This window comes from Cetorhinus maximus, chromosome 3 (genome assembly GCF_964194155.1).
Source record: "Cetorhinus maximus chromosome 3, sCetMax3.hap1.1, whole genome shotgun sequence".
Lineage (NCBI taxonomy): Eukaryota > Metazoa > Chordata > Chondrichthyes > Lamniformes > Cetorhinidae > Cetorhinus > Cetorhinus maximus.
Genome location: NC_135881.1, coordinates 55,144,348 through 55,268,115, shown reverse-complemented (window position 1 = coordinate 55,268,115; position 123,768 = coordinate 55,144,348). Strand labels below are relative to the sequence as shown.

General features: G+C 42.6%; 2 protein-coding genes across 7 annotated transcripts; one reads left to right on the top strand and one right to left on the bottom strand.

Annotated features, from left to right (window-relative positions):
- Positions 1-4,111: 4,111 nt before the first annotated feature.
- nsun6 (NOP2/Sun RNA methyltransferase 6) lies at positions 4,112-44,499 on the bottom strand. Of its 2 annotated transcripts, XM_078538385.1 has the most exons (12): positions 44,116-44,499; positions 41,421-41,533; positions 38,437-38,592; positions 35,233-35,321; positions 34,793-34,902; positions 30,556-30,709; positions 29,272-29,353; positions 26,834-26,953; positions 20,406-20,550; positions 19,747-19,895; positions 18,665-18,790; positions 4,112-4,992 (listed from the first exon to the last, which is right to left on the bottom strand). In XM_078538385.1, exons 2-12 carry the CDS (start codon positions 41,496-41,498, stop codon positions 4,774-4,776), a joined length of 1,428 nt encoding a protein of 475 aa, XP_078394511.1. In that variant the 5' UTR covers positions 41,499-41,533; positions 44,116-44,499; the 3' UTR covers positions 4,112-4,773. The 2 variants fall into 2 exon arrangements, with proteins under 2 accessions (XP_078394511.1, XP_078394512.1); XM_078538386.1 differs by lacking the exon at positions 18,665-18,790 and having other exon boundaries at positions 44,396-44,457.
- A 278-nt stretch (positions 44,500-44,777) lies between these two features.
- LOC144678646 (ADP-ribosylation factor-like protein 5B) lies at positions 44,778-66,657 on the top strand. 5 transcript variants are annotated; one of them, XM_078538392.1, is made up of 7 exons: positions 45,044-45,226; positions 48,928-48,988; positions 53,904-54,051; positions 56,319-56,402; positions 56,777-56,928; positions 61,287-61,326; positions 66,413-66,657. In XM_078538392.1, the coding sequence occupies exons 1-7, from the start codon at positions 45,175-45,177 to the stop codon at positions 66,551-66,553; spliced, it is 678 nt and encodes a 225-aa protein (XP_078394518.1). In that variant the 5' UTR covers positions 45,044-45,174; the 3' UTR covers positions 66,554-66,657. The 5 variants fall into 5 exon arrangements, with proteins under 5 accessions (XP_078394514.1, XP_078394515.1, XP_078394518.1 ...); XM_078538388.1 differs by lacking the exon at positions 66,413-66,657 and having other exon boundaries at positions 44,778-45,226; positions 61,287-61,647; XM_078538389.1 differs by lacking the exons at positions 45,044-45,226; positions 66,413-66,657 and adding an exon at positions 44,796-44,851 and having other exon boundaries at positions 61,287-61,647.
- The last annotated feature ends 57,111 nt before the right edge of the window (positions 66,658-123,768 follow it).

Genomic DNA, 123,768 nt, shown 5'->3' with positions numbered 1-123,768 from the left:
GGTCTGATTATGCAGAAATCGGCACCTAGTTTAACAGACACCAGACTAAAGAGAAATCTACGTAGAGTTTTGATTTGCCCCATATGGAATGACAGTCTTCTGTGATACAGAATGACACCATCATATAGGATTGCAGACCTAAGGGAAAAGGTTCAGACATGAGATAAGTTAACAGGAGAGATTTATTGAACACAGAAGTAATGATGAGCTGAAAATTAATAGAGCAAACTGGGAAGGCTGGCTATACTTGCCTTGTCCAGATGGCTTGCATCCTAGGTTGATAAAGGGAGTAGGAATGGAGAACACTGAGGGGTTCGTCAAAATCTTCCAATCTTCCCTGATACAGGCGAGACGCCAGAGGACTGCAGAGTGACAAACTGAATACTTTTTTTCAAGAAAAGGTGTAGGTACATTCCTTGTAACTACAGATTGATCAGTTTAACATCAGTGGTGGGTAAGGTTTGAGAAACAATGATCAGGGAGAAAATCAACAGGCACTTGGAGAGATTTGAATTAGTTAAGAAGAGTTAGCATGGATTTGTAAAAGACAAATCATGCTTGACAATCCAAGTGAATTTTTTTGAAGTAACAAACGATTGATCAAGGGGATGCAGTGGATGTTGTCTATATGGATTTTAAGAAAACCTTTAACAAAATACCACATAAAAGACTCGTTAACAAAATTGAGGCTCATGGAATAGGAGGGTCAGCATTGGATAAAAATGGACTAAAGACAGAAAGTGAGTTATGGCAAATGGGCTGTTTTTCCCAGAGTGGAGGATGCTATACCACGGCGTTCCCCAAGGTTTTCAGTGCTAGGACCACTATTCTTTTAACATGTATAGGAAGAGAGAATAAAATTTTGAAATTTTCCAATAACAAACTTTGGGGTGTGGTTGACAGTAAGGATGATACTAGTTGACTGCAACAGGACATAAATAAGCCAGCAGAATGGGCAGACAAATGGCAGAGGAGTGTGAGGAGATGCATTTTTGCAGAAACGATACAGAGAGGCAATATAGACTAAATAGCACAGTTCTAGAGTGAACAAGGACAGAGAAACTTGGGGGTTCATGTGTCTAGATCTTTGAAGGTGTCAGGACATATAGAGTGGTGAGCAAAGAATATGGGAACTTGGACTTCAAAAACAGAGGTATTGGGTACAAAAGCAGGGAAGTTATGCTGAACCTTTATAAAATTCTGATTAGACCTTAGAGTATTGCACCCAGTTCTGGTCATCACAATTTAGAAAGGATGTGAAGATTCTTGAGAGATGCAGGGGAAATTTACCAGAATGGTTTCAGGGCTGAGGTTAGTTTGGAAAAGCTGAGGTTCTGCTTGGAGGAAAGGAGACTGAGGGAAGGAAGATTTGGTAGATGTTCACAAGATTACGAGAGGTTTGGACAAAGTAGACAAAGAAAAGCTGTTCCCATTTGTACAAGAACTAGGGAACACCATTTTAAGGTTTTGGGCAAGATATGCAGGGAGGATGTGAGGAAGAACCTTTTTAAATCACCGCGAGTAGTAATAACCTGAACCACACTGCCTGCGAGGGTGGTGGGAAAAGTGACAACAAATGATTTCAAAAAGAAACTGATGGGTACTTGAGGGAAATAAACTTAGAGCTACAGCGATAGAGCTGGGTAACTGGACGAATTGGATTGCTTTGAGAGCTGGCATGGACTCGGGCCAAATGGTCTCCTCCTGTGCCATAATGACTATGTATGCGATTACAGACAAGTAAATATATCTATTATATCCATAAGTAAGATATGAATCCAAGCTATCTCTAAGCTTTGAGTAACAAAGAACACAAATTTCATCATTTGCATTTTCCACGAAAGCACACCTTGTTTTGACCACTGGATTTGATGTAACCCTAGCACTATCCCTTTGTCTAAACCTGACTGGACAATGCTATCCAGGTTGCATTATGGCACATAACTTTTTTTTTTGGTACAATTCTGCTGGGTTTTTTGGTGCAATTCTGCTAATTGCAGTGTCATGCTCCAGTTCTTCTAAGCTCATCTAGTCATACTTTTCCACCCCACATCAATTTTAACCCTAACCCTGCCAAATTACTCTAGTTCCCGCATCTCTTCAAGGCATTTTACAAGTGATCATATACATCTCATGCTGCTCTTTACCTATGTTGTCAATTATATTTTACATTTTATTTCTTTCAGAACCTCATCTGTAATTTTTATCTGTCATCATTCTGCCCTCTCATATTTAGTCCAGTTCATTCTGTCATTTCTCAGTAGCCCCTATTTCCCACTGCTCCTCCTAGTTTGGTATCATATACAAATTTAGCCGATTTGCATTAGCCCAAGTCCAAATTGTTGCTGTAAATTAGAAATAATCATGACCTTAAAACTGAGCACCAGAGTACCCTATTCACCTCACCCTCACCTTGGCCTAACTCCTCTAACAAGTATTAGGTACTTTCTATCTTACCCTGAATTCCCACAGGGACCTCTGCCAAATGCTTTCTGGAAGTTTAGGTGCACCAGCCAGCTGTCTCTTCCTCAAGGACGTCAAAGGAGATTGATCATCGGTTTTTCCCTAACTTGACTAAGCTTTAGGGAACAAATATCCACTTGAAGCCCAGGCTTTTGAGAAGCTGAACCTATGAAACAAAGATTTCAGACATACAGCAAAAATAAAATGTCTTTGATAATATTAATCATGCTGTTGTGGAATATCTATTCTCAAATTATTAAAAATCATATTTTGGACATTAATATTTGCAGTTAGGGAAGGAAAAAAGCAGACTTTTCTTCCAAAAAGCATTGTGATTTCATTGAAATATTTTGCTACCAAACTTGAACCAATCGGATTTTCCTATTTTAAATGTTGACATAAAAAGTATTACTCAAACCAGGGCAGGAGGAAATATGGAGTGGAATCTTGTGGAGGTGACGGAATCTCAGCTGCCAGCTGGAGAGAGCCCCATGACACCTCTTTTTGTGGAAGGCCTACCGTATCTTGTGCCACTTGACAGGGCTAGTAGTGGGCCTATGATCAAGGACCCAAGGTGCAAGTTCCGCCCACTGAGCTGCCAGCCCATCCGAGGTCAGAAGCTCGTCTGTACTCAATAGTGCCACCAGGTAGGTGGTGGCTGCTGCCAATACCTACCCGAAACCTCAGATCAGGGAGAGACTGGCACAGGTGAGTGATGGGGGGGAAGGGGGTCGCGGGGAGTGGGGTTGGCAGCAAGGTGGCTCCCAATGTCGAGTCCCTCTATCAGGCACTGAATGCCTTTGAACAGGGCACCCTGAGAGCCCACAGTTAAACATTCCAGGATTTGCTTGTTGTGCTCCTCAAATGGTGAAACCCCCGCACGCTGCTGGATACCGACAGCAACAGGGTGAGGATATTATGTGGACGTTAATTGCTCACTTAAGGGCCTCAGTTGGCAGGTAGGCTGTTCATGGGCTTAAATCAGGGTGGAAGTAAGAAAGTGGTGATGTCCCCATCAGCCACCCTCTCACCTGATTAAATGCCCCCACCACAGGGGAGGGCACAAGATTCCACCCATGGGAAATGAATGCAGTTGGTGAAATCTTACACAAGGCATATTACTAGCAGATCTCCACGGCAATTTGAAGAATCTGTTTTGTCATTCCTGTGATGAATAAATGGTCCTACCCATGACAGACTCTATTGTATCACTTATAGGGATATGACAAACAAGTAAGAGATCACAACGTGAGGAAGCAAGAGTCCTAGGAGATAGGCTCAGGGTTAAGGAAGATAATAAATCAGTAGTTGCAAAGTGGCCACAATGCTGATCCGGCAGCTGTAAAACCAGTTGGCCCAAGCACTAGGTTCAAGGCCAGACCACACTATCTAGGCAGACTACTATCCAAAATTGGGCAACTTCAACCAGCTCAGGTGAATAGATAGTCCTCTATTCTCAATCGAATGTTAAAAACCAAAATGACACGCAGACTTAAGGAACATGTACTGCAGTGCTAATTAGTGGCAGGAGGCTTGGAACTACAGTATGATGGAAAATATTAACGTACAAGTTTTATCTTTGTAAAATGGTGATAGAAAAATTGTGACTCAAAAATAGTGCCATTGTAAATAAAGTGTAGGCAGTGCACAAAATTAATAAATACTTTAATATATTATGGGTAGTTTAGTCTGTTTCCTTTAATAGAGAAATTGCATATAAAACATTAATACAGACTACAAAATATAAAATTGAGTAATGTTTCACATTTCTATTTTATAAATTACAGAAAATATTAAGTTATGCTTAAATGTTTAAAATGAAACTCAAAAATTTCGACATTAAGTACATACTCAACAATAGCTTCATGTAAAACGAATGCTGCATTTCTGTTTCCATATACAAAACATTAGAAAAATTTACTGAGGAAGTGGTTTAAATAAACTAGATGTTGCAATCTGGGTTCCATGAAATGCAAAAGCTCCTTATGACCTTTTTCAGCACATGGTTTATAATATCATTGAACAGCTGGCAAAATCTATTGCTACCATAGCAACAATGCCTTTGGCTTGCTGTCATAGTAACAACAAACTGATGGTGCTCACAACTGAGCTTCAGGTGTTAACCAGTTTACAAAGAGCATACAAATTATTAAGCTATTAATGAATGGGTACACACTTGAAATATCAATAACCTGTCTTTATCCCTTACCAATGTTAACTGATCTGCTCTTTATTTCCAGTATTGTCTGTTTTTATTACAGATTTCTAGTATTTGGAGTTTTTAAAATCTTTTATGCCACTTGATAACTGTTAGGCATCCTGCATCTTCACAAATTTAGCAATAAAGAAGCCTATTGTGTCCTTATTGGCAGATTTGATTAAATGTGCTATCTGACTGCTATTCAGATCTGAAGAAACAACATTGGTGCCCCCTTCAGTCACACTGGATGGATCAAACCTCTGCAGCAATTTCCGCTGATCATATGATAGTCCAGCACCCATCATTCCTTCTCCACCCAGGTTAGGTTCCTACGGGAAAAGACAAATGTTAAAAAAAAGATTTAATCCTTTAAAAATCCTGAGTGCTTTTGAAGGAGGACGACGACAGTTGTTGAATCTGTGAAGGAATTAAGCACTTTGAGGAAATTACATTTAATTCAAGCTTCAGGTATATTCAATGATGTTTCAATATCAAGTGGAATATTGCAAATTAGGTTATAAACGTAAATGCTATAGATATTACGAATCACCATTTAAACAGCAAGAAGCGATATCAGCAAATTCATTATCAAAGTTCAACTGAAATCTTTGAACCACAATGTCAAGTTCTGTCTGGGTTCTTGACACACAGGCTAACACAAGCCCTAGAAAGGAGAATTAATTAGCCCCATTTCCCCATAAAACGATGTTTCTTGAGGTAAGTCAACACACAGCAATATTAACAGCCATGGTACGGAAAGCTAAGGTCACAACTGGATGATGGAGCAATGATATTTGTGGGGGTTTGGGTAGTGGCCAAGAATAAATCTAAAATGAATAAAATTGACAGGTACTACAATTCAGTAGTTTATAAAGGCCCATTCAGAGCAACAAAGTTCTGATTTCAATAGACTGGCTAGGGGAAGGATATTTCAAAATTGGCAGGCAGGAGAAAAAGTCACTAGACAATACCAAGCCAATCTCTCTCTCCAGCTACTGGTGACAGAGCGCAGAGTTTTCTGCCTGTCAGGTGGGCGAGCGGTGCAGGAGCGTGCACGGACCCGATTGGCGCCTTCGATCAGGTCCGCAACGCCATTTTATGTGGGTGGGCCAATTAAGGCCCGCCCAGCGTGACACGCACCCGGAAGCGCTGTGCGGTTCCTGTGCGGCCGGGGGGGGGGGGGAGGGAGGAGAATGGCAGTTGCCTGAGTCCGGAGTGCACTCTTTTGCGCATGTGCACAAAAAAGCACAGAAATCTCCCTGAGGCACCTCTGTGCCTCAGGGAGGTTAGTTTTAAGTCCAAAAAGTTTAATAAAGTGGCGAGAAAATTTTTATGTCATGTCCCCTCATGTGAAACTGTCACATGAGCTGGGATATGTGCATTAATTTCAATAAAAATTTTTGTCAAAATTTAAAATCATTCATGAAACCTCATCCCGCCCGTGGATGAGGTTCCATGAAAAATGCAAAGGCTGCCTGGGCTCTTCGCCTGCCCGCCAACCTTAAGGTTGGACGGGCAGCTCTGTTAATTATTTTAATTGCATTAAATGGCCTTAATAGGTCTTTGACAGTTCAGCGGGCGCGCAGCCGACTCGGGTGAGCACCCGCCGAACTGAAAGTCTGAATGACGCGCCGTGACGCATGCCTGAGGTCACCACGTGTCATTTTACAACTCGGCAAGCAGGCCCAGCCTCCGCTCGCCAAGCCAAAGATTCAGCCCAGAGCAACTGTGACAAAATATTGGGAGTAGTCTGTCCACCCAAGCTTGGAATGCCACAATACTAAGAAAAGCAGATAGAATCACTACTCATTTGTTCCAGGAATGGGAATCTACAGAAGCAATACTTGTTCTATTTTTTTCCCCAAATGTCTCAAGCTCTATCAGACCTCACTTTCTTCCATCAAAACCATCCTGTACACTAGGATCAATCTGAGGAGCAAAGACTTATTTAATGCCTTTGTGTACCTCTCTCTCTCTCTTACACTGTCCACCCTAGCTATAGCAACAACTTGCATTTATATAGCATGTTTAACATAGTAAAACAGCCCAAAATATTTCAGAGAAACATCATCAAGCTAAACTTTTGATACCAAGCCATGTAAGGAGACATTAGAGAAGGGGTCCCAGGGGTAGGTTTTAAGGAGTGTCTTAAAGGAGTAAAGAGAGATAGCGAGATGGAGACATTTAGGGACGGAATTCTCTAGGGAAGCTTCTCTAGGGAAGGGTCCTAGGATGCTCAAGGCACAATAGCCAATGATGGAATGATTAAAATCAGGGCTGCTCTAGAGACCAGAATTAGGGGAGTGCAGACATCGTGAAGGGTTGTAAGCAGCCTGGAAGAGAGTAGAGATAGGGAGGGGTCAGGCCAATGGAGGATTTGAAAACAAGGGTGAGAATTATAAAATTGAGATGTTGCTTAACCGAGAGTCAATGCAGGCCAACGAGCATGTGGGTGACAGGTGAACAGAATTTGTTGCAAGTAAACATGGGCAGCAGAAATTTGGTTGATATCAAGTTTACAGCGAGTAGAGTATGCAAGACAAGCCAGGAATGCGTTAGAACAATAAAGGGTTGTGGGAAAGGCACGGATGAGGGTTTCAGTAACAGATAAACTGAATAACAAATGCAAGGAACTCATGGGCTATCTTGTCACGAAGGTAGCAACCATATGTTCAGTTGCCAATGCTGGCTTCTCCTCCCTCCCCATGTCCGCCAAGCCAAACTCCCCAACAGCTCCCTCAAACTAGCACTGTCCCTATAAATCTTTAGTTTCTCTCTCACCATAACTCCACCTCCCCACAATTTCTTCTGAGTTCATTTTGTCCATGTGATCCACCCCATGGTTGTTTTATCTCACTCCATTGAACTGCTGGCCACTCAACTTCCCACTGTCAGGAACCATGTCGCATTATCCCTCCTCTTCTCTGCCACCTTTGACATTGCTAACAACATCAACCTTCTCCAATGCCTCTCCTCAATTGTCTAGCTCACTTGCACTGTCTCACTCATATCTCACTCTGTTTGTTGTCAGATTGTCGCTCGTAATGACTTCTCTTCCAGCCCTCATACCATTACCTTGGGAGCCACAAAGATCAATCCTTGAACCCCTCCACTTGTTTGCCTGACATCCAGCGTTGGATAACTCCAGTTAAAAAATAGAAGATCCACAGCTGAATAGAGTACAAAGAAGAAGTGAGAAAGAAAGCAAGAGGAGCTAAGTGAATGTATGAAAATAGATTAGCAGGTAGCGTGAAGGTAACTCATAAGTCTTTAAAAACATATAACAGGTGGTCAAAGGAAGGATAGGGATGATTAGGGACCAAATAGAGATCTTGTGAAGGTAGAAAGCATGCTGAAGTAATAAATAAGTACTTTGTATCTTTCTTCATGAAAGACGAAGATGCTGCCAATGTCACAGTAGGAGGAGGTAGTAGAGAAATTGGACAGGATAAAAATAAGGAGGAGGCACTTAAAAGACTCACAGTGCTCAAAGTCACTGAATTCAGATGGGATACTTCCAAGTTTGCTGAGAGAGGCAAAGCTGGAAATAGATGACACTTTGGCAACAATCTTCCATTTCTCCTTTGATAGTGCCAGAAGCTTGGAAGATAGCAAATCTTATAACCCTGTTCAAAAATGTGGAGAGGGATAAAGCCAGCAAAGACAGGTCAGTTAGCTTAATGTCATGGTAGGACACAAGTAAAGACAACAATCTAAAAAAAACTAATTGTCACTTGGACAAATATGTGTTAGCACAGCCAACACAAATTTGTTAAAGGCAAAAGTAAAATACTGTAGATGTTGAAAATCTGAAATAAAAACAGAAGATGCTGGAAGTACTCAGGTCAGGCAGCATCTGTGGAGAGAATAAAATAGAGTTAATGTTTCATGACTTTTCAGCAGTGTTTGGACAAAGGCTGCCTTGATATCAAAGGCAGTTATTCTCACCTCACCTTCATTGGGATTAATGGCTCTGGAACTATGAAAGGCACTACATAAATGCAAGTCATTTTCTCTTTAAATCTCCCTTTAATATTCTCATCCTCACATTCAAATCCCACCATGTCTCATTCCTCCCCATCTCTGTAACCTCTTACAACTGCTGAGAACCCCTACATACCTATAAACTCTAGCTGCTTGCGAGTACCCTTCCTTCATCCAACCACTGGCATCGTGTCTTGATCCTTAAGTTCTGGAATTCCCACCTTAATTTATCCACCTTTTCTAATTCTCTCTCCTTTAAGAAGCTCCTTCAAGCCTACTACTTTCAGCAAGCTTTTAGTTATCTTTAGAATCAGAACGATACAGTACAGAAGGAAGCCATGCGAATGACCTTCGTTCAAAGACACTTGGAGCCTGATCGAGGGTCAAGGCCTCAGAAAGGGGGCTGAAAGCCAACCTGCCTCCACACACGGACGCCTCCCACCTCTCACCCCTGTTATTAGCCATTATGCCCATAATGACACGTTGTTCAAAGGCTGCTGCTTTGATGCCCATCTTGATCTTGGTTTATGATCCATCCATTTATTAAATTGACCGTAGCAACCTTTACACCTCATTTACACAAATATTGGGGTAAACACCCCACTCATTTCTCTTAAATACCAGAGGGGCTCATATTTTTTATCAAATGTATATAAATTAAGACCTATTCTCCTGACTGCTAGTCTGCTCATACCTTTGCAACGCCATTCATCTACCTGTTTCAATTCCTTGCATTACGATTGCGGTGGGAGGAGTCTGCAGTTTATCCAGCCCCACTACTCTGCAGGTCGCACCATAGTGTAAATGTTTAATTCACTCAGCAAAATGGCCAATTATTTACCTTCACTGCTGTTAGACCAGAATAAAAGAGACTTTAACCAGGTTTCTTTCAATAAACTCAGAATGATTGATTTATTATAAAATAAAACTTTTTTTAAAACAAGTGCAAGAACTGGTTAACACACAACGTGTAATCTGGAAGTGTAATATCTATCCCTTTTAAAATACCCCAGCACACGCACGCAAAAACAAACAAACGACAAACAAATAGGGACTCTGCTGAGATTAATGGGTAAAGAGAAACATTACGGGCAGAATTTTTCCCTCGGGCGGGCACATGTCCATCCCGAATGGGAGAAAAAAAGTGCTCGATGGCGTCCCAACGTCATCGCGCACTCTCGCGATATTTCGCTTGGCGGCGCACACGGGTGGGATGAGGTTTCGACCAGTGATTTTAAAAAAATAAAACTTTTAAAACTCATTTTACATGACAGAGTCACATGAGGGGACATGTTTTCCTTACTTTTGAGCTGTTTATTTTTAATGTTAAAAATCTTCAGCTCCGAGGCAGCTCCGTGCCTTCAAGGAGCTTTCTGTGAGCGTGCCCGCTTGCATGCACTGACTTCCGCACTCGCCCTCTTCCTCCCCCAACCTAGGCAGCACTGAGCATTGCAGCATGCAATTCACGCTGGCCATTTGCCCAGCCAGCATGAAATTGCGGCCGGGGCCCGATTGCAGGCGGTGGGCGGATTCGCAGCTGCTCCCGGGCCCGCCCAATAAGGTAAAAATCCTGCCCTATGAAAAAGATAAAGTTCACAGGGTTTTGACGCTGTCAATCTGGTGCTCCCACATCTGAAGACGGAACGCCAGTCCCAGGAGGTGTCTGGAGGTTCTCACCAACGGAGCTTCAGCGTGGAGAATAGAGCTGGATCAATCCTTGAGACCTCCCTCTCGTCTCAGTCTCTCAGGTTCCCAAATACAGACATGTTCCACTGAGATGAGGGTTCCTAGCAGGAAGCTGGTAACCACACTGTTTCATGCAAGGCAAGGAGAGCGTAAGATGGGCAGCTTTCACCCTTCTTAGTTGATTCCCAACCGAGTTCAAAAAATCAAGTTCAAAACATAAAGCTCATCTTTGTCAAGTGATTTCCAGTAAATCGCCAGGCCGTTTGCCTTTTAAAGCTTTTTTTCCAGCCATTAAAGTAATTACAGTTCAAATAAGCAAATAGCTATCCTCCTCAAGTGCCATGCTGGTCAGCTGATTTCTGGAAAAGCATGGCTCACAGTCCAAGGTCAGAATCATCTCAGATTTGCACTAAGTGCAGTAGTAGATGGGTAAAATTACTTCTAACCCGCCGGCCGTGATGGCGGGTTTTCACGCCGTATCATCCCAAACCCACCGCATTACTTATGCACCCCTGGGAAAACTTAGGCCACTTCTACCCCTTTCCCAAGCAAGCCCTAGCCCTACAGCCATTGAAAAGCCACCCACATATGGCTGATCTGGTAGGTATAAACCTACCCGTGATTCCCCCTAAAAGTGATATGGTGCTGTCTGTGAAGCCTGGCGCTGAAGACTGCGAGTTCTGACAGAAGCAAGGTAAGCAAACAAACCTTGACGTCCTGAGTGAAGTGCAGCTGCCAGGTGCACATCGCTTAGATGCTGTTGTGAAACACATCGATGGGAAAGGCAGACGATCCAGCAGAGGTGATGTGTCCGGCGGGCTGGCCTTATAATGACTTTCTGATGAGGTTCCTAACGTCCGATGGTGGGAAACGCGGCCCGCCATCGGTGGGCTGAGCAGACGATTGCAAACTGGTTTCACGCAGTCATGAAATCGATCACACCATATTGTCTGTTCACGCCACCGAACATGCCCACCGCTGACGGGCACAGAAAATCCTGGCCCAAGGTGAACTTATGACCTTTTTTAAAACAAATCTAAGTTAGTTCCCAAGTGTTCTAATAATGCAATGTCCTTTCAAATTTTAAAAGAAAATATAGTTCTTGAAGATATGGCTTCCCAACATGCCTCTGCCCTGAAGAAATGAAACACCATTTCCAAATGTGTTTCATTACAAAGTGTACAGGAAAAGATATGTACAATATATAGAAAATAAAATTCAAACAAACAATCACTTGGTCATTCAGTCCTTACACCGAATCTGTACAGTTTTCTGATTTTCTTGATTTCCAGATAATTCTTCAAAAATTACATTCTTGATAATACATCAATTATATTATCCTTCCCAGCAATAGGAACAATCTTTAAGTTATAAGGCTGGATTAGGAAGCCCCATCGGAACAGTCTGCCATTCTGAGTCTTAGATTTTTCTACAAAGGCCAAGGGATTACGATTAGTATATATTAGCATTTCTTTACGGCCATGACGGATATATACCACAAAATGTTTAAGAGCCAGTAACAGTCCCAGGGTTTCCTTTTCTACTGTAGAGTGTCTCTTTTGATGCCGATTTAATTTTTCAGAGAAGTACCGAATTGGCTTCCCTAGTCCTGAATTGTCTTTTTGTAATAAGACCGCACCTACCCTCAAGTCACCACCTTGAAGGCTTTAGCAAAATTAGGGGTGTCTAACACCAGGTCATTGGTTAGGATCACCTTTGGCTTCTCAAAACTTGTCTGGCATTCTCTTGACCATACCACCTTTGCCTTCTTTTGAAATAAATCTGTTGGTGGAGCAGCTATTGTGCTGAAGTTTGGCATGACCTTCCGACAGAAGCCGCAAATCCCTAAAAATCTCATGATTTCCTGTTTAGTTTCAGGGAATTCCATCAAAGCCTGTACTTTTGCTGTTCTTGGCAACATTTGCCTCTGCCCTATGATATGCCCTAGATAAGTTACTCGCGCTTTTGCGAACTACTCTTGGCAAGGTTTATTACTAGATCTGCCAACAGTAATTGTTCAATTAGAGCTTCCAATTGTTTTAAATGATCTTTCCAAGTGTTGCTGTAAATCAATAAATCATCCGTGTAAACTACACAGCTAGGAACACTAGTTACAACATGATTCATTAGCCTTTGGAAAGTAGCTGGACCATTTTATAAGCCGAATGGCTTCACTCAGCATTGGTATAGACCATTTGGTATGATAAAAGCCCATATCTTCTTAACTCACCATGTTAAAGGTACTTGCCAGTATCCTTTCAATAAATCTTAGTAAGGAACATGGCACTGCCAACCCTGTCAATACAATCTCCTAAACGAGGGATTGGGTAGGAATTTGTTTTTGTTACTGCATTAACCCTTCTTTAATTTATGCAGAATCTGGTTGACCCATCAGATTTAGGCACCAACACTGCTGGACAGCTCCAACTGCTTTGACGAGGTTCAATTCGGTGATTTTCTACCTTTACTTGAGCTTGTTTCTCTGGACTTAAACAAGAAGGATGTTATTTTATAGGAGGCGATTCCTCTATGTCCACAGGCTCTGGTTTATCCCAACAGGTTCCTTTAAATTCTGCAAGTAATCTCATTACACCTTTGTGTTGTCCCGCCTCTAAGTATAAAAATATGGTGTCTAACTGTCCTAATGTTTCAGTGTTAACTAACCGGGAAGTAGGAGGTTCAATTTGTGAACTGTCTAAGTCTCCTTCCACCTCACTCTCACTATCTCTTTCATCCTCCACTGTGCTTACAACCTGACATACCTGCTCCTTCTTATCCGCCTCCCTATGATGGTATTCATAGGGGAGATGGTGGCATAGTGATAATGTCACTAGACTGGTAATCCAGAGACCCAGGCTAATGTTCTGGGGTCTTGGGTTCAAATCCCACCAAGGCAGCAGTGTTCATATTCGGTTTCACCGCTAAAGTTAATGCTACAACTTGATCAGTTGTATTTTCAGTCGGGGCTCTTTTTCCTGAATCACCCTTATGTACCCCAAAAAGTCCCACGGATTTCCTGCACAACTTCCAGCAATCTGCATGAACATGTCCCACCTTGTTACACTTAGGCCTTTAAATATCAATTCCATCTTCAGTGCCTTCCTTTCCGATCTGAGGAGGAATTCCCGGGGCATTTCCAGCTGTCCCTTCCCTTCCCTGGCTATCTGCCTTCCTTTCACCACCCTTCCTTCTTTCCTTCTTGTTTTTGTGGGATGATGGAAAAAAGGGGTTGGATTTACGGACCAGCTCATAATCGTCAGCCATCTCCGGTGCCTGTCCAGCTGTCACAACCAACCCTCTGGTCTTTAACATGGATTCTAACTACGAGAGAAAATGGATTTTTAAATTCTTCCAGAATTATTTTCCCAAGAGCTTCTTACGGTGTATCTACCTTTAATGCCTGTATCCAACAGTCAAAATTACTTCACTTTACCCTCTCAAATTTGATATAGGTCTGCTTGGACTGTTTTCTTTTTTCAAAATTTCTGCCTGCACACCTCGGGGACCAGCTCTTACGCACTAAGAATAGCCTTTTTTACTGCTTCATAATCCGCAGATACCTCTTCTGAAAGTGATGCATAAACCTCATGAGTTCTACCCACCAGCCTAATCTGTAGGAGCAATGTCCAGTTTTCATTTAGCCACTTCATTTGCTTAGCTACCTTCTCAAACGAAATAAAGAATGCCTCTACATTCCTTTCCTCGAATTTTGGAAGGGCTTGTACAAATTTAAACATCTCCCCACTGGGCTTTGGGGTGGTTTGTTTGTCATCAGAACTCTCCCCAACATCAGAAGCCTCTTTATTTAATTCCAACCTTTTAAGCTGGTATTCCCTTTCTTGTTCCTTCTCTCATTCCTCCCTTTCTCACTTCTCTCTTAGAAGGTCAAGTTCAAGCTTTTTCATTTCCATTTCCCCTGCTCTTTCTTTTTCCGTTCTTTTGAATTCAAGTTTTCTCAGTTCCTTTTCTTTTTCAAGTTTAAGTTTCTCCAATTCTTTTTTGTGTTCAAACTGCTTCATTTGCAACTGAATCCTAGCTAACTGGACTGACTCACCGCCTGAAGAACATGGTCTCTCTGGCATCCCTTCCAATTTCAAATGCTGCGCTATTAGCTCAACTATGTTTTCCTCGCCCTTATGGTTAATTCTAACTCTAACTTATCTGCCAATTCTATTAGCTTAGTCCTGATTACTTTATGTAAACCAGCCAGGTTGAATCTTCCACCTCTAGAAAAGTCTTAGCAACTTCCAAAACCATTTTGGTTTACTAATGTATAAGAAACCTGGTATCTGTCCTTTTATCCTTACTAATTATTCTTATTCCATGTCCAATCATCCATTGTCTGCGTTTCAAATATCCCGCAAGAGCCCCAATCTATGCTATGACCAGGATGGGAGGAGTGCGCAGTTTAGCTAGTTCCACTACTCCACAGGTTGCACCATGAGTGTAAATGTTTGATTCACTCACCAAAATGGCCAATTAATTACCTTCCCTAATGTTGGAACCAGAATAGAAAAGAAACTTTAACCAGGCTTCTTTCAATAAACTCAGAATGATTGATTTATTATAAAACAAATTTTAAAAAAAAAAAGCAAATTACAAGAACTGGTTAACACACAATTTGTAATCTGGAAGTATAACTATCTATCCCTTTTAAAATACCCCAGCATGTGTGCACACGTGCACACACACACACAAAGGGCAAACAGATAATAAAAACAGAAAATGCTGGAAAAACACAGCAGGTTTAACAGCATCTGTGGAGAGAGAAACAGAGTTAACGTTTCGAGTCCATATGACTTCTTCAGAGCTAAAGAGAAGTAAAAATGTGATGAAAATGTATACCGTAGGGGGGTGGAGCAGGTGAAGCTAAATAAAAGGTCAGTGATAGATGGGGACTAAAGAGAGATTGAAAAGATGTCATGGACAAAAAGACAAATGGAGTGCTAATGGTAGTGGTATGGGCTAAAGAAGGTGCTGATAGTGGCATTAAGGTAAGAAAGCTGAATGTGTTAATAGCAGAACAAGGGTCAGCACTCTGTGAAAGAACAACATGGGACAAGAAATAGATGGCCCTTTTGGGGGTGGGGTGGGGGAATAGGGTGGCGGTTGGGGAAAAAGGATAAAGAAGGTGGGGATGGAAAATAAAAATAAATGTTAAAAAAGGGATGAAGGCAGAGGAGAAAGTTCATGGTCTGAAGTTGTTAAACTCAATGTTAAATTGGGAAGTCTGTAAAGTCCCTAAACAGAAGATGAGGTGCTGGTTCCTCCAGTTTGCGTTGGGCTTCACTGGAACATTGCAGCAGGCCAAGGACGGACATGTGGGCATGAGAGCAGGGTGGAGTGTTGAAATGGCAAGCGACAGGAAGGTCTGGGTCATGCTTGTGGACAGACCGAAGGTGTTCCGCAAAGCGGTCAACCAGTCTGCGTTTAGTCTCCCCAATATAAAGGTTGGCAGATAAAGAGAAACTTTGTGAAAAGGATAATGTTCACAGGGTTTTGCTGCTGTCAATCTGCTACTCCTTCATTTGAAGGTGGAAAGCAAGTCCCAGTATATGTCTGGAGGTTCTCACCAATGAAGCTTCAGCGTGGAGGAGAAGAGAGCAGGATCAGTCCTTGAGACCTGCCTCTCATCTCAGTTCCTCTGTAATGAGGATTCCTAGCTGGATACTGATAACCACACTGTGTTTTTATGCAAGGCAAGGAGTGTGTGAGCTGGGTAGCTTTCCCCCTTCTTGGTTTATTCCCAACTGGGTTCAAAAAAACAAGTTCAAAACATAAAGCTCATCTTTGTCAGGTGATTTTCAGTAAATCACCAGCCCTTTCCCCTTTAAAACAGTTCATTTTTTCTAACCATTAAAATAGTTACAATTCAAATAAGCAAATAGCTCTCCTCCTCAAGCACTATGCTGGTCATGTGATTTCCTGGAAAAGGCATGCTTGCTCACAGTCCAAGGTCCAACTTATGACCTTTTTTTTAAAAAGGAATCCAAGTCAATTCCCAAGTGTCCAAATAATGCAATGTCCTTCCAAATTTTACAAGAAAATATTTTTCTTAAAGATATGGTTTCCCAACACACCACCGCTGCCCACTTCCCATGCTTTCATCAACTAGCACTTGCTCCCAAGACAGGCTTATTACTGTCCATTAACAGTGATCCTATCCCTTCCCTTTGCTGCATACCTGAGGCAGTAAACCATCTACCCCAACAAAAATTATTTTTTGTACTACCCTTTTCTCGTAGCAAAAAGAAAAGCCTTAAAGATGGGGAGGGGCTGGCACTTGAGGCCAGAGCAGAGATCAGTCACTGACTGGAACAAAAGTATAACTTCCTATTCTTAATAATTAATGAGTCTGAGAAGTTAATGAACACAACATGAAAGCAAAATACTGCCGATACTGGAAATCTGAAACAAAAACTGAAAATGCTGGAAAAACACAGCAGGTCTAACAGCATCTGTGGAGAGAAAAACAGATTTAACGTTTCGAGTCTCTATGACTCTTCTTCAGAGCTAAAGAGGAGTAAAAACGTGATTAAATTTATACTGTTTAAGAGGGTGGAGCAAGTGAAGCTGGATAGAAGGCCAGTGATAGGTGGGGGCAAAGAAGAGATTGACAAAAGGTGTCATGAACAAAAGGACAAAGATGTTAATGTTAGCGGTAAGAGCTAAAGGAGGTGCTGATAGTGGCATTAAGGTGAGAAAGCAGAATGTGATAATAGCAGGACAAGGGTAAGCACTCTGGAAGGAACAGCATGAACAAGTGACAGATGGCCTTTGTGGGGATGGGGTGGGGGGAAAAAAAGATCAAAAACAGGATAAAAAGTGGGGATAAAACAATAAATGAATGAATAAAAATGAAGATAAAAATAAAAATAAGTGAAATGAATGTGGAAAAAGGGGGTCAAAAAAGATTCGAGGACAGAGGAGAGAGTTCATGACCTGAAGTTGTTGAACTCAATGTTAAGCCCGGAAGGCTGTAAAGTGCCTAATCAGAAGATGAGGTGCTGTTCCTCCAGTTTGCGTTGGGCTTCACTGGAACATTGCAGCAGGCCAAGAACGGACATGTAGGCATGAGAGCAGGATGGTATGTTGAAATGGCAAGCGACAGGAAGGTCTGGGTCATGTTTGCGGACAGATCGAAGGTGTTCCGCAAAGCAGTCACCCAGTCTGTGTTTGGTCTCTCCAATGTAAAGGAGACCGCATTGGGAGCAGCGAATACAGTAGACCAAATTGAAGGAGGTGCAAGTGAAGCACTGCTCCACCTGAAAGGAATGTTTGGGCAGGAAAGTCAACTAGTACTTAAATTTTTAACAACTTCTCATCTTAGTAATTAATTTGATATATTAAACATATATTTTGTAATGTTTCAAGCTTTAAAATCAAATTTAAAATGCACAAATCACACAAATACTTTTATTGGAGGAAACAGTCTATATCAACGCTGGTGTAGAAATCAAATAGCTGTGTTGCTTGAACCAAACATATTTACTAAATTCTTAAATTTAATAAGAATTATATATGATCCAAGTTGAGTTTAAGCATTGCACAAGAAACATGGGGCAGCATTTTCAGGTCGGCATGTAGGTGCGTGCCCGACCTGCTCGAGCTATAAATAGCGCATGATGCCATCGGGCGAGCGTCCCGATGTCGTTCCTGGCTCGTGCGATAATTTTGGTCAGCGGGTGCGTGCAAAAGTCAGAAGCACACCCGCCGACAATTAAGAGGGCAATTAAGCCCATTAAAGTTGCAATTGTCCCCGATTTGCCGTGGTCCATCCAACCTCATGGTTGGCGGATGGGTAAATCAGCCAGGCAGCCTTTGCATTTTTCATGAAACATCATCCAAGGGCGGGATGAGGTTTCCATTATTAAATAAAAACAAATAAAAATCTATAGACAGAATTTTTATAATGTATATGTTCAGGTGACTGTTTGTGATGCTTGGATATTTTTGTTGATTTTAAAATCTTTATTTAATGCTTTTGAAGTATCCAGCTCCGAGGCAGCTCTCTGCCTTCAGGGAGCTTTCATCCCGTGCTCACCCACACTGACGTCAGCGCCCACCCTTCTTCCACCCCCCCCACCCCGGCTGCGCTGAGCATTTTAGCGCACATTTCGCGCTGGCTGACTCTTAATTGGCCAGCCAGCGTGAAATCATGGTTGGGGGCCGATCGCGGGCGGTGGTCCGTTCCCTGGCTTCTCCTGGGCCCACCGATTACACCCGCACACCGACCTAAAAATCCTGCCCATGACAACATAATTGTGTGAAACTATTATTCTGTAAGCTGCATTAACCGCAGGTTAGCCAAATACTGTGAATAATAGTTACCTGTGACTGTAGGTGTAAACAAGGAAATGAATCGAGTGCCCAGGCAACCTGTTCTTCATTTTCTGCCAATGTTATTGTACAGGTGCTATACACCAAAATACCTCCAGGTTTTAGTAAATTGACTGCCTAAGAAAATACCTCACAGTGAGAAATCATAGACAAATATAAAATAAAACCAATACAGTGCGGATATTGGAAATACAAAATAAAAACAGAAAACGCTGGAAACACTTAGATTGTCAGGCAGTATCTGTGAAAAGAGAAACACTCTTCCAATGTTAACAACCTTCCATCTGAACTGGAAAATGAACAGTTTTTAAGCAAATAGAGAGCCAGGGGAAAAAAAAACGAGAGTAGGGGAAGAGCAAAAGGATAAAGGGCAGGAGTGATTGAATGGCAAAATGGTGATGGTGGAAGACAAATGGGGTAGTAATATGATGAGCATAGAAACAAAAGATGGGTCCAGTGAGGTGTAAATGGTACAGCAAAATATTAGAGGAGAGAAGGATGGAAAAGCTGACAAAACAGAGTTGCAGTGGCCAGGTAATGTGGTGAAAACAGGACAGGCAGACACCAAGGTGAAGGCCACTTTACCAACCATGTGATTGGGGATCCACACCCCAAGAGCCAGTCCATACCTCCCCCATTCCCAATGGCTCTGGTGCAGCCACCCCCCACTATGAACCACTAACCGAAGGTGGATTTCGTCACTGAGTTATTAGGGAGCACACAGGTTCAAAGCAGCTTCACTGAATTTTTCTCTATAATTAGGGTTACAGATCACAAATCAGGTTACAAGAGAAGCTAGAGTGAAATTTAGTTCCCTAGTGTCCCTCTTGGATTACCTGTACTTATAAAATAAATATACATCAACTTCTGACAACACTTGCATTTACTAATTAGTACAAGAGGAGCTTACAAAGCAAAATAAAGTCCAAGTTTGCAGAGCAATACTAAAAATTTAAATTTTTTTGCAAGAAAATACATAAAATTGGTCTTCACTGATTTTCTTTTAGTGATTATGTTAGATTTATATATTAGACAGAGAGAACTTACCAGAGTCTATAAAAGTGAAACCTTACCACTCTGAACAGCTTCCGTTGTAACGGCGGATAAGAAGTGATTTCCTTTAAGCTCCAATCACAGGCCATATTTGGTCTCTGACCTAACCCGCTGCAAGGTGCGTCCAGAAGTACACGATCAAAAGATTCCGGTAGGAATGGAGGCCCTGCTGTGGAAATCAGAAATTGTTAGCTAAATCGTTTGAACCAAACATAATTACTAAATTCTTAAATTTAAGAAGAATCATATGATCCCAAGCCGAATTTAAGCATTGCATACGAAACATGACAAATCAAAAATGATTTTCTCTTGGTAATGGTTTTCAAAGTAACTTTCTTGAGTTAAGTAATGCCCTTTGTCATATGCTGTGAAGAAATCAAAATTGAAAAAAGATCTAGGACTTGTTTTTTTTTTTCACCATCAGAACTGCTCCATTCCTTTTTGTTCCTATAATGCATTTTAGGCAGGACAATATGCTAATGGACTTGTTTTAAAGTTTTAAAAAGGTGCAAAACTAAATGCTGGTAAGCACTTAGACATTTCCTGAATATTAAATACAGCTTTGTCACATCCTTAGCCTGCAAAAGGTACTTTGGAAAAAAAGCTTTTTTTATATACAAACACAATCTCAATTTCTAAGCGCTGTCTAATGATATTCAATTCTTGCTTTCATTCATACCTTGCCCATTCCAAATGCCTTGCTTTGCCAGGGCTTTAGTTCCATCATAACAAAACACTTTTATACACTTCAGCTGCAAGTTCTCAGCATTCTGCTTTATCTTCTTCACCTTATTTGCAATCTTATCCATTGCTATCACTTCCCCCTGTTGAAAAAGTAAATGTTCCAAATTTTAATGAGGTAATAATAAGTGCTTTTGTGATTATATTTACTGTTATCAAAAATGTAAACAGAAACGCAAGTGAGGCAAAATCTGTGACGTAAGGAAAACAGTAAATGTTGAAAGTAGAACCCTTCGTCAGAACGGAGTTTCAGATTTCCAAAATCTTAGCCATTTTCTTTGTGTTTACTGGTATCAAACTGGTGTTGGAATTTTATTGCTAGACTTGAAATGTTCAGTTAGAAAAAATATTCTGCATTGGTATGAGTCATCAGATCAAATGTCCCATCTTTTAATTTACCAAGTTAAAACTTACAACTTCAAACTTTTCCATAATTGTTAAAAAATGATAACATTTTAAATTGCAGGAAACAATGCTGGTGTACAAGTATTTTTGGGAGGCAAAGTGACAACAATTCAAGTTCAACTTGTGTAGTTATATTTTTCTTAATACTGACAAGTAAACAATAAACACAATGGTTCTTCCAAGGTTGTTCTTATTTATTTTTATATAAAAGGAACTAATGCATTGAAACACCATTAGAGGGAACCAAAGTCATACACTAATAAAGCAGTACGTACAAACAATACATAAGAATATGCTAAATACCTCAACAAAAATAGAATGCATAGGCCTTACCGCTATTGTACAACACTTACAAACTCAGTTATAACTTGCCCTCGCAATACAGAATACTCCTCAAAATTAGGACTGGCACAGAAGATATAGCGTATGTGTGTCATGAACACTTTAATCACAGAAAATGGTTCATCTTCAAAGACCAAGGATACACTGTGTCTTAAAAGACACCATCCCTTTAAAAGGATAATGCAGGACTCCGATTGCTATTCCTGGGAAAAGCATCCTTTTCCAACAAAGGGTAATTAAGCAGTTGAAAAATGGCTGGAAACTTCTTCACCCAGGTAAACTGTGTACAAAGGGGGTCACATGGGTTTTATGGCTCTGGAAAGAAAACATATGGCTGCATCTTAGCCATGTCGGGCAAGCTGGGTGGGAGTGGGCACTGGGCCAAATCACTGCCCGCGATCGGCTGCGCTCCATTTTACATGGGCGGGCCAATTAAGGCCCACCCAGCGTAATGCGCAGCCGGTAGCACTCAGCGCTACCTGTGCGGGCGAGGGGAGGGGGGAAAGTCGGGGTCTGCTCTCTTTCGCGCAGAGCCCAGCGATCTCCCTGAGGCACGGAGCTGCCTCAGGGAGGTTAAGTTGATTAAAAAAAAGTTATAAACAAAGTAAAAAATTATTTAAACATGTCCCCTCATGTGAACATGTTTGTCAAGTTCACCAAATTTATTTATAAATTTTATAAACCTTCAGGAAACCTCATTCCGCCCACGGATGAGGTTTCCTGGAAAATGCGAAGGCCACTTATGCTCTTTGGCTGCCCGCTAACCTTAAGGTTGGAAGGGCAGTGGTGTTAATGATGCTAATTACTTTCTTAATGGCCTTAATAGACCTTTGACAGTTCAGCAGGCATGAAGCCACCTCAGGCACGCGCCCGAATGCAATATCAGAATGACGCACGATGACGTCGGGAAGGACACCTGACATCATCTCTCGTCGTTTTGCGCGTCAGCATGTCGAGCCTGCCCCGCATGCCAACGGCAATATTCTAGCCATAGTCTTCCAGGCATGAGTTAAAAGTGGGTTTTGGTTTTGCTTGAGAACAGAAGGACCAACTGCTTGAGAAGGAAAGCAGCAGCCTTTTTGCAGTCTAGAACCAATCTTCAGCCAAAAGTGGATACAAGCTGCTCCTAATTTGCCACGTGCTAGGTTAGAATACCTGCGAGCAGTCATCGAGCCTGCCTGAAAAGCAGTGCCAGAGTCATTGATTGTTTCGCGGATCAGTGCTGAGAGACCAACCACATAGCCCGGACACCATTTCAAGGACTCCATCATCTATCCTTTATCTTTGAACCATTGACTTTTAACCTTTGACAGAATTCCTCCACTTCTATTTTTATTTCATTGTTTTTCTGTCTGCGTACGTGTGTGAGATATATAAAAGTCTCTTTTATCCTGGGTACCAGTAGTGAAGGTACACAATTGACCATTTTGATAAATTAAACTTTTAAACTAATGATACAACTCGTGGAGTAGTGGAGTCAGATCAACTGCGCACGCCACCCATCCCGATCATAATATTTGGTAGTACAGAGTATTGCTTATAAAGAGAGACATGCTGTCAAAGCTTGTTGTCTTGCAGTCATCAGGACAGTCGCAAGAATGCCAAATTTCAAAGGGAACAACAACTTACACTGCATGAGAAAAAGAGATGCTGATTGGTTGCAAGGCAGCTCTGCTTGGTTGAGACCATAGAACAGTTACAGCACAGAGAGAGGCCACTCAGCCATCGTGTCTGTACCGGCCGAAAAAGAAAAAAAAAATGAAACTAGCTGCCCATTTTATCCCACCTTCCTGCACCTGGTCCATAGCCTTGCAGGTTACAGCACTTTAGATGCAGATTCAGGTGCCTTTTAAATGAGTTGCGGCCTTCTGCCTCCACCACCAAACCAGGCAGTGAATTCCAAACACCCACCACCCCTGTGATACTCAGTAAAGGGTTAACATAACAACATGTCAGAAAACAGCTAATGCAGAGAGATGGGCATGACCAGGAACTGCTGATCACATTCCTGAATGATAATAAGCTTACAGGAAACTGTTTAACCACAAGATATGGCATTAAAAGGGCATTAAAAGCAAGGCTACAAGTGGTCTGGTTCACACTCAGATATTGGCCAGGGAGAAGAGTAAAATGGAAGCTGTGATATTAATAGATGTTATACACCTACAGGTGTAATACATCCTATTTTGGCAGTACATTCCTACTTAGCTTTTCTTCAGATAATTTTAAAGAAGGTAACTTTCAAAATCTTTGAAGTAAAATTTACATTTAATGTTTTTTAAGAAATGAAGGGTAGTCTATGTGCTCAAAGGAGGTCTTGTGGCACAGTGAGTAGTGTCCCTGGCTCTGAGCAGGACGCTCCGGGTTCAAGTCCCACTCCATGATTTGGCGACCATGGAAGGTACGTTCATAATGTGGCCAAACAGGCTGATTATCAACTTGTAAATCTTCCCAATACAATTATGATTTCACATCTGTTATACATTTTGTAATGGTGTTCTATGTACTTCCAAAATTGTATAAGGTTGATAAAGAGGGGATAAATAAAAAGCACAAGAAAAGTGATATAAACTGATTTCACGTCCGGATTAGTTCAATTTAAAAACAGTTGAATTATCGATGTGCTTTATTGACAATTAGAAAAGAAAATTTTCAATTCCTTCTAGTTCCGAGACAGAGCTCCTATTTGCTAAAAGCTGAGTAAAAAAAGAAAGGTCTCCAGATAGGTAGATGATGCTCTTTCAAAAAAAAAATCAAATTAGAATTTTGAAGTTGAATTCTAAAAACATTTGAGAGAAACAGATACAAATAGAGAGAAATATCTAGCTTAATTGAATGATCTGAATAAAAGACTTCCTTTGACAATGGTCTAGAAATACCAGTGCAAACAAAATACATTAACTTTATTTAGATTGTCACCACCGCACATCAAGAGCATCTTCTTTTAGGAATAAAAAGAAAATTTATTTTGTATGTGCAGACAAAAGAGCGGGTATCCTCAAAATACTCATGACCTTCTTTGCAGTTTAGCCATCACTGTGGTTAGAAATTCAGAACTTGACTGAAAAATGCTGGGTTAAAATATTACTGGCTCTTTTTTTTCAGGGTTCTGTGAAACATGACCCATAAAATTTCCTTTTATCCAGTGCTACCAAGTGAAATATAAAGGTCAGTCTAGCATTACACCAATGGCAAGGGCTAAATACCAACTTTTTTTTTTAAAAAGAGAGGACAGTTAAAACAGTGCACAAACTAATATTTCTAATTTGATACATTACACTTGTATATGCAGCAAGGCCTGGACAACATTCAGACTTGGGCTGATGTGTGGCGTGAATGTTACTTGCTACTTAAGTGCCATGGCCATCTCCAACAAGAGAGAATCCAACCATCTCCCTTTGACATTCATTGGCATCGCCATCGCTGAATCCCCAACTATCAACATCCTGGGTATTACCATTGACCAGAAACTGAACAGGACCTGCCATATAAATGCTGTGGCAACAAGAGCACGTCAGAGGCTGGGAATTCTGCAGTGAGTAACTCACCTCCTGACTCCCCAAAGCCTGTCCACCACCTACAAGGGCCATTAGGGATGGGCAATAAATGCTGGTCTAGCCAGTGATACCCAAATCTAACTAAAAATAAAAAAAATTAAAAATTAACACCTTACTTCAAGAGAATTGGTGAAGACATATCTGTATTTCAGCCAGTTTGGTCACTTTTGTGGCTAACTAAGATTCTGAAAAATCATTTTCAGTACCCAAAGCACTGGAAATGTTAGGTCACTACTTGCCTGTTACATATCCTCCCATAGGAACACTGGATTTATTACTTTGTTTTTTTTTTAATTCATTCATAGGGTCTGGGCTTCGCTGGCTGGGCTAGCATTTATTGCCCATCCCTAATTGCTCGAGAAGATGGGGGTGAGCTGCCTTCTTGAATCGCTGCAGTCCATGTGGTGTCAGTACACCCAAGGTGCTGTTAGGGATGGAGTTCCAGGATTTGGACCCAGCGACAGTGAAGGAACGGCGATATATCTCCAAATCAGGATGGCACGTGGCTTGGAGGGGAATTGCCAGGTGGCGGTGTTCCCATGCATCTACTGCCCTCGTCCTTCTAGATGGTAGCGGGCATGGGTTTGGAAGGTGCTGTCTAAGGAGTCGTGGTGAGTTCCTGTAGTACGTCTTGTAGACGGTATACACTGCCGCCACTGTACTTTGGTGGTGGAGGAAGTGGATATTTCAGATGGTGGATGTGGTGCCAATCAAGCAGGCTTTATCCTGGATGGTGTCGAGCTTCGAGTGTTGTTGGAGCTGCACATTTTTTACCAGTACAATATTAGGACCAATTTGTTATTTTTCAATTTTACTACAACCCAAAAACAGAGACACAAATTATGAACTGTCATACAGACTGCACACTGAATGGACATCCAAGGGTAGTTTTACATTTGTAACAAAGAATTATAGATGAAAGTCAACTAAATTCTTAACATGTCCAAATTTGCTCCAAAATATATGAATACGATCGGAGTCTCCTTCAATACTATTCAGCTGAACTGTAGTATCACAATACAGACAGAACTGAACAAAACTGAATCAAAATTTAAAAATGTTTGTTCATTAAAAAATCATTATGATGCATCAAGGCTCCCTCCTTCCACAAACTCATCATGGAGGATGAGGTTCTGGCTCTGACTGTAAAGCTTGCTCACCTTGGCAACTCCTTTCCAATCACCAAGGCTGGTCTCCAAATCACACCTTGTCCATCCTCTTCCCCTCAACCTCCAGCTACTTCAACACCTTACCTCCTATCACCCTTCTCATCTGCTTCAAGATCCACCTATACAGATCCTTTACAAATTGGACAAATTCTTTTCACCTGTCCAAGTTCTGTCTCTAAGCGACTTCTCAACCATAATAATCTGATTTCCTTGTGCTATTCTCCTCTCTCAACCTCATATTGCATATCAACTCCACCACTCACATACCTACTCCCTTAATTGCCATCACACGTGGCCTCAACAACTCCATAATTAACAGTGACAGGGCCCTCTTCCACACATTGCAACTCTGTTCTCTTACACAAAACCCTCACCCATCTAAATCCCTTCAGTCACTTTATGCTGTGGCAAGAACACTGTTCCCCTAATACTACAATCTCTAGCCTCTTCCGCATCTACACTGCCACCTCTGATTTGCAGTCTACTATCATTTATCATTTAATTAAAATGAAAATGCACCTCTTGATCTGCAACTGCAACTGCAATGCCTCAACTTTTGTCTTAGATCCTGGATGATCTCCAACGCCTACTGCTATTGCTGACTGAACAGTCATTTGATTGGCTTCATATGCATGCACCAAAGAACAAGTGTACACACTAAACTTAGCTGCCGACTGCCAGATCTGATTTCATTACTTTAAGCTGTGCTGCTGCTCACTGGCCACCATCACAACTGTATAAACGTTCAACTTTGAAATACGTTTTTCACACATTGCAGTTCTGTTGGCAAACACAATCATTCTTCCATTTTTCATTATAGCATGTGTCCATTATTTAGATCAAAACAGTCCATTTTCTTCCACAAAGCAGATTATTTAGTACTTTAGTCCTACCTTATCATTCATTAATGCTGCAATATGAGTAGTCTTTCCACCAGGAGCAGCACAAATATCCAAGATTCTCTCTCCAGGTTTAGGGTCCAACACATGACTCACTACTACAGATGGCAAGTTCTGAAAAATAAGAAAAGTATATTATCATGCTGCATAGAGCTCCACAATTTTATATCTTTGCAGTATTTTAAGTAAAAGTTTCCTTGCCTATTAAGGCAAGTACCTCCAAAATTAAACCCTTAAACAGCACAGCATACTATCTTATTACCATTGTATGCTTTCAAGGAGTTAGATATAGCTCTTGGGGTGAAAGGGATCAAAGGATATGGGGAGAAAGCGGGAGCAGGCTATTGAGTTGGATGATCAGCCATGACCATAATGAATGGCGGAGCAGGCTCGGAGGGCTGAATGGCCTACTCCTGTTCCTAGTTTCTATTTGTCTATGTTTCTTTTACAAAGTGGATAGGAAGGGGGTGACACCAAATCTCTGCTACCATCCATTAAGATATTCCGCTGGAGGTTAAACGAACACTAGAAGTGTCTACCTTAAGCAAATTACAAAAATACTGCTGTCACTTCAGCTGTCTGTTTTCCCATCTTTTCCTCCAGTGACCTGCCCATTGCTAAAGAGCTGATATTTAGAAGGAGCTACCGAAGTTTCTAGGTAAACAACTTGAACTGGATCTAAAGGGAACTCTCAAAAGGTTTTTAAATTGTTAATTTTGACATGAGCCCATTACAGCATTGATTGTAATTCTTCTGTCAAATGTGTCAATAAGGAAATGTCCAAAGCAACAACGGTTAAGTATCTCTTGCCTTCTTTACGGTTAATATAAAATGTATACAACTGTTGAAAACACCAAGTTAAATATAAAAGTAAAATACTGCAGATGCTGGAAACCCGAAATAACAACAGAAAATGCTGGAAACATTCAGCAGGTCTGGTAGCACATGTGGAGAGAGAAACAGAGTCAACATTTCATATTGACAACCTTTTATCAGAGCTTCAAAAGTTAGAAGTGCATTAAGTTTTAAGCAAGCCATTGTCTTCCAGGGTTGCCCATTTGGAAGAAGTTCTGTTCTTCTGACAGACAGTTTTGTCACTTTTACCTTGTTCATCTTTATTTTACTTTCTCTTCTCCTCATGTTTGTTCAGGCATCTACCAAAACTCACTTTCACAGCCACATATCTTTTTTCAGCAACTGCCTCCAACTCTGACTTATTCCATGTGGATTTCAACTGAAATTCTGCCGTGTTTGAGGTCCATCCATGTTTCCACTTTATCACAGACCTTCCCTTTTGTTCTCCGCCCACAACCCCCAACCCCCAACTTCTGCTGCCTCTATACCAACTTAAAACCTCATATCTCTAGCTTTTCCCAATTCTGATCATTGACCTGAAACATTGGGCTGGGTTATACATTCCCCTGCTGTTGGTTTGAAGGCTGGGAAGGGCATGAAAATCCAGCAGGTGGCCTGCACCCCCAACCGCTGCCTGCACCCAACCCGCCACCACCACCCCACTACTGCCCGGCCCTGCCACCAGCACAATTTTACCCGCAGCAGGGATAACTGGGCACCCACCTGCCAGTGGGCCAATTTAGGCTCTGAATTAGGCAATTATTGCCCACTTCAGGGCCTCATCCTGCCACCACCAGGATTTAACCAGCAGCAGGAGCGACCCATGCCAAGTGCTCAGAGTGACAGTTTTCCCTGTGCAGATTGTACTGGTGTATGGGGGGGGAATGGAAAAAGCAGTCCATCTTTAACAGACCCATCGGATGTCTTCCCCACCCCGCTACCCCCACCAGGTTCCCCTCTCTGCTTGACCTCTCAAACCCCAGACGCCCACTCCCCACTTGCCAGGGCCTACCAACATTGTCCCAGCAAGGCCCCCAAACACTTATGAAGTTCCAATCCAGTGCTGAATGCTTCCTCAAGCCAAGTGCAGTAGCAGCAGTGACCACTGCTCCCAATAGCACTGCCATAACTGGACAGCTCCTCTGATCAGCTGGCAGCGGAGGTGGAACTTGCTGTCTGAGGGGCTCCAATCCATGCTGCAAGGCAGCTGCTCTTTCCTTGGGCGGGCTCCTACCTGGAATTTTAGCTGGGGGTGGGGAGAGAGAGCAGGGACAACAGTGCCCCATAAAATCCTGCCCATTAATTCTGTTTCTCTTTCCACAGATGCTGCCAGACCTGCTGATATTTTCAGCATTTTCTAACTTTATTGCTGCAAGTCAAATCTTTTGTGACAACACAAAATAGGTACAGAGCTGCCAAAAAATCCAGCAGAAGCAGATTTTAATATTGGGATGGAATAAAAAGTGAATGATTTATAATCACACTCAACAAGAGTAAAACAAGGGCAGGCAATGACTACATGAGAGTCCTGAACCAATGTTGCATCTGTGATTTCAAGACATAGAGTTCAGACTTGCCTGTAAAAACACAAAACTAGATAAGAAGTTGTCAAATGATGGGCTGATGTAAACTGGCTCCGTCATTCTGATTCCCACACCCCTGAGAATGAATTCAGAGCAAGCACAATGTCAAGAATATTGCACGCACATATACTTGTTGTAATTCTACTCCTTAAGGATTTTAATAGCATTACTTTAGGTGCCAAACTATTAATGATGTTATATCATTATTAGGAATGAAAATACAAGCTTCATGTTACATAGGTCTTAATTTTGTTTTCAATGTGCTCTATGTTCTGTGACAAACTTTGCTTTATTTCAGAAATCATTTCATTTGTAAAAAGCTGTATTTTGATATTTTGAAATGAAACCTGTTAATAATGTATGAAATGTGATGGAATACACGTTAGCTAATGGAATACTGGCTTTATCTCAAGAGGGCAGGAATACAAAGGAGTGGATGTTATGTTACAGTCATACAAAACTATGATTAGACCCCATTTAGAGTGCTTCATTCAGTTCTGGGCACTGCAGCTCTGGAAGGACACTATCTTTGGAGTGCAGTGTAGATTCACCAGAGTGACACCGGCGCTAAAAGGTTCAAATTATGAAGACAGGTTGCAGAGACTAGGCTTGTATTCCCTACGAGTTTAGGACAGGAAGAAGTGATCTAAATGAAGTGTTTAGATTGCTTAATGGAGTTGATAGGTTAGATAGAGAGAAATTAATTCTTCCAGTGGGAGAGTCCAGAACGAAGAAGCATAACCTTAAAAAGGTAGACATCAACCATTTAGGACTGTTGTCAGGAAGCACTTCTTCAAAGGGTAGTGGAATCTGGAGTTCTCTTCCCCCAAAAAGTTGTTGAGGCTAGGTCAATTGAAAATATTTTTGTTAAGGGTTACGGAACTAAGGTAAATAGATGGAGTTGAGGTACATTTCAGAAATTATCAAACTGAATGGTGGAATGGGGGCTGAATGGACTAATCTAATTCCTATGATCCTATTTCCATGTGTCACGTGCAAAACACTAATTTTTTTAAAAAGCATATAGTTAACAAGAAGCTAAAGCTCTTCAAAACAATTCACATAACATATGCATCCCAAATGTCAGATCTATTTGTTGAGCGATTACAAAATTTATTTGAGGAGAGCCTGGACATAGAACATTTAAGGAGTGTAGCACATTATAATTTAACAAGCATCATGACAAGGTTAATATCAGTGTTGGTTCTGACACAAACGTTTATTTTGGAATTAATATCAATGACATGTAAAACCACACAATATTACCAAAATATTTACCTTAAAATGTAGTTTGAGCAAAATATTTCATTGCGGCTTAATTCAGCAATTCCATTCCCTACAAATGCTTTTGGTCCCATGAATTCTACTGCACCCCTTTTACATTTGCCACAAATATCTGAATATACAGAAACTGCATCACCAGCTTTCATAACTGAAACAAAGAAAGAGAATTTTCACTTTGTATTGTCTACATACTTTCTGGAGAAATAAATGAAAAATACAATGTAAAACCTAGGATTAAGGCCAGAATATTAGATTTTAGTGGATGATACAAAAACACGATCAAAGAATATTTTTCAATTAATTATCAAGTAATGGTTAGATCACACACTGGGCAGATAGACCTGCTCGCAGCTGTGGGGGGGAGGGATGGGCCAGCAGTAGGTTGAAACCTGTTTGATTCATTAGTGGGTTTACCATGGTTGTTTAACTCAACCATGGCGTTAGCAGCCCACTTTTCGTTTTCCCGAACAATACCAGAGTGCAGGTGGAATGATGACCTGCACTTGTTGAATAGAAGCCTCTGTATTTAAAGGGGCCCTGGCAGGGATCAGAATGGCTGCATCCAACAATCCCTCTGAAGCCAGAAGAAAGAAGGAGGGCGACAAGAAGATATGAGAAGGTTGACCCCGCCTGCACACCCCACCCCCAACCCCACCACTCTTCCCTGGAGGTCACGCTTCAAGAGGTGAGAGGCAGAAGGGAAGCACTGTTTTCAGCAAACAATGGGTCCATCGCCCCATGCAAGGTGACATGACTGGAGGTCACGGAGGTACTGAGCAGCAGGAGTGTGGTCCCTCACTGGATGCAGTGCTGCAAAAGGTTTAGCGACCTAATAAGGGAACGAAAAGGGAGTGGCGTAACACTCCCTCCTACACAGCCCTCCTTTTTTTTTATTCATTCATGGGATGTGGGAGCCAGCATTTATTGTCCAGAAGGCATTTAAAAGTCAACCATATTTCTGGGGTTCTGGAGTCACATGTAGGCCAGACCAGGTAAGGACACCAGATTTCCTTCCCTAAGGACATTAGTGAACTAGATGGGATTTTACGACAATGGTTTCATGGGCATCATTAGACTTTTTATTGACTTCGAGTTCCACCATCTGCCATGGGATTCAAACTCAGGTCCCCAGAGTATTACCCTGGGTCTCTGGATTACCAGTCCAGTAACAATACTACTAGACCACCACCTCCCCATATAATCAAAGTTTCCCATTATAACCACTCCATAATTCTTGCATCTCTCTGCAATTTTAATTCAAATTCCACCATCTACCATGACGGGATTCGAACCGGTGTCCCCAGGGCATTACTCTAAATCTCTAGATTACTAATCCAGAGCAATACTACACCACAACACACTTTCAGCTCCACTCATTCTTCTCTCTCCAGGCACCTCTTCACATCTCCATCTGAATAGCCAAAACTCTCACTCATACTCACCCTCATCTTATTGACATCTCACACCATCCCTCACAGTTGTCCTCCACAAATGTTCTCATTCATCCTTTCCACACAATCAGTTTTCTCTCATTGCAGAAGAGAACGTACAATTCCAAGGAGGGGCAGAGAACCAGGAATGAACCTGCAGTCGTTGCCACACTGACCGTTGCAGAGACTAGGCTGTAGGCATTGGCAGTGTGTTACAGTCCATGGGGATAGGCAATGGAGAGATGGGTTCTGCCAGATATCTAGTGATGCATTAAATTATCACAGTGCCAACTGGCACACGACGCTCAATCATGAATTGATATCACCACTATCTAGAATGTTATGATATACACTATGCGGACTTTGAAGTCTTTCCTATATCAGAGGAGCAGCAGCAGGAGGATGCTGAGGAGTTCTCAGGAGAGACCACACACTCCAAGAATGCACAATCACATGACTCATACCCATCCTCCACCAGTACAGATACACACACCTCTGTGGATACTGCATTAGAGATAAATAGGTTGTCACATGGTGAGGCACACATCATATGTGAGCAGGAGCTGGTGCTGGAGACAAAGCACTGGAGAGTTTCTGTTGGACGACACAAGACAGTCCAAGCTCAGCTCACATGTAGATGCTGAGACATCCACAAAAAAACTTTTGGAGCAGCAACAGGAGTGTGTGCACTTTTGTCAGCATTTCCAGATGCAGTATGCATCCTTGCAGAAAGGTTGAAGTCCATCACAAGCATGAATGCCATGGGACAGAATTTTCTGCTCGGTGTGCACGCTCGAGCGTGAAAATAGTGCGTGATGACGTCAGATGAGCATCCCAACTTCATCGCGCACTCGCGCAATATTTCGTCGGTGGGCACGTGCAAGAGCTGGCAGCAAGCCCGCCGACAATTAAGAGGCCTATTAAGGCCATTAAAGTATTAATTGCGGGAGGTTAGTGGGTGTGCGAATTGGCCAGGGGGCCTTTGCATTTTTGAGGAAATCTCATCCACGGGCGGGATGAGGTTTCTGATATTACTTTTAAAAAAATAAAAATGTTTTGACATAACTTTTGTGTTTATGTTCATGTGAATGAGTCCTACGTGGGGACATTTTTTTAGATTTTCAAAATCTTTATTTCTGATTTTACAATTCTCAGCTCCCTGAGGCAGTTCTCTGCCTTCAGGGAGCTTTCAGTGCGCGCTCCCCAGCGCCTGCGCAGACTTCAGCACTCGCCCTCTTCCTGCCCTCATCCTGACAGCACTGAGCCTTTCAGTGTGCATTTCACACTGGCTGGCCGTTAATTAAACAACCAGCATGAAATCATGGTTGGGGGCAGCAAACCGTTCCCGGCCTTTCCCGGGCCCGCCTACTGCACCTGCCCGATGACCCCTAAATTCTGCCCATGATGTTTCAGGCATACCTTCAGATGTCCACCTGCATGGAGAATCCAAGGCAGCAGGCCATTGAGTGCATGTTGGCCTAGACCAATGGCCTGCCCACTTTGTCTGCTGCTTTACACAGGATGGAGCACAGGATTGGTAGGTCAACATCTCACTGAAATGCAACAGTGCTATCCTGTTCTTGGCTAGCAGGGAGGTGGGCCATGTGAGGGAAGATAAAGAAAGGGCAAGTGGTAGTGCGGACTTTTCAAGGCCCTCCTATTTCTTGATCCTTGTCCCCCATCTGAACCACCACCTACCCCCCAACCATAGCCCCACATGCTGCCTCCTACACCTATCACAAGTGCAAGTGGAGAAGTCTTTGGTGTGGCCCTCACATGCTTTAAAACCTGCAGATGTTGCCACAGGCATCTCATGTGTCACAGCATGGGAATGAGCTGCCTGTCTTCAGCTCTGCTGATGTCATGGGGTGGCATCATGTAGGAGTAATAGGAAGCGGATGAGAAAGATGTAACAGTTGCACAAGGGATTGACTTAGGCATGTATAAAGATCTTTATGGCATTATATTCATACCTATTTCAACAAAACAAACAATTTGAACTTCTCATTCTCCTGCCCTTGACTTTGTTGCATCCCTAATTCTGGCTGGACAGTAACATTCAGGTGAATGGTATAACCAGACTGGAAGATGAGGAAAGGCTGTGAATGTAACTGTAGGAACTTTGGCTGTAGGATTGAAATGTGTTGTGCTGGGGGCTAGATTTGCAATGCCATTTGGCCTCACTCACTCACTTCCAAAGTCATCTAAAATTTGATATATCCAATTATCCATTTTATGAGCATATTAAAGCTGCTACATAGTACGTGCAAAATGCTAGAAATTAATGGATCTAAATTGAATTTTATCAATTTCAAGCAAATAGTAGAAGAACAATTTGTTCTAACTTATAACTGTTATCCAAAACTTTGGGGGCAAAATGGGTGACAAAAGCTTGCAAAGTGACATTTTAGGTTCATCATCAAGTAGCTATAACCAGTGATCTCTGATAGCTAAGTGAGTAAATACATAATGTGGTATGGCACTAAAGCATAAAGATGGTAGATAAAACTTATGCAGAGTTAACTAATCTCAATCAGAATTGCATTGAGATCAGTAATATTAGTTTCAGCACTCCCAGGCTGCAGAAACTGGCCAGTATTCCTGTCCCATTTTCCATTGAATGGCTTCTGCAGCAAATGTGGTCACAGAGACTAGTAAAGCCCAGGGCCAGCTGTAACACTCCCAAAAATTAAACAAGCCAGTGGTAGTCACTTCAGGTGAGGTACCAAGCCATGCACTTCAGAATAAAAATAATTGCCTTCAGGGAGGAGCAGCAAGATGAAATAAACAATACAACTCACATTTTGGAGCTGACAGTATGCCAGGAATAAAAACATGTGCTCCACGAAGAACAGCATTCCCACATTGTGCTCCCACAATCACTTCAATGGAATGTCTCTGTAGATTTAACCTGGAAATAGGAAATAACAGGTTTCAAGCAAAGTTCCTGAACTACATAACACTGAATTAAATTCCTTTCCTTCCACTGTTATACACTTTACAATTTATTTAAAAAGGTATATTGTTTAAAATAATCATTTTTTTTTAAAAAATGGATCATAGATAACAAACAGCAATGCAAACAAAAGGTGGGCGAGGAAGCGAGAAAGGCACGGGGTGGGGTGGGAGGGAGCAAGAGGGGCATGGGGTGGAGTGGGAGGGAACGAGAGAGGGAGAGGGGAATAGAGAAGGAACAATGCCAAACGGACTTAAATTCCTTTCTATAATCATATATCCATACCTAGGACCAAGAACTGGAATTACAAGAGCATCTGGAAGCTCCGGATGTTCTAACACTGGAATATCGCTCATAGGCCATCCTTTAAACTGCTGTAAATTAAGTAATACAAAAGGTGGCATTTTGGTAAAAGTCAAGCATCATAGTCACCAAAACATGCTTAATGTTAGAAATACATACAATTTAGGAAAAAAGATGTCGAACTTTGGATATTTCCTGAAAGCTTCAATGAATTAGACTCAAATAAGCCTCACCCACTAATTTAGTTACCTCTTCACAAGCAATTTCAGCATGCTTCTAAAACTGCATTCGTTGTTTTTGGCTTCTTCTGCTCTATTGCTTAGTACTGAATAGTATCTCATATATTGCTCCATATTCCCTACTTCTGAAGTACAGTGTAGTGCAATACATCAGATTTACGATAACAGCTGCTTGTTTTTAACATTCTCTCCAATGCTTCCAAGCTTCAGCTTGTATCTTCCTGAAAAAGTAGTAGTTCAATTTAAAAAACATTAACACTTCTGAAAAAAAAAATGAAGATTCATTACTTTTCTGCTTGATCTGAAATACTGTAGAACCATGCACATTTATAATACTGCCATTTGGCTCATAAAATCCCTGCATTTTCCTCAACTATTCCCTCGGGCAAAGTATTTCAAGCCGCCAAACATTTTGCTTCAAGAAATTTCACCTAACCTCTCTCCACACTCTTAGTCATGATTTTAAATTGATGCCTCCTCATCACTGGTCTCTCAAAGAAATCATCTTCCTGATTTACCATTAAAAAATTCTTCAGAATTTAAAAGAAACACTGCTGAAATCCTCTCATTCATCTCTGTTCCAATGCTCCTGTATCTCAAGTCTCTCTGCATAACATAATCTTGATGAAATTTAAAGACAGCAAAAATAATGCTAATTTTACAATGGGGCACCCAAAACTGCACATAGTTCTCCAACCATGGCCTGACCATTGTCTGGTCCCAATAAATATCTCTTTGCTCTTGTACTGGTTTCCCCTATTACAAAATCTAAAATAGTACTGGCTTTTCCAAGTTTACATACCTCTATACATGCTTTCAAGGAATTATAAAATTATACCACTGGGTTTTCTGTTCCTTTCAGCATTCTATTTAATTTATAATTGCATTCCTTGCTTTTCCACTCCAAATACTTGCTAGCCTTGTAAATTAGGTGGTATTGATGTCTCCAGAACTCAGACTCATGTAACAAGCTGGCTTGAGAGTCACGAACAGCCAGTGGCTATACAGACATTGCTACTGAAAATACAGGCTTCCTGGCCATCAGTAGGCTGATCACCTCAGCCCAGTTGTTAATAGGTACCTAAAACAACACTGAAAATTACAACTTTAAAAATATGCACAGCCTTGAATTCCCCCTATTTTGCTGCCCCTACAATTCTACAATATAAATGAGGCATATTTCACAACAGTGGAATTCTCAAACAGAAATTGTTTTTTGTTGCTTTAATACAACATTGAATTATGCTCTGAAAACATAAAATAGGATGTTTTTAAATGAAAAAAATTAGCATTTGTAATTTGGGCAAATTAATTATGAGAAAGCTGGAGTCTGTTTGTCTCTAAGTATAGTGCAGTCATACTGCAACGAGCCAACTGTTTAAGCCAAGGAAAGCAAATAATCCAAACTGGTCCAGACTGCACTTATTAACTTCACTTCTGGATTACTCTTTTTCCAGTCTCAATAAATTGCAGGGATATTGGAGAGAAAGAAAACAGGGGAGTGGGATTACGTGAGCAGCTTTTTCAAACGACTGGCATAGGCACGATGTACTGAATGACCTCCTTCTGGAATGTATGATTCCATGATCTTCAATGTCCCCCACAAAGCCTGAATTTCCCAAATCACCCCCGCAGCTCATAATCTTGAGCATTTATAGCTCAATGATTTATGTGCAAATGCATGAAAATGAAATGAACAGGTTACTTAAATGCAAAAATATCCAGTTGCCATAGTTTTCAGCCTCTACTATTCCAATGCGGAAGCAGCAGTTAAGCAAGCATTATACTGAGGTCTCAATTCATTTCATGGTAGAATACATTCAAATAAAGCTTCACATTACAGACAGACAATTAATATTTAGCTTTTCAAAATCTCTCTGTAAAACAGAATGGTTAGTGTTCTGAGGGTACAATATGCTTCCAGGCAATTTTTAAGCTTTTCAATCTACTGATATTCATGACTGACCCAGATGTATGCTGAAAATGAAGAGTTACATTTTTCAGTTAAGCAGTTTTGTCATTTATTTCAGAGGTTTGCAACTGATGCATTTTTTGCTTTGTTTTTTGCTGGCAAGTCAAATAAGTCAAAACAATGCAAAGGTTTGCAAAAAATGCTTCTTTCTGACTTGTGTAGACTTTAAAATGTGCATGTAATCATAAAAAAAATTATTGGTTTTCACTTGCAGTTTTTCAACATTACCCACTGTTTGACAGATACAGTTCATCAATAAAAACGACTTCCAGTGCAGCAAATATATTAATAATTAGTCATTCCCAATTTCCTAAAAGATAGCAAGTAATTTCCTCAGTCTGCAACTGTTTCTCACAATTAGCAAAATACATTGCAACAGTGTGTGTCAACTCTCCCTCTGATGCTTACAACTGCTTAGAATGTGTGCGGATGGGCAAAAAAAACTTGTTTGGGAAATTGGAAAGAATATACATCAAACCATCCTGTGATATAAAATGCCAGTGGTGCGCCATCAGGTCACTATAGTATACAGTTCTGCTCAAGCTAGTAAACTTTACTATGAGATTTAATTTCAACATGATGACTTAAAAAAAAAGTTTTAAAATTTATTTCATTCTAGTTCTTTTTAAAATAGTTTTGGAGTTTAATTATTTCTCACCCAAGGTTGTCATATTATTTGTCACAGTAACATATATGGTAAAGGTACTCAATGAAAATAAATTACTTTGTCACTGCCAAACTTCATAATTCAACAACTTAAAAAGAATAACTCACTGGTAACGTTTTAATAAATTAATCACGGTCTTGTTCCGAATCACATATTGTGATTAAATTCAACTTGCCAATTAATGCATTACATTCAGACAAAACATTATACACATATAAATTAAGAGGCCAGCAAGACCTAGTTAGCCTGGTGAAGTCACATTACAATTTGACATCTTTAAAATATGAACAAACTGAACCAGAGCAAACCTTCTGGATCTCTTCAGTCACCAGTTTTTTAATATGGTCAGTGGAGGCTGCACAAGTATTGACCCTGATGCTTGTGAAAGCTGGAGGATGCGATAAACGGCTTAAAAGGGCTTCAAATTTCAACTCCGACTGTTCAGATCCCAAAGCTGCCAAAAGCTAAAAACAATGTTTATTCTTAAAAAAATAATTTATAATAGCACAGTTAAACAGTGCAGTAAAGTCTGGTTTTTTGGTTGCATCAAATAAGCAATTATAGAACTTAATATGCTTGGAATTATAGGCCCGAAGTCTGTCGAAAACTCAGCAAACTATCAGTGTGCGCCATTATTACCCCTCTGATTCTGATTGAACTTCAGGATTCAACCAGAGTACAGATAAATGCAGAAATCCTGTCATTGCAGTCTGTCATTCACTGCTCTGCCACATTGTGGGCCTCCCAAGAGCTAGCAATCAGTCAATTTGATGACTGCTTCACCTTTTCACTCTGATATCGCTGTCAAAAACCCCACGAAATGTTAAACCTCGTTCACTGATCTGTCATCGGTGGTCCTTCGGAATCGAGGATGACGTCCGTCAGGTTTGGTGAGATTTCAGATGACTGAGGAGCCCAATTCTGGATCCACATGTTCTTCTGCAGTGGAGGCACATTGTTGCATAGGGGAGTGGAAATCGCAACCCCGGGTTGACTTCCTTCTCCTTCCTCTGGCGCCGGCATTCCGCCTCGCTGTCGAGTCACTGAGCCTCAAAGTGGTTTGCGTCTGGATGGACCAGATGGTGCTATGCCGTGTGAACAGCAGCATCCACCTCCCAGTCAGTGGTATTAATGTCTCCATGTTTTAGGGCAAACTTGAGCTTATACCTTTTTCTTCGGTTGCCCTTGGAGCGTAGGCCAACGGAGAGATGTGAGAGGAGAACCTGCCGAGGGAGGCGGTTTTTGGGCATCTAGACGCAACGGCCCATCCATTGGACTGATGTGTAACTGGGTTTTTAAATGATGATCTAAGTAATATTTACAACCAAATCAGCTGGTTCTGAAAAAATGTGGAATGTTGTTAAATTCCACCATTATAATCACTTACCAATTCATTCAACTAGATGTTTTAAATAATTTTTCTGTAGTTTGTTCATATTTCAGCTTCTACCTTAACCCCTTGTATATGTCCAATTTTTCTTTTACCCTAAAATTTTTCAAAAATGATTTAATCATTTTAATTCCTGGTTTGCCATCTGCAAAAATTCTTTAATGGGATCGGCTGCTTAGATATCATCAAACTATCATTGCAGCTTGACGCTGGGAAACCCCATTAAACAATGCTATAATCCACTGCAATTTGAGAGAGGTAAAGCTCTTACTGCAGAGATCACTAGATCTCTCAGTGTAGCTTTCTGGGGCAGTGGGGGGCGGGAGGGGGGGAGGTGGGAATCAACAGCAATCACAGTCACTTTGTTGCTGACTGCAAATTACGGGCCATAAATATAAATCTCCACATCATTCAATTCATAACATTTTAAAGAAAGGTCATATACAATGAATAGAAAATAAGTACACTTCAGCAACAAAAAATCAACAATGTCTTACAACACAAAACCAAATTAAAAAGTAACAACAACAAAAATATCTGGAAAAACTCAGCAGGTCTGACAGCATCTGCGGAGAGGAACACAGTTAACATTTCGAGTCCGTATGACTCTTCAACAGAACTAAGGAAATATAGAAATGAGGTGAAATATAAGCTGGTTGAGGGGGGTGGGACAGGTAGAGCTGGCTAGAGGGCCAGTGATAGGTGGAGGCAAAGAAGAGATTGCCAAAGATGTCATAGACAAAAGATGTCATTAAAAGTGTGAAATCTAAAAGTCTATGACATCTTTGGCAATCTCTTCTTTGCCCCCACCTATCACTAGCCCTCTATCCAGCTCTACCTGTCCCACCCCCCTCAACCAGTTTATATTTCACCTAATTTCTATGTTTCCTTAGTTCTGATGAAGAGTCATACAGACTTGAAATGTTAACTGTATTCTGCTCCGCAGATGCTGTCAGACCTGCTGAGTTTTTCCAGCTATTTTTGTTTTTGTTTCAGATTTCCAGCATTCGCAGTATTTTGCTTTTATTAAAAAGTAACAATTTGTGCATGATAAGTTCTTGCAAACAGCCAAATGACCAGATAATCTGTTGGTTGAGGAACAAACATTGACCAAGGCACTAGGAGAACTCTGTTCTCTTTTCTAATAGTATCTTGGGATCTTTTATGTTCACTTGAACAGACAACATATGGCCTTGGTTTAATGCCTCATCTGAAAGATAGCGGGGTGAAATCAGGCTTTGTAGCAAACATTTTTTGAGTGCACTACAAAAAATGGTATCTGTAATACACACACACACTCCTGATGTGAAGTGCACTGGATGCCAATTTGTAAAGGGCTTGGCACGTGGGAATTTAATTTCACCTGCAGCATGTACAGCAGGCAGATTGTGACATCATGGCACCACGCTTCAGCCTACACCTGCTCTTAACCTCACATAGTGAAACATACTTTTAATGACAGTGTGGAGGAATCGGAGAGAAATTTTTTCTCTCAAGAGGGTTGTGAATCTTTGGGACTCTGCTCCCCAGAGAGCAGTGGAAGCAAGGTCAATGAATGTTTTTAAGGTAGATAAGATTCTTGACTAACAAGGGCATCAAAGGTTAGTGGGGGTAGGTGTAATGTGGAGTTGAGATCACAATCAGATCAGCCATGATAGTATTGAATGGCAGAGCATGCTCAAGGGGCCGAATGGCCCACTGCCCCCAATTTGTATGTTCGCATAACATTTGCTTAAAGAAATCTAGGGATAAAAATTATTTCATAAAAATGATTTTGAACACTTGGGTTCCAATTTATTGATTGCTTTCTACATTACTAAGAACTTCGACAATTGCTACTATCTAAACATTTGCATAGTAACCCATGTCATTGAGTCCAAGCATTATTACTTAAATCATTACCTCTTTGTTTTTAAAGACACTTTGGAGGTATGCCTCCACCTCTGGCTTCAGAGAAATTTTGGGGAATACAGAGGCCATTTTTCTTTATTCAGTAATCTCACAACCCAAGTTCACTGAAATAAAATGACAAACACAACAGATCATTACTGCACAAAAATCTGCAGCATATTCAAGAATACAGGGTTCATTTCATTGCAGGGTGTTAGTACCCATGTGCTAGATGGGTTGTGCTATCTAATTTGTTGACAATAAAAAGACACTGGCGTAAATCAGAGGTGCCAATCTTAACGTGCATCTGGCTTTTATATGAATGATTGTTTAGGCACCTGAATTCCAGAGGTGAGGCGAGAATGACTGCCCTTGACATCAAGGAGCCCTAGCTAAACTGGAGTCAATGGGAATCAGGGGGAAAACTCTTCATTGGTTGGAGTCATACCTAGCACAAAGGAAGATGGTTGTGGTTGTTGTCCTGGAGCTGAGACATCACTGCAGGAGTTCCTCAGGGTAGTGTCCTAGGCCCAACTATTTTCATCTGCTTTATCAATTACCTTCCCTCCATCATAGGGTCAGAAGTGGGGATGTTCACTGATGATTACACAGGCCTCAGCTACTGAAGCTGACCGAGTGCTGTGCTAAAGTGCTACTAGAGTAGTCCGTGCCCTCATGCAGCAAGACTTGGACAACTTCCAGGCTTTGTTCATGCTACATAAGTCCCAGGCAATGACCTTGACCAATGAAAAAAGATTCTCTCTTGGCATTCAACAGCATTACCATCATTGAATCCTCCACTCAACATCCTGCGGGTTACCACTGACCAGAAACTTAACTAGGCCAGCCATTTAGATACTGTGGCAACAAGAGTAGGTCAGAGACAGAGAAATCTGCAGCGAATAACTCACCCAAAGCCTGTCCATCATCTACAAGACACAAGTCAAGAGTGTTATGGAATGCCCTCCACTTGCCTGGATGAGTGCAGCTCCAACAGAACTCAAGAAACTTGACACCGTCCAGGACAACGCAGCCTGCTAGATTGGCACCCCATCCACAAACATTCAATCCCTCCACCACTGATAAACAGTGTCAGCAGTGTGTACCATCTACAAGCAGAAGCTTACCAAGGCTCCTTGGACAGCACCTCCCAAACCCACGACCACTACCATCTAGAAGGACAAGGGCAGCAGACACATGGAAACACCACCACCTGCAAGCTCCCCTCCAAGCCACACACCATCCTGACTTGGGACTTTAGGTTGATGGTTCCTTCGCTGTCACTGGGTCAAAATCCTGGAACTCCCTCTCTAACAGCACTGTGGGTGTACCTACACCACAAAGACTGCTACGGTTCAAGGCGGTAGCTCACTGCCATCTTCTCAAGGGCAAATAGGGACAGGCAATCAATGCTGGCCTAGCCAACGATACTCAAATCCCATGAATGAATAAAAAAATAGAATTTTGGTTCTGAAAAGTTGAGAAGTTAAAGAGGAAGTTTTTTTCCAGAAAGTTCAAACAACAGCACAGGTGAAAAATATTGAAAAATAAAAATTGAAGACTAGATGAGAGCACAAAATGAAAAGTATAATCAGAAACTTAATATTCAGAGTTTGCAGAAGTGTAAAAATATATTAGTATATAATTGAAGTGTGCACAAGGGTTTAGCTAGGAGAAAATAAAAACCAACAGGCAAAAAACCAAGATTACAACAACTTATCACTGACGTATTTCAATGTAACCAGAAGCATCATAGAGGAAGTCTGCACTGCTCTGTATAGCCATTTATTGTTTTACACAAATACAATAGTAAAGCACAAATAGAGTGTTAAAAATATATTTTATCTCATTTTCCTCTCAATCTTTCTTTCCCTCTTTATTTCACTTGCTGTAGCTTGATTTGGCATTGAATTAAATATTCCAACTGGCGCTTTCTGGTTCAGATTCTACAGTGCTTATAACAGTTCTTCCATCTTGCCTTGTTCATACAGGTGCCAGATGCTTATAGAGGGTGCTGTGCTATCTCCATAGTTGACTGCGAGGAACATCTAAAAATAGCTGGAGAATTACCATCAATGTCGACTCTTGCCATTCCCACACAAATGATTTCCCTCAAGGGACTGTTCTTGGCCTCCTTCCACTTTCCTCCTTAAAACCTACCTCTCTGACCATATTATCCAAAACTCACTCCCCGACTAAATGCACTCCTGGGGCAGGATCTTCAGTTGTATCAGGACCCTGACACCAAGTTGAAATGTAAAGATCCCAGCCACACACCACGTTGGGAGTAGTCACCCTACATCAATTTTGCTTGGATTGGCAAATTAGTGGTCAGAGGCCACACTTGCCATCCAATTGAGGATGGCAGGCTCTGGATACAGCAAGGCCAGTTGGATACCCTCTAGTGCAAGGGATCTGCAGCCTCCTTTTGCAGATGAATAAGTGACAGAGCACCCTCTCAGCACTTTTTGAAACAAATAAATGGCCACCTGTCAGACAGCCCTTATGGCAAAGAAACCCTTCCACAGGGTGGTCTGTGTCTGCAGTTGTGGCAAGGTGGGCAGGAAGGAGCCTCAAAATGATCCTGGAGCACTGCTCCCTCATTCCGTCATCCGGAGATCACCTCCAGGCAGCTGCTGTACCCCTGACACCATGGAGGGGGGGGGGGGGGGGACAAGAGACAGTGGCAAATTGGCCTTTTGCTTACCTTAACAAACTACGCTCCATTTGTGAGCATGTGGCTGTTCCACACCGAATCCAGTCTCCCTGAAAACGGTTCATGGAGGATGGTACCAGAAAACCAGCAACGCGAAATTACATTACATGCCCACCCTACTCCTGGACTTATTCCTAGTACCGCCCCCGGCGCGTTCCCTCTGATACACACACACACTCTTGTTTTCTGTTCACCCTCCACCCCCGTGCAAAGCTGCTACCTCACCACCCACGAAGTACTACTACACCCTCTCTCCAATGCTCATACATACGAATTAGGAACAGGAGTAGGCCATTCTGCCCCTCATTGATGCGGCCTCACGACTTGAAGTCAGAGTCTACACTATTTCCTGTGAGACAAGACCCCTCCCCCTCTAAACAGCGACGGTAAATATTTGACCCATCCCACTACCCGCACCAACCCCGCCCACCACCTCCCCTATTGGTGAACGGCCAGTCCTTACCCATCGAATCCACTCAGTCACATCGCGCCCCCTCCCCCTTCAGCTTTTGATAGACGCGACCGACGGATTCCCCTTGAAAGTTCCGTGTGTCATACACTTTCGTCTCGAGGTGCCAGACCAATGAGGGGCGGGGCCTGCGTCTTTAGGTCAGAGCAGGACGGACCAATGAACGATCGACGTTTATTTGCGCGTGGTCGTGGTGGTGCTGGGGTTTGTGCTCGTGCTCGTGCTTGTGCACGCAGTGGATGCGCGCCCGAGTTAACGGTCGGTGGGTTTTCCTCCGGTCGGGTAGCGCTGCAGAGGCCGGGGTTGGCCGCTGCTATGCCGGGCGCGGTGCGCTACCGGCGGCGGAAGGCGGAGGAGCCGCGCTAGTTGCTGGCAAGCCGAGCCAGGGTGTGGTTTGCTGGGCATCTGCAACTTGCAGCAGAGCCGGGGCGCCGGAGAGGAATTAAAAGGAATTAAAACAAAGAGTGGCCGCCGGTTGCGGTGCAGGGTGGAGCTGGCGAAAGGCCAGGGCCGGGTCAGCGGCTGAGCTCCCCCACCCCGCGCCCCGCCGCCAGGGCAAGGAAAGGTCGGACTGCAGACCAATGGTCATGGGGCTCCTCTTCACCAAACTCTGGAGCTTCTTTGGTGACCAAGGTAAAGGTGGGCCGTTATCCCGCTGGCGCTTCTCCCTCTCCTGTTGCTCCGAGATCCCGTTTGTTTTATAAAGTTTAAAAACCCCGCTGCTGGAAGTCTGATTTTTAAGCTTGTCTGTGTGGAGGAGCCTCCCCACTTCCCTTTCGCCAAGGACTGGTTGGCACCGCAGCCACACTTAGCTTAGCTTAAAGAGCTGCATCTTTTAAAATGTCTTGGCTGCATCAATCGCTCCCCATCCGTTCAGCTGCCCCATACCCAGGACCAGAACATCCCGCTACCTGTCACATCTTCTCCCATTCCTAATGCCCCCACAAACTTACCAGTTAGATTTTCATCCCTTTTGCAACACTGAAAACAAAGCTGCAAACCACATTTCTTGCTACTGTCATCAGTTTACCCTGTTTGGCCACCTTGGTTGACCACACTGTTGTCCTCCCATGCTTCTTTTTTGATTGTCTTGCTCTGTAGGGCTGCCTTGATTTGGTTTCACTCATCCCTAACAAATTGGAGCTAAAGGATCCCCAGATCTGGCTTCTCTTCCAACCCTTGCAGCTATACACACACTGTCTGCCAATGAATTATTAATGTTTTCCCATCCTCATCTACTTGCTGCCTTTTGGCAACATATTCTCATAAAGAGAATTTCTTTTTTACTCAGAAGGTTGTGAATCTTTGGTATTTTGTACCCCAGAGGGCTGTGGAAATATGGTAATTGAGTATGTTTAAAGTAGAGATTGACAGATTTCTAAATACCAATGACATAAAGGGAAATGAGGATAGTGTGGGGAAAAAGGCATTGAAGTGGATGATCAGCCGTGATCCTATTGTATGGCAGAGCAGGCATGGTGGGCTGAATGGCCTGCTGATGCTCCTATGTTCCCTTGTTCCACAGACATGGACTCAGCTTGAATGTGTACCTTTATGATGCAATTTCAACCTCTCCATCATGTTTAACATTTCAAGGAAAGTAATTGGAATAATTGAGTTTGGAAGTGATGTGAGAGGTTCAGTAGCTGATGGGCTGAGGTAGGGATGAAGCATGGGGTGATGTTTGTGAGTAGGAAGAGGTGGCTGGAAATTTGAGGGTTCTGTAGATAAAAGGATGGAAATGAGGATTCGTGAGCATCTGGCTAGATTGCTAAATATCACGTGAAAAGAGTCAGGACAAGAATAACTGCAGCAGCTGATGAGCTTACTAGTGCCCCCATTAACTGGCCAACAAATTGTCCAGTAGGTTAGTAGGGACCATAAACTGTAATTCAGATCACAGGATACCTAAAATCAAGGAAAGCTATTTGGCTCACAATTCATCCATCCAAACTAACCCTATGCTCTCTTTTTCTCCTCCACATTACCCAACCCTGTCATTTTAATTTCTTAAGGCATTGCAAGATTTTCAGCTTCACCTCTCTATGCCTGTAAGTCCGTTCCCAGTTTTGATCACTCTAGAAGAACAACTTTGACAATGCAACTTACTTTTTACTTGTTTACAACTTGATCTGCTCCCACAGTTTAATTTAAAGTAATATTTCATATTAATATTTTGTATTCTCTAATATAGCTCTATGTGGTTACCTCTCAAACACTTGCATTGCATAATTAAAATACCAAATTTCTACAATTTTTCCTCATAGCTTGGACCTCTGAAACTAAAGAACAGCTTTAAGGTTGTTCTCCACGCTGGCTTGAGTGTTTGAATGTTTCCTTATTTCTCAGTGGCCAGAACTTGACACAGTACTTAAACGCAGTCTGTGTCAGAATATTGCATTTTGGTCATGAGTTCTTCTGGAATTGCATTCTCGGTTTTGGCTGTATAATTTGGATATTTCATTGACTTTTTTGACTGCTATTAAGCATTATTGAGTGTTAATTCTAATGAGATATTGTGTCTTGCATTCTCAGTGTCAGTTTTAATACCTTTTTTAAATTATTATGCATAATTTATAGTCGTTTGGTAGTACAGAACTTGAGTATTGCTGAAAAAGACGTCAAAGCTTTTCATCTTGCACTCATCAGGACACTTCAAGAATACCAATATAAAGGGAAAACAACAATTTATAGTGTGTGAAGAGACCGCTAATTGGTTAGCAAGTGGACTCTGATTGGTAGAGGTGTTACCATGGAGAATGCACCAGTGTTGGTGACTGACGGTTAACTGGCAAGCATTGTTTGAAATTTAAACCAGGCAGCTTGACCCTGATTGGTCAAGGCATTGCCCTGAGGAATGAGTCATCGAATGGCTGTCACTGAAAGATTCGACATGTCTCTTTTTCAGCAAAATGCATAATTTGAATGGTCCAAAGACTAGTTAATCTTGATGACAATGTTTTGTTCTGTATTGGGTTGCTACTTCACCCATTTTAGATGATCTTCATTGTTAATATTAATTTGGAATTCCCTCTGCGAAGCGCTTCTAAGAATGGGTTTGAGATTATCTCAATCTTTCTCGTGCTGTCTTACAAGCTGCAGCACAGTCGATGGGGCGAGCGGCTCTTTCCTTCTCCCTGTAGTAACTGTCGTAACATTGCTGAATATCTGCCACACGTATACATCATAGAATGCCAATGAACACATCCAGTTTATCGATCTGTGATGTGTTTTGGGACTAGAAATTGTAATAACCTGTGTACAAGCTGATTGTTTTTAGTGAATTTTTTGCTTGTTTTTTTGGGAATGATTTTTTTTGTCATTGAATGCTCCTGACCACATGTTGAATAGACTAGATGTAAACTAAAGCTCCCTATAAAGTGATACGCAAGCAAAGCAAGGGTACGTGAAGTGAGGTGCCGTGCTGATTGCACACAACATTGACTGAGAGCCATGCTCCCTGTGTCCAATAAAAGTGCTGCTACGGTTAAATTGGTGTGTCCTGCAAATTCTTCTTCATGGGGTCATGGTTAGTGCACATGCCCAATTTCAATCTTGCGGCCCACTGAGATGGAGGGCCACTCCTGCAGCTCACTCGCTAGCCTAGGTTGCCCATCATTGGAAAGAGACAAAGAAACTGTGAAAATACCGAGAATCAATTCTATTGATCATTTCTACTGCATCTTGGAGTAAAACGTTTTCTAGTTGAATGGAGCTCTGCTAGGCAACACTGCTGTTTATTATCCGTAAGTGGATAATGGCATGCCAGATAGAACTATAATATGGATGCAAGTGTTAAAGATTGATGCCATTTTGTGGTTTACTTCTATTGAACAATATGTAGCTGAAGCTGAAGAGATCTGAGATATTAACAGTTCTCAATACATTGAATAACAGTAGAGCTGAAATCAGTAAAACAGATGCTTAAACTGTACAGTGCTCTGACCAAACCACACCTTAAGTGCTTTGCCCATTTCTGATTACTGATACATAAGGGGAGCATTGCGGGTTTAGAGGTGATGTGGAAAAGAGCCATAAGTTTATTGTTTTAAAGAGGACTATCACAAAATTATTGGATTAATGGTACCGATAAATTCTTCTCACACACAATGAGTAACCCTTGGAAGGGATCCCTAGGCAGGGCAGTGGAGGCAAAACTAAAACTCGGAATCATTTGGAAACACCAGTGAAGGGAGTGGAAAACTGGAGGTTAAGTTAATCCTCTCGGCTTTATATTTATAAATTGCCTTTTAATCCATAATTTGCACCAGTATGCTTTTATTACAATGTTTTACTGATGCATTTTGCACTCATCAAAAATCTGTATTTTACAGAACATAAAGTTATAGTAGTTGGCTTGGACAATGCTGGAAAGACCACAATCCTTTATCAATTGTAAGTAGTGGTTGTCTTTGTATGTATTAACAAAAGCTGTCTATTTGTGATCCATTGCACAAATTTTGCAAGTGATGTAGTGCTTGGATGAAATACTTTCCATTTCAGGCACCCAGTGGTAGCATAAGCCTTCCCAGGACAGGAGTATCATGGTTAAATGCAGATTCAAGTTCCAACTAATAGCAGAGAATTCCCTACTGTACTAATTTTTCACACCTGGGTTCTGCGAACTCTTACGTTTATCAGTTTAGTACTAAATTTGGTAGTAGTTTTGTGCTCTGGGCTCATGGGTGTAGAAACTATCCAAACTAATTTCAAATGGATAAATCTTGTCATGTTTGTATATTCTAACACTGAGCTAATCTTCATCAGCTTGGCTTACAGTTACATCAATAAACACATATTTCACATGTATAATCTAAAAGCATCAAAATATCAGAAAGGATATCATGACCTCTGTCTCACGTACAACCTAGGTTAGAAAACTCTAGATTGGCCATCTAATCTCACTTCCCCATCTACAAATGCTGTGCTGATTAACTGCTGTAGCATGAGTAATACTTTAAGCTTAACATTTTGTGAACAATCTTGGCCATCATGCTTTGTTGCTTAGCTTTTAACTGTATAGTTACCTATAAACAATATTTGTGTAGTTATTAATCAAACCTGATTATCAAAAACACATGGATCCTGCATAGGTTACTGAACCTTCTGCCACCAGAAATGGTTTCTTCTTATTTACCCTCATGATTTTGAACACCTTTATTAAATTGACCCTTAACCTTCTCTTCACCATGAAGAATCACCCAACTTCTCTCATCACCCCACTTAAATGAAGTTCCCCATGTCTGGTAACAATATAAATTTCAATAGCCACATTTATAGTGTAAAAAGTTGACCAGGTATGTGTACACGTGCAAGATTTTCAATAGATTATAGATTTATAACCATTCTAGTGGGTAAATGCAGTCTTCAGTGTATTACTATGCAATGCAGACCTGAAGGCCACGGGTTCAATTCCTGGTCTGTGCCATTGGCTGATCTAAATCAGGTTTGCAGCTAGTGCTGTTCCTCTTTCCTCAACATCATTGGAGAGACAAGGAAGAAAGAAATGGTGGTTACACCTGCTGGAAAACGTGCATTGTTCTGCTTGGGCCGAGCCAACTACAGTGCCAAACAGCCTGCTAACATTCACTGTGCAGGCCTAAATATGAAGAGTACATGTTTGGAAAAGATACCACAGAACCCCCAGCACCCATGGCACCAGATCTTATTAAGAACCAGCACCTTCAGGCAAGAAATGGGAAAACAAAACTATAAAAGAGTTGACTTGACTTTTCAGAATGAGTTTTAAGACTTAAGTGAAAAATAAGTTGAAGTTTTGAAATTCCATATAAGAGCACAAGATATAGTACAGCCCATCAAGCCTGCTTCATCGTTCAATACAATCATGGGTTTCAAGTCCACTCGTGCTCGCTCTCCACATCCGTTGATTCCTTGAGACACCAAAAATCTGTCTATTCAAGCCTTAAATGTATTCAGCGATGGAGCATCCATAACCTTCTAGGGTGGAGAATTCCAAAGATTCACAGCCTTTTGAAATAATTTAGCCTCATCTCAATCCTAAATGACCTGCCCCCCCATCCTGAGACTGTGCCCCTGTGTTTAGATTCCCCTACCGTCAGAAACAATCTTTTAGCATCTAACCTGTTAAGCCCGTTCAGAATCTTGTATGTTTCAATGAGATCATCTCATTCTTATAAACTCCAGAGAATAGAGGCCCAATTAGCCCCTCATCTTAGGACAACCTCTCATCCCAGGGACCGTTCTAGTGAACCTTTGCTGTGCTGTCTCCAATGCAAGCATATCCTTAAATATGGAGACCGAAACTGTGCACACTGTTCCAGGTGTGTTCTCACCAAAGCCCTGTAAAGTTGTAGCAAGACTTCTTTATTCCAATACTCCAAACCCTTTGCAATGAAGGCCAACATGCCATTTGCCTTCCTAATTGCTTGCTATACATGCATGCTAACGTTTTGCTTTCCTTGTATGAGCATACCCAGGGCTCTCTGAACATCAATATTTACAAGGTTCACACCTTTCAAAAAAAATTCTGCTTTTCTATTCTTATGACCAAAGTGGATAACCTTGCGCTTCCCCACGTCATACTCCATCTGCCATGTTGTTACCCACTTGCTTAACCTGTCTATATCTCACTGCAGCCTATCTGTGCCCTCCTCAGAAATTACACTTCCAATTAACATTGTATCAACAAAATTCGATTCATTAGTGTCTCTTCATCTAAGTCATTAATATAGACAGTAAATAGTTGAGGCCACAGCACTGATCCTTGCGGCACTTTGCTAGTCACAGCCTGCCAACTTGAAAATGTTCCGTTTATGCCAACTGTCTACTTACCCCAACTCCATGAGCTCTTATCTTGCCTATTAACTGTTTGTGTGACACCTTGTTGAATGCTTTTTGGAAATCCGGGTACGCCATACATTGTTAAAACTTTAATAAGTGATTCTAGCATTTTCGTGACAACTGATGTAAGGCTAGCCAGTCTGTAGATACCTGTTTTCCCTCTCCCTCCTTTCTTGAACAGCGGAGTTACATTTGCTCACTTCCAATCCACTGAGAGCATTCTAGAATCTAGGGAATTTTTGAAAATCATAGCCAGCGTACCCACTATCTCTTTTACAACCATAGGGTGTAGGCCAGCAGGTCCCAGGGATTTGTTGGATTTTAGTCCCTTAAGTTTCTCCAATACTTTTTCTCTGCTGATATCAATTACCTCACTCTTTTTAGCTCCTTGGTTACCCTCTATTTCTAGTATGAAACTTGGGTCTTCTATTGTGAAGGCAGACTTCATTTCCTCATTCCCTATGATACTGTCTCCTGCCTCTGCTTCTAAGGGGCCAACATTCACTTTAACTACGCTTTACATACTTGTAAAGACTCTTACAATCTGTTTTTATATCCCTGGCTAGTTTACTCATTCTATTTTTTTCCTTTTTTATCAACTTGGAAAACGACAATGCAGATCAAAAATGCAAATTTCCAGTAAGTTTGAATGCACACTTAGCTTGTGCTATGCTTAGTCCTTCTCCATGTGCATTCGCCTCCTCTAACATGACAGCTACACTCCTCTGGCCACTGATCGTAGGCCAACTTGCCTTGAATTACTTCTGTTGGAACCACTGGGGTGGCTGCAGGCTGGATCCGAAGCTCTCATCAGCCAGGTGCGGTCCGTGGGCCATAGTTTGCCCATCCTTGCGCAATGTCATTGTGATATCCATCATCGTAAGGAAGGCAGGTTAGGGTGATTATCAATCCAGATCATACTGTGGTAAATACCTCCCCTTCATTCAATCTTCATTTGATAATATATCTGGGATAATGGATTCTATGGGCAGCATTGTTGGTTCAAACATGCGTGTACTTTGTAAATCAAAAGTGTGACAGAAAATATTAATTTGCATTGAAGGCTCTATCAGAAGTAAGATTTTAAATATTACAAATAGAAAAGTTTATTTTCAATACTGAATACGACCTGAATAATTTATAAAATCCTACTTCTAGTTTTTGTATTCTGAAGTCAATTTCTTCACAAGTCCATCAAAATTTGAGTTGAATTTATTATTTATGCACTTTCAAGGGAAGATTTTTATTTGATATTTGAAAGAAAGCTTATTAAAGTAGAATCTAAGTAACTTCCAAACTTTTGGAAGTTTTTACTGTATTCTATCTTTAGGATATTAATTTATGACTACACGTTTCAATAAACTAATCAAACTTTATAAATTAGGGCATTATTTTTTGTGATATTTCATTATAAATTAATTAACAAAATATTGAAATTTTTATTTGATTCTCTCACAAAATAAAGTGGGATGTACCTTGAAAACATTGATATTATGCTTGTGTTTCCAAACATGAAGAATGCTTGTTTCTGCTTTAACTGTAGTCATGGCAAGGAATCAAATGTACTCCTTTTCAGTTCAGCTTGTAACCACGGTGATTTATATCCCTGCCAGAGATGGAGTGTGCTGTTGCTGCATGGCATTTAATCTTCTCAGTCTGACTGAGAGCTAACGACTTGACTTGTAACCATCAGGTGTTACCTAATGAAGCCCAGCTTTAGACCTGAAATCTCAACTTCTTTAGTTAAGGGGTAGGCACAATTTTCCTAACATGCACTTGCTTGTCAACTGGGAATGGCATCGTGTATTAGTTGATATCCCATGATGATGCTCACAAACATTTGGGGGAAAACTCTTCCACTTCTGGCACAAATGTTCATGAGTTCAAAGTCAAGCTTGTTCATGGGACCAAGCTTTTAAATGTTACTGAAACTTATTTCATTTTTTAATTGCAACTTTAAATAGGTAGAATTATTTAGACTTAGATTTTCAGTCTTTGGTGCTTGGTGTACTTGGTGTTTATTTGCAGATCTGGTTTGGTCATGTGATTAATTGGGAAGAGGCAGACTTGTAATGATTCTATTCTTTCTGTTGCTATGATTATATTATTATATTGGCGTAGTCCACAGAAAAAAATGCCTATTGTCTCAGACCAAAATTTCAGGGACCCACCCAAGAAATCTTGTGGCTTTTGCTTTAATGCTGGATATTCTGCTGATGTTGCTATTTAATTGGCATGAGTTGACGAGCCTCATTTCATTTAGGAAGGGTCCTAGCTTCTGTTTTGCACCTTCTCTTAAACTCGACAAAGCCTGAGAATTTCCCAGGGGAAAAATGCAGGGGTCGTTTCTGTGCTGTTGTGTAGTTAGCTTTTGTTCAATTCTTAAGTTGTTTGTGATTATGCAGTTATTAAAATACTCAGCGTAACAGTGATTAAATTATCTTCACATGACACTTTTAAGTATATTATAAATGCTACCATTTTTCAGCTTGATGAATGAAGTTGTTCACACATCACCTACAATTGGAAGCAATGTAGAGGAGATAATGGTCAAAAGTACACATTTCTTAATGTGGGATATTGGTGGACAGGATTCGCTGCGTTCATCGTGGAATACTTATTACACCAACACTGAGGTATGTGTAACTGTCTTGGTAGAGGTATTGATTTGTACAAAATGACTGTGATTGATTTTAGACATTGCTAGGCTTTGTCAGATTTTATTAATCTTAATTAAACTTTGTGCTATATTGCAAAGGGATCCCAGGGTTAGGAAGTTGCCAGTCACTAACTGTGCCATCTTCTTCATTGTGGTTCTAGCTGCTCTATTGGTAGGTTTTTGGTTGCATCCATCCGGCATCTCCCTTTGCAATGGAAACCAGAAATATATTAGACTAGTCATTTGATAGTACAGAGCTTAAGTTTTCTTGTAAAAAGAGGCATGCTGTCAAAGCTTTTCATCTTGCACTCATCAAAAAAGATGCAAAAAGTGCCATATTTCAAAGGGAGGAACAAATTATACTGTATGATAAATGGGTGCTGATTGGTTGGCAAATCAACTGAGTGGAGGAGGCATTGCAATGGATAATGCGCCAGGGAACTCTTGTTCCCCCATGCTTTTATTTAATTCAAAAAAGATGCAATGGCTAGACATGTCTTCTGCAGGCAAAAAGAACAGGTTCCTGCAAGTGAGCTACATTGCAAGTCCGCCTGATAAATTAGTTGTTAGTATAATTCTTAGCACACTCGGGATTGTTCAGAAAGTGCTGTCCAATCCTGGAATCACATCTAACTTTGGACACTCGTGTTCTGAGTTTTGCAAGCACAGATGGTTGAATACCATCAGTACTCTGTTGCAAACAGCCAAAGGGACATGCTGTTTGATAACATCTGCCAGTCTTTGGGACGTACAGCCTACATACCTGCCATCACACTGGCACTGAAATTCACATACCACATTACTCATTTGTGTGGTAGGTAGAATGTCTTTTTGGCTACCAATCCAAATTGTCAGTACAATAGCTGAAATACCTTTTATGGACATATCAAATGTTTTTTGCTAGTATTTGTATAGATTGTATAGATAATGTATGCTGTATGAATTTTGATTATTTCATAGTATTTTTCTTGAATAAATTAATTATTGTACTCGATGCTGGTCTGATTTCTGATAGGATTGTGAATGTGTTGCATTTAAAAACAACTGTAATTAATGGATTTTATTAAATATAAATATAAACTTGAAAGTTGTTAGTTCTGAGATAATTGAAGATTTTTCTTTGCATCCGTGTCCAAGTTTAAAAAAAATTCATTTATTGGATGTGGGCATTGCTGGCTCGGACAGCATTTATTGCCCATCCCTAATTGCCCTTGAGAAGGTGGCAGTGAGCTGCTGCCTTGAACTGCTGCAGTCCAAATGGTGTAGGTACACTCACAGTGCTGTTAGGGGTTTCCAGGATTTTGACCCAGTGACAGTTAAGGAACGACAACTTGGAAGGGAACTTCCAGGTGGTGGTGTTCCCATCTGTCTGCTGCCCTTGTCCTGCTGGATGGTAGTGGTTGTGGGTTTGGAAGATGATGTCTAAAGAGGCTTGGTGAGTTCCTACAGTGCATTTTGTAGATGGTACACACTGCTGCCACTGTGCATCTGTGGTGGAGGGAGTGAATGTTTGAAGATGAGGTGCTAATCAAGCGGCTGCTTTGTCCTGGATGGTGTTAAGCTTCTTGAGTTATACCCATCCAGGCAAGTTGGGAGTATTCCATCACACTCCTGACTTGTGCCTTTTAGATGATGGACAGGCTTTGGGAAGTCGGGAGGTGAGTTACTCGTTGCAGTATTCTTGACCTCTGACCTGCTCTTGTAGCCACAGTACTGAGATGGCTAGCCCAATTCAGTTTCTGGCCAATGGTAACCCCCAGGATGTTGATAGTGGGAGATTCAGCGATGGTAATGCCACTGAATGTCAAGGAGCGATGGTTAGATTCTCCCTTGTTGGAGATGGTCATTGCCCGGCTCTTGTGTGGTGCGAATGTTATTTGCCACTTGCCAACCCAAGCCTGGATATTTTCCTTGCTGTATTTGGACATGGACTACTTGTGCCCAAGATGCAAGGTAAAGTCTTGAAGTAATTCTTCAAGATTTTGAGCCTTCAGTGGATTTCTCCCTTTTAGAAATTAACACTTTTCACTTTGTGATGCCTGGCTTCCTGACGGAAATACCTTTGTGTCATTACTAAGGCTCAGTACTGACTTGTCTAACCATTGCATCACCGTGCTTCTGCTTAGTGGTGTATGTTGGAGTTTATTCATTGTATTGAGAATGATTTGTTTCACACACAAACTCGAATTGAATGTACTATTTTTAAAAAGAAAATGTTCTTAAGTTTCCTTCTACAATTTTCAGTTTATAATTCTGGTTGTGGATAGCACTGACAGAGAGAGATTGTCAATCACCAAGGAGGAACTGTATAGGATGCTGGCTCATGAGGTAAGTCTATTAATAGATTAATGATTAAAATATTTTCACAAAGGCTCCATGACTTTTAAAAAAATCATACCTATTAATTTGTAGAGGTTGGCAGAGGCTTTATTGAAGATTGCGAAATATGAACTCTGTCTGAGTAAAGGATTATGTTTGTAGATCAATGAAGATTTTTCAATGGCATTGAGACGCAGATCAGCCATGACCTAATTGAATGGCAGAGCAATCTTCAGAGGCCTATGCATGTTCTAATGATGTCTGAACCTTTAGTTTTTACTAAAACAAATGGTGTTCATCTTGTCAACCTTGGGAAGAATTGAAGAGCACAAAGAAGCTACCAGGCTTTCGAATTGGAAGCTATCAAATGTTCTTTCTTTCAGGATCTAAGGAATGCCGCTGTACTTATATTTGCTAACAAGCAGGATAAGAAGTGTTGCATGTCCGCAGTCGAAATTTCAAAATTTCTTACACTAAGTGCTATCAAGGACCATCCGTGGCATATTCAAGCCTGCTGCGCCCTTACAGGAGAGGGGTGAGTGTAATGTTCAGTTTTACAATCAATTTCTTATAAAATGCTATAGCTAATGTAAAATACCAGATTTTGTTCACCATTCATATATGAAATCCTTCACTCCTTAGTTCCCAATTCATTCCACCAAAAAAAAAATCATTTTCAACAAAAATAGATTTGCCCCTTTTACAGCTCCTAAAACAATTCTCCCCTTGCCCATTCTTCACAATTAGCATGAAGCAACCTGCAGGATCTCCACGCTCACTCCCCAAAAGGCAAAATTTGTATCAAGTTTGTCCGTAATCCCTGGAAGTCACTGTGGCTGCCTTTAATAAAGGAACTCTCAGGGGTTGTTGTGTGGCCATCACCATTCTATTCTTCCATCAAACAAATGCACAGATTATTCTGCCTATTGCCCATCTAACTATTTGTTTAGCAGAACAACTCCATGGGACCCAGCACATAGCCAGGCCTCCTCGTCCTCTTTCTCATGTGCAGGTGTCTGTTCATCTGCTTTCCAGTATCTGGTCCACAGTTCCTGCTGGTATTGCCCAGAAATTAATCCTAGTAGTCCACATAAAGTCAAGTTAACCTAGAATATAAAGATTTTAGTCATGTCTCAAGGTATCTAAAATTCATAAATGCTCATGCAAATAGAATTTTTATAGTGCACTCCTTTCTAATCTGTGCTTTTTCTGTGACCCACACATTTCTCTCTCTGCATTCCCTTAGATCCCATACATAGTTTACCCATGCAGTAATATGAATGGCAAAGGAAAAGAAGTCATTACAGAACGGGTGCAAATGAAATTTTAAAAAACAAGGGTAAGAAATAGAGAAAGAAAGGAAAATGAAGTAGAGAGAGGAATAGAAAAGAAGGTAGATGTGGAAGATGAGGAAAAGCAATAAGAATACAATAATTAGGAGCAGGAGTAGGCCATTCAGCCCTTTGAGTTTGTTCCATTCGATAAGGTGATGGCTGACCTGATTGTGGCCTGAACTCCACTTTGCTGTCCGCTCCCATGTCCCTTGATTTCCTCGTCGATGAAAAAATCTATTTAATTCAGCCTTGATTATATTGAAAGACCCAGCCTCCACTGCTCTCGGGGGAAGAGAATTCTACAAACCAACAACCCTCTGAGAGGAGAAATTTCTCCTCACCTCTGTTTTAAAAGGGAGGCCCCTAAACTCTGTCCTCTAGTTCTAGACACCCCCACAGGGGGAAACTCTTTTCAGCATCCGCCTTGTCAAGTCCCCTCAGAATCTTCTATGTTTCAATAAGATCACCTCTCGTTCTTCTAATTTCTAAATGCCGATGGGTATAAGCACAACCTGTTCAATCTTTCCTCATAAACTAACCCCAGGAATTAGCCAAGTGAACCTTCTCTGAACTCCTAATGCAAGTATATCCCTTCTTAAGTAAGGAGACCAAAGCTGTATACAGTATTCCAAATGCGGTCTCACTAAGGCCCTGTACAGCTGCTACAACGTCTCTACTTTTATACTCCAGTCCTCTTGCAATAAACAACAACATTCAACTTGCCTTCCTAAACACTTGTTGTACCTGCATACTAACATTTTGTAATTCGTGTACCAGGACACCTGGATCCCTCAATACTGTAGAGTCCTGCAGTCTCTCTTTATTTAAATAATACACTGTTTTTCTTGTCAGACTTTAGTTCTTACAGTTTTCCCACCTACCTCCCTTTTACCTCTTGGTTTTCAACTATTCTTGGGATGGTATTTGTACCTTCTACCATGAAGACACACACAATACCTGTTCAATGCTCTGCCATCTGCTTGTTTCCCATTATTAGTTCCCTTGTCTTACCCTCTAGGGGACAATGTTCATTTTAGTTACTATTTTCCTTTTTAAATATTTGTAGAAACTCTTACTATCTGTTTTTATGTTTCTAGTTAGCTTTCTGTCATACTCTAATTTCTCCCTCATTTTTTAGTCATTCTTTGCTGGCTTCTAAAATCTGTCCAATCATCTGACGTACCACTAATCTTCACAGTATTGTATGCTTTTTCTTTCAGTTAACATTATCCTTAGTTTCCTTTGTTAGCCACGGATGGTGCAGCCTTCTCATAGCCTTACACTGTTAATGTAATGGAATATATCTTTGCTGAGAGTTATGAAATATCTCCTGAAATGTGTGCTACTCTTCCTCTACTGTCCTACTTTTAATCTATTTTCCCAGCTCACTTTAGCCAACTCTTCCTTCATTTCCTTTAATTGCCTTTATTTAAATTTAAGACACTAGTCTTAAACCCACACTTCTCCACCTAAAACTGAATGTGAAATTCTATCATGTTATGATCACTGTTGTCTAGACGCTTTTTTACTATGAGATGGTTAATTAATCCTGCTTCATTGCACGTTACCAGGCCTAAAATAGCCTGCCTTCTGGTTAGCACTAGAATGTACTATTCTAAGAAATTGTCCTGAATACCACTCTATGAAGTCAGCTTCACCGCTACCCTTGCCATTCTGATTTGTCCAATCTATATATAGATTAAAAACACCCGTGATTATTGCAGTACCTTTCTTATAAGCCCCATTATTTCTTCCTGTATTCTCTGTACTACAGTGCACCTACCATTAGGGGCTTATAAAGTACTCCCACAAGTAATTTCTAGCCTTTGTTATTTCTTATCTCCACCTAAAATGATTGTATATCTTGATCTTCACAACTAAGGTCATCTCTTATTACTGTATAATGTACTGTACTAAAGGTGTAAAGGTGGTGGAGCTACCCCACCACCTTTTCCTAGCATCCTGCCCTTCTAAATTGTCAAATACCCTTGAATGTTTAGAATATTTTGGCAACACCGCCTTCTGGACTCGTGTTCTTGGCTGCAAAGAGCTGTGTCTATCCTCCTGACTATTCTGACCTGTACTACCACTACATTCCTATTTACTCCCCCAACTTGAATGACTCCCTGTACCATGTTGCCATGGTCAGTTTGCTCAAATATCATGCAGCCCCCTCTCTTGTCCATACAAGCTGAAAGAACCTCGAACCTGATGTACAATTGGAAGGGCTGATACTCCACTACTTCTGCCATTTGGGTGCCCATACCTGCCTCACTCACAGTCACATCCTCCTGCCCCTGACCACGGACCAAATCAGAAGATCCTAGCCGAAGAGATGTGACTGCCTTCTGGAACAAAATGCCTAGGTAACTTTCCCCCTTCCTGATGCATCACAGTGTTTGAAGCTTGGTATCCAGCTCATCAATTCTGAGCTGAAGGTACTCAGGCCACAGAAACTTACTGCAGATGTGGATCACACTTTGGTTCACCAGCTCCCACATGCTACAGCTGCAACACATCACCTGCCCCACCATCTTTATTGTGTTTAATTCAACTAATGAAGTTTAGAAATAACATTCAATGATCGTCTTAGTTATATCAAATGCTTTAACTAGTTAGTCTGCAAATTTAATACAATACTTGTATCTCCCCTTTATCCATTTAAAATACTGACCCCCCCCCCTGCCCAACCCCCGAGTGTAGAAAGGAAAAAGAAACTTAAAACCCACCAACTACTTACCTATCTGCTCACCTAATTAATGCTTCTGGGCTTCAGCTCTCATGTCCTGCTGCTGGTCTCTAGTTCCCTTTCTTGGCTCATTCCTTTTATGTAAAATGTTAGAACCGCACCTCCTCGTTCACTGCACCAAATTGCCTCAGTCACTAAATTGCTTAGCTCACACTCCCTGTCTAGCTGCCTCCGTGACGAGCCGCTCTTGGTGCTTGCAATGTGCAAATTTTGACTGCAATTTTAATGCCACTATAAAGAATAGGATGCAATTCTGCGCTCTCAATGTTAAGGTTCCAAAGTAAATTGAATGGGCACATCTTGTTGGATTTAGAGCTTTGGCAGAAATTAGCATTGCATTAGTAGCTTCACTTGTAAGGATGCCTGGTGTTAGAAACTGAAATGGCAATGCTCACGTTGTGAGACCAGAGGTAAGAAAAGTTCCTGGAACACTAAGAGGAGTTTAACCTTCCAATAGCAAGTGCTTGATCCTGGATGCCTAAATTGCAAAAATGCCTCCTGTACAGATCCCCTTTGATTAGTCTTTTTCTAGTAAATGCAGCCGAGGCTAATTTGAAACACTTTGTAACAGTTGACTCTTTTTCTCTTTTCTTCCAACAAGTGGCAGAGTACTTTGAAGTATGATCTATCTATATTTTTAAAAACTTATTAATTTCTCTTTTGCTAATTGGGGAAAACATGCTTTGTAGAAGTTGCACACATGTATAGTCCCATCTGTATTTTCCAAAATTTTGGTTTTATTATTTTAGCTTTTCTTTTAATGCATAGGGCAGAGATTATTGCTAAAAAAATATATTTTTCCTCCTCTAGGTTGTGTCAAGGTCTTGAATGGATGACAACTAGAGTTGGAGTAAGATAAAAATATCACTCCATAAATAAGTTACCTTGTACCTGTGGCAAACTTATGAAGCTGCAAACTACCAGCTGTAATTTAATGAAGTGAATGAAATGCTCCACTTGTGTTTTCTATAACATCAGTCAACTCAATATTGTGCACTGTCAAATTCTGTGCAACAAAGATGCAGTGTTTGGTAGCATTGCACAGACTTTTCATGTTCCTATCTTTACAGTACAGTGGTGGTAACTTTTTAAAAAAAAACACCTATTTACTTTTATTGTATTTATGAAAACTGTAGATAGTGGATTAAATGGATAATGTGCTTTTAGGTCACAGTTCTTTTCATCTGCATTTTTTTTAAGTCACTGATATCTTATGCACTGTTTTGGTATTGGACTGACTTTGTACCACAAAATCATGAAACTAAAGTATCTTTGCAACTCAGGCAAACTGGCAAATTACAGACTAAACTGCGTACTTTTTAACAACTGTAACTTAATATTACTATCACTGAATAATTACAACATATGCGAGGGTACAGTGTGTTTGTAGTTTTTGCTACTGGCTGCCACATTTGGAATGATTTAATATTTCTCTTAGGGAAGTCTAAAATTTTTTTCTGTTGAATTAATTAAAACATTACAACATCGCCAGTGTGATGAATTGACTAGAATTTTATAGGAATTACTTACTTTAGAATTGAATTGACTAACACAAAATCTGGATTCCTGGTGAACTAATCACTGACACAATACCTTTAATTGAGTGCATCAATTACAAAGCTAACAATATTGATAACTATGTTGATAAATCTGGAATGTACTTGAGAACTAACGCTATCCAATATAAGTAAGTAAACGCTGCTACAGGGAAAAAAAATATAATGGGTCCAATTCTCCTGTAAAAAGGAGCAATGATATCTGCATCTAATAAACTCTTAAACAAATTATATACTATTAAGCCATCATAGTTGAATCTTAACCAGAAATAATAGCAATACCACCTTTTAGTCCATTAACCAGTTGCCAGAATTCCTGAATATTGGCTGACTGTTTCTTGTTCCTATTATAAAGGTTCTAGTGTGGCTCATTGGGCAAACCCTGCAACATCAACACAAGTTTATGATGCCTGGGAAGTCGGACTCATCTGATATTATTTTTATTTGAAGAATATTAAAGAGACTTTTTTGCTACAAAATGTGAGTTTGGCTCCTGATTAATTCACTATGCAGCTGAGTCTGCATTTACCTGTGGCATTGGATTGCTTTGTCTTCAAGGCGTTTCATTTAGATCTTATACACCTGGAATTATGTCCTAAGCACTTAATTTTTGAAAAATTTTGATCAAGAAATAACTTATCATGTGCAAGGGTGATGCAGTGTTAGTAACGTACACTTGTGAAGTTTTTGACAGACACCTCAGAATTTAGGTTGAAAGCTTAAACTTTTGTATATTTTTGGCCAATAGCTCTGTTCAGTTATTTTTTGAAGTTATTTTTAAACCATGTATGTTTATAACTTTGGGGGAGTTTTTTTTGCCTTATTAAAAGATATTCCTGAAAGAAACTTTGGATGTTTCTCTGCTTGAATGTGTCCTATCTATATTCTATTCAATTATGGCATAATAACGTCTTGATTGTTTTTTTTAAAACTTTTGTGAGGCATTGGCTGCGCAATATTTGGTCCAACAAAAAACTAATTCTGAAGCATTCTTCATTCTAAAGTATGACTTGTGTTAAAATGTTATTTAAAATTCATGGCAAGAGGTTCTGCCATGGCGTTGACCACAACACACTGCACTCTAATATAGTGGATCTCCCATGACGTTGTTCGTCTATTGGCTTTATCTTCATTTTTTCCTCTTTCTGCATTTTCACTGGTGTTTGACTGTCTCACTTTTGAAGGATAGTTTGTTTAGCTCTTTTTCTGTAATCCTTTATTTCCCCCCCTCTCTAATATGTGCGTGTTAGTCACCATTGTTTATTTACTGATGTACTTGAGTACATGGCTTTTTTAAGGTTTGCACCACATAAGCAGATATAATGGAACAAGAAATTTCTTTACCTGAAGATTGGTGAGAATGTGGAACTATCAACCACGAAGTGATTTAAGTGAATATTTTAGGGGAAGCTAGACAGGCATATGAGGGAGAAGGGGAATAGAGGGTTACGATGATAGATTTAGATGGGGAAAAGTTTGAGGAGGCTGAAGTGGAGTAAAAATGCTGGCATGGACTGGTTGGGCCGATTGGCCAATTTCTGTGCCTTATGTCCTGTGTAGTGTAAAATAAAACAGAGGGGGCTGAATTTCAGGCCAGGAGGGACTTAGTGCCATAAACCAAAATGCTGGGTTTAGAGAGTAGGGATAGAACCTCAGAGAAATAATGGCTTGTGGAAACTCTGGGATCTGAGAACAAGGGATTGCAATCGGCTTTTTGTTGATTTTGGAAGTGGCTAGGATCTGGTAGCATTCTTGGCTGGAGCATGAAAACGCTCTTGGAGTGAGGTCTGCAAGGGGGCTGGCTTCCTGGGACTGCTTGAGTGAATGTTTGGAGGCAGGGATTGAGGAGCTTTGCTTGGGGGGATGTTTGGAGACAGGAATTGAGGAACTTCTGTGCTTAAAGGAGTTCAGGACATTAGGAGCAAAAGCTGAGGACTGAGATGTAGAAGAATTGAAGTGTATGAGGGGGTAACTGCATTTTGCCAGTAATTTGGCAGTTCGGGGCAGTGAAGGAGTAGAGCAAGATGGTGGGAAGTAAACCTCTTGGCCATCTGCATACACATAGCAACGTGGATGAAATTGGCAAGTGGCAGCATTTAGTCCAAGGTTAGATTCTTGATACTGCAGAGGTGATGAAGAGAGTAAGAAGAGAAGCTGTTACTGGAGATACTCATGACTTTAGCTAGGGCTTTTTCAATGTTTTGGGAAAGGAAAAAACTTGATTTAAGTAGAGTGGGAAAGATGGGCACAGTAGGAAAGTCGCAGATACAAGGAGTATAGGTCAATATGGATCAAGTAGTACAGGCAGAGGGATCAAAAATAGACACTCTTTAAAGGGGATTAAAGCAATTTGAAAAAATAAGAGGGAAGAATTTGCAAAAGGAAAAGGAGGTTAGCTCATCTCAGTCAAAAAGGACACCACATTGCCATTGGTCTGGATTGACCTCAAACAGTAACCAGGGAGAGAGATGGAGACAGTGGCTAGGGAATGGTGTTTGTGGCCTGGACCGAGGGCAATTGCTTCAGTCTTCCCGTTACTTATTTATTTATTTAATTAGAGGAAATAATATGCTCATTCAAGACTGGATGTTGGGCAAGGAGCGTGACATATCAGAAAGTGGAGGCATTTCTTAATTTTTTCACGGGACGTGGGTGCCACTGGCTAGGTATCAGCATTTGTTGCCCATCCCTAATTACTCTTAAAAAGATGGTGGCGAGCCGCCTCCTTGAACCACTGAAGGCCACATGGTGTAGGTACACCCACAGCACTGTTAGGAAGGGAGTTCCAGGATTTTAGCCCAGTGGCAGTGTAGGAATGGCGATATAGTTCGAAGTCAAGATGGTGTGTGACTTGGAGGGGAATTTACAGGTGATGGTGTTTCCATGCATCTGCTGCCCTTGTCCTTCTAGATGATAGAAATGTAGGTAGGTTTGGAAGGTACTGTTGAAGGAGGCTTGATGAGTTGCTTCAGTGCATCTTGTATATGGTACACACTGCTGCCGCTGTCTCTATTGTGACAGGATGTTTAAGGTGGTGGAAGGGGTGCCAATCAAGTGGGCTGCTTTGTCCAGAATGGTGTTGAGCTTCTTGAGCGTTGTTGGAGCTGCACTCATCCAGGCAAGCTGATGGTATACCATCACATTTCTGACTTGGACATCGTAGATGATGGACAGGCTTTAGGGAGTCAGGAGGTGAGCAATTCGCCTCCAGAATTCCTAGCTTCTGAATTCCTCGTGTAGCCATGGAATATGGCTGGTCCAGTTACATTTCTGGTCAATGGTAACCCTCCCAGGATGTTAATAAAGATGGTGGTGAGGTAGAGCTAAGGATTGTCGTGTGTGCATGTGGAACCTAAAATGGGCTATTTTGAGGAATGAGGTGGTACCAGATTTGATGGGGAGGAAGAAACTGCTGAGGAGAGGGAAATAATAACTATTAACTAACCTGGAGGGCAGTAAATAAAATTAGATGGCCTGCAATTTGGTGGGAATAGTGTCAAGGGAGCAGGAAGTTGATTCTGTGGAGCCCTGGAGCAAGCAAGAAATGACATAGGAGAGAGTAGAGAAAGGTGCAGCCTTGGGGGAAGCTCGGCTTGGTAGACTAGAGGAAGGGAGTGAAGCAAAAAAGGAAGTTGTCCAGTAATTATTTTGGAGATCATTCAGTAAATTTGGTTATTTTGGTTTATGGATCCTGATGGGGAATGTAGCAAAATTACAATAGATCCCAGCAATAAAGAGGGATTGGAGAGGAGATATTAGGAGGGAGTTAAAAATTAAGGTTTTGTAGATCAGGTGGAGTCAGTTTACAATGGCGATGAGCAACGGTCTGGGTTCAGAGACAGGCGTGGAGGGTGAGTGAGTCCAGAACCTATTTGAATTCTAGAATATCAGAGGTGTTTCCATGAGAAGTGAAGAGCCAGGTATACAGAATGGGTTATGGAGCTGAAAACCAGTGACAAAGTTGCAGGTCACTCAAGATCCATAAGCAATGGAGAGAGAGAGGCTTCAGCCTAGGAGAGTGAATTTATGGACAGGAACCACACTAGCAAAATAAAGCTGAAGGACCAGTATTAGAATAGGTAGGTAGAAACTCAGAAGGTAACAGTAGTGAAGGTGTCTTCTTCAGCCTTAGACAGTCCTTCAGGATCAAGGATGACTTGCTTCTACTTTGGCTCATTGGGATCTTAGATGACTGATAAATACAATGTATCATCTTCAGACTCTGCTGCATGTGGGACAGGTGGTGTTCAAAGGGCTGGGTAGATGAGTTTGGAGATTTGTGTGCTTTCTCCAATGCCTCAATTTAGCCTCTGCCTGTTCCCGATGAAGTCTCTCGATGTGTTTGGTGCCTTCCCGAATGAGCCTTCTCATTTTCGTCAGTCACAGGCCAGGGGCTCCCATGAATCAGCAGTCAGTAATTTGTCACCCTACTCCATGATGACATGCAAGCCATGGTCTCACCAACAGAAACACCACAGACTCCATCAAAGTGAAGACTGGGGTCAAACAGGGCTGTGTTGATCACAGCAACCCTCTTCTCCATCGTGCTCACTACAATACTGTAACTCACCTCCAGCAAATTACTTAGGTGCGTGGAGATAATCTACAGAACGCACAGGAATCTGTTCAATCTATGCCGCCTTCAATCCAAAACCAAAACCACTCCAACTTCAGTCATTGAGTTCCAGTATGCAGATGTTGCAACTCAGAAACTGGTCATTGTTGATTCCTCCTCTGAAGTTTGAGAAAATGGGCCTTTCGCTAAACACTCAGAAAATTAAGGTCCTTTTCCAACCAGCACCCACAGCACAACACCTCCCCACATCGATTAAGATCAACAGCAAGATGCTGAACAATGTGGATCATTTTCCATATCTTGGGAGCCTCTGCTCGATGAAGGCAATGATATTTCAATTTCAATGACTTTTCAAAGGCAATGACATCTCGATGAAGACAACGACATTTATCATTAGCCCTAATGCCAGCTCAGTCTCCGGCTGACTGAGGAAGAGTAATCAAGTAATGTCATCTTAAAACTTAAGTCACAGCAGCTGACTCTTGCAGTGCAGTCCAGTTGAGTACCAATGCCTCAATGGCAGAAAAGTTCAGGAATTTGGAAGCCAAATTTTAGCAAAGGTCCAGTGTTTACTTCTGAAAGGAAAGAATAAGCATAAGTGGGGAATGGGATGGATAGCAGGCCCAGGTAACTTTAACCATGCAGTTTAAACTTAAGAGTAGGTTAAAATGCACCCACTATTTGAACCAGGGGAAATTTAAACAATGGAAGAGATGAAATTGGCAGAGAAAGAACACGATGGCAATTGGTGGCCAAGGATACAATTGAACAGGGAGTTGCCAACTGAGGAGGCATTTTTTTTCTGAGAAATTCTTGGCTTACAAATGTTTATATATACAACAAACATATATAATGAGGTACAATTCAGTGCTGAATTATGCTAGTTGGGGTGCCTTTCTGATTGGCATCTAGCACCAGATTGGATGGGGATTTGAGGTTGCTTCAGCTGTCAGTGTAAACATGATATGGATGATCTCTGGTCAAAAAATCAAGATTCAAATATTTCCTACCAGATGCTGAAACAATGCATTCACATACAGATTGATAATTCATAATTCTCACTGTTTATTTACCCCATCTGAATGTTGACTGGTCATAGATACAATAATGCATAACATTAATTATGAAAAGGGACCCTAGACACAACACTCTGAAGTCAGTTCTAAAATCTTCACACAGACAGGAAAGTATGCTATTAAATTTTAGAATTAGTCCAAATGCTTTACAAAGAGCTTTTAAATCTCAACCTTACCATCAGCTGCAGTGTAAACAGTTAAGTTGGAAGTGGCACTGTTGAGAATCTGGCTCTGCAGTTGGATCTGTTTTTGATTTGAAAACCAATTTGTGATTTGAAAACCAATTTATCAGATTTGATTTTTCAGAGATTTTCTTTTTGAAATTTGGAAGAGGCGACAAAACAATATTGTTTTCTTTTATTATATGTATAATGAATGACGTGGATTTGCAGATCATTTCATTACTGCCTTTGTCAGATTATTAGCAGATTCTGTAACAATCTACAACTAACTTCAAGGTACAGGTGTTACTTCTGTTTTAATCAACAGCCATGGGAGTAAAAGAGTTGCTAAACCATATGTGTTACGTTGTGAGGAGAGTTGGAAAGAATCGTTCTATGGAGGAGACCTGCATTGCTCTAAACATACACTGAGCCGCAATTAAATACTGCAACTTAGCACTTTTCACATATACAAACCTCTCAGCACTTTCTAAAAAGGTAGATGCCAATCAGGAACTGAAAAATATTTGTAGGAATGTGTAAGCAAACAAAAGGCGAAATTGAAATAATAGACTTGAGATGGAGAGATTGCAAGGCAAAATAGTTTTGAGAGAGAATTCAGGAGGGGCATGGACAAGTTGGAAGCAAGCAGAATGATGTGCTGGCTGGATACTATGATTCAACATTTTCCAGGAGACATTTGAAGATGAGGACAGGGACCTTGGAAGCAATTTGCTGGGTTTTGTCGGAGTTTAGCGGTGACTCAGTTAAAGCATATGGTCTTAGTGAGAAAGGAGACTTAGGTTGCAGAATCCTGTTAGCACATCCTGCTAATGTAGCAATCTTACAAAGAAGTCAGAATTACTCTCCGACAGAGCCTACTTGGTTACAAAGTCTACAAGTCATGCCTTGATATTTTTTAGGAGACTGGCTCAGCTTGGTGCTGTCCTTTAAGATTTGCTGAGTACTTCAATGCAATAACTTAAACTGTCTTTATTCAACCCTATATTTTGTTAGCTGTTTTAATCTGCTGAGCAGGCATTTCAAATCAATCTACCACTTTGCTAATGAAAACTGCTTTCAGATTTTTGCTATGCTTGTGTTGGTGCCTCCTACCATGTACTTTTTGTAGCTGATGACGGCCCTCAAAAAAACGTATAGATGAAAAGCAAGAAACAGCAAATTTTGGAAAATCAAACAAAAATAGAAAATGCTTTTTTTATTCTTTCATGGGTTGGGGGACTACTGGCAAGGCCAGCATTTGTTGCTGATTGCCTTTGAACTGAATGGCTTGCAGGGCCACTTCAGAGGGCAGTTAAGAATCAACCATATTGTTATGGGTCTGGAATCACATACAGGCCAGACCAGGTAAGGACAACAGATTTCTTTCCCTAAAGGGCATTAATGAACCAGATGGGTTTTTACTACAATTGTAGTCACCCTTGAAACTAGCTTTCAAATCCAGATTTTATTAATTGAGTTTCAATTCCATCAGCTGCCATGGTGGGATTTGAACAGTATTCCCAGATCATTAGCTTGAGTCTCTGGAATTACTAGTCCGGTGATAGTACCGCCGCTCCCTCCCTACTGTTGGAAACACTCAGGTCAGGCAGAACTTGACATACTTGCAGTCAGCACAAAACAAAGGTGCTCGCTATGATCTCAAAGGAAGTTACCCCCAAAGATATGTCATGCTTTTTCCCTTTCCCTGCAGCAGTTTAAACCTGGCATCAAGTCAAGGGGATCTCTTGGCATGCAGCAGCAGTAATGTCAGCAAGTAGGTAAGTAGCCAATTGCATCAAAATATCCACAGCCAGCAAACTAGGCACTAGATAAAAGCACTTAATAACCTTCATTTTAATTTAAATTTTCAGAACGCAAACTAATTGAATTATGATTGTATTAAGATAGAAGCTAAAATAAGATTAGCAAATTTTTAGAAAACATTTTTAAAACATGTGGAATTGTTATTGTTAAGGAGAAATTTGACATTCAAAAAATATAAAATTAGCTTCTCAGGGCCAGTGAAAGTGCTTAGCAGTAATTATGAAGTTAATATGCTGTTTAAAAACCCAGTTACACCTCATTCAACGAGGTGTACCTTTTTCAAGGGATTTTAGAGAAAGACAAACAGCATAAGAGTAGAAGTTCCCATAAATTTATATTGATTGCAATCTGGAGGGACATCCAGCTCTGAAGAAGCATAGATTCATTGATAGCCACAATTTGCAGGGCTACAGCAAAAAAGCAAGGGAGTGCGACCAGCTGAGTTGGTCTTACAGGTAGCCAGCACCACCCAGTGGGTGGATTGGCCTCGTTCTGTGGTGTAACTATTCTATAATTGTATGGTCCTCGTGGATAAGAACATAAGAAATAGAAGCAGGAGAAGACCATACAGCCCATCAAGCCTGCTCTGCCATTCAATATAATCATAGCTGATCTTCAGCTTCAACCTTCATACCCACTCCCATATCTCTTGATTCCCTGAGAAAATAAAAATCTACCTCAGCCTTAAAAATGTTCAACAATGGAGCATCCACAATCCTCTGGGGTAGAGAATTCCAAAGATTGCGTGAAGAAATTTCTCTTCACCTCAGTCGTAAACGATAGGCCCCTTATACTGAAACTGTGCTCCCTTGATCTAGCCAGGGGAAAGAATGAGCGGAATCGCCAGTGCCTGCTGGCATCGGGCCTGTTCAGTGGTGTGAGCTGACAATATGGTGAGAAGGCCAAATATTGGTTTCAAGATGTCGTGAAAACAGTTTGCGAACGTCCACTCTGCCTGCCGTTTGGGGGCCACGTTTCCTGCCATCAGGTGTCAGGAACCCCATTGTAATACATCTGCATATCATTATAGGCCCAGCTCACCGGAATCACATCCTACCCGCTGGATCGTCCAACCACATTGGCATGATTGCACGCCGAAGTGTTTCAGAATAGCATATATATAAGGCGTGTACTTGGCGGGCTGCATTTTGAGCGGAACTCAGTAATGTTGCAGAGCACTTGCCCTGGTTGTCCGTTGGACTTCAAGGTTGAGGCACGTAGGGGGCGGAGGAAGGCCTGCCCTGTGGTTGAGGGGGGGGCGGGGATGCAAGGGCTGCCCTGCGGTTGAGGTGCACTGGGGCACGGAGGGCAAAGGCTGCCCTGTGGCTGAAGGCAGCACACAACCATGTGCAGGGTGGGGGGGATGGGAGGGAAGCGGCCTTAGAGAAACCTTGTATAAAGTGACTATTCCTCTGCAGCTGAGACAGTTCAGGCACACCCATGTTGATATGATTGGAGTCGGGCCTCGAGCTTATTTGCCCACTCAAGAAACGCAGAGGCATCAAAGTGCTACCAAGTGCTCCAGAACTTTTCACTCCTCGGGCACAGACTGCAAACTAATGAGTGTTTCAGTGGACTGCGGAACAGTTGGACGACTGGGCACGTTGTACAATCTCCTTGCTAAAGCTGGCCATGGAGCAGTCACTGGTGGAGGCGCTCACAGCCCCTTGCAATGTCATCATCCCGGTTTGGACCAGTCTCCCCTATGGTTTAAGCTAACAGTGCAGCCTTGCAGTACGGGTTAGGAGAATGCCTGTGCCTGAGTTGAGAGCACAGCATGCAGCCCAATGGGCAAAGCTGCTGCCAATCGGTCGGGTGGAGTGGGGCGGAAGTGGTTGGGTTTTCGGACAGCCATGCAGCACACTAATCTCTGGCCCTCCGTGTGGTGGCCGGCACTCTCCAGGATGCATTAAGGGGCCATCAGACTTTATCAAGACAGTTTCTTCATATACCCATGCTAACCCACACATCTCCCTCTTTCATCCTTTAGGAGGAGTGCATCAGGAACATGGCACCTGGTGAACTAGCTGTATGCCTCGTGGCTTACAGGGAGCAAAGACGACTAAGAAGAGAGCGCCTAAAGCACCTGGCTGGAAGAAGGGGCAGCTGGGGCTCCTGCATATGCCGCCAAAGAGCCACAGCGAGCCATCGCTGGTCGGTGCCTAGTGACACCCAGGGACTATAGACGCCGCCTTTCATTCCTGCAGATGACCGTGAACCAGTGTCACCGAAGACGGTGCATGTCTAAGGAACTGCTCGGTCACATCCGTCAGCTACTACAGGATTTGGCACCGTGGACATGGAGTCATAGAGTTACAGAGCATAGAAACAGGCCCTTCAGCCCATCGTGTCCATGCTGGCCATCAAGCACCTATCCTAATCCCATTTTCCAGCACTTGGCCCATAGCCCTGTATGCTATGGTGTTTCAAGTGCTCATATAAATACTACTTAAATTTTGTGAGGGTTCCTGCCTCTACCACCCCCTCAGGCAGTGTGTTCCAGATTCCAACCACCCTCTGGGTGAAAATTTTTTTCCTCAAACCCCCTCTAAACCTCTTCCCTCTTACCTTAAATCTATGTCCCTTGATTATTGACACCTCTGCTAAGGGGAAAAGTTTCTTCCTATCTACCCTATCTATGTCCCTCATAATTTTGCATACCTCTATCAGGTCCCCCACTCCCCTCCCCCTCAGCCTTCTCTGCTTTAAGGAAAACAACCCTAGCCTATCCAGTCTCTCTTTATAGCTGAAACGCTCCAGCCCAGGCAACACCCTGGTGAACCACCTCTGCCCCCTCTCCAGTGCGATCACATCCTTCCCATAGTGTGGCGACCAGAACTGCACACACTACTCCAGCTTTGGCCTAACTAGCGTTTTGTATAGCTACAACATAACTTCCCTGTTCTTGTATTCTATGCTTTGGCTTAAAAAGGCAAGTATCCCATATGCCTTCTTAACCACCTTATCTACCTGTGCTACTGCTTTCAAGGATCTATGGACGTGTACACCAAGGTCCCTCTGATCCTCTGTACTTCCTAGGGTCCCTACCATTCATTGTGTATTCCCTTGCTGTGTTAATCCTCCCAAAATATCACCTCTCACTTCTCAGGATTAAATCCCATTTTCCACTGCTCTGCCCATTTTACCAGCCCATCTATATCGTTATAATCTAAAGCTTTCCTCCTCACTATTTACGATACCACCAATTTTCGTGTCATCTGCGAACTTACTGATCATACCTCCTATATTCATGTCTAAATCATTAATGTACAGTATAAACAACAAGGGTCCCAGCACCGATCCCTGTGGTACACCACTCGTCACAGGATTCCAATTGCAAATACAACCTTCGACCATCGCCCTCTGCCTCCTGCCACTAAGCCAATTTTGGATCCAATTTGCCAAATTGACCTGGTTTATCCTGACTACACTTCTTGAATAATGATACCACATTTACAGTTCTCCAGTCCTCTGACACCTCTCCTGTAGCCAGAGAGGATTTTACTATTAGTGTCAGAGCCATTGCAATCTCCTTCCTTGCCTCACATAGCAGCCTGGCATACATTTCACCTGGGCCTGGGGATTTATCCACTTACAAGCCTGCTAAAACTACTAATACCTCCTCCCTTTCAATGCTAATTTGTTCAAGCATATCACAGTCCCCCTCCCTGATTTCTACACCTACATCGTCTTTCTCCATGGTGAACACAGACGAAAAGTAATCATTTAAAACCTAACCTACATCCTCCGGTTCCAAGCACAGATTGCCACTTTGGTCCCTAATGAGCTCTACTCTTTCCCTGGTTATCCTCTTGCCTTTAATATATTTATAAAATACCTTGGGATTGTCCTTTATCTTGCCCGCCTGTATTTTTTCATGCCCCCTGTTCGCTCTACTAAGTATCCCGCTACACGTTCTATACTCCTCTAAGGCTTCCGCTGTTTTCAGCCCTCTGTATCTGCCATAAGCCTCCTATTTTCCCCTTATCCTATCCTCTATATCCCTTGACATCCAGGGTTCCCTGGACTTGTTAGTCCTACCCTTCACCTTTACAGGAACATGTTGGCCCTGAACTCTCACTGTTTCCTTTTTGAATGACTCCTACTGGTCTGATGTAGACTTTCCTACAAGTAGCTGCTCCCTGTCCATTTTGGCCAGATCCTGTCTTATCATATTGAAATCGTTCTTCCCCCAATTTAGGATCTTTATTTCTGATCCATCTTTGTCCTTTTCCATAACTACCTTAAATCTTACTATCCCTGAAATGCTCCCTACTGAAACTTCTACCAATTGCCTGGCTTCATTCCCTAAGTTTGGGTCCAGTACCACCCCTTCTCTTGTAGGACTTTCTACATGCTGGCTCAAAAAGCTCTCCTGGATGCACTTTAAGAATTCCGCCCCCTCTAAGCCTTTCACACTATGACTATCTCAGTTAACACTAAGGAAGTTGAAGTCCCCTACTATTATTACCATATTATTTTTACACTTCTCTGAGATTTGCCTACATATCTGCTCCTCTACCTTTCCCTGACTGTTTGGAGGCCAAAGTACACTCCCAGCAAAGTGATTGCCCCCTTTTTGTTTTTAGGTTCTACCCATAAGTCTTCATTTGAGGAACCTTCTAAGATACCATCCCTCCTTACTGTAGTAATTGACTCCTTGATCAATAGTGCAATGCCACCTCCTCTTTTACACCTCCCCTGTCACGCCTGAAGATTCTTTACCCTGGAATATTGAGCTGCCAGTCCTGTCCTTCCCTCAACCATGTTTCTGTGATAGTAACAATATCATATTCCCATGTATTAATCAATGCCCTCAATTCATCTGCCTTACTTGTAAGACTCCTTGCGTTTAAAAAAGATGCAATCCAGCCTTGCATTATTCCCTTGTGCCTTAACAGGTCTATATTTGTTCTGCCTTCCAGAATGACTTAGTTTCTCTTCTATATTTGGCTGTGTATCACCCCCTACTGTACCCCCACTCTTTATCCCATCCCCCTGCCAAATTAGTTTAAACACCCCCAGCAGCACTAGCAAACATCTCTGCAAGGATGTTGGTCCCGTTCCAGCTCAGATGCAACCCGTCCAACTTGTACAGGTCCCACCTTCGCCAGAAACAGACCCAGTGATCCAGGAAGGCATGGAGGGCATCCACTGCCAGTGGCCGTGAAAGTAATCGTGGCGCTCAATTTCTACATCAGTGACTCCCTTCAGGGTTTTATAGATGACCTCTGTGGGATATCACAAGCCTCCACCCACAAATGCATCCATGAGGTCATGGATGCCATCTGCACGAGGGCACACAACTTTGTGCATTTCACCTGGGACCAGGACAGCCAGGATGCAAGAGCGATTGGATTTGCCCAAATCTTGGGTTTCCCACAGGTGGAGCGTGCCCTCAATTGCACTCATGTGGCATTCAGATCTCTGTCGAACACGCGGTCAACTATGTCAACTACAAGGACTTCCATTCACTGAATGTACAGCTGGTGTGCAACCACCACAAACAAATCCTGCAGGTCTGCGCATGGTTTCAAGTGAGTGTACATGACTGCTACATTCTCAGTCGGCCACAGATTCCTGAAGTCTTCCAGGGTCCACAGAAGCTGCAGGGATGGCTCCTTGGGGACAAAGGCTACCTGCAGAGCCGTGGTTGATGATACCTGTGCGGCGGCCTCAGACTGCAGCAGAGCGATGGTATAATGATGCTTATGCAGCAGCTCGTACCTTGGTGGAGCAAACCATCAGGATGCTGAAGATGAGGTTCTGGTGCCTGGACCGGTTTGGTGGAGCCTCGCAATACAGTCCACAGAGGGTGTCATGCATCGCCATCATCTGCTGCTCCCTTTCAACCGGCGCTGCAAAGGGGAGAGGAGCTGGCTGAGGAGGAGTTGGAGGTCTCCTCTGATGAGGACGCTGATGGGAATGAGTTTGAGGAGGTCCTTGAAAGTGACGATGACAGGGATGAGGCTCTTGCACTGGCCAGATGAGACAGGCACGCTCAGGAGGCCCTTATAGCTGCTAGATTTGTGGAGGATGATGACAACATGCAATGAGGTGACACCATAATATCCTCACTTGCACCTATGAACATTTGACTCCAGTCTGGCTTATTGTAACGCACATATCTTCTGTGAGAATGCTCCTGTCATGGAGACACAGTGGAGACCCTAATAGTCACTTGATTGCAGGAGGGTGTTGACAACATGCAGTGAGGACACTCCATAGATCTTCACATTGCCTCTGTGAATGTCTGACTCCTGTCTGGCCGAGGGTAGCTTGCATGCGCCCTGTGATCAGGGTCATATCATAGAGGTGCAGCCATGAAACTTTAAAAGCACCTGATCCTTTTCTGCTTTCAGCACATGACCCCTTCAGGAGCACAGGGGTCACAGATGCTGAAGAGATAGCGGCCAGCCCCACCTGAAAGGTACTGAGAAGACACAGAATGATAGAACTCTGTCAGGCCTGCCCACGACATTCTGGCAGCAATGACAAGCCCCGTCGAGGTGCAGGCATCAGTAATGTGTCCAGTGTGTGTGAAGCCGGACCATCACTTTGGTCTGAAGTCTGCACAAAGCACAGGGAAGAGGCCTTGGACTGAGACACCTGCCTTCATCTTGTACAGAAAGGTTTCACATCTGAGTGACACGAACACTGCTCATCAGAACAAGGAGCCATAGGCAGGGAGACATTCTTGAGAGTTTATTGACAATAGTGAACAGTATATACAAGTGATTAACACCCATGCCCAGGCTGTGCAACTACATTTTCTTAACTTTCCTAACCCTGCTATGCCTTGGTGCTCCCTGGCCATCCACAGCGGAGGTGGAGGCAGCCTGCTGACTGCTACACCCTGTCTGTGATGACCTTCGTGGGCACCCTCTGGAGGGCCAAGACCTGGGAGGGCCAAGACCTGGAAGGGCCCCAGCCTGCTTTTGGGGCCCTACCGTGTGGCAGTGGCACCCTGCTCGGCCTGTGGAGCTGGAGCTGCTGAGGTCACAGGAAAAGAGGATGCGGATGGGCCGCACACTTCCGGAGTCACCTGGATGTTCATAAGTATGTAGCCTTGGGCCAATATCATTGCACTCCCAGGTCAACATCATGGGCCAGAATTTTACATCCCGCGTGCACGTGTGCGCTCGACACAAAAAGGCATGAAATTGCGCGCGATAATGTTGGGCGAGCACAAAAGTCAGAAGAGCGCCCGCCAACAATTAAGTGGGCAATTAAGCCCATTGATGCCCTAATTGTCAGGGATTTTTTTCATGGCCTATCCAACCTTACTGTTGGTGGACAGGCCAATCAGCCAGGTGGGTTTTACACTTTTGATGGCACCTTACCCAAGGGCAGGACGAAATCTCCGTTAGGATTTAAAATAAAAAGAAATATCTGGGGACTTTTTTTTATGAGCCTGGTTGTGCTGCATGGAAATCTTTTGTAGCATTTTTGGGCTTTATTTTCTTGGTCTGCAAGAGTTCAGGGCCCTGCTGAAGTGCTCACCTGCACCCATGGTGATGTCCGTGCCTGCCCTCTTCTCGCCCCCAACGGCTGTGCTAAGCCTTTCTCCAGGCGCGTTTCACACTAGCTGGCCGTTAGTTGGCAAGCCAGCGTAAGATTGAGCTCGGGGATCTGCTTCCGTGCCCACCAATCACACATGCCCAACAAGCTCAAAATTCAGGCCATGGGCTGTAACTTCCTCGGATTGGAAATCAGTATTGGATTGCTGCTCCGTGCCCACTTATGCCAAATTTCTTCCGTGCCTGTCTTGCCGGACCTTCCAGCTCAGGCCAGGTGATACCCAGGCAGCGCAGCTGCTTGTGAAGTCCAGTGTTGCAGTCCAGCACTGTCGAATCAGAGGAGGACACGCCACTTTTTTTTACAGCTGCCATAAAGTAGGTAAGTTTAAAGGTCTGATTGAAATTGACAGGCCAGGGAGAAGGTAAGTGGATAGGATTTTGGGGGTGGGGATGTTCGGAGGTCAGGTGGGGATGGGGGAGGGTTTCGAACATCGGGAAGGGGGGTGAGGAGCTGGTCGGATCGGACATCATGAAGGGGTAGGGGGTTGGACATTCGGGGGAGTGGGGGGTGTCAGACGTTGGGAGGGTGTGGGGCGGGGGCTGGCATTTGTGATGGGATGGGGTGGTCAGACCTCAGAAGGGGGTTCATGGGGTCGGACATCAGGAGGGAGCTGGGGGTGTCAGACATTAAGGGGTGGGGGAGTCGGACATTGGGAATGGGTGTGGGGGTTCGGACACTTGGAGTGGTGGGGGTTTGGAATTTTGGGGGTGGAAGGGCCAGACAGGCGGGGGTTGGGGACTGGGAGGGTCGGACCCGGGATGGTGGGGGTCTGGTCAGACCTCGGGAGTCCGGTTGGGTTGGTGAATGAGAGTCAGGCCTGAAGGGATTGGAGGGGTCGGTTGAGGAGTCCCATGCAGATGGGGGGTCAGGGAATGGGAAATACTGTCAAGGGGTGTGGTTAGTCAAGGGTTGGGGGTGTTGGGGGAGTCCCATGGGGGGATCGGTCTGAGTCTTTTACAATTGTCACCCTGTTGGAACCATCCGAAGTTCATGTTATAAATCACGTTTTCAAAAGTGTGTACTTCTGGGTAATTGCTGTGCAAATGCTTAATTGTGAAGTTCCAAGAGGGATTCCCCAGTGCATCTTTGGGGTATCCTCCCAATCCAACTCTGGGGAGCTCGGAAGTTACAGCCTCATGTATTCTCTGGTCAACATTGGACCAGATTTTGCTGAAAAAAATTCACAGCATGTGAATGACGCAGGCAGTTAGTTATGGGTATATCAGCCAGCAACTTGTAGCGAGGAAGAGATACCTGTGAATTGTGAATCATCACAAGTTGCTGGATGATTTGCAGTGTTCTGCTGTTAGCTTTGTGAAATTGGCACCTCTCAGTTAACCTCCCCATGATTTTCATGAAGTTTCTACATTTGCAGATTAATTGCCCATTAAACTCTCCACAGAAAATTAAATCTAGTAATTAATAGTGCAAGTACCTTTGCAACAATGTGATCTTTGTTAGTGAATGCCAACCTCTCTTGCCAAGAAAGTAAAAAAACTATAATTGTGGAGTCTCATTCCTTCAGTTTGTGAATTGTTTTATATTTTAAAATTCTCTTCCTGTATCAAATTTGATATTGAATTCATCCACTCCAACACCACTCTCACCTGTTCATTTTTCAATCCTTTAATCTCATTGGCTAAGGAGATAGACCCACTTGACCAGATGTTCACCAAGGTCCCAGATGCCCTGTTTCCCTCACTGCACCATTCACACTTTGTTATGGACTCGATTTTCCAGATAGATTTCTCATTAGAAACATGTTCCCTCTAAGGTGATAGGAAGGAGTAACAAGCCCAGAGAACCATGGATGACCAGAGATATTCAGGATACGATGAGAAGGAAAAGAGAGGCTTTTAGCAGGTACAAGGGGAGCAAATCAGTGGAGGCATTAGCAGAGTATAGAAAGTGCAGGATGGAGCTTAAGAAAGCAATTAAGAGAGCAAAGAGGGGATATGAGAAAGCTCTGGCTGGTATAAGTAGGGAAAATCCCAAGATATTCTATAAGTATATCAATGGGAAGAGGATAACCAGGGAAAGCGTAGGGCCCATTGGGGACCAAGGGGGCAATCATATCGGTGGAGCCAGAGGACATCGGTAGAGTGTTGAATGAATACTTCACATCCGTCTTCACCCAAGAGAATGAGGATGAAGGTATGGAACTCAGGGAGAGAGACTGTGAGGTTCTTGAGCAAATTGGTACAGGGAGTGACAAGGTATTGGAGGTGTTGGCAGGCTTAAAAGTGGACAAATCTCCAGGTCCGGGTGCTTTGTGTCCCAGACTGCTGAGGGAGTCAAGGGAGGAGATCGCAAGGTGCTCTGACCCAAATTTTTAATCCCTCTCTGGCCACAGGGGAGGTGCCAGAGGACTGAAGAACAGCTAATGTGGTTCCACTATTTAAGAAGGGTTGTAGAGATAAGCCAGGGAACTACAGATCAGTGAGTCTCACATCAGTAGTAGGGAAGCTATTGGAGAAAATTCTGAAGGAGAGTAAATTTGATTGAATTTTTTGAGGAGGTGACCGTGTGTATAGATGAGGGTAGTGCAGTTGATGTAGCTTATATGGATTTCAGCAAAGCCTTTGACAAGGTCCCACATGGGAGACTTATAAAGAAGGCAAAGGCACAGGGGATACAGGGTAATTTGATAAGGTGGATTCAAAATTGGCTTAGTTGTAGGAGACAGTGGGTGATGACAGAAGGCTGCTTTAGTGACTGTGATCAATGTGCTCAAGAATCTCGCAGTCTCTCTCCTTGAGTTCCATACCTTCATCCTCATTCTCTTAGGTGAAGACGGGGAGTGACAAGGTATTGGAGGTGTTGGCAGGCTTAAAAGTGAACAAATCTCCAGGTCCAGATGATTTGTGTCCCAGACTGCTGAGGGAGTCAAGGGAGGAGATCGTAAGGGCTCTGACCCAAATTTCGGGTGAAATCTCAACTTGGTTCCGTTCAGGGGTTGAGCTACCCGTGGCTTCTTCACTCACTTACACTTTGGAAAGTTCCACGACTTTTCCTTCTAACGCCTCTTTTGTTTTACTGAGCTGATTCTTCAGCTCTTCTGTTTCTTTTGTGTATCTGTTGGCTTTCTTCTGGAACCTTGAACATTGCTGCATCTTCTCTGCCAACTGGTTCTTCAGTTTGTTCAGAGTGATGTTAATTTTTTTCTGCTTCTCCTCTTAATTTTCCAGAAGTACAAACTTTGACCTGAAGGATCCTTGTAGTGTGTAAAAACCTTTCAACAGGTTTTCCATTTCTTTGCAGATCTCAATCGCTTCATCTTGAATTCTGTAATTCGGCAGAGTCTCCTTGAGTCTCTTCTGCTGTTCTTCCATGCTGCTATTTAAGACAGTCTTCATTTCCTCAAGTTGCTGAATGGCTACACACTCCTTGTTGTGGTCCTTTGACTCTCCAGGCTCATTCTGAAATACAAACAGAAACAGAAATACCTGGAAAAACTCAACAGGTCTGGCAGCATCGGCAGAGAAGAGCACAGTTGACGTTTCGAGTCCTCATGACCCTTCAACAATTCTGTTGACTGTGCTCTTCTCTGCCGATGCTGCCAGATCTGCTGAGTTTTTCCAGGTATTTCTGTTTCTGTTTTTGTTTTGGATTTCCAGCATCCACAGTTCTTTGCTTTTATCATTCTGAAGTACGTTGCCTTGTTCCTTCCCCGACCCAGGAACTCTTCCTGCTCCCTTTTGAAATCTCACTGGCCAATCAAGGTTAATTTCCTCAACCAATTGCGACCTAGAAAGCTTGGCCCTTCGCCTTCTACCATCACTGGGAGTTGTGTTGTTTGGTGCTTATAATAAACAGTGGTAATACCCTTCACTTGGATAGCTTTGCCAGTATAAGTTTTCAATTTGGCTGAAGTCCGCTCCAAATTCAATTGTTGAGTACCTTTGTTTAAATATTTGAAGGTGTGCTCCCCCAATACAGTGGTTGAAGCATCAGTGTTCACTTCCATCATTAAAAGTTTTCCATTTGCTTGCTGAGTAACAGTGATTGGCTCTCTCTTCCCTACATTTACATTAAATAGGGTTAAATGTCAGAATTGGTGGTTTCTAGTTCTTCCAAATTATATGTACTTCATTAACTTAGTTTGCTGCCTGGGAGTCTGTCTCAATCTTGCTTTACAATGCTTCAGTACGTGCCCTTTTTTATGGCAAAAATAGCACTCCACCTCTTTCAAACGGCAAGTTCCAGGAGTATGATTGCTTCTACACTGGTAACAATTCATTTTCAGATTTGCTACTGAGCAGTTTCCTGTATTTTAAATTTTTGGGTAGCGGAAACTGTCTCCCACTTTGCAGCAGAGTCCCAACCTTTCACGCCACACCCGGTTGTCCGTTCCTGCCCCAACTGGAAAATGGCACTATTTTGTGCACCTTGTACCGCCTATGAATCCTGTTCAGCGCTTTCCATCGCAAGCGCTACTTCCAATGCTTTTTTAAAATCGAGGTTTACTTCAGCTAATAATCGTCGTCGAATGGCATCATCTTGCACAGTGCAGTTAACAATTCCTGAGCATATCACTTAGGGTCGCCATGAAATCACAGCGTTCAGTCAGTTGTTTCAATTTCACCACATACGTAGCAATGGTCTCCCCCAGGGCTTTAAGCCTTGAATTAAACTTGAAACTCTGCAAGGTGACTGAGGGTTTGGGTTGAAAGTGTCCCTTAATGAGGTCTACCAATTAACTGCAGGTCTTTGAATTAGGGGCTGTCAAACTCCGGATTAAATGATAGGTTTTACTCCCACAAATGCTGAGGCGAATTGCTCTCCTCTTCCCCCACCCTCCCCCCCCCCCACGCCGTTATTTTGCTTGCCTGGAAATAGAACCCGAGGCATTCTCCATATTGACAGCAATCCTGCCAAATGTGGCATATCTGGTGAGTATATCTTTATTTTCTTCTGCTTAAACAAGATAAACACAGATTCTGGGTGAGGGACAACACTGGACCCAATTTATCCTCATCGCCAATTTGTTATGGACTTTATTTTCCAGACAGGGTTCTCATTAGAAACATCAAACTTTATTCACAGGCTGCAGCAGCAGTTACATGCTTCCATCAAGCTCCACAACTAGAAGAAGAACTCCCACTCTAAGGTTCCCCATGCTTAAAGCTGATTTGTTCACACTGTCATGTGATACTATACAACACAATAAGCCTTAAAGCTACAGTCACTACATTCCTTAAAGCTACAATTACTACACACTTTCAGCAACTTTCTGGGTAAAAAAAATTAAAACTTTATCATGCACGAACAAGTCTAACAAATGGGGCACACTACAAGATGACCCGTTCCAGCAAAATCTGGCCCATTATATTTTCATGGGTCGGGCTGATTTTATAATGCTTCAATATTGCACGATAATGCTAAATCCAGACAAGCATGACTTATTGCAAGAGGATGATTTCCACCGAACTGTTTACTTAGGCTATTCAGTGAGCCCACTTCGTATCAAATTATGGAATACGGTATCAAGCTTTGTGCTATTGCCCCGTCTACTATGAAGCTGATTGAGAGCTCAGACTCTGCTTGGATAAATTTACAGTGATTGGGGAGAGATGGGAGATTTATGTTCTATTAATCAGGAGTAGAATTCAGGTCTTTGATATGTGCAAACTCCTGAAATTTTGAATTCTTTGAATATTGTTACAGTTAGTTTAAATCTGGTTGAGATCGGGACAGGTTTTGCCGCACATACTAAATGTATTTATCATGCTTTCAGTTAATGTTAATTTGGTTTTGTTTGTTTGGCTTTCCAGCAGGCATTGATGCAGTTGTTCGTGAATAATTAGCCTTTCCTGTCATTTTGAGTTTGACAGTGATTTCTTGGTTCAGTCTTACCTTTCTTCAGGCGTAGAATTTTATACATTGTTTTTGGTCCACAAATTCAACTCAACCAACCAAAAAATATTAACAATGTCAACACCTCAGCATTTCTTATTGTTTAATATAACCATAAAATTGCCTCTCAATTTGCAATATTTTAATTTTCAGTTTATTCTTACTGAAAAATTGAAAATTTCACATAGGCTAGATCAGTAGATATCCTGAAGACTCCTGTTATTTTTACATTTCACAATCTAAGTGATATGCTTACATTTTTACCCAAAAGTTCTAAAAGGAAATGAAATCTGTATGAAAATAACTTTGCTTCAAAACTGACCTGTATGGGTGAGTTTGCTTTATCCTTGACCCAGTGATAAGAAACAGTCCTCAAATAAGGCATTCATATTTATCAGAGAGGAATGGAAGTGAGAAATTCAGTTAAATAAATAACATAAAACTTATAGAAACAAAAAAAGGTTGCTGAAAATGTACATCAGGTATCTATGGGCTGAATTTAATGCATGTGGCAGTGGCTCCGATGGCAGACCAGAAAATGGGGGCAACCCTGTTTTGGCCGTTTCCGAGAGCCTCAATCCGATTCTGTGCCCATCAGGCAATTAACTGCCTGGTATCGAGGCTCCCTTCCCTTTCAGGGCTGCGCTTCAGACCCAACAGCGCCACCAGGAGCAGTGGCCCCTTCTGGAACTCCCGGTCCAGAGCAACATTATGGACACTACCCTGCAGGCCAGGTGAGTGGGCTGGGGTCACTGGGCCACTCAGACAGGCTGCTGTGATGGCTGGTCGGTTGTTGGTGAGGGGAGGGGTGGATTTTTCCATGGGGAGAGCCTTTGTTGCCGTGTGAGCTCTCTGTTGGCCACAGGGTACCTGATCAGGACAGTCCCTCCAACCCACAGGGAGGCCACCAGCTTTTACTGGGTGGTCTCCTTACAGGTTGGAGGGCCCTGCCAATGGTGGCAGCAGGAACATGCCCTTAAATCGCCCTTAGTTAGCAACTTAAGGGCCTCAATTGGCCTTTGGACAGGAAGGCCAGCCGACCTTTCCTGCTGCTGAGGTAATTGCAGCAGGAAGGTGACAGGAACTTCACCCCCTTCCCTTCTGATTCTATCATCCCCTGCTTCCGTGGGCCACATTAAATTCCACCTTTGTTTCTACAAAGGGGAAAGGTATAAATGGTAGGTGAGAAAGACGTGGAATAAATTGGGATAACATTCCACTCCCCCCAAAAAATGTTTGCCCAAGTGACTACTTTCAATATTTTAAATGGGTTAATGATTGTTAAAGCAGAGAACAGCAAATTGTATAAAAAGGTAAAAGAGGAAAGAAAAAAATGTCTTCATTTAGTTAGCGCTTTTGACAACCTCAGGATGTCCCAACATGTTTAATAGTCAATTAAGTAATTTTGAAGTATAACCGTTGTCGTGTGTCACAAAACGTATTTTCTAGGTTCTAGTCCCCTAATCTGTAATTTTGCTTCAAGACCTTAAGATGAATTCCGTTGTTAAATCGTCCCACAAAACATCTATCGGTGCATATGCTGTTTCTGTACTAGGTGAGCAGCTAACAGAGCTATTCTTTATTGTTATAACTCAATGGTGTTGAAAATGAGAAAAATGATTGTTAAAACAACACAATCTTCTATAATAGCCCAGTGATAATGGCACAATTACAGTTTTAAAGCAACAGGATGATTGATCTCAAAGATTATTGAAAAAGTTGGTTAACAAATTAACTTAAATGGCACTTGTGGTTCGGTCATGGCTGAACGCGGCTTATTGAAAGATGTTGCTGTGAGCAACTAACTCCCGGAAGGAACTACCAAATGGAATCTCTGATAAGATTTATTTGGAAGTAATTTGTCCTTTGATGCCCTTAGTTTCCCAGGTGAATTGCATACTTTCAACTGGTAAGCAAAAGTTTATGCTCCTGCATAAAGACAAAGCAAGCATTCAACCAACCATTATACTATCACTAGCTTAATACTCTCAGCATTGACACAACCCCCTCCTATGATCACCCCTGGAGGCAATGGTTAACTTCCATCTCTTCCCCCCTTTCCGCTGCCCCTTCTTACCTTCTCCCCTCCTTCCCCTGCAGCAACCTTTTTCCCTCCTTCCTCTTCTTCACTCCCCTCTTTCCTCGCCTTATTTCTCACCCCTCCTTTCTATCTCCTTGCCCACTTCTCCTTCCTCCACTCCACTCTTCTCTTCCACTCTCCCTCCATTACAACTTTACTTTGTTCCTCTTTTCCTTTCCCACTCAACCTCTCCTTGTCACAATTCCCCCCTCTTGCTCTCTCCCTCCCTCTTACCCTCACACCCTCTCTCCTTCCTCTCCTCTACTCTTCTCCTCATCCCCCATTCCCACCCTTTTGCAAGTTCTCCATCTGCATCCTCATGCTTTCCTCACCTTTCTCCCTCTCTGTGCTCCTCTCTCTGTCCTTGCACCCAGAACTGCACCCCATCCCACCCCCATGTTTCCTTTTACTCCTCCACCTCACTCTCTCTCCCTCATCATCTTATTTGGATAAAGGCATTGGACACATAGAACACAGATCGGACGTGTGCATAAATCAATACCACGTTTCTCTTTCTGAGTAAGATTCTACTCATGCTTGATTGAGTCCAGGATGTTAGTACTTCTTAGTCGCTATTTCTTGCTGTATTATTAGGTTATAATGCCCAAATGCCAATCCTCCTGCTGCTGTGTACTCAGCAATCATTCATTGTGTGAAGCAACTGTAATTATTATATTAACAGTTACAATAGGTTGGGTCTTAAAATTCAGACATTGGGAGAAGGCGATGCGTGCTCAACAACACATTGGAAACCCATAAATATGTCAAGCCTGTCTGACTGCAGCTTTATACCACATTAGCTTTTTATTTTTGGGTTTTCCAACCAATCATTGGTAGCAGACATGATACAAACCTGCATGACACGATCTCAACTCCAGCATTTAAAGGGACAATCCAAACATGCAACTTGAAACAATTGGATTTTGTTGTCAGAAATCTATTCAGGTTCCATTGGAGTCCAAGCAGATAAACGTTGCATTCAGCTTTGTGGACACCTCACTAGATGTGATGCTGGGGCTGTGAGGAGTAGGAGAGAGTTACTGTTTCCCTAGCAGTGGGATGAAGAAGCCTGTTGGAGGAGCAAAGAAGATATGATTGGAGGTGGCAGATGAGGTCAGCTGCAGGAGTGTAGTGCCAGGCTCCTACATGTAATGTAGAATGTGATTTAATGACCTAAGCAGGGGAGGAAAGGTGAGAGCAATGGCATGTTCACCCACATCCTGCTGTATTTCACTCCAAATCCATCACTCTACCTTCTCAGGTCTACTCCAGCACTTCACTCCTCACTCTAGGTAACCCATCCCTCTTGTGTCTATGCACTTCCTTACAAGCCCATCTATCCATTCATAACTGACATTTACCCTCATCTTTATGCAATGTCATGGCTCTCCCTCATCCTCAACCTCATCAAATGCTGTCCATCTATCAGATAAACACTTGCCACTTACTCTCAGTCATAGATCTGTTATTTCCCTCATTGCAGTAAGAGAGAGCACAGGAAAACAGAAGGAGGGAGAAGACTGGAAGTGGGTCTCCAGCCATCTAACAACTAACTGGCAGTTGCAGAAGGGGAGGTGCTGGACATCAGTGGATTCTCAGCCAGTCTCATCATCAGAGATGGGCGATGGGGCCTCCCAGCTAGCTGGTCACAGAATGAAAGATCAGATAGCCATATGGCTCTCAGTCATGATGTCAATAGCAAGTAAAATATGGGGCGGAATTTTACAGCACCGTCACAGTGGGGGCAGAGCCGTAAAATGTTGTGAGCCATTCAAAAGTCCATTGACTTCAGCGGGACCAGAGGGTCCAGAGATTTTATCTCCGACAGGGCCTTCACACATCCCACAGGAATTGGTTGTGGTCGCTGATGATAACTCTTCTGATACTCTTTCAAGTTATCAACAGTCACAGATTGCAACTCTTTCCGAGTACAATCACAGTTCTTGGTTTCCGGGAGTGGGACATGAACCCACAACCCTCTGATTCAAAGGCAAGGGTGCTATGAACTGAGCCACAGCTGACACCTCCCTATAACTCTTCTGATAGTGCACTGTCACAGGACTTATGCAGACGATGCATGCACTTTGGTAAGACCAGCAAGAGAGGTAGTTGTGTTTCCACCTGGTGACTCACACATCACAGGTGAGCAAGAGCAGATAGTGGATTTGGGGACTGAAGTGGAGAGTCTGTATTGGAGAGCACAGCCCATTGCATGCTGTATTCAGCTGGACACGGATGCTGTATCCTGGGGGCAGTCAATGAAGCGGAGAATCATTGAGCAGCAGCAGAGAATGTGCAATGTACTGATAAATGTTCCACGCACACTGTCCATCATTGCATGAGAGATTGTGTAAAAGCGGGATGCTTTGCAGGCCATTGCGATGATGATGTCTTATTCCATAGATAGAGTGGTCAATTTAACGGAACATAACGTACTGCAATCGTATGAATGCTAGTGGGCCTTGAACAAGGGCTTGCAGACTTTGAATGCCATCTCAAAAAGGATGGCTGGAATCTTAGCCTTGGCCTTACAGCACTCCACTGATCTGCAGCAAAGTTCTCTTCAGCACACAGGTAGCAATGAGGTGTGGTTGGGCCATGAGAAGAATGATGGAGAAAATGACATGGAAATGGGGACTTGTCTCAAAGCGCTCTTACTTTTCACCCGTTGCTGCCGCACAGCTTGACCAACACCCCACCCCGTCAGTACTTGACAAGCTCCCTCATCTCCCAATGGCTGTGTCTGCCCCTGCACAGCAGTAGTGGGACAGTCTTTGCTGAGGCCACATGAATTCAAAAACGCAGAGGACATCATGTACAGTCAGAGCAGGAATCTGAACAGTTTGCCTCTATCTCTGCTGAAACCACAGGGGTAACACCATGTAGAAGTGCTAAGAAAATGAAGAGTAAATGTTTGTTGTTGTATATGTATATGCACATGGGTGCCTTATACATTGTTACACTGTGAAGTTCATTTTCTTAACGTAAATGTTCTATTTTGCACCACTTTACTGTCTTATTCATTCTTGGCTGTTGGTTGAAAAGTGGCCTTTTTAGTTATTGATGATGAGCAAGTGACTCTTGCGTGAAGTTGTGGGATGGGTCCATGATGGAGGCTAAGTGAACCTGGTAATAACCAGAGCACCTGGGCAGCAATATACGCCACTGGTGGAGCATTGTCCTCAATACCTTTCACTTTCTCATCTTCCTCCTCCTCTTCTGAACCCTCCAAAGAGACTCTATGATCGATGCCTTGGTCCTCCTGCAGGTCCAAACCTTGCTATGTGCAATGCTGCACGCTGTAACCATTCTGGAGACCCTGGATGGTGTGTACTGAAAGGCACCTCTAGACCTGACCCCTGAAGCGCATCTTTAGCATGACAATGCCTTGTTTTATGACACATCTGGTGGTTATATAGCACATTTCAAATGGGGTATTCCTTGTCTCCAAGCACCAATAACTCTGCTTACAATGCTGCCTCCATTGTCCATTTACACAAATGGAAAGGCACTTGCCAATCTTGCAACAATCACAGAGGAATCTCACTCCTCTCCATCACTGGCAAAATCTTCGCCAGAGCCCTCTGAAACACTTAGTGCAACGCCTCAACCAGGATCTGCTGCCAGAATCAGAGCAGCTTCAGAAAAGATTGAGGAACCACTGATACTGTGTTTGCAGTTAGACAGATCCAGAAGAAATGCCAAAAACTGAACATGGGCCTCTACACCACATTTGTTGACCTAATCAAGTTCTTTGACAAAGTCAGCCGTGAGGGCCTTTGAAAGGTAATGGAGAAATTTGGCTGCCCTGAGAAATTCTTCACAATGGTTCATAAGTTCCAAGAAGGCCTGCTGACATGTATCCTGGATGATGGTGAGTCTTCTGACCCATTCCCAGGCACTAATGAAGTTAAATAGGGCTGTGTGCTAGCACCAACGCTTTTCAGCATATTTTTCTCTGTCCATGCTCTCTGATGCCTTCCATGATGGTGATCCCAGCATCACAATCAGATATTGCATGGATGGGAAGCTGCTCAATCTGAGATGACTCAGGCAAATGTCAAGGTCTCCAAGACATACCTCACAATTTTCTGTTTGGTGATGACTGTGGACTAGCTGCCCGTTCAGAGCTGGACATGCAATGTAGCATGGACTTGTTCTCCAATGCATACAACAACTTCAGCCTTATGATCAGCGTGAATAAAACTGAAATAAAATATCGGCCTCCTCCAGGAAAGCCCTATCTCGAGCCCAAGGTTTCAGTCCATGACCAAAACTTGTCAGCAGTGGATAAGTTCACTTATCTCAGCAGCACACTCTCGTGAGCTGTCTATATTGCCAATGAGACACATGTAAGAATTGCCAAAGCAAGTGTAGCCTGCCAACCAAACTGAAAGTCCATAAGAGCAATAGTCCTGCACATTCTGTTCTATGCGTGCAAGACTTGGACTGTATATCAGTCTCATGCCAAGTGTTATGATCCCCAGCTGAGATTACCCCTAGACAACCAGCTTGTATTTCACCTCTTTTCTATTTTTACTTAGTTCTGTTGAAGAGTCATACGGACTCGAAACGTTAACTGTGTTCCTGTCTGCAGATGCTGCCAGACCTGCTGAGTTTTTCCAGGTATTTTTATTTTTGTTTTACCCCTAGACAAGCCTGATCCCAGGGTGAAACCCAGCTTGATAGATCCTAACTTTTATTTTGTTTGTTTAGATATGTGGAGAGTAGCTACTGAACAGAGTCACAGGAATCAGCTGATGAACTTCTAACAACAGAATAAAACATTTATTCAAGAAGAAAAGATTAACTATATTACAATACTCCTTCATCCACACCTATACCTTTACAAATATACGCAGATTTATAAGGATAACACAAGTTACAAAAACTATCTAATACTTTAATGCTCACAGTAAATACACAGTCCATGTAAACCAATAGACACTCTGGGGTCAGACACACCACACTTTGAAACCAAGTGACAGATGCCACCTCAACCAGTTGCAATGGATCTCTCCTAAACTCCCCCCAGACGTTTGTCACTCCATGAACCAACCAGTCTCACTGAACGCTGCCTTTCACACAAGGGTTTCCAATCTCCAAGAATTCACCTTGGAATCTTCTCACAAGCTGACGCTTTCTCTCAGACGCCTTCCACAAGGGTTCACCTCCAGGGTTTTGAACCCTCCTTCCGATTTCCTCTTCCCTGGGTTGCCACATGCATTCAAGCTGTCTTCCGCGCACTTTCTCTCACCGACTCAGCCGAAAACAGTACATTTCTGCTTCACATGCCCATAACAAAGAGTTATAGACATTCAGTTGTCTCTTTGGACCTTCTTGCCTCTTGCAAGCTGTTCTCGCTTTAAATCTTCTTTTTGCAGCTCTTGTCTCTTTAAACCTGAAGCTTGGAGCCTTTCCCTCTGCCCCTCACTCTTAACTTCACTTAACAGGACCTTTTCCAGGTTCCTGCCCTTCCTTTGACTAGAAGGTCTTTGGGCGTTACCCTGTTTCTGTCTCACTCCTCTCCTTAGAAATGCAAGCACCTTTTTAAAGTGAAACTAAAACTACATTTGACCATTCTTACACACACATACAGAAATACAAATTAAACTTAAACTTCAAAGCTAAAACTCATTCCTAACACCTACAAACACAAATATGACTTACTTAAACTATCTTTATTTCCTAACACCAAAAATCACTTTCACTTTAGTCGCCTTCGGAAGTTTCTGAAGATCAGATGACAGGACAAATTACCAGATACTGAGGTGCTCACCAAAGCTGGTACGCCAAGCATCCATGCCATATTGAGACAGTCACAACTGAGTTGGGCTGGTCATGTAGCCAGAATGTCTGACATTCACTTACCAAAGCGAATTTTCTATGGAGAACTTGAGACTGGGGTGCGCTCTGGTGGCAGTCAAAGGAAGCGCTATAAGAACACTCTGAAGACTTCACTTATTGACTTCGAGTCCTGGGAGAAGTTTGCCCAGGATCGTTGCATCTGGTGCAAACAAATAAAAAATGGTGTGGCCTCCTTCAAAAGCAAACACTTATCAGAAACAGAGAGAAAACGCAAGCAGAAAGTACAAGCCAGAAACTCATCCAAAACTCAGATATCTGCGATATCTTGCCCTTTTTGCAGAAGAACCTTTTGGGCACACATCGGCCTTGCTACTCACTTACTTACCTACCAGAACCCTAGCAAACTCCCCAGATGATGAACATGGTCATTTTCACCTCGAAGGACAAACAGGACAGATACATTTAGGGGAACGCTAGGTAAACATATGAGGCAGAAGGAAATAAAGGGTTATGCTGACAGAGAGGAAGAATGGGAGGAGTCTCAAGTGGAGCATAAATGCTGCTATGGGCTTGCTGGGCCGAATGGCATGTTTCTGTCCTGTATGTTTCAGGTAATTCTATGTATATATTGCAGAGAGGCATTACAAGTTGACTTTCCAACAAATTAGTACCCTTTTCTCCTGTAGTACAAATTGTTGTGATCATTTAAAATTTGGCATTCTTGCATTTGTCCTGATGAGTGCAATGAAAGGTTTTGGCAACATGTCTCTTTTTTTTCAGCAGTATTCAAGTTCTGTACTACCAAGTGACTATCTATCTCAGTCTTGAAGATTTGAATTGACCTGGCATTCATAGCCTTTGAAGGTAGACAGTTTGAAATTTCCACCACTCTTTCTGTGAAAAAGCACTTCCTGATTTCACCTCTAAATGGCTTAATTCTAATTTTAAGATTACATGCTAGTCTTCTGGACTTCTCCCGCCAGATAGCATCTCAGGAAATAACCTATCAAATCCGTTTAAACACAATATACATTTCTCCCCAGTGTTCTCATGTCTATGTTTGCAGGTAATAATCACAGGAGATTTAAACTACCAGGGCTGTTTTCTGGTTGTCCAATAATCTGGCATGGTTCTGTGCAATAATCTTTTTAACTTATGTTTGGGAAGGACATGGCTTTTTATAAATTAGTTCTGCCCAGATTTTGCTGCTTTGACCAAATTATAGACATAGGATATCATAGAACCATAAAGCACAGAAGGAGACCATCTGCTCTTTCATGCCTGTGTTGGCTATTTGAAGGAGTTCGCTAATTAGTCACATTCTCCTGCCCTTTCCCCATAGACCTACAATTTTTTTCTGCTTCAGGTATCCAATTTCCTTTCTGCTTTTGAATGAAGTGCATTCCAGATTAAAACAGCTTGTTGTGTAAAAGGAAAATCTCCACCACATCTCCCCTCTGGTTCTTTTGGATAGCATGTTATACACAGGTATGATTTATTATCTAGATTTTGGAGTACATGGTCTGTTTTGACGATGCACTAGTGGTTAAACAGTAAATTATTTTTTCAATTTGAATCAATTTTCTAAATTGACAAGATTTCTAAGCTTGTGTACTGTTTACATTGCTGTTGACCTGCATATAACCCTATGGTGGTGCCTGCAGAATATGTTGAAAAATAACAGACTGCTAGATTGCTGAGCCTGGAGCATTCATCAATAATGGAGACATGTTTGGTTCTGCTGAGAGCACAAACATTTACTGCCACCTGCAGGATAGACCTGAGAGACTGTCCTTTGCTGAATGGGAATCCAGATAGTTTCACAAATCAGACTTTGCACAGTGAAGACATGCTTGTTGCCAATTACTTTAAGGGAAAAATATATCATCTCACAGTTAGCAAAGTGGGACTGGATCAATTTCATAAATTTGGGAGACTCAGAATGCAGATATATTGCGGCTGGGGTGGATTCCTCGTGTAACACTGATGTGGACATAACTTTAGTACATGCGTATTAGATAGAAAGGTATCACGTGAATACAAGTCACAAATAATCACGACAGTTTTAAATTTTAGGTCACAAAATTGGAAAGGGTCTGAAAAGGGAGCAGGGGTCACAATGTAGCATTACCCCACGTGCTTAGTGTCGAATGTAGGCAGCATGCAAGCTTCGTGCTATCTGCTAATATAAGTAATGTAATTTGCAGTTAGTGGAAAGCATACTGTTGCATAGCTACATGCCTGAGTGGGAGTGCAACATAGTGAGAGGCCAGCCCCAGTTAAAGTTAACCTGCACCTCATAAAGGAGTGGTGCATTGTGGCTGCAGCAGGTACTGGAAGGCATTCGATGACTGATTCTGATCTGGGAAAGCCAATAGAAGATCATAGCCTTGCAGACAGCGGCACCAAGATTTTTTAACCCTCTACTGGAGGCCTTGATGCAGGAGAGATGTCATCTATCCATAAGGGGCCATCCAGACAAACTTTGCGAAGGCAATGAAACTAGTTGGCCATAGTGGTTAGTGCTAGGAGCCTAGCCCTGAGGACCTTGAAAAAACGCTGCAAGAAATTCAACGACCTCACAGGAGAGCTCAAGATCAATGAATGTATCTCAAATGTCATATTCCATTTACTGTGCCACTAGCCTCATACACTGCTCAATGTACCGCATCATTACTCACTTACCAATAATCTCTATCAATCACCACTCATATATAACATTCATAGTTTCACCTCCCCCTCACAAACCTAGCACAGTTGGAAGCCTCACACCTACATCCCGCAGCTTGCAGACACTGTCAGCTATTCAAATATGACAGCCACATCACCCAAACACAATGCACACACGTGGCACATGTCGGAAATAGTAGCATCTAACTGGCAGGGGACAGGCATAGCTGCCTGTCCTCACCTCATGAAGCAGTCAGTGCTCAACATGATTGCAGTGGCCATAACTGAGAATCGGTGGCTGGCTGAAAGCAACTAAAATGATGGTATCGTACTTAATAGTTCTTTGCACATCCCAGTTCCCCACCAACCCACAGTCTCTTAATTTACAAGCTGCAGATGGTATAAGCATTCACCTTCTGCACCCCTCCTCCCCACCCCAGCTCCCCTCAGAAGAATACTAGCTTGTGCCTTTCTCCTTTCAGATACACAAGAACTGCAACCTGACCAGGAAATGTTGGAAGAGCAGGTAGGCAGTGATGGAGAAGAAGCATCATCAGTCAATCTGATACGCACAGCCACCAGCTCAGATGTTGGCACCTTGTGCCCTTTAAGGTATAAATTAGAGGTGGGGTCTGCACATGTTGTGACAACAGGCACAAGTAGCATTCAGCCAGGGCAGGGCACAAGAGTCGTGTAGGTGCCAGCTCATCAGAAGGTGTCACACAAGTTCTGCTGCAGAAGACTCAGATGAGGACTTTGATGGGTCAAGCTACAGAAGTAGTCTAATGGCTAAGCACTGAGAAATATTTGGTCATTTGTAGGTCTACCAGAAAGCCTGCGGTCAAAACAAAGGAGCATGGAGGAGTCTGGCACAAGGCTTTTGAAGTGCTTGGAGCCCATCTTTTTCATTGTGGAAGTGGTGACTAACTCCATTAGCATACTTGAGGACACAACCATGATGCATGGCTGATGGCTGATGTCTCACCTTCCATTGCAGCGCAAGCAGAAAACGTGCTGCTATGGAAGGTCTGACTGAAGTCATGCAAGATCAACTTGCTGCCATGCAAGCTCAGACTGCTGCCATCAAAGCTGTGGATATGAGTGTTCCAAGTGCTTGCAGGGAGTGCTTGCAGGGAGTCATAGCAGTCCAGCAACCTGTCCTCCAATTCATTACTGGGGTTATTGAAGTGCTGCTCCAGGGAATGGCAGTAGCTCCATGGTGCACAAACTTATTGTCTCCTCTTAGGATTTGCCCTCCCACCACTGCCACTCTGCTAGTGCCCTTCCCTCAGACAGTCAGGAAGACAGCTGCCGTCCATACAGAGATTGTGCAGTCTGAAGCTGGGCTGTCTATGGTCAGAGCAGCTTGGCATCATTTTACAAGACCATCTGCAGCCTCCCCCATTAATAGTTAGCAGTCTTCAACCAGTCATGCTGCAGCCACTGGGGTAGCACTGAGTAGCAGCACTAGGATGGCCAAGTCACTAAATGGGTACTTTACATTTGTCTTTCCCAAGGAAGAAGACGTTGCTGAAGCCACAGTGAAAGAGTACATAGTTGAGGAACTAGATGGGGTAAAAATTGATAAGGAGGTATTAGAAAGGTTGGCTGTACTTAAAGGTCAACAGATGGGATATATCCAAGGATGCTGAGAGACGTAAGGAAATTGCAGGGGTATTTGCCATAATCTTCCAATCCTCCTTAGATACAGGGCTGGAGAACTGTAAATGTTTCACAAAAGGATGTAAAGACAAACCAAACAACAAACCAGCCAGTTTAACCCTGGTGGTGTGAAAGTTTTAAAGAAACAATAACCCTGGACAAAATTAACAGTCTCTTGGGAAAGTACGGATTAATTAGGAAAAGCCGATATGGATATGTTAAAGGCAAATTGTGCTTAACTTGGTTGAGTTTTTTGAGGAAGTAATGGACCCCATGGAAAGGGAAAGTGGCTGCATGGGTACAGAGTTAGCTGAGTGACAGGAAACAGAGAAGAATAGTAAATGTTTGTTTTCAGGACTGGAGGAAGGTATAAAGTGGGGTTGCCCAGGGGTCAGTGTGAAGATCACTGCTTTTCTTGATATATATTAATGGCTTAGACATGGATGTGCAGAAAACAATTTCAAAATTTGTGGATGCCACAAAACATAGCAGTGATATGAAATCCAACGAACTTTCTCATCGAGAGCAGAGGTTGGGAACTCCAAGTCCCGACAGACTTTGGCGTTTCTGTGCATGCGCAGACTGGGAGGGGATTACGCATGTGCAATTCAGCATTTTAAGATCTTTGGGTCGAGGACTGGCTTAGTGCACCGGCGGAGAAAGGAAAAACGGCGCATAAACCTGTATCATGTGACCAGCAAGTGCAGCGCCATTGTAGACAAGAGTCCAAGGCAGGGGACAGGGAGGAGTCCTAGACGGGGAACAGAGGCAGAGGACAAAGACAATTAAGTTAAGAAGAAAGAGGAGCAAGGAAAGAGGCCCCAAGCAGAAACAGGGCTGCAGTTGGCAGACTTTAAAGTTTAGAGGGCTCAGGAGAAGCCCTGGCAATCAAAGCGAGCTTGGGAGAAGCCCTGGCAATCGAAGAGAGCTTGGGAGAAGCCCTGGCAATCAAAGAGAACTTGAGAGAAGCCCTGGAAATTGAAGCGAGCTTGGGAGAAGCCCTGGAGATCTAAGAAGACAGCAGAAGGTTGGTGACTCCATTTTGCGGGCCGTTGGGGCGAAGGTATCCCTTTGGAACAATAGTATTCTGCTCAGCGCAGACAAAGAGCTAAAGCTATGCTTGTGAGTTGGTGCTTGAGTATATGCTTGGAAATCCAGGACAATGGAATCTTAGGAGACAAGATTGAAACCCTATAAAGATGGGCTGTCATTGTCACCGTCTGAGTTGGAGTGACCTTTGGAGAAAATTCCAAGGTGAGATGTTTGAAGATGAAGGCTGGAATCCCTCATCAGAGAGACAGAGTTTCAATGAGATTGGTTGACTCAGTGTTTACTGACATGTGGGTGGGTAGTTGAGAAATCCATGGATCTGTCTTGATTGCGTCTGCCGCTTACTGTGCAGTGTGTTTTGTTTGACCACTATTTGCCTGTTAATTCACATGTATCTCATGTTAACCTTGAATGTTAGAGTACAAAATAGATATTGTAAACTGTTTTAGCTTTCTGACTTTTCATCATGAAGTTTATTTTAATTTGTTCAAAACCTATGGAATCTTGTGGCTTTACTCTCTTAGCAGGTGTCTTGAATCTCAATTTTTTTCTGCTTTAAACAAAACATTATTTGTTCCTAACCAGATCTTACCAAAAATGTTGGGGTCTGCTCCAGGGCCATAACAGTAATATTATAAACTGTGAGGGGGATAGTGATAGACCTGAAGAGGACATGGGCTAGTGGTATGGGCGGACACATGGTAGATGAAATCTCATGTAGAGAAATGTGAAGTGGCACGTTCTTTTCTTCAGATCAAAGAAGGAATTTTAAATGAGGGATAATTAACCTAAAGCTCTATTTGAGGGCATTCCAGATCATGCCATGTCACCATGGAGATGGGTGAAACTTAGGGAGATTCTCTGGTTTCAATTTGCCTAGGTGTTTGCTGAGAATTTTTTAGTTTCAGCTTAGATTTTGTGTGGTGCAGCTCACTGAGAGAAGGTAGCCAAAGTTAATGACAATTATTTCGGCATGCACTGTAAACAGAGATTAAGCTAATTTCATCATGCACTATGTGGAATGCGGGTAGGGCTTAATCTCAGTTTGAATTTCATGAGGGAAAAGAAGCTGGAAGAGTGCCTAGTTTGAAGCTCGTGGAAAAATTTACAGTTGTCCTCATACAGTCATCGAGCAAAAGAAAGCAACCAACAGTTTACCTTGGAAGTATTGAGGAGGCAACCAGAACAAGGGACTGAGGTATCCACAGTAGATGAAAGTTTTACCTCTGAGAACTACTGGAACTGAGAAGAATTAAAGTAGTTCCCAGAGGACTGTGGCATTCTTTTGAATGGTCCCTACAGAAGTAAATATTTTTAAGTTGATATGTCTTGTAAGGAAAAGGCTTTGGGCAAAACAAGGAGTAAAACTGAGTGCATAACATACAAAGTAATAAACCATATTGTTAAGTTAAAAGTGCTTGTTTTGTTTAAATCTTTTAAAAATGTGAAATCTTGTCATGTAGTTCTATTGGTTAAAACAAGGTAAAAGCAAAGTACTGCGGATGCTGGAAATCTGAAACAAAAACAAAAAATGCTGGAAAAACTCAGCAGGTCTGACAGCATTTGTGGAGAGAAAGACAGAGTTAACGTTTCAGGTCTGTATGACTCGAGCTCTGAAGAAGAGTCATACGGACTCGAAACGTTAACTCTGTCTTTCTCTCCACAGATGCTGTCGGACCTGCTGAGTTTCTCCAGCAATTTTTGCTTTGGTTAAAACAAGGCGTTTGGATTTCTCTTTAAATGTTAATGGACCCTAACCAGATTGTAACAATATGTACAAATTTAGTATTTTAAACTTAAATAAGGGCAACTATGTGGGCATGAAAGCTGAAGGGATATTAGGCTAGGGGATAGATCAATAGAGAAGCAGTGGCAGACATTTGAGGGGAAATTTCAGAATACTCAGAATGATTGTATTCCTACTGTAAAGAAAAAATTCTAAAGGGAGGACCACCATCTGTGGTAAATAAGTAAGTTAAGGAAAGCATCAAACTTAAGGAAAAAGCATACAACTCCGCAAAGATGAGTGGCAGGACAGATGATTGGTTAGAATATAAAGAACGGCAGAGAATGACTAAAAGGTTAATCAGGAGTAAGAAATTGGAGTATGAGAGGAAGCTAGCTAGAAATGTAAAATCAGATAGCAAGAATTTCTACAGATATTTAAAAAGGAAAAGAGAGTGATGCTGGTCCTCTAGAAAGTGACAATGGGGTGTTAATAGCAGATAATAAGGAAATGGCGGATGAAATGAACAAATATTTTGCTTCTGTCTTCACTATAGAAGATACAAAAAACTTTCCAATAATAGATGTAAATCAGAAGGTGGAAGAGAGAGGGGAACTTGGGGAAATTACGATCACTAGGGAAGTGGTACTGAGCAAACTGATGGACCTGCTGACAGGTGCCTCGGTTCTGATTGACTTCGTCCTAGGGTCTTAAAAGAGGTGGCTAATGAGGCAGTAGATGTGCTGGTGTTAATTTTCCAAAATTCGCTAGATTCTGGAAAGGTTCCATCTGACTGGAACGTAGCAAATATAACCCCTCTATTCAAGAAGGGAGTAAGGCAGAAAACAGGAAACTATAGGCCAGTTAGCTAGACGTCTGTCATAGGGAACGTGTTAGAATCGATCATTAAGGAGGTTATAGCTGGGCACTTAGAGAAACTCAAGGTAACCGGGAAGAGTCAGCGTGGTTTTGTGAAAGGGAAATCATGTTAAACCAATTTATTGGAGTTTTGAAGGAATAACATGCACTATGGATAGAGGGGAGCCTGTAGACATGCTGAATGTGCTGGATTTCAGAGAGCATTTGATAAGGTGCCACATCAAAGGTTAATGCGGAAAATAGAAGTTCATGGTGTACGGGGTAATGTATCAGCATCGATAGAGGATTGGCTGGCTGGCAGAAAACAGAGATTATGAATATATGGGTCTTTTTATGATTAGCAGGATGTGACGAGTGGATTCCCTCAACATTTTACAATTTATATCAATGACTTGGATGAGGGGAGTGAAGGCATGATAGCTAAATTTTCAGATGACACAAAGAAAGGTAGGAAAGTATGTTGTGAAGAGGACATAAAGATGGTTGCAGACGGATATGGATAGGTTGAGTGAGTGGGCAAAAATATGGCAGATGGAGTATTTTAAAACAGTACCCCCTAGTTCTGGACTCACCCACTAGAGGAAACATCCTTTCCATGTCCAGCTTGTCAATACCGTTCAGGATCTTATATACTTCAATCAAGTCACCCCTCACTCTTCTAAACTCCAGTGGAAACAAGCCCAGTCTATCGAACCTTCCCTCATAAGGGAAAATGTGAAGTTGTTCACTTTGGCAGGAATAATAAAAAAACAGAGTATTACTTAAACGGAGAACAGCTGCAGAATTCCGAGCTGCAAAGGGACCTAGGTGTTCTATTGCATGAGTCACAAAAAGTTAGTTTGCAGGTACAGCAAGTAATTAAGAAGGCTAATGGAATGCTATCCTTTATTTTGAGAGGAATTGAACATAAAAGTAAGGATGTTATACAGGGCATTAGTGAGACCACTCCTCAAATACTGTGTGCAGTTTTGGTCACCTTATTTAGGAAAGGATGTAAATGTATTGGAGGAGGTTCAGAGGAGGTTTACTAGATTGATACCTGGAATGAGTGGGTTGTCTTATGAGGGAAGGTTGGACAGATTGGGCTTGTTTCCACTGGAGTTTAGATGAGTGAGGGGTGACTTGATTGAAGCATATAAGATCCTGAATGGTATTGACAAGGTGGACATGGAAAGGATGTTTCCTCTTGTGGGTGAGTCCAGAACTAGGGGGTACTGTTTTAAAATTAGGGGGTCACCCTTTTAGGACAGAGTTGAGGAGAATTTTTTTCTTTCAGAGGGTTGTGTGACTTTGGAACTCTCTGCCTCATAAGGCTGTAGAGCCAGGGCCCTTGAATATCTTTAAGGTAGAGGTAGATAGATTCTTGTTAGGCAAAGGAATCAAAGGTTATCAGGGTAGATGGGAATGTGGCATTCGAAATACAAACAGATCAACCATGATCTTAATGAATGGTGGAGCAGGCTCGAGGGGCCAAATGGCCAACTTCTGTTCTTATTTTGTATGTTCGTATGTAAATCGTTCAAGTTGGCAGCACAGGTTGAGAAAGGGATTTAAAGACATATGGGCTTATACATAGAGGTATAGAGTACAAAAGCAATAAAATTGTGATGAGCCTTTGTAAAACACCAGCATGGCCTCAATTGGAGTATTGCGTCCAGTTCTGGGAACCACACTTTAGGAAGGATGTGAAGGCATGGGATGGGGGCGGTCAAAAAAGATTTATGAGAATGGATCCAAGGATGAAGGACTTCAATTATGTAGATAGTTTGGAGAAGCTGGCATTGTTCTCCATAGAGGAGAGAAGGGTGAGAGAAGATTTGATAGAGATCTTCAAAGTCATGGGGGGATTAGACAGAATAGACTGGGGGAAATTATTCCCATTGGCGGAAGTGTCAAGCACCACAGAACAAATATTTAAAGTGATTGGAAAAAGAACCAAAGATGACATGAGAATTTTTTTTAACATGGCAAGTGATTGGGATCTGAAAGGCACTGCCTGAAAGAATAGTGGAGGCAGATTCAACTGTGGCTTTCAAAAGAGAATTGGATAAGCAATTGTAGGAAAAATAATTGTAGGGCTACACGGAAAGGGCAGAAGAGTGGGACTAGCTAAATTGCGCTTGCAGAGAGCAGACATGGACTTGATGGACTGAATGTCCTCCTTCTGTGCTATATCCATTCTATGAGTGACCAAGAATAAAGGAATTCACAAGGGTGAATAACAGACGTTTGTGTTATGCCTGATTTGTAAATTTGCTTTGGAATGTTTATTTAGTATTCCTTTTCACTTTTGCATTATGGTGAAGTGAATGGCTGATGGTCAGTGACAGAAGGAGGATAAGGTGTTGGGGAATGGTGAATTGGAGTTGCATTTATTGGAATCACAGTCAGATGAGTTGATCATGGACAGTTTAACTAGAAAGGTCCTGCGTTGGTTACCTGATCCATTCCTCTTCCGCTTCCTCACCTTGGTACAGTCTCGCTAGTCAAGGACTATGCCTTCGTGATGGTAAGGTTGTACAGCAGATCTCCACAAATCTTGACACTCACTCTGCTGATACTGCATGGCTCCTCCAGAGTGGCCAACATAGCAGAAGTATTATTTACGCATTCCAAGGGTCTGCTGTATCACATTACATGTGGAATCATGACTTCTGTTATACGCAAACTATCCATGAATGCATGGGTTGTGGACTGGAGTTATAAGTTACATCGTCAAATTATAGCCCTTGTCACGCAGTGACACCCTCTGATTTGCCGTGGTAGCTCAAATGCAGATGGTACAGTGGTCAGGAACAGAATGAAGGCAGGACATCAAGCATTGAGCTGTGCAGCATGCTGTATATGGATTCAGCTCTCTTGGACTTCAGAGCCCCAGCGGTCCCTCTTACACAACATTGGACAGCAAACTGCAAGATATTGCAAATACCAACTGCTCCAACCTGGAAGTGGCCCAATTCTATGGCCAGGGCTGCCTTCATAGCCACTCTAGTGCTGCCCTTGCTCTGCTCTGAGGTTGTAGTTGTAATTGTTGCTGCAGCAGGTGGCAGATTCCAGTAAGGATCTCCTTACTAAAAAACAGACTTTTGACACACTGTCCTCACTGAGGTTGAAGAAGGAGAATTGCCCCCTGAAGTCTCCCACTGAGAGCCCTTCCCCCTCCTCCTCCTCCCCCTTCCAGCAGCTTGCCTTGCTCTGTGCCACCTCTGCTGACTCTCCCTATCGCGCTGTATCCAAAGAGGTTGCATGCTACTGCATCCATATCAGGTTTGTGCAGATTCCTTGAAGACTGGCCAACACCACTCACTGTAGACCAGCAACTGTAAACAATTTTGGAAACTACAAAACTTTTCTATAATTGAAGCAAAGCCCATATAAATTGATCAGCAACTAACCAGAATTTAGTTGATGATTCCTTTAAGTAGTGTTGGTGCAGATCCCTTCTTGCTGTTGAACACATGTTCAACTTTATAAGAAGGTGAGCTCCAAAATAGCAGCACTGGTGCCAAATACACGCTGGTTTACATCAGGACCTGCCTACTCTGTATTCTTCCAGTGAAAGCACTCTGTGCACCTGCCCTCAGCTTGACTTAACCTCATAAGATCCTCTGCTTTTTTCACTGTCAGATATGATTATTCCAATGCTCTCCTAGTCCACCTTCCATCTTCAACGCTGTATAAACTTGTGCTCACCCAAAACTCTGTTGCCTGTATCCTAACACACACCAAGGATTGAATTTTTTTTTGGGCGGGGGGGTGCATTCTGTTCACCCCTGTCCCCCCTCCACCCATCCAAAGAAAAGTCGATTGCAAACCGACCAACTTTAAAAGAGGCCTGCAGTGATAACACACTGCAGGTGGCCTTAAAAGCTGAGGGTCAGACTTCCACCCCTCAGTGAAAGGAAGTCCCAACCTTGAGAGCTGTCAGCCAATTTGATTGGCTGGTAGCTCTTGCAGTTCCAGCCGTGTCAGAAGAAAGTAGTGGGTGCTGCTGGGACTGCAATGGGTTACCAACTGAGATTAAATGTATTCCTTGAGATTTCAACACATGACATGCCTCACGCTCCAGCTATTAGTCAGCCAACGCATTCATCCTTTTGACATACTGCCTTCCTACGTCAATTGGAAAACAAAAACACTCAATACCCAATTGGATGATGCTTGACTGTCAGCCAAACAGCTTTTTTTTCTTCCATTTTCAATATTTTTATATCTGGTAAAGAGAAATGTTGAAAGGAAATAAGAAAAAAAGGTCTTTTTAAAATTCCCTTTTGAATTTTTCTCCAAGGTTGCACAAGGCTGTGGCTTAGAGATTGTTCTTCAATTCCTGGAGACTCCAGGCTAATCCTGGAAGGATGGCAACCCTAGAATGCAAAGATACCCATGAATAAGTGTTAAGGGTACTGGACAAGGTGAGTCTGGGGCTTCTTGGGCGGAGAGGGATTGGGCACCCTTTGATGTGGGGGGGTGCGCGGGTGAATGTAGTCTTGCAGGCAAGGTAGTGAGGCACAAAAGGGGGGCATGATCTGTGATGCACACAGGGCACTCCTCGAAAGAGGTAAGCTCTTGCCCTTCCCTTTCACCAACTTTGGTGAAAAAATGGCCTTCTCTTTCTTGCCCGCCTTCTGCTGCCTGGGCTATTATGGCAGTGGAGGTGTATTGAGGCGCTTAATTGCCACTCAATTGGGCAGTTAAGGGCCTCGATAAGGCCTAAGAGCGGGCGGCCTAATGGGGGCCTTGCCCACCACCCCTATTATCGGGACCCGGTTGGGGTTGAGTGGGAAGACAGTGGGCTACCCACTCAACCTATTTTATGTGCCCTCCTTCTACCGAAAACATGCCCGCCGGAGATGATGTAGGGGATGTAAAATTCCCCCAAATTACCCCTGTGCTTGCTGGCCCTGGCTCGTGTTCCAGCAACACTTCAAATTTAGAATTCTCATCCTTAGCTTTAAACTGCTCCATGGAATCACCTCTCCATATCTCTAGTGGTGCATCCCTAATTTTTATTGCCCCAACATTGGCAGCTGTATTTTCAGCTGCCTAAACACTAAGTTCTAGAATTCTTTCTCTAAATCTCTTGGGCTTTCTAATTTGCTTTCTTCCTTTAAATTGCTCCTTAGAACCTATCTTTCTGACCAAGCTTTTGGTCAGCTGTCCAAATGTCCAAACATATAATTCAGATTTTCTTTTGTGTGAAATCACAATACATAGAATAGTTTTACCCCTTGCCAGCCAGTAGATGGAGCTTCACACCACAAAGGAAAAAGAAACCTGAGTTTTGGGCTGCTTCCTGGTTTATCCTTCATGCCATAGACTATCCCCTTGTACACACCAGGTAAAAGCTAATTATGCACTCAATTCTAGTACTAAACAGCAAATGCAATGGTGTTAAATATTTTCTTCAAGAGCCCTTTTTTTAAAAACTCCTCCAATAGCCTATGAAAAGGCTCAATTGTGGGCCTACGCTCTCCAATACCTGCTTGACTTTCCTGTATTTCCTAGCTGAGTGATAGGAGCAGAAAAATACTGCCACACAGTTCTGACCGGTAATTTTTCCTATTCTTCCTTTATCTGTTATGTTTTGGTCATTGGTGGATAGTGCTGGTGCCTTGTTGGCCTATGTCCTATGAAGTGAAGTGCAAAGACCTGCTCATGTCTTTGTCTGGCAATGGAATAAGGGGACTCACGGAAAGGAGACAATGCCTAAGTGCAACGTAGACCGAGTGCAAAGTTGGGAATTTGGTTCATGTAGCATTTTAGTGCAGAGGGAGAAAGAGGTGCTCTTTTGTCTCCAAGCTAGGAGAATGTGACTTTCTATTACTCCAGCTGTGTAAATTAAAAACTAATTGACTAAATAAATAAGGTTAGACAGATATGTCAGGGATGGTGGTTTGCCTTGATTGCAGCATTTGGGAAGATGCGGAATGCATTGTAATCCCGGACAATCGTTTCTTTGTAAGTGTCTGCAGCTCCACAACTTTGGCTCAGAGTTGCTGATATTTAGCCTGAGTTGCAGACATTGTGGGGCATCAGGGAGGGGGAGAGCTACCTTGATGCTTTATTCCAGGAGGCAGTCACACCCTTTAGGTTAAGCAGAACCTTAGAGTTGGTCCATGGTCAGGGACAGAAGGGTTTGACTGCGAGTCAGGCAGGTATGAGGAGCCAGCATGTACTGATGGAGGACCCACAACACTTGACTTTGACCAACAGGTATGAGGTGTTTGCTACCTGTGTGGATGAGAAGGATCACAAGGTGGATGAGCGAGCTGACTGTAGCACTATGGTGAAGGAAGCCATTCAAATGGGGGCAGTGAAAAGGAATGTGGAAGTGATAGGAGACAGCCTAGTCAGAGGTATAGTAGTTCTCTGTAGATGTGACCAGGAGCTCTGAAGGTTGTGTTGCTTGCCCGGTGCCAGGGTTAAGGGCTGTCTTCACGACTGGAGTGCAGCTTGGAGTGGGAGAGAGTGGATCCAGTTGTCATGGTCCATGTTGGAACCAGTGACATAGGTAGAACCAGGAATGATGATGTTCTGCTAAGCGAGTTTGAGAAGCTAGGGTCCAAATTAAAATACAAAACATCAAAGATAATCATCTCTGCATTCTTACTTGAGCCACAAGCCAATTGGCATTGGGGTCAAGCAGATTAGAGAATTTAACACATGGTTTAAAGAGTGATGTGGGAAGAAGGTGTTTTGATTCATGGGGTGCTGGCATTAGTATTCAGGTCCCCAGAGCATTACCCTGGGTCTCTGGATTACCAGTCCAGTGACAATACCACTACACCATCACGTCCACTTAGGGACACTTCCTCAAAGGAGAAGGAGGTGCTTGACTTGGAGGCACGTCTCCGTCAGCCCGATGCGGACCCGGCCCTGTGCCTGGTATACGAAGAGAAGAAGGGCGTGCTGCGCGACCTGCAACTTGTCGGGTCCCGTGGCGCGTACGTGAGGTCGCGGATCCAGTTCCTCCAAGACCTGGACCACGACTCCCCCTTCTTCTACTTGCTGAAAAAAAGGCACGGGGTCCATCAGCAGCTCCTTACGCTGCTGGCCGACAAAGGACCCCTTGTCTCGGATCCGGAGGGCATCAGAATCACAGAATCACAGTGCAGAAGAGGCCCTTCAGACCATCCAGTCTGCACCGACATGTGAGAAACACCTGACCTACCTACCTAATCCCATTTACCAGCACTTGGCCCATAGCCTTGAATGTTATGACGTGCCAAGTGCTCATCCAGGTACTTTTGAAAGGATGTGAGGCAACCCGCCTCCACCACCCTCCCAGGCAGCGCATTCCAGGCCATTGCCTGAGACTATTACACTGCCCTGTTCTCTCCGGATCCATCCAGCGAGGATGCTCACAGGGTTTTGTGGTAGAACCTGCCCGGAGGGAAGCTTGACTCCCCTATAAGTCTGGGGGAGCTGACCAGCACCCTCAACAGCCTCTCCAGGTGCAAGTCCCCGTGGCTGGATGGGCTGACCGTGGAGTTCTTCAGGGCATTCTGGGACATCCTGGGGAATGACTATGCAGGGGTCCTGGGCGAGAGTATCGTGACCGGGGAAATGCCCCTCTCGTGGCGCAGGGTTGTCATTGCCTTGCTGCCTAAGAAGAGGGATCTCTGCCACTGGCACCCGGTCTCCCTCCTCAACACGGATTACAATATCTTTGCCAGGGCAATGTCTTCTCGCCTTGGCACCGTGCTGGACCACATGATCCACCCTGACCAATCCTACACTGTCCCAGGGCTGCACCAATTTTGACAACAGCCATCTAGTCCGGGACATCATCCACTTTTCCCAGAGGACTGGTTTGCGGAGCGTCTTCCTGTCTCTTGACCAAAAGAAGGGGTTTGACAGTGTGGATCATGCATATTTATTGGGGACTCTGCAAGCATTCGGGTTCAGGACACATTTTGTCGCCCAGATCCGACTTCTGTACACTCCCGCAGAGTGTCTAGTTAAGACCAACAGGTCCCTGAAGGCGCCCCTTTGCTTTGGGAGAAAGGTGCGTCAGGGCTGCCCCCTGTTTGGCCAATTTTATCTGCGTGGAGCCTTTCCTGAGCCTCTTGTGGAGGGGGTTGTCGGGATTGGTTCTGCAAGGGCTGGGCATCGGGGTGGTCCTCTCGGCTTACGCCGATGATATGCTCCTCATGTTCACCCACCCGGCTGACCTGCGATGGATGCGCGAGTGCCAGGAGGTCTACTCTGCCGCGTCCTCTGCCAGGATCAACTGGGGCAGGTGTTCTGGACTCCTGGTCGGTCAGTGGCAGATGGATCCCCTACCCGAGGAGCTCAGGGCCTTTCACCTGGAGCAGGACCAGCCTCCTCTACCTGGATTTGCTCTACTGCCTTGTCTTCTCTGTTTAATTTAGCGCATCTTCCCAAACTTGATCCCTGGTCCCCACTATTTACTTTAAAACCCTGTCTACCATCCTAGTTATACAACTCACCAGAAAACTTATCCCAGCATGGTTCAGGTGAAGACCATTCCAACAGTACAGCTCCCACTTTGCTCAGGACTGATGCAAATGCCCTATGATCCGAAATACTTCCCAACAACGCCTACATCCCATAAAAGAATAACAAAATAAAAACTCAGTAGTAACAAGAAGACATTGATCTCCCATCCTGACACCTCCTGCTGCCATTTTACTAGGCCTCCTTCCTCCTAGCCCCTCGCCAGAAGGCTGGTAAAATCCATTGCATTATTTTGATCAGCATCAGAAAGAGAAAACGATGGGTTAACTTTTCCTGCGTGAGATCTTTAGCAGCACCCAAAGTGAAACCGATTTCAGCATTTTTCTTTGTTTTTCATATTTCCTGATTTCACAATTTTTCCATTTTTGTTATGATTGATCATTTTTAAGATTGCCCAACATTTTCGATTTGGCTGGTCATGCAGTATGGGAGGTTCTATTCTTGCCTGACTGAGATTTATTATCCTTTTCTAGAGGTTTTGCATCTGAGAATCTAGCTTTTGAAAACCAAGATAAGCGGAGGTGACCAGATAGCGGAGGTGACCAGATAGCGAGTTACAACGAAAGGTATTTCACAGAAATGGAAATCATAAATACATTCTTTTCCACAAAAAGCAGATAAATAGCTGTAAAATAGTCAGTCACTGGCTATGGTTCATCCTCTTGCGTCAGATTATCTGAATTTATTGTGCATGTGAGATGTTCTGTAAATTTTCAGGAGTAAGGTATTGCCTTCAATAATGGTGACTGAAGTAATTCAGTTGAAAGGGCAGTTCCCTTGGTTTCATCAAGGAAATGTAAAAAGCTGCAATAGACACAATGCTGGAGAAATTACGCTTGCCAGCCAAAGTTTTTTTCTATCCATCTCCATGTGGGGCTGTATGCTCACAGAAAAGAGGCATACTGACCTTGAGGATGGAACAAGTAGGTCCTAGTGGGATAGTGTGGGAAGCTTCACGTGGCCTTGAATGTAGGAAAAGAGGTTTGGATACACCCCCTATAATGGTAGACAGTTATTAGATGTTCCACCTGCATTGGGCAGCCGGCCAACAGAGATGCAATCATAATTCATGAACATCCGCTAGCCTGATGAAAATGAGATGCTCATTTGGCAGGCTTAATGCTTGACGATGTCATTAGATAAGCTCACTAGGCTGAGTATTCACCAGTTGGTAATTAGTTGAGAAGAAAGAGACAGAGAGTAAGGCTAGAGTGTCTAATCTCTGATTTCACTACATATATTAATGATGCAAAAGAACGGCAATATATTTCCAAGTCAGGATGGTGAGTGACTTGGAGGGGAACTTCCATGTTCCCATCTTTCTAGGTGGTAGTGGTCGTGGGTTTGGAAGGTGCTGTCTAAGGAACCTTGGTGAATTCCTGCAGTGCATCTTGTAGCTGGTACACACTACTGCTACTGTGCGTCGGTGATGGAGGGAATGAATGTTTGTGGATGTGGTGCCAATCAAGCGGATTGCTTTGACCTGGATGGTGACAGCTTCTTCAGTGTTGTGGGAGCTGTACTCATCCAGGCAAATGGGGGGTATTCCATCACACTCCTGACTTGTGACTTATGGACAGGCTATGGGGAGTCAGGAGGTGTGTTACTCGTCGCAGGATTCCTAGCCTCTGACCTGCTCTTGTAGCCACAGTATTTATATGGCTAGTTCAGTTCAGTTTCTAGTCAATGGTAACTCCCAGGATGTTGATAGTGGGGGATTCTGTGATGGTAATGCCATTGAACATCAAGGGGTGATGGTTGGATTCTCTCTTGTTGGAGATGGTCATTGCCTGACACTTGTGTGGCATGAATGTTACTTGCCACTTGTCAGCCAAAGCCTGGATATTGTCCAGGCCTTGCTGCATTTGGCCATGGACTACTTCAGTATCTGAGGAATTGCAAATGGTGCTTTTTGTGTACAGGACATACCTGGGCAATTTTCCACATAGCCGGATATATTCCAGTGTTGTAGCTGTACTGGAACAGCTTGGCTAGGAGCGCGGCAAGTTCTGGAGCACAAGGCTTCAGTACTCTTGCCGGAATGTTGTCAGGGCCCATAACCTTTGCAGTATCCAGTGCCTTCAGCCATTTCTTGATATCACGTGGAGTGAATTGAATTGGCTGAAGACTGGCATCTGTGATGCTGGGGACCTCCAGAGGAGGCTGAGATGGATCATCCACTCTGCACTTCTGGCTGAAGATTGTTGCGAATGCTTCAGCCTTATCTTCTGTACTCCTGTGCTGGACTCCTCCATCATTGAGGATATTTGTGGATATTTCACCACATTTCTATTTCTCTTTAGTTCTGATGAAGAGTCATACAGACTTGAAATGTTAACTCTGTCTTCCTCTCCACAGATGCTGTCAGACCTGCTGAGTTTTTCCAGCTATTTTTGTTTTTGTTTCAGATGTCCAGCATCTGCAGTATTTTGCTTTGATTTAGGACAGAGTCTGGAGAATTATCATCTGACTGGGACTCAGCAGGATCCTGGCCTCCAGCAGTCCTCCGAGTGCCGGCGACCTCGGATGTCCCTGCCTCCTCCTGCTGTGGACCAGATTGTGTTCTGTGCTCACAAGATTGTGACCCCGAGCCTGCTCTAGGACTAGGTCCCACCAAGGTGTATGTCTCTGCATTGGTGGAGGGTGTGGGTGAGCGCTGTCATGGGTCTTCTGCTGTAATATCCTCTGGTTCCTCATCTGAGATGTTGTCAGGGCTGAAGCTGAGGGCCTGGCTTGTGGATGCCCTCGGGAGCTTTCCAGGGGTGCCTATGAAATAAAGGAGAGATAATTAGTGCATGGCAGGTGACTCTAAAACAGCACAAAGCACTCACAGTCTGGTTGTCTGAGCAGGATCCTCACTTGGGTGTGCGTCATCCACCTCACTGTCGGTACAGGCATGGTCAATGTCCTCCCCAGCCAGCTCTATGGCTTGGTTTTCAAACTGATAGAGGACCTTGATTCCTGACACTCCAGCCCCTCCCGGCCTGGGACCGCTCTCTGTGATTGTGTGCGATCTTGCCCTGTATAGAGACAGACGGAGGGAGTGTGAGCAAGATGCATACCAGGGCAAATGACAAGGATATCTGGCATGTGTGGGTGGTGAGTGGATCCATGGATGGGATGAGGACGCAAGCTCCAGAGGAGATGAGGCCAGATGGAGATGTGAAGGTGTGTGTGAGGGTGAATGGTGATGTCTCTTGAGATTGCAGTGTGTGAGATCAAAGTGAATGTGTGCTAGGTTTATGAGTGTGTGAGTTGAGAGTGATGAGATGGTTGACTTACCCTGGCAGCACAGGTGAGATCACTCATCCTCTTCCTGCACTAGCTGGCTGACCTCTTCTGTAACGCGTTGGCACTGACCACCGCTGCCTCCACCTCCCAAGTCAGATTTGTTGCCTTGTTGGAGCTCCTGCGGCTAAAATGGGGATAGAAAACATTGCAGCGGGCCTCGACTGCATCCAGCAGATGCACTGAGATGTCACTGAATTGGGAGCTGCTGTCCTCTTAGGTTTAGCAGACATGTCATCAGTGGATCAGTCCTGGGCTGCTGACAGTGAGGGGGCTATGCTTGCCTGCACTTTAAATATGGCTCCTGGAGTGAGGAAGCGGTGAACTGACGGTGGGGTGGGCAAATCAGAGGCCGCCCACCAGAAACCCGGTGTGTTTCTCATGCGTTCATAATTAATGAGGCGGGAAGCATATGATATGGTGCAAAAACCCTTCATTGTGGCCAGCAGGTAAAACGCTGTTTTTCACGCCCATTCCCACACTTAGTGCAATGGAGGGAAAATCCCGCCCAACATCTCAAGTCGATGGTCTTTTATCAGGACTGGGAAAAGTAATTGAAAGGATCATAATTCAATTCCATATATTTATGAGAATCCCATCTGATCTAGATAAGTGCCTCAGTTGCCCAAGAAACAGTAGCATTAAAATAGCCATGGAGTGGGAGACAAAAAGCAAGTATGCCACTTAAATTTTAACACTATTCAGGATAGAGTTAAGAATCCAATTGCTTGTTATGGATCTAAAATTTCAGCCCTGTGGTTGAGCTTGCCTATGGTCCCTGGCTGCTGTTTTCACTTGGACATTCCCCTTAAAGGGCAGCATAGAGCAAACTAGATAAATCTTTGAAGCTTGACGAGATTGTACTATAGCATTTCCCCTGATCTGTCTGGGTGACTGAATGCTAACCTATTATGTATTCAGTGAAGACTTTGATGGCAGCACACTCTACGATGTATATTCCCTTGAGTCCCATCTTTAGTTTTCGAATATCATATTATCAGGCACGCCTGCAGTATATAACCTTGATCCCCTGAGCAACCATCTCTGCAGTCTTCAAATAAATATCACAAAATGTATTGCGGTCAGATGAAGCAATCTTCACAACTGCCAGCTAATAAGTATTCATATGCATAACCAGATTTCCAAGTTTCACAAAACACTGTACTCCATTGCAGTACTAAAACCTAAAAGGGGGAGGGGGCAGGGTTTGGATAAAGGGAAATTTAGAAATCAAAGCAGTGTAGTGATTTGGATAAAGACAAGCAGAGTGGGACAGGAAGGGAAAGAGAGTTTAATGGTAGTCGTGTATTATTGAATAAGGTCCATGCAAATAATAGTAAAAAAAATTAAAGGCTCTTTATCTGAATGTGTGAAGAATTCCCAAAAGATAGATGAACTAATGATGCAAATAGAGATAAATGATTGAGACCTAATCACCATTACAGAGACATGGTTACAAGGTGACCAAGGTTGGGAAATAAATATTCCAGGGTTCACCAAATATCAAAAAAACAGACATAATGGAAAAGGAGGAGGTGTAGTCCAGAAAGTAAAGGATGATGTAAGGACGTTAGTTAGAAAGGATCTTGGCTCAGAAGATCAGGAAGTTGAATCAGTATGGGTGGAAATTAAGAATAACAAGGGGCAGCAAACATTGTTGAGATTAATTTATAGGCTCTCTAACAGTAGTTATTGTGATGGACAGGGCATAAAGCAAAAATTAATTGGAGCTTGTAACAAAGGCAATGTAATAAGTGCGGGTGGCTTTAATGTTCAGGTAGACTGGCTCACAACCACATTCTTAAGGGCAATTAGGGATGAGCAATAAATGTTGGCCTTTTCAGTGATGCCCACATCTCGTGAATGAATTTAAAAAATCAAAGTGGCAAAGGTGGCCTGGAAGATGAGTTTGTAGAATGCTTTTGTGACAGCTTCCTGCCACAATATGTTGTGGGACCAACGAGGGATAAAACTATTTTAACAATGTTTGCTGACCCTTGTTATTCTTAATTTCCACCCATACTGATTCAACTTCCTGATCTTCTGAGCCAAGATCCTTTCTAACTAACGTCCTTATGTCATCCTTTACTATCTGGACTACACCTCCTAGTATTGTGAAATGAGGCTGGGTCAATTACTAATCTTATAATAAAACAGAAAAAGTGATTGTAATATAGTTGAATTCCATGTTAAGTTTGTTAAGTTTGAAAGTGTCATACTCCAATCTAAAGCAAGAATATTGCATTTAAACAAAGCCAATTACATAAGTATGAAGGGAGAGCTGGTTAGGGTTGATTGGTTAAAGAGACTAAAAGTTATAATGATAAATAAACAGTGGAAAACATTTAAATAAACAATTCAAAATTTTCAACAAAAATTCCAATAAAGCACAAAAAAACTCAGCAAGATCCATCTTTGGCTTACTAAGGAAGTTTAGAATAGTATTAGATCAAAAGAAGCCTTTAAAGTGGCAAAGAGCAGTAGCAAATCTGAGGATTGGGATTGTTTTAGATACCAGTAAAGGTCCACAAAATGTTGATAAGAGAAAAAAAGACAATGAGAGCAAAGTAGACAGGAATTTAAAACAGATTTTAAGAGCTTTTACAAGGAGAGTAGCTAAAGTAAACATTTGCCCCTTAGAGGCGGGGACAAGAGAAATTATCATGGGGAATAAGGAAATGGCAGAGACATAGAGCAATTTGGTGTCTGTCTTCGCAATAGAAGACACAAGTTACATACCAGAAATAGAGAATAATCAAGGGGCTAAAAAGGGTGAGGAAATTAAGGTACTTGATAATAGCAAAGAAAACGTATTGGAGAAACTTGAACTAAGATCCAACCAATTCCCCAGGACCTGATGGCCTACATTCTGGGGTTCTAAAAGATAGTGCGGAGATAGTGGATGCACTGGCTATGATTTTCCAAAGTTCTCTAGATTCTAGAAAGCTCACACTGCTTTGGAAATGAGTAAACGTAACTCCGCTGTTCAAGAAAGCAAGGAGAGAGAAAACAGGTAACGACAGGCTAGCTAACCTGACATAAGTTGTTAGGAAAATATTGGAATCTCTTATTGAGGAACTTTTAACAATGTTCTTAGAAAATCATAGTATGATCAGAACAAGTCAACATAGTTTTATGAAAGGGAAACCCTGTTTGACAAATGGTTAGAGGTTTTGAGGATGTAGCTACTAGGGTAGATGAAGAGGAACCAGTAGCTGTAGTATATATGGCTTTCCAATTTTTTTAATGATTTCACAGGTTGCCAGCATAGCTGGCTAGTCCAGCATTTATTGCCCATCCCTAATTGCCCTAAAGAAGGTGGTGGTGAGCTGCCTTCTTGCATTGCTGAGGGCCATATGGTGTAACTACTGTTAGGAAGGGAGTTCCAGGATTTTGACCCAGCGACAGTGAAGGAATGGCAATATATTTCCAAGTCAGGATGCTGTGTGGCTTGGAGGGAAACTTTAAGGTGGTGGTGATCCCATGCATCTACTGCCTTTGTCCTTCGAGGTGATACAGGTTCTGGGTTTGGAAAAGGCGGTTGAAGGAGCCTTGGTGTGTTCCTGCAGTGCATTTTATAGGTGGTACACCCTGCTGCCACTGTGCATTGGTGGTAGAGGGAGTGAATGTTTAAGGTGCTGGATGGGGTGCCAACAAAGTGGGCTGCTTTGTCCTGGATGGTGTCAAGCTTCTTGATTGTTTTTGGAGCTGCACTCACCCAGACACGTGAATAGTATTCCATCACACTCCTTATTTGAACCTTGTAGATGGTGGACTGTCTTTGGGGAGTCAGGAGTTACTCAGTGCAAAATTCCTAGCCTCCAACCTGCTCTTGGTTAGTCTAGTTCAGTCTCTGATCAATGGTAACCCCAGGATGTTGATAGTGATTCAGTGATGGTAATACCATTGAATGATGGTTGGATTCTCTCATGTTGGAGTTCGTCATTGCCTGACACTAGTGTGGTGCAAATGTTATTTGGCACGTATCAGCCCAAGCCTGATTGTTGTCCAGGTCTTCCTGCATATGGACATGGACTGCTTCAGCATCTAAGAAGTCACGAATGATGCTGGACATTGTGCTATCATCAGCAAACACCCCTGCTTCTGACCTTATGATGAAGGGGTCATTGATGAAGCAGCTGAAGAATACTACCTAGGCCTAGGATACTACCCCGAGTAACTCCTGAAGTGATGTCATGATACTGAGATGATTGACCTCCAACAGCGACAACCATCTTCCTTTGTGCTAGGCATGACTCAAACCAGTGGAGAGTTTTCCTCCTGATTCCCATTGACACCAGTTTTGTTAGGATTCCTTGATGCCACACTCGGTCAAATACTGCCTTGATGTCAAGGACAGTCACTTTCACCTCACCTCCTGAGTTGAGATCTTTTGTCCATGTTTAAACCAAGGCTGTAATGAGGTCAGGAGTCAAGTGGCCCTGGCAGAACCCAAATTGAGTGTCAGTGAACAGGTTATTGATGAGTAAGTGCTGCTTGATAGCACTGTCGGTGACCTCTTCCATCACTTTGTTGATGAGCAAGAGTAGCCTGATGGGGCATTAATTGGCCAGGTTGGATTTGTCCTGCTTTTTGTGGACAGGACATACCTGGGCAATTTTCCACATTTCTGGGTAAATGCCAATGTTGTAGTGAACTGGAACAGCTTGGCTAGGGGCGTGGCTGGTTCTGGAGCTCAAGTCTTCAGTACTATTGCTGGAATGTTGTTAGGGCCCATAGCTTTTGCAGTATCCATCAGTGCCATCAGCCGTTTCTTGATATCAGGTGGAGTGAACCAAATGTATTTGATAAGGTGCCAGACAAATTGCTAATACACAAGATAAGGGCTTATGGAGTTGGGGGTAACACATTAGCATGGATGGAGGATTGGTTAACAGACAGGAAGTGAACAGCAGTGTTAAATGGGGCATTTTCAAGTTGGCAGGCTCTAACTATTGGAATGCTACAAGGATCAGTGCTGCAGTCTCAGTTATTTACAATCTATATTAATGACTTAGACAAAGAGACGGAGAGTAATGCATTTAAGTTTGCTGACGATACAAAGGTAGGTGGAAATGTAAGTTGTGAATCAAAGGTCAACAGAGTCTACTGCATTCAGAGTCCCTCAGCGCTGTCCGTTTTGTTGGAATTGCTTTTCAAGACTGGCTGCAGGGTTATGCAGGATTTCTTTGGGAGTTACAGAGGTAGATTTGCATCTTCAGTGCATGAGCAATCTAGCAGAACAACATTTCAACCCTTTGAACTAGTCTGATTTTATAGCCATTGTTCGATCATTGTAATAATTAAGTACATGACATGAAATTATCCAAACAAATCAGTGTGTGTATTTATATCAATATTCAAAAATCAATTAGTAATTCACATTACTGAATCACAGTTAACTCGATTTACATGAACATTATAGTTATCTGAAACACTTGGGGTTATGATCATTCATTTTAATTGTTTTTCTCCCTGTTATTTCATGTTGAAGTGATTGGGGTATCATGTTGGAGGATCAATGCACAGCTCCCATAGTCAATGGATCAAAATCCTGGAACCTCCTTCCTATTAGTACTGTAGGTGTACCTACATCAGATGGACTGCAGCGGTTCAAGAATGAGGAGAATTTTTTTCTCTCAGAGGATCATTGGTATGTAGAATTCTCTTCCCTGGAAAGTAATAGAGGCTGGGTCATTGAATTTATTTAAGGCAGAGTTAGATAGATTTTTGATAGACAAAGGAGCCAAGGGTTATGGGAAGTAGGAAGGTTTTATGTTTTAGGTTATCTGGTTCGCTTTGTCCAGCAAATGCGAACTACGCCTTTGTTACTAACACATTAGTTGATGTTTGATACAATATAGGCAGAGAGACCACAGAGAGTCAAACACTGGTGGTTTATTAGAACCAGGAACAGTACACTAACAGGATGTGTGCTTTTTCAATCACCTCCAGCTCCAGACTTACAGTGACCCAAGTAGCCCCTGCTGTATGGCGATTGGTCGATACAGTCATGTGGTCAGTTAACTACATTCTCTTAAAGGTACATAGCACTCCACTTTACCACATCCCTCCCTCTTTACTTGAAAGTACAGTTGGCAAGCTTCACAACATCCCAATTATTTACATGAATAAAAGTCAAGTCTCTCAGGAGGCTTCCTTGGATGTGTCAAGTGTTGTAGCTCAATGACCTCGGCTGGTTTTTCCGAGATCCCCTCCTCAGTGGTCAACTGTCCACCAGGCTCTTCGGCTGGAAGTGGGAAAGTTTGTGCCTTCGACCCTTTTGGGTCCAACAGGCCCCACTGCTACTTCCAAATCATGTGACATTTCTTCCACATGCGGTGCAAGCTCAAACGCAATTGATGACTGCATTCCTTCTTGTGGGATTGTCTCTCTTCTTCGGAGATGATCCACGTGTCATCTAATTACTCAGCTGTTTATCGATACATTATATGAGAGAGGTCCTGTCATTGCACTCACTTTGCCTAATAGCCAATTGGACCCATATCCAAAGTTCTTTGCGAGAACTATGTCTCCCACTGTGAAATTTCTTTCATGATTATGGCCATCATGTCTGGTCTTCTGGGCCTCTTGGCTTCTCTCCACCCTTCCCCCTAAATTCGGCTTGATAAGACGGGTGTGGAAATGTCTCTTCATTAGTAATTCAGCGGGGGCAATACCAGTGGTTGTGTGTGCCGTCGCCTGGTAAGCGAACAGGAACCGTGACAATCTGGCGCTGATGGAATCCCCATCCAGCTTTTTCATGCTGGACTTAAAAGTTTGGACCGCTCGCTCATCCGAACCATTAGAGGTGTGGTGGTGAGGCGAGGTTTTGATATGAGTTATTCCGTTGAGATTTGTGAACCTGTGGAACTCCCCGCTGGTAAGTGCAAATCTTTGTCGCAAATGGCCTAAGGCAGCAGCAGACGTGGGTGACCAGACTTCGTAGACATCTATCCACTTGGAGTGGGTGTCTATTAGTAAAAGGAAAATTGTGCCCAAGAAGGGCCCAACTTAGCTGATGTGGAGGCACACCCATGGCCGCCCGGGCCAATCCCAGGGGTGCAATGGAGCTAAGGGGAGGTAGCTTTTGTACCTGCTGGCATTGAAAACAACTTTTCACTGGGTTTCGATATCCACATCCATCCCTGAGCACCACAAGTAGCTGCGTGTGAGGATCTTCATCCTACTAATGGCAGGGTGAGTACTATGTAATTCAGCCAGTAATGGCATTCACCCAGTCGGGGGCAAGATAACCCTTGGTCCCCAGAGCAATATGCCATCTTGAGAGGTGAGCTCAATTATGCGATTAAAATAAGGCTTCATGTCAACAGACTTTGGCTATCCTGACCATCCATTCAAGACTTGCTCCCGGACATGAGATAAAATGGGATCTTGGCTTGTCCACTCACGAATTTGTTTGGCCTGGACAGGGGAGAAATCCAAGAAATTTAATACGAAGTCAAGTTCCTGGGGAATTGGAACCTTCATGTTGTTATCTGGTAGTGGGGGGGCAGCTCAGCGTGTCAGCATGTGCGATCTGGCTTCCCGATCAGTGAATAAAAGTCTGCTCGTAAGCAGCCAACATCAGTGCCCACCTCTGGTATGGGGTGTATCGCCTTATCTTCTTCAAATAATCCCAACAGAGGCTTGTGGTTGGATATAATCTGAAAATGGCAACCACGAAGGTATTGATGGAATTTCCGAACACCAAACACAACAGACAAGCCCTCCTTCTCAATTTGAGAATGTCATTGCTCTGCAGCACTGAGTGTGCGAGATGTATCACCAATGGGTTGTTCGGAGCCATCTGCCATTCGATGTGAAAGTACAGCCCTTACTCCATAAGTGGATGTGTCATAAGTTAAAATCAATTCTCTCCTTGGGTCAAAGTGGACCAGTAGGGCTGATGATCTTACCAACTGCTTTACCTTCAGAAACGCCTCCTGGTGCGGAGCTTACCAAATCATTTATGGTTTTTCTTAAACAATGCGTATAACGGAGCCAGTACAGTTGATAGATTTGGAAGAAATCGCCCATAGTAGTTTATTATACCTAAGGAGGCCTTTAGTTCTGTAGTTTTTCTTGGTGCAGATGCCTCACGAATAGCCTTGACATTTTCTTCCACTGGATGCAAGCCCTGTGCGTCGACCTTATGGCCCAAGTAAACTACCTCTTTGGCTTGGAAAATACATTTCTGCAGTTTCAAGCGTATCCCCTCTTGTGAGAAGCATTTCAGCACCTCCTCCAAATTAGCTAAGTGTTCTTCGTCAGTTAGTCCAGTGACTAAGACATCACTGAGTTAAACAATGACATGGGGCAGTCCCTGAAGCAGATTTTCCATGGTACACTGGAAAATAGCACACGCCGATGAGACCCCAAAGGGTAGTCGAGTATATTGACACAATCCTCAATGTGTATTGATGGTCATCAATTCCCGAGAGCCTTCTTCCATGCTGCTGGCAGGTGTGGCTCATGTTGAGTTTTGAATATGTGCTGCCCCCTGCCAATTTTGAATATAATTCATCAATCTTCAGTATCAGGTGTCTATCAAGTTTAGCCACTTTGTTTACAGTTAACTTATAGTCACCGCATAAGCAAACACTTTGGTCTGGCTTCAGTACGGGTACTATGGGTGCCGCCCACTCGGAAAATTGCACTGGTTGTAAGATACCCAACTTTACCAGCCTGTTTAGCTCGGTCTCAACCTTGTCCCAAGAAGTTTTGTTGCAATTGTATAGCGCCTTGGTGAAACTGCACTTGGAGTATTGTGTATACTTTTGGTCTCCTTACCTAAGGAAGGATATACTTGCCTTGGAGGGAGTGCAATAAAGATTCACCAGACCCATTTCAGGGATGGTGGGATTATTATTCATTATTGTTACCGTTGATCTCATTGAAACCAAATCCTCAGGGGATTTGATGGGGTAGTTACCAGGATAATGCTTCCATTTGTGAGGGAGGTTAGAACCAAAGGACACAAGAAATAGAGATATACCATTTAAGATGGCGATGAGGAGAACTTTTTTCTCTCAAAGGGTCATTAGTATGTGGAATTCTCTTCCTAGAAAGCAGAGGAGGCTGGATCTTTGAATTTATTCAAGGCAGATTTAGAGTTAGGTGGGTAGAGTAGCACTTCAAAAGGACGTTGTCAAGTTGATGGAATGGGCTGAGAGGCAACAAATGGAATTCAATGCAGAGAAATATGAAGTGATTTATTTTGTTAGAAAGAACATGGAGAGACAGTGTAAAATAGAGGGTACAACTCTAAAGGGGGTGCAAGAGCAGAGGCACCTGGGTGCATATGTGAATAAGTCATTGAAAGTAGCAGTACAGGTTGAGAGAGCAGTTAATAAAGCATACAGTCCTGGGCTTTATTAATAGGGGCATAGAGCACAAGAGCAAAGAGATTAGGTTGAACTTGTATAAGTCACTAGTTCAGCCTCAGCTAGAATATTGCGTCCAGCTTGGGCACCACACTTTATGAAGGATGTGAAGGCAGTGGAGAAAGTGCAGAAAAGATTCATGAGAACGGTTGTTGAGATGAGGAATTTCAGTTATGATGATAGATTTGAGAAGTTAGGACTATTTTCCTTAGAGAAAAGAAGGCTGAGAGAAGATTTAATAGAGGTATTCAAAATCATGAGGGGTCTGGACAGAGTAGGTAGAAAGAAACTGGTCCCACTTGTAAAAGGTTTGAGAATGAGAGGGCACAGATTTAAAGTATTAGGAAAAGAAGCAATTGTGATATGAGGAAAAACTTGCTCATGCAGCAAGTCGTTAGGGTTTGGAATGCTCTGCCTGAGAGTGTGGTGGAGACATGTTCAATTGAAGCATTCAAAAGGAAATTGGACTCTTCTGAAATGGAAGAATGGGCAGGGTTAAGGGGAGAAGGCGGGGGAATGGAACTAGGTGATTCAGAGAGCCAGTGCAGACACAATGGGCCAAATGGCCTCCTTCAGTGCTGTATAGATTTTGTGATTCTGTGAGTTGGACAGATTTTTGACAGACAAGGGAGTCAAAGGTTATGGGGGTACAGACAGCAAAGTTGAGAGTTGAGAGCACAATAAGATCAGCCATGGTTGTATTGAATGGTAGAATAGGCTCAAAGGGCCGAATGGCCTACTCCTGCTTCAAAATCCTATGTTCCGATAAAATTCTTACAGGGCTCAGCAGGGTGGATGCAGGAAGGATGTTTCCCCTGAGATGAGGAGGAATTTCTTCACTCAGAGCGTGGTGTCTTTGGAATTCTCTACTCCAAAGGGCTGTGGAGGCTCAGTCATTGCGTAAATTCAAGACAGAGGTAGATAGATTTCTAGATATCAAGGGATATGGGGTTAATGCGGGAAAATGGCATTGAGGTAGAAGATGAGTCATGATCTAGTTGAATGGTGGAGTAGATTCAAGGGGCTGAATGGCCTACTCCTGCTCATATTCCCTATGTTGAATCTCAGCGCCTTATGCGTTGCCGCTGGGAAGCAGTGTGTTTTTCCCTGGATGAGAGAATCACACTCCACTTTGCTTCTTTTGTTTTGTTCATTCATGGCTTGTGGACATCATTGGCAAGGCCAGCATTTACTGTCCAACCTTAACTGTCTTTGAGTAGTTGATAATGTGGCACCTTCCTTAAACCACTGCAGACCTAATGTGTAGGAAGGGAGGACCAGGATTTTAATCAAGCGACAGTGAAGGAACGTCGATAAATTTCCAAATCTGGATGATGTGTCAGTTCAGACATTAACACATAATTCACACATCGTGGAGGTACCTTGGCCTCTGGTAATAAAATATATCTGGTGATAATCAGATTGGCCACCTGTTGTACACCTTCCCCGATTCAAATGGAAATGAAGATCAGTCAGGGTGTCTAATGAATGGCTGAACTGATGGCATCTGTTTTCCACTATGGTTAAAGTCAAAATTGCTACCCACAAGAACGACATTGTAAATTCAAGATGGATTTATACCAATGCTAAATCTGCCTTGCGTTTTCTTACGAATTTTAGATTGTGATATGTGAGCATTGAATCCACTCAAAGATTCCTACCAAACTGCTGATGATGCCAGTAGAAGAAGTGGAAAGTGCCTGTACACTGGCAGCTGTAATTTTTGAATGATTAGTGTCGGTGAATGCGTACATAAATACTGGACTCTTGTGTATACTTGGTTTTTAATCACTCCATCTTTCATGCCATGTCATGCTCTGCCTTGCCTTCAGCTGCCTCAGCCCTAAGGTCTGCAATTCTTTCCCTAAAACTCTTAGCTTCCCTACCTCTCTCCACATTAAATTCCTTCTTCAAATTAACTCCTTTGACCAAACTGTCCTAATATCTTCTTATGTGTCTTGGTGTCAAATTTTGTCTGATAATGTTCCTGTGAAGCACTTTGGGATGTTTTTTTACTGCCCTTTTAAGGTGCCATATATGTGTAAGTAGTTATTGATGTAAAGGGAGGTAGTTTAGAGTTGATATGAACAAACAACCATTTAATTCTGAATTCTGGTTTGGACTATTTAATCCCGGCACTGGAGGGTAGGGATGTTGTATTTCCATGTTCAATTGCTCTATTTTTGCATACTTTTTAATTGTCATGTTTTATCCTAGTAAATCATTTCAAACATTAGTTCCTGAAATCTGTCAAGTCCTATGTATTTTACAGGAATGGCATATTTTACTAAGAGATTAATCTGCAGTGACAAAACGTACTATAGATGAATGATACTAAGCACATGACCAGTTTGCTAAGATATTTTATACATTAATCAGCATTGTGTTTGAACCTGGAATCTGTGATTGCATAGAAAATTGTCAGTCTGAAAATCTTTTGTGCCACCGGTGTTTAATCTTCTTGCTCAATAACCAATTTGACGAAAAACAGCAGGGAATACTTAAATGGGAGCAATGTTGTAGAAAAAGCACTTTCAATGTAAACTAGAGTTCATTTTATAACTTGGTATTTGCTACACAATAGAATGCTGCTACCTTCTGATGGTCCGAAACTCACCAATAGGGGTTGTTTCCACCTAACTCTACGGATGCATCTTAGAGAAAGTATATTTGCACTAACATTATCATGGGTGACAGCCTTACAATGGGATTTCCACATGGTCTGATAAAGAATCGAATCTCCATTTGCCTCTTGCAAGGGTACTATTCTAGAGGAGGCAGCATGGAGGAGAAAATGTTCCTGTGAGTTCCCAACTCCTCAGGGTCACCACTGTATTTGGTTTGTTCAGCATTAAATCACAGAATTATTACAGTGTAGAAGGAGGCCATTTGGCCCATTGAACCTGCACTGACTCACTGAAAGAGCAATCTACCTAATCCCACTCCCCTGCCTTACCCCCTTACTCTTACACATTCTCTCTTTTCAGGTAGCAATCCAATTCCCTTTTGAATACCTCGATCGAACCTGCCTCCACCGCCCTTTCAGGAAATTCGTTCCAGACTCCAACCACCCTCTGGGTGAAAATTTTTTTCCTCATATCACTTCTACTCCTTTTGCCCATCATTTTGAATCTCTGCTCTCTAGTTTTTGATGTACTCTTGAGAGGGAATAGTTTCTCACTATTTACCCTGTCCATATCCCTCAGGATCTTGAATACCTCTATCAATTTCCTCTCAGCCTTCTTTTTCCAAGGAAAACAGACCCAACCTCTCCAATCTATCCTCATAGCTACAGTTATTTATCCCTGGAATCATTCTTATGAATCTCCTCTATACTCTCTCCAACGCCTTCACATCCTTCCTCAAGTATGGCACCCAGAACTGGAAGCAGTACTCCAGATGAGGCCTAACCAGTGTCTTATACAAGTTTTACATGACCTCCTTACTCTTGTACTAAATGCCCCAATTAATAAAATCTAGAACACCATGTGCTTTATTAACTGCTCTCTCAACATGCCCTGCCAGCTACAATGACTTGTGTATATATATACCGAAGTCCCTAAGTCCCTGCACTTCCTTTAGAGTTTCTCCCTTTACTTTAGACTTTCTCTCCACATTCTTCCTGCCAA

What these genes read in the sequence shown, in the direction of transcription:
- LOC144678646 (XM_078538392.1), top strand. Translation starts at nt 45,175, where the DNA reads ATGGTCATGGGGCTCCTCTTCACCAAACTCTGGAGCTTCTTTGGTGAC. An exon ending in CTTATTACACCAACACTGAG is followed by an intron (nt 54,052 to 56,318) that starts GTATGTGTAACT and finishes TACAATTTTCAG; the next exon opens with TTTATAATTCTGGTTGTGGA. An exon ending in GGATGACAACTAGAGTTGGA is followed by an intron (nt 61,327 to 66,412) that starts GTAAGATAAAAA and finishes CATTTTCGTCAG; the next exon opens with TCACAGGCCAGGGGCTCCCA.
- nsun6 (XM_078538385.1), bottom strand. Translation starts at nt 41,498, where the DNA reads ATGGCCTCTGTATTCCCCAAAATTTCTCTGAAGCCAGAGGTGGAGGCA. An exon ending in CATACTGTCAGCTCCAAAAT is followed by an intron (nt 30,710 to 34,792) that starts GTGAGTTGTATT and finishes TCTTTGTTTCAG; the next exon opens with TTATGAAAGCTGGTGATGCA. An exon ending in CAGCATTAATGAATGATAAG is followed by an intron (nt 20,551 to 26,833) that starts GTAGGACTAAAG and finishes CTTTTTCAACAG; the next exon opens with GGGGAAGTGATAGCAATGGA.